This window comes from Liolophura sinensis, chromosome 2 (assembly GCF_032854445.1).
Source record: "Liolophura sinensis isolate JHLJ2023 chromosome 2, CUHK_Ljap_v2, whole genome shotgun sequence".
Classification (NCBI taxonomy): Eukaryota; Metazoa; Mollusca; class Polyplacophora; order Chitonida; family Chitonidae; genus Liolophura; species Liolophura sinensis.
In genome coordinates this window covers 7,585,148-7,729,326 of record NC_088296.1, presented here as the reverse complement: position 1 = coordinate 7,729,326, position 144,179 = coordinate 7,585,148, and the positions used below count along the sequence as shown (strand labels likewise).

At 39.5% G+C, this 144,179-nt stretch overlaps 2 protein-coding genes and 1 long non-coding RNA gene across 5 annotated transcripts; 1 reads left to right on the top strand and 2 right to left on the bottom strand.

The window, feature by feature from the left end:
• The first annotated feature begins 6,755 nt into the window (after positions 1-6,755).
• Positions 6,756-8,333, top strand: LOC135462836 (uncharacterized). The gene is made up of 3 exons (XR_010443498.1): positions 6,756-6,820; positions 7,086-7,182; positions 8,111-8,333. It is a non-coding gene; the product is annotated as an uncharacterized LOC135462836 (long non-coding RNA).
• Positions 8,334-61,266: 52,933 nt separating this feature from the next.
• LOC135462833 (deleted in malignant brain tumors 1 protein-like) lies at positions 61,267-88,388 on the bottom strand. Of its 3 annotated transcripts, XM_064740116.1 has the most exons (16): positions 88,329-88,388; positions 85,488-85,587; positions 77,482-77,635; positions 76,763-76,950; positions 75,120-75,270; positions 74,367-74,542; positions 72,830-72,980; positions 72,077-72,252; positions 70,535-70,685; positions 68,664-68,839; positions 67,164-67,241; positions 66,038-66,115; positions 65,445-65,522; positions 63,792-63,860; positions 62,222-62,315; positions 61,267-61,805 (listed from the first exon to the last, which is right to left on the bottom strand). In XM_064740116.1, the coding sequence occupies exons 2-16, from the start codon at positions 85,567-85,569 to the stop codon at positions 61,613-61,615; spliced, it is 1,995 nt and encodes a 664-aa protein (XP_064596186.1). In that variant the 5' UTR covers positions 85,570-85,587; positions 88,329-88,388; the 3' UTR covers positions 61,267-61,612. The 3 variants fall into 3 exon arrangements, with proteins under 3 accessions (XP_064596186.1, XP_064596188.1, XP_064596187.1); XM_064740118.1 differs by lacking the exon at positions 65,445-65,522; XM_064740117.1 differs by lacking the exon at positions 67,164-67,241.
• A 5,434-nt stretch (positions 88,389-93,822) lies between these two features.
• LOC135463075 (deoxynucleoside triphosphate triphosphohydrolase SAMHD1-like) lies at positions 93,823-121,367 on the bottom strand. The gene is made up of 14 exons (XM_064740395.1): positions 120,883-121,367; positions 116,504-116,664; positions 113,116-113,231; positions 111,198-111,280; positions 109,913-110,047; positions 109,405-109,449; positions 106,796-106,960; positions 105,568-105,659; positions 103,617-103,670; positions 102,163-102,476; positions 99,386-99,534; positions 98,710-98,814; positions 96,610-96,726; positions 93,823-95,381 (listed from the first exon to the last, which is right to left on the bottom strand). Exons 1-14 carry the CDS (start codon positions 120,943-120,945, stop codon positions 95,343-95,345), a joined length of 1,638 nt encoding a protein of 545 aa, XP_064596465.1. The 5' UTR covers positions 120,946-121,367; the 3' UTR covers positions 93,823-95,342.
• Between the last annotated feature and the right edge of the window lie 22,812 nt (positions 121,368-144,179).

The window sequence follows — 144,179 nt, the reverse complement described above, 5'->3', positions numbered from 1 at the left end:
CGGGGGTGGGGGTTGGGAGAGTGAGAAAAGCTATGGGTACGGGGGTGGGGGGTGAGAGAAGCTATGGGGGTATGGGGGGGGGGGGAGGGGTGAGAGCAGAAATCTACGACTCTCATATGGCCAAACTTTCTTATGTCTGACTTATGACGTGTATTGCTACTGGCGTCCTCGAGGAGCGTTTTTCAAAATATCCGCCGGTCGAGATTAGTTGGAAAAAAAGGGCGCGATTTTTTAACGAAAAACCTGGCTAGGCTCTCGACTCTCGGTTTTGTATGCCTAGGTAATTAAAATAAGTGGCTCTTGAACCCTAGTGGCCGTCTCGGTCTTCCATAATTGACAACTCAGCATTCCATTTTGTCTTAATATTTGTTTATTTATTTATTTGATAGGTGTTTTATGCTGTACTTAAAAATATTTCACATATACGACGGCGGCCAGTATTATATGAAATAAAATAACAGTGTAGGAACCCACGACCATCCGCAGGTTGCCCGAAAACCTTCCTACGTTAGGCCGGAGAGAAAATCAGCGTGAGCTGGGCTTGAAATCACAGTGACCGGATTGGTGAGAGGTTCCTGGGTAAATACGCTGCGCTAGCACAATAACCAGCTGAACCACGGAGGCCATTTTCTTATAATAAAGCCATAGCATGTAATATACTGAACGACCCATAACATGAATGTTGACGCAGGGAAATGTATTGCCCTGAAATAAGAGGTCAGCGAGGAATTGACATTTTATTCAACTACATGTAAATGAGTCCTGTGTTTTCAGAAAGGGAACTTCAGACGGAACAAGGAATAAAGGCCCATATCTGGGAAGAAATGGCTTTAGAATCGCATCAGCTGCGTTTACACAACTAAAATGATATTAAATGTGGACAAGCCTGAGGTGAAAAACAAATTGAACGGTGTATAAGCTTCACGTGAAAACAAATGGAGTTTCCCTGTTCATATACATTTCAAAGAGACCCGTAAATAATGTTTCAATTAAGTACATGAATTCTTAAATTTAGGACACCTCAGAAAGAACAAGGACGAAAAAATATGATTACATGTCGGTCTTTTGTTTGATAAAGTGTGCATGTATACAGCTTTTTTCACCATCAGCCTCAGTATGTATGCATGTATTCATTTGTATATGTTAGTCATAAGCGGAAAATAACTTAAACTGAACGGATGTCTCGCGCGTGTTTATGACAAACTGAGGAAGTTGAAATCACAAGGCCTGGGGGCATATCTTAGTTACATCCAGGGGTGAACGTGTGCTATTTGTTTATTGAAATAATACCAAACTGAATGCGGAAAATGTACTTTTAACGTATGTGTTTCAACTGAACTGGTATAGATTTCATCCCTGTAGCCTAACATCCTGTATATTTAGCAGGGCAAATGCACATGTAATGTTCTGCAGGCAAAAATGATATGCATTAGTTTACATTTTAGGTTATGTGTTACACATGAGTAACTCAGGCAAATGTATTTAGGATATGCCTCCGAGGTGAAGAGTAAAAGGTCACTGATTGGTTGATACTGCCATACAGACATTGTAGGCTGTTGATGCACTATAAATTTCTACTTTGCTAGTTAGCACCTAATTAAAATATATCAGAATTCCATCTGTTTGGATCGAACTGAAACCTTTTCCCTAGTGTTCCCTCTTACGCCCCCACCCCTCGGAGGTTACCACGGTAACGGAATGCTATGAGTTCACTTCCATCAACCATAGCTTAAAAAAATGTGGTTACGCTAGGTTGATTTTTTTGGTATGGTGTAGAGAAAAGTGAAAGCTGCATGTGGCTGTGTGGCGTAGTATCACGCAAAAATTAGGGTATATATTTCTGAGATTAAAGTTGACAAATTTATTACATAATTAGTAGGGAAAATCAATGTGCTTGTGTAACATTTGCAGTCATGTAAATAACACTTTGGTACATAAAAACAATCTCAGCATACAAGAAAGAGCTTTAACTGGCTACGCTAATGCCCGCGCAAACCAGAGATTGCTTATTGAATGGTTAACCAGAACCACGTGACTTCATTTATGTTCCAAACGTGAAACTGTGATGACTTTATCATAAATGTACCCAGACAAAACTACATTTCGGAATTCTTCCGTCACAATATTAGTGATAAGCCCATTGGAGTCGAGTAATTTCGTCAACAACCGATGCATCAACTGAAAATGAGTGTTATCCATGGCTGATGATGCAAGGCGAAGTACGTTGATAAAGGAAATTTATCTAAAATCAGTCGATTAATAAGAAGATCTTTAGGATGATCCACATGATGCACTTATATACATTATACTAAAACTCTTTTCTAAAGGTGAGATATATATTTGAGTGTTTATTTATTTATTTTTTACTTAATCGCATCCCCTTACTGATGAACGCAATCATTATCTTCGCCTGCGCATGCTCAATGGAGTGACAAACGTACAAGTTCAACCATGTCGACGAAATGCCTGTTCACGTCACTAGTAAATCTGCAAAGAAACATAACTCGCAATGAATATTAAATTATGCCACAGAAAGTGAATGTAGGTATTAAAACTGATTTAAATTTATTCGACAATTATCCGATAATTTTCTACTCGATTATGCCTAAGGAACAACTGTGGTTTTAAAGAATATCACTACGTTTACTCTTGGAATCGCTACGTCACACGGATCAGTACCTGGAAGCAGTGGTGACATCGCAGTGGAGGTTACGTCACGATGTCACTAAATATATGATATTTTGCAATCGGCTAAAGCTTTTCGACTTGCATTTTGAAAGTTAATCCAAAACCCACAGCCAGCCCCGGAGGTGACTAAGTTGACTTGCTGTTGAGTGTCCCATTCTTAAATTTAACTTATAGACTTAAATAAGTTATTTAATTTAAATAATAGGAATAAATCCCTTTCGTACAGCACACAAAGGTGTTTTTAAATCCCACAATCCACAGAAGTGCGTACGTTGTTCTTTCGCTTCGATCATCGACTGTGTGAGTCATTGTCGTTTGTTAACAAACTGTGCCAAAAACGCATCTAAAGAAGAAATTATCACCTTTTATATATGTATATATGTATACATAGCAATTTAATATGTTTAAGTATTGGATATAATTAAACAATTGTCAGGATCCATAAAAATGTGAAAAATATCCTGCAAGCTCTGTGTTAACTTCCTGCAGGTTTGAAATGGAAAAAGTGTGGGAAAATTCGGTGTGGATATGGAACCTCTTGTATAGCTGGACGCTTGTGTGACTGCCTGGAGGGATACGATGGCTTTACAAATATACGTACGAAGAGAATGCGGTTTTGTCGGAGTGAGTTGAACATCACAGTATTCTACAATGTGGTACATGTATAATCCCATTACCTGAACTTATTATATGTACATATGCAAATTTTGTGAAACTCTTTCCTTGCAAGATACGTGAATGGATCGTGTTCTGATAAGGGTTGGCATACGTATAAGCGTATGGTTTCTGATAGCCTATGCCCTTTGCCACGTTTGTCAAACAAGTGGACGTTGTATTAATGTTAAAAATTTGCTTCTGAATATTTTTCCCGACAGAAAAATGTGGACCTAATTATTCCAGTTGCCCTGCAAACACAACGTGCCAGTTAGTTCAGCTACAGTTACACATTGGCCAAACTGTAAACTCGTACCTTTGTGAGTGCTCTCCGGAAGCCAAACTATCCTTCTCAGGAGAATGCCTGGGTGAGTTTCTGTTAAAATCAAGAAAAAGTGCATAGGCTGGCCTTTCTTTGCACTACAGTACCAACTGATTACAGCTTTCGCACGGATGTTATCGGGGTGGATTTCAAGTAGTGAATATCCGCGTGACATTCCATTGTTCAAAATAATAAAGCCTCGGGCCCGACTGCTGCATTATATTTTAAGGATTGGAGTGTTACTCGAACATTCCCCTCAAAGTAACGAATTGGTTACCAAATGGTAACATGTTGGTTACAGCTTCGTTTTCAAGTGGTTCACAAAGCATGCTTGTAGCAAATCATAAACCTCTAGTTAACAAGGTGTTACAATTAACATGAGAAACTGATAGCTACTGTGCTGGGGTTCTTGCTCTCAAATACACCCCAATTTACAACGACTAGGCTGTATCTGAATTACCTCCCTTGTCACACGACATACTATTTGTAAGCATGGTCTTGTCCTCCATGAACATCCACGTACATGTGTTTGTGACAACTTCAATGGATTTATTTCTGAAGGGCAATCATTGTTGGCATGATGCATATTAACATGTATAAGTGTATACGGACATATTTTATTTAATAATCCATACAAAAATAAACCATAAGGAATATAAATAAGGACAAAGATAAAGAAAAGAATAACAAGTGTGTACCTAGAATGGGGAGAAAAAAATAAAGAAAATAAACTGAAAAAATAAAAAAAAAGAAAATAGTAGGAATATCAGCCATGGTTGTGTCAGACACAGGATTCCATGTCAAGTTTGTTTGGAGATTGTGTACAATGATCTTACACACCCTTCACGTTTAGGCTAGTTTATCCACTCACAAAGGTGACAGTTACATCAAAGGAGAAATCGGTTATTTTTTCATTTTATTTTTGCAGCAGATTCCCAACCAACTGTGCAAATGACAACAAACGGATGGAAATCGGCGGTAAAATCAACAATTCCAGGTATACATTATGTTTTTCAACAGTGATATTTATACTGACAAAATGGGATCCTCAGGAGTCGAGTGGTTAGCGTGCCAGTGCGGCGCATTTGCTTGGGAGCCTTTCATCAATACAGCCGTTGTGAGTTCAAGTACAACTCATTCTGGCTTCCTCCCCAAACGTATTTGAGACAATCTCCTGGCAGCCTCTTGATGGTCGTGGATGTTATACAAGCAAAATTCTTGAAGCGTTGTATAATGACCGACTATTTTTCGAGTTGGAATGCTTGTTTTCGAATTGACGTTCTACTGGTATACAAACAATAGATACAGATCAAACAGACGTACACTGGCCACGAATTTTGGTAGGTATATATTATAAAGCATCGACCTGTCAGGAATCCGTGGATGGTCGAGCATAGCAATGCCTGAATGATATCTAGCACTGCAGTCGTATCCATATCTGGGAGTTTCTGCACAGATTTCAGCTTGTTTCCGTTGTGCTACTTTTTGGACATGCGCAGTTCGACTGTGAGGAAAAGAACACTTGTATTGAAAACAATATTATTAATCAAAGGTTTTATCTCCCGTTGTAGTTGAATTATCTACTACTGCGAAACAATTAGAAAGCACAAGGATGTCAGTTCTACAAGGCACCACACCAGGTACGTTCAGTCAGTGTAATACAAACAGACAACATCACTATTCTTTCAATACTCTTTCAATAAAATAAGTGAGTCAATCAATCATTTATACTGGTATTCTATTTTATAAAAACCAAATGGAATATTTATTACAAATTATCAGCATCTGGACGTGTAACCTCTTAACATTGATAATATAGTTCGTACCATTTATAATGTGGGTTGCTTTTTACTTTTTTAAAGAATTTAGAATCATTTTCACACATAATGCCTCAAATACCTCTCACTATTTTGGGTGCTGCGAGTTCAATTCCAGCTCAATTTGGCTTGCTCTCCTGTAGTACGTAGGAAAGTCTGCCGCTTAACTGTGGATTGTTTCCTTTGGGCTTTTCCCAGTTTTCTACCACCATCATTCTGCCCGCCGTCATTTAAGTGAAATATTCTTTAGAACGGCGTAGAACTCCAATCAAGAAAAAAACCAAAAAAAAAATAAAAATAACACAACAACAACAACAGTAGCAGCAGCAACAACTTTATAAGAAAGGTACAGTTTGGGTTTCATTATATACACAATATTTGTGATCACTACACCTAGCCTTTTTAATATACACAGTATATTGTGGTAATAGGGTAATCTCCTAGCCATCCAAAGGACCAACCACATCAGAGCGACTTTTCGCCACGCCACTTTGATTATGGTTAGTCGGGATGGACTTCTCCAGATTGGCAACCGCTAATGTTGTTTAAGATCATATATTAACTGACCTTTCTATCCATACAGTACCCATATTTAACCGCAGCCCAAAGCCGAGTTGCATATGCTGGCTTCCTATTCTGTCACATGTGGGAAGGTGATCAACCTGCGTGTGGTCGTGGGTTTCCTGAAGTCTGCCCGGTGTCCTCTCACCACAATGCTGGCTGCTCTTGTATCAGTTAAATATCACTGAGTACGGCGTAAAACACCATCCAAATCACTACATAAACCCTCCTTGTTCGTTAGATGAAAAATTGCTTGCAATACCCGTACAGAGTTCGCACTGTAATTAACAACCAATGAAGATAATTCAAATCGATAGACAATAGCCAACGATAAGTTTTGATAACAGCTGGATTTTATTGATGCACAAGAAACACCTACTATTTGTGCGATCGTCTGCACCCCCCACTCATCGCTCATCGTCACCATTTTTCTATGGCTTACCAAACTGACCCAAGGCGTTTCCTTCGTATGTGTGACTTGATGCCGCAACTCCTATTGAAATAAATTACCCCTATTCAAACAATTACTTCAATAGGCGTTGCAGTCGTAATCTCTAATGAAATAATATTTCAACCTGAGTCGCGACACTTACTCTTTAACCAGGTTTTCTATTCGAATTTGGTGACTTGTATCTAAGTGATATTTACAAGCCATACAACATCCATTTTCTCACAAAGATTTTCTTGTTCCTTTTTTTCCATTTTTTATTTAAAGTACCTACACTGACGACAACTCCAAAGAAGACCAAGATGTCAAATCTTCTGCCTATCAACCCAGGTATTCTGTATATGTTTTAAAAATTCTTGGAATATTTTCTGTCCTTTTAGTATCATGCTATTTCTTAACATAAGAGACTTAAAATAGCCTTAGCTATTTCGTATATAGGCGGAAACTGACCAAAAAGGCTACAAACAAACGACACGTTTAACAAAACAAAAAAGCGTGTAGTATAAAGATATGACCGTGGCCTCGACAAGTTAAATTGTGAAACGAACGGTAGTTTTCCTAGGTATTATTGACTCCTCTTTCTTTGACCTTTCAGCTTCTGATTGGAAGAAAGTGAGTGTTGCCCTTTCAGTTGGAATTGGAGTAACGCTTTCCCTAGGAATTCTTGCGCTGATTCTTGTTGTAACCATGCGGTAAGTAGGCAAGGCAGATCTACATTGAACAACACTGCTGTGCTAATATTGAAAAAGTCATACGGAATGTCAAACGAGATTTGACAAAGATCTCTGGATGAAGATCAAGATCTATTATAACCTTTGACCCTTTGTGATGCATTGATCTCTTCATCACTATCGCTGAAACCAAGAATGACTATGAGTCTAAAGCAGATTATAGTATTCCGTGATACAGTATTACACTTTCTGCATTTCGCAACAGTTCAAGCATTGAAACTGATTGAGACCGTTCCCGCTTTTAGGTCAATAAATAATGACTAAATATTAGCAACATATATGCCAATCTTCTGGACTGGTCGGTCATAAGTGAACAAAATATGTTTCGCGTGGCATCTGTTACATTAATATGGACGTTCTCATTAACAAAATATATTCCAGAAGTAGGGCCAATGTGGCTCAGTTGGTTAGCGTGCTAGCACAGCGTAATGACTCAGGAGCCTCATACCTCATGTTGGCTTCCTCTCCGGCCTTCCGTGGAAAGGTCTTCCTTCAACCTACGGGTGGTCGTGGGTTCCCCAGGGCTCTATCTGGTTTCGTCCAAAGATAACGCTGGCCGCCGTCGTATGGGTGAAATGTTCTTGAGTACAGCGTAAAACACCAAGCAAAGAAATAAATGAAATAAATATTCTCGAGGTGTTTTGATCCCAATACATCAGGCATATTTTCGTTCTGCTACCGGGAGAAGCCGTTGTGATACGATCGAAATAATGAAAAGTCTTGAATCTTTAATCAACCACCAGATTGTGACACACTTGTATCTTTACACCGGCCATTCCGGTCTCCTTCACCCATGGGACTTATCGCCCTCACATAAGTAAACAACAATACCAAAAAAAGATTAAAAGAATAAATTGACTGCATTCTAATCTATGACAATGATTTACAGGAGATGTCGTCGTTCAAAGAGACAAACAGATAACGGAGGAGGTGTACAGAACACGCTTTCTCCTGCTAGCACGTTATCTATAGAAACGCCTTCTCAGTACGTATACGACAACGTCGTGAATCCGTTCTCACCTGAACCCTTTCGACAGAGTAGCCGCGCAGACTCGGGGAATTCGCATGGAATGATTACGTCACTGGTTCATCGACCACCACTGCCAACACCTGCCGCCATTACACGATACAGTCTGAGGGGCAATGACGACATCGCATATGACGATCTTGGACAACGTTTGGGCGTAAGGAGTGCCATGAGGGGTGTGGACGGCCAAGACAATATATCTGCTCCCTATTACACGGAGTTATACGCAACTCTGGAAGAAATCTGATTTCTGATTCGACAGTTTGACTCTCTTAATGTGTTAGCCTTTCCCTCTAATCCACATTCAGTAATTTTATGTGCATCACGAATTCATTCATTCACAGCTATCATTTTTTATGTCGAATTTCATGTCCAAGTTGTGATTAAATGGATGTTTATCTTAAAAAACAAAAGTTGTCAGGTTTTGTGTCCTTTGGGCCAATTCAGGCCTCTTTCATTACATTAAATATCATGGTGAATATACCAATATACATGTTACTCCCTCACCGTGGTTGTGTATGAGAAATCTCAGATATTTTCGTCCGTCGTGAGCTTTGACTGGTGAGCTTGTACTTATTGTGAGCTGTGTTAGATTATTATTATTGTTATTATTATTATTATTATTTCTTTTGTGCTTTACGCAGTGCTCACAAATATTTAACTTATAGGAGGGTGGAGAGCATTATGATGGAAGAAAAATGGGCAGAGCCTTGGGGAAACCGCAAGTTGCAAGTAGATCTTTCCACGTAAGGCCCGAGAGTTGCATGTCCAATAGAATGTTCCTTACGAGCCCCGTTGACGGTTAATTTGCCAGTTCTTTATTCAAAATTTATAAAATTGAAATGTGGAATTAATGTAATGTTTGTATCACATAATTAGTGTAGATCACGTGTGCCATAATTGGAGTTAATATTTACCCGATAATATACCCGTTTGCCTGTAATCTTATGGTTTTAGTGAATACCGAACCAGCAACTGGCATTTAGCTTTAAGGCTGAATATCGAACCGGTGTCCGGAACCTAGCATCCATCTGAATATCAAATCCTTGTCAAGAAACTGGCAACTAGCTTTACATTTGAATATGGCGCCGGGGAATGTCATCTAGCTTTGCATTTGAATATATTACCGGAACTGTCATCTAGCTAGACCATTGAATATATTACCGGGAACTGATCTCTAGCTTTACATTTAAATGTCCAACCAGGAACTGATATCTAGCTTTACATGTAAGTATATTACCGGTAACTGATATCTAGCTTTGCTTTTGAATGCCCAACAGGGAAAAGGGAGCTGGCTCCGAGCTTAACACCTCGATGTCTAACCAGGGACTTTTAACAGCCACCTTGCTTCTCAGTCGAATGTCAAAACGGAAACTGTCACATAGCTTCACAAGTCGTGTAACTGCTAGCGCGTCTCTACATTTTATACACAGAAATATAGACACAAAGATCATCTATAAAACAGCAGTGTGCATGCATTTCGCATCAAGGAATTACAGCTCTATACTAATAAAAAGAAGAAAAAAAAAACAATCTTGAGATTGTACAATGTCTCTGTTAAAACTAACATAGTTGTAATAAAATTAAACAATTCCTGAAAATATCAGTGCTGAGAAATACACGTCTAAACTGCACATAATCCATAGGGGTCCAGTACACATCAACCAACGTAAAACAAAACGATGTGGTGATGGTGTTTTACGCCGTACTCGAAAATATTTCACTTTTACGGCAGTTTGGTGGGTTAAAACCTGGTAGAACCCAAGGGAAACCTGCCGTACTTTGAGCTATTATCAAAATGATCTCAACAACTCCTTCAAAATCTATATATTATTCAGATAAACGGGTTTTCGAAGGCTTTGTACACATCGTAGACTGTTTATGTAGAAAAAAGACACGTGTTATTTTACCAGTACTTCTCTGCAGATGAACAAAACTGCAGCGGCTTGTCACAAAGAGAATCACAAATCTCTTAGTTTTGTTTCATCTGTTATATTGTCTACAGTCAAAGCACTTTATTAAAATTGACCATGCTGGCTTCCTCCCCGGCCGTACGTGGGAAGGTCATGCAGCATCCTGCAGATGATCGTGGGTTTCCCTCAGGGCTCTGCCCAGTTTCCACCCATCATAATGCTGGCCGCTGTCATATAAGTAAAATAATCTTGAGTATGGTGTAAAACACCAATCAAATAAATAAACAAATATTATAGATATTAAACTTGCCCGGAAACACGAACATTGAACTCTGGGAAGCTTTAAGTGATAAATGGATTTCCTTATAAAAAAGCCTGTCGTGTGCATAGAACTTAAACGTATAACTTTTATATCGATTCTAAATTTACTAACATTCTATAACAGTCTGAATAATATTTGGGGCCTCCGTGGCTCAGTCGGTTAGCGCGCTAGCGCAGCGTAATGACCCAGGAGCATCTCACCAATGTGGTCGCTGTGAGTTCAAGTCCAGCTCATGCTGGCTTGCTCTCCGGTCGTAAGTGGGGAGGTCTGCGGATGGTCGTGGGTTTCTCCAGAGCTGTGCCTGGTTTCCACCCACCATAATGCTGGCCGCCGTAGTATAAGTGAAATATTCTTGAGAACGGCGTAAAACACCAATCAAATAAACAAATAAATAACTGAATAATATTGAAACGAATTTTAAATGAGATTGTAATAAAATGGATTTTTTTAAGAAATGTCCTAATTTAGATATTATACTACTATTAATAATAAGGATACAAATTAGGATGATGTTGTAAAAACGTCATAAGTACTCTGAGTAAGTAAAATCATGATCCCCATGTATCACTCTAAAAGATTTCAGACCTACACGCGGCTTTGGAAAGACAAAACAAGAACTTGCCACCATGTAACTTTTAACACTGAAGCAATGAATACAGCTAACCATGAAATGTTCTAATGTAAACACAGCCCAGAGGTGTACAAAAATGCAAGAACTTCCAAAAAGTTTACATTTGAACAAGACAGCAATCAGAGACTACAAAGACTTATATCCGCCATCCTTTCCAGAAAATTATGAACGTAACACAGTCAGCTACTGCACAAAATAGTTAAATCTTAGCTACATGTCACAACAAACTATGCATCTTGATACTAAAGTAGCGTCATCTGGAATAAGTAAGTATCTGACGACACCAATGATACCGTTATTGTGACAGTAATGTGCTACATTAAATAACGTTCAGACTAGCTGTCGCTTCACTCTGGAAAAAAGCGACAAGTTATTTCTGATCTACAAAAAACATCAATAATGGACCACTTTCCCCATCACAACAACCACCTCAGACTTTATACAAGCCATGTTTCCCCACCATCCGGCGAACCATCAATTAACTGGCTCCTTCAGCACACGGAAATCGCAGATAATTCCGTTATACCTATTGCAACCCCTTTTGATCCCGTTACACCTGTTGTAGTACACTAGTCACCAATGTTAGACGTACTGTTACAACAATATTTATTTACCAGTCCTTGATTCGCTATTAAATATTAACATATTTTTTTAAAAGATTGGGTCTACCTGAATACACAGAATTGCATACTTCACACTGGTATGACCTCAACAACAACATGGACAAATGGATAACAAGAACAATAAAAGGGATAGGTTACAATCTGTACCACTCGTAGCTCAAACATGGAGGCAAGAGCAAACGTGTTGGTTTCAGCTCCGCTATATTTTCATTGAGATGGGATACTTGTTCTATTGCAAGGCTGTGATATTTGTGGGGGTTTTGAAAAGATGACCCAGAAACATAGTCATCAAGCAGATATAGCCTTTGTGTGTTGAACGCCGCTCATGTTTTTCTAACAAGACACACAGGTCGAGCCCTAGTCTTCTGCACTTAAAAGTCTACTTAAAAAAGGCGTCCACGAGAACTGACAGGGACAACTTGACCAACATCCTGGGACTAAAAAGAGCAACGCAAGCAAACTTTTGCAAAATCCTACCTCGAATAAAGTAAACTCTCTTGGTGACCTATCATCAGCTAGCAGCTAGTCTGCTTTTAAGCCCAACCCTGCGCCGGCAGGCCTTGTAAATTTAGAATGTCTAACTGACAGCAGGATTTCTATCCTTGATATCTGTATTCAACAAGTTGTAAAGTCAGCAATGAATCAAATCATGGGAGTTAGAAAGGGACTCAAAATTATCCTCTACCGACACTGATTTAAAGACTACCGTTGAGAGATCACGTGAAACAGATAAACTTATAGAAAAATACCACGACAAATTAGGGAAATTATCTGCGGATGTGTCCTGTTTGAAAACAGCGAACAATATTTGTTTTTGTTTTAAGCAATATCAATATCAATATTACTTAAATATAAGTAATTTAAACTATTTACTGATATGAAATCTCTTTTCGTTGTATTAGCTTTGTAGTCTGGCATTTTAGTACTCTATGATTTAAGTGCCCTGTCCAATTATAATTGCTCGCTGATTGTATATATGATGTATTTGCTGAAATGTGGTGATGTACACAGTATCCCAGGGCCTCCCCATCGAAATAAAATTGTTGTCACATTGACACAATGAGTTTACTTGCTCAGGGCGATGGTCAGCTTCCTTGTACTCCAAATTAGATGAGATATCAACTGTTATTTTCCAGTGGATTTAACCACGACTTCGTCTGTGTCAGTGAAACAAGGCTAGGTTGCGAAATCTCAGAGGACGTAATAAATAATGATGGAATGGATATTTTATAGAAATAGGAATAGGCATGAAAGGAGCTATTTACTGTGAAACATGTCTTAATGTCACTAGACGAAAAGATCTGGACATTGAAAATGAAATCGTATGGATCAACGCGTAGTATTATGATGACCATATGTTCATTGCCGTTTGATATCGTCCGCCGAATCAGTCTGCTCTTCATTAATAAACCAAACGATTCTATCACATCTGTCTTAACAGAAATCCCAGATGCGTTATTAATATTGGGAGACTTCGATGACAAATGGACCAAACGGGATGACTTCCACGACAAGAGTGGGCTAAAATTGAATTTGAAACACCTGAAATCATCTCTTTCAGCTTGATGATGCACCAACAAGGTATAATGACGAAACTGGTCATTTATTTATTTCTTTGATTGGTGTTTTAGGCTACACAAAGAGAATAATACTTATACGACAGCGGTCAGCATTATAGTAGGGGGAAACCGGACAGAGCCCCGGGAAAACCCATGTCCATACGCCGGTTGTTGGCAGACCTTTCCAACGAAACTGGTTATACATTAGACTTAATTATTACTGATAATATTGGACGTAGAGATGTGGCAGGACCTCTTGCCGGTGTTGACCACTTTTCCATCAGTTGTACATTCCACATCACTCGTAGCCACAGACCTAAATCTTGCAAAAGACGTGTTTGGGGCTTCAAATGTGTATACCACCTCCTATATGTTACGCCATGCGATTTAATTTATGAAATATTTACTGATATTAATGATGAAGTTTACATGTATTTTTGGTATAAATTGTTCCTGTCATGCTGTAATGAATGGATACCAAACAAAACTGTCACAGTTCGCCCTCGTAGCAAACCCTGAATGACGAATGATTTAAACTACGGATCAGGAATTGTTGCTATAAAAATGCAAACGTACCTAAACAGAGGAAGAAAAAGTCCCAGCCTGTATTGCCAGACATGAAGCTAATACCGCTAAACGTAATGTAATATTGCCTTACTCCGAAAATGTCAAACTTAAAATATCCGACCTCCAGCTAGACTAAAAAAGTGTACTGGTCAGTGATGAAAATCTAACCAGGTCCTAAAGTAATACTCACAATTCCTCATCTTAATATTAATGGTAAAAATGTGTCGAACAACACCGACAAAGCTTATGAATTCTGCAGCCTCTTTGCCTCCGACTACATTCTATCCCAAACAGTTCCGGATCTTTCCCCTTTCACACACGTTACCAACTCTGGACTTCATTACATACAAACCTACAAAACGGAGGTAGCTTGTGTATTTTTTTTAAAACCTAATTACAAGAAAAGCGTCTGGTTGTGATGGTATAAGTGACTTCATGCTCAAATACAGTGTTGAAATATTGCCCCATCTCTTACCAAACTTTTACAATTTTTCTTTGTACTCTGAAGTATTCCTCGGCTTCATGGAGACTCGACCCAGTATTTAAGAAAGGGGATAGACATAATATCTCAAACTCTTGACCATTATGTCCACAAGTGTCTCTTTCGGACGTACTGGGGAAAGCTGTATATAAAAAACCGTATGGATATTGTAACAATAAAGATCTTTCAATATCAAACAACTCTGGATTCAAACAATGGGACTCTACAATATATCAATTAATGAAGCTGGTTTATAAAATGTACCAAGGTCTTGACAACGGAATGGCGTGTGTGTTTTTTCTCAATGTGAGTAGAGCATTTCAGGAAGTCTGACATAAAGGACTTTCGTTTAAATTGGGACAGAATTGTATTTGGGATCCATGACTTTCCTGGCTGAATGACTATCTGACTAGCAGAACAGTCAATGTCTGTATTAATAGCACTGAATCAGTTGCCACATCTATTCCCTGTTGCCTCAGGGTTCTGTACGAGGTCCGTTACATCACTTAATATTTGTAAATGATATTATTACAAATACTGAATTGTTTACGACACGCCCTTGTTGGAAGAGATCAATAATTTTGAGTATCACTGAGGCTAACCTAAATCAGTATCTAGATTGTTTGTCAAAATGGGCTAGCCAGTGGGTTGTTAACTGTAACGCTCTAAAAACTGTGTATTTAGCAAAATCCTTGAAATTTAACCATACCGCCCTAATTTGTATTTGGATTTGTATTTATTTATGTTTATGTACAGAGAGTTCGGTCCCCCAAACATTTGAGTATTATTCTGCACAATAATGGTAAATGTCTTCCAAAGTCTAATAAGATCATTAGTCGAATATGGCTATGATCTGTACGAGAACTGTAGCCTTATTTTCTCAAACTCTCTTGAAGCTATCTAAAGACGAGCGGGCTTTCCTTGTAGGCCTACTGGAGGACTACGGTAAACGTCATTCAATAGCTCATTAATTGAAGTCAAATGGACGCCTTTATACAATCGACGTAGGTGCCATTAAGTAACACATCTTTTAAGTGTAGAGATCTACATTACATTTTGCCACTTTTTGTAGAGGCGGAATGGTGTGGGCCATTAAGTAGCTAAGTTTTGGTGAAGAAGTCAATATTTTTTTGTAGGACTCAGATGGCGTATGGTATCAAGTAACACAGCTTTTTGTGTAGACGTCTACACTACTTTTGGTGTAGATTTATTTATTTATTTATTTGGTTGGTGTTTTACGCCGTACTCAAGAATATTTCACTTATACGACGGCGACCAACATTATGGTGGGTGGAAACCGGACAGAGCCCTTGGGAAACCCACGACCATCCGCAGGTTGTAGTCAGGCCTTCCCACTTACTTTCGGTGCAGAGCTGGAATAGGTTGGGCTATTAAGTAACACTACGTTTCAGTGTGGAGGTCTTCACCCCTTCTAGTGCACGAACCGAAGGACGTAGGACATTACTAAAGTAACATTGCTTTTCGTTGTAGATGTCTCAACTATTAAATTATTAAAAGCTATTGTTTGACTGGGTGTCAAGATCAAGTGATCAAATCTTCTAGGTTGTTCCAAGCATACGAACTTCGTATACGTGAGCATAAAAACAATTGACCAAATAAATCAATCGGCCGATCAAACCATGGTACATATATGTTTACTACACATATGCTATTGAATATTACCATATTCCTAATGTTGCAGTCCGTTCAATAGCCATCGACGATGTGTGCTTTGTGCTTTGTGCGGTCAGCAAAGCATGAATGGATATATCTCACTGGTATTCGTCGACCTCGACTTATAATGCACTGGGTGCTATTTTGTACGAAATCTCCAGGGTTTAAAATATCCAGTGGTATAAAAGCATGTCTTTGTCAATGAATATGTAAGGGTGTAGGCCTAGGATTTCTAGGGAGGCTTTCTTAGAGACAAAAATAGCACAGCCTGGATATTCTCCCCCGCCCCCCCCCCCCCCCCCCCATCCCCAAACAACCACCATCCCCACCACCACCTTTTTATTTTTTAACAGCAACTTCCTAGTGCCGTGGGTTATGTATATGTGTCAGTTTTCTTGTTTGTCGGGGCCCATTATTGAGAAGTCTCAGACGCGGGTCTGGGCGCATTCTTTGTGTGCAACCGCCATTGACGTTCAAGGTAAGATATCGTTAAACCAAACAGACTACCGAAATGATTTTATAATTTCATTTCATAATTGGGTCATATGCAGTAATGTTTTTTTTTTACCAGAGCGAATACTGTTGTGAAAGATTAAATATAAGTCGTGTAGTCTGCCGTATAAAATTAAATATGATTACAGACACAAGGCCATGCAATTTGGCTGTATTTGTTGATTTATTTGATTGGTGCTGTACGCTAAACTCGAGAATATTTCCCTTACACGACCGTTGTTAAGATTATGTTGGCAGAAAACCAGGCAGAGCACGGTGAAGTAAATTTCTCAGTGTGGTATTCTGTCAAATGCGAGGGTGTATTACTTTACTTTACATGTGTCGGAAGACCTACGCATGGCAACTATCTGGCGTCTAAACAATGATAATTTCAGGACAATTTTTACTTCAAAATTTTGACGGCCATGTCAAATATCTTCATATAGCAAAGGGAATTCCTAAGAGAACTTCTTATTTGTTTTAACACTTACAAAATTCCATACCTCTGATACAAATGGATCAGTAGTACACCCAGTGTCAACGTCTTTGCTAAATCCAGTTTATGGTTGACACAGATCCGTCTCTTGTTACATCTATATGTATGTCCCTGAGTCCATATACATGTGCGCTGTTATAACTGCAGTAAAAATGTTAGTTATTGACGTCATAGATCCTTAAGATTTTGTGTCATTAATAGCTCTCTCAATGTCTGTTTTGGTTACGCCACAAAACTAATCTGTTAAATGTTAAGAGGAGGTATTGCGAAACTTTGGTACATTACTGAATAGGCGTGCACCGCGTGTGTCAGTTATGGGTAAAGCGCAAATCGGAAACTGGGTCATCACCATGTTATTCTGACAGAAAGTCACTGTTTGTTGCGCTAGTTATGTATATACAGTGTATATCGTCCATCATGCCGACCAGTTGAACTCGGATTATACCTGGTAACGCTGACTGTAAGTTGCATGGAGTTATTCACTACTTGTATAACACACTTTTAAAAGTTATTTTGTGTAAATCGTGCACTTCACAGAAAAAAAAACATTATTGTCCACCATAATGACAATCTGAGCACAAAAAAAAAACATAGATTCACGAACAGCAAATAGTGCACAACTGGTCATCGCTGCACTATTTCCAATAGACGTGCTGTTAGCATTTTAAATAATTCTAGATCATTGTCATCTATTAGGCTACAGTTAAGATCATTGCATTCTTTCACCCCTCCATAACTATATTTAAGCCATGGTGCTATAGACGGTTTGCAATTTGCTACTGTTTAAGTATTTATATGAATAAATGCCGTATGCACCGAGTAAAGCTCTAATTAAGGTAAACTGACAAGAGACCTTATTTTACCGATGCCGTGTTGCCATTTGCCAGCTATCACACTGTCGTTGCTGCTCTGGTTTTACTCTCGTTGATGTAGGCCACACCTGTAATTACCACTTACGTACCACGGCACAACTGATGTTTTCCAAACAAAAAGACAAATTTATTGTTGACCATGAAGGATAGCATGCCAAAGTACAAAAAAGATCTTTTCTCACAAAGTTTAGAATCACTAAGATGCTTGCCTTGTACAAATTATGTTCCTGGGGCACACTATTCGTCATGTCTAATTCATGATTCCAGAGAGTCCAAAAACAGCATCAAATTTTCCAAAATGAAAACTGGGGCATTTTTATTTGGCTGTAACATACATACCTATGCTAAAATTGTTACTTCATTACAATAAGATATACTTCATTACAACCACATGTACTTCATTGCAATCACATGTACTTCATTACAACCACATGTACTTAATTGCAATCACATGTACTTCATTACATCCACATGTACTTCATTACCATCACATGCACTTCATTACAACCACATGTACCTCATTACAACCACATGTACTTCATTACAACCACATGTAGTTTATTACAATCACATGCACCTCATTAAAACCATATGTACCTCATTACAACCACATATACTTCATTACAACCACATGTACTTCATTACAACCTCATATACTCCATTACAACCACATGTACTTCATTACAACCACATGCACTTCATTACAACCTATTTTATGATTTCAAAGGGTCCAAAACAGCATCAAATTTTCCAAAATGAACACTGGGGCATATCCATTTGTATGTAACATATATATCTATGCTAAAATTATTACTTCATTACAATAAGACTTACTTCATTACAGCCACATGTACTCAATTACAATAACATGTATTTCATTACCACCACATGCAGGGCCATATGTTATATACTGCACAATTCTCAAATAACAGTTTGAAACTATTTCGTGCATCAGCTATGGGCTTATTGCCCCGATGGCTACCTCACCTTCTTTTAGCGCAAGATTGTATTGCCTCACAAGGATTGCTAGCAGATTATATTTTAGATAACGGTATGTTATGGACAACAATATGCTCCCTTACACCAGAAAAGTGTTTTTGCTGGAATTACAGAAAAATAAATTTCAGAAGCATAACCGTTGGAAACATTAACATAATTTACGCTGCCATCATTAAAACATGACATCCTGTCCATTTGCAACATACATTTATAGAAATCAAGTCCGTGGAAAAGTCTGTCAGCAACCTGCGAAGCATCATGTATTTCCCCGTGACACTGACCGACTGTCCGATTTCTTCCCTCCGAAACACTGGCCCCGTCGTATAACCGAAATATTATTTAGCACGGCGCAAAACACCTATCAAATAAACAAATACATAAATATAGAATCCAGACCCGCATGTGGGTTGTGCCAGGGTGAATTAATTTATCTTGATCAACTTGCTTGCATGTAAAAGTGATCACCTATTATTTTTTATTATTACTATTATTATCGTGGTATATAAGTAACAGATATAGCACTGGGTGATAAATCTATGCTAAGACACATTCAAAGTGTGGAAAGAGCTGGACTTTACATTTTAGATGGGTGCACACACGTAAGAATACGTATAAATATAGCTTCTCCGGCCACATGTGGGAAGGTGTCCCACCATAATGATGGTCGGCTTTCTATAAGTGAGACATTCTTGAGTAGAGTAGGATGTAAAACACCAATGGAATAGATCAATAAATATAGATATGTTTGCTCACAGACTTGGGTTGGTGACACGCCTGAGAATGACCGTTATGCGTGAAAATCTTTACCGTTGGACGGGCTTTGTAGCCGTGATAATGACGTTGCTCACTGCACCAGCTATAGGTAAGTTGTTTTTTTTTAAACACTTGCCTGTCTATCTCATGTATTCTTTGGAACATTTAAGTGACAGGACTTATGATTAATTTATTCTACCTGCCGTGAGAAAGTGGAGTCTTTAAATTATCGTATATAACAACAGCAGTGCCTTTTAATTAGCCATTAAGATCTCCAAAGCTCAGAAAAAGTGTCGGTAAGACACTGATTAAACAAATCAGGAGACAGTAAGAATGCTTTTTTTTCGGAGAAGTGCGATGGTCATTTAGTCTGCAATGCTACTTAGCCATTAAGCCACTCAGTAAACCAGTCATTCATGTAAACAGTGGATGGGGGAGAAGACAGCCAGTAAACGCGCAAGTGAGCTAATCCGTATACAATGCTGTATACCAGTAAGTTGGTGAAATAATCGAGCGCTATGAATCAGCACCCCTATAGTTACTGGACCCGACAAGAGTTAATGGTCCAAGTAAGGACTGATCGTTGTTTTCCTCAGCCTACTGTCCACAAAATACACTGATGATCCCTGCACCCCATTAGATGTCCAGTTGTCGATTGACGTTATTTCTTTTTGACATCACCTTAACGAGATATTACACGCGTGTTGAAAGCCCACACACATACACAACTGGATTTATGTTCAATTGGATGCCACACATTCATAATTGCCTTGTTGTAGTGCACTGAACAAAGCATTAAATCAAGAACAATAGGAAAAAAATTGCGGGATAAAATTTCTTTTCACAAAGATCTGTGTAGTCGAACACCAAATCAGTCGATTCAGGTTTTAAAATTTTCAAAAAAAAAAATAATGTTTGCCACAGGCACGACAGGAACTCTATTCAAGGTGGTCATGTTACTTGTATAGATCAGTTTGTTCAATCCTGTTTTAACATGTCCAAACGCTGCCTTTGTAAACAAAATTGTGTGTGCACGAGTGAAGCTTATGCAATGTGTTCCTTTTTGTGTTCAAGTCGTCTGTATTCCGTCCCTGGAAGCTAACTGGGTCAAGTCTCATTTAGGGTCGCTATTGCATGATCAGGACTGTACTGTGTACGTGCCAGCCCTTAAGTAGGTCTACACATGCGTATCAGCTACACGCTCTTTTTGGCTGGCTACATACACGTGCATTATAAAGTATATATGAATAATCGCTTCTGCAGAGGAGGTGGTTATCTACAGCATACGTCTACTTGTAGACACTGCACAAAAGACTACAATGTGAAGAGGTATACATGCAGCAGAGCATGACGACATTGTGATGGTTGAGAAAGAACCACACGTAACCAGGGGAATACACACAAAAAGTAATCTTTTAAAAGGACTTAATGCGCTTAAGCGGATTATCGGCCTCAGAGACGTACGATAAAAAAGCGTAAAATTCAAAATTCCAGCACAGTTCTGTAAATTTCCAAATCCGAATTATAAAACTTCGTCAAATCACTCATAAAAGTGATATAGGTATAAGAATTTGCTTAGCAATAACCTTCCGAAAAGGCACTGTCGATCAATAATCTTTAGTTATGAAGGTATGAAGATCAAAGTTAAGAATTTCTTTATTGAAACTTTCATGTGTGTATTTTTAAGTGCTGTCAAAGTTTTGTTGGGGTTTGATCTTCACATGTAAAAACACAAACTCTATAATGTGATCAGTTTTGTCACACTGTGGCAAGTTTAAAATCCGATTTTCGGCCATAGTCTAACAGGCATCTTTGATAGTCCAGTGAACTACAGAACACACTGTGGAGAACGTAGGCACATTTAGGAAGAGTTCGAATCTTTGTAGTTCTGTTCTTTCCGTGGGCAACGTTCATTTTGCGTCCTTGAATTAAATAAGTGCTATCATGAATTAGAATGGATAAGTTCAGTTATGGTATCGTGAGCGATATGCTGAGCTCAAAGTCCAATTTTTACAAGTTTATATCCCATCGGTAGATTATCGGTTTACGAACATTTTTCAGTAAGAACTTATTGTAAGACGATATTAACACAAGGCAATCATCTTAACTCGGAGGAAAACGCTCGCTATCACCAGAAGTCGCGACCGAGCTAGTGACACTGACAGGTCGTTGTTACTCAACTGACTTCAATATTTTCTGACTTACGCGCTCAAGGTAAATGCTTACACGATGTTTTCAGTTTTGAATGCATCTTGAGTACTTCTTTTTCTCAATCTCAGCTTATGTCTCTGTGTTTTCTGTGAGCAGTTTTGGTCGTTATATTTCACGCAGACTCACTCATATTTTCTCTCCTGTAGAACTTTGACAGCTATTGCGTCATATGACCACAAAACGCGATTGATCGTTTCTCAAACAAGCACGCTGTCGCCTGAAAAAATCTGCCCGAAAATTGAAAGTTTGCAGTGTTACTATACGAATATGGGATATAGCTTAAGGCTGTAATTTTGCACGTACACCATATTCAGCAATCTGTATCATACTGTGAAGTTTCAATTTTCAAACCTTGACCTCGTTTTTATAGACAATCTATTGTATGAGAGATGCTAGAATGTATTCTGTTATTGCAGCAGATTATTCTGTTAAATATAACACTCATAATCTATTAATTCAACATAACCATTCTATTGGACTAACAGAATTTTATGTTAAAAGTGACAGAATATTATGTTATAATAACAGAATAGATTGTAGAATCTGTCAGACAACAGATTTTCTGTTTAAGTTCAAAAAACATTTCTTTTACTGTAGGGGCATATGGCCATTTTGAAACTAACCATTTTAAATGTAACCTGAGGTAATGTTTTACTTTAACTGTGAATGTAAATGATCTCAGACCCCTATTGATTTTCCTTAAGCGACAGTCCTGTAACTCAGTTCTAAACACGTCGTGGCCGCTACGCTTCGGTGCATGTCTTGCCCAGTCTGTGAGAGAGCGGCCATAGAAATCTTGATATAGGCTGACGTAACAATCTGAACCTTTCCATGAAAGAAGCAGGAAGGGGCGCCTAGCAACGCCTCAGCACCACCCTTACCTGGCAAGAATTGAGACAATTCGTATCATTCTGACACCAAGCTTGTAAAAAGAAAGCTGTAATTTTGAAACATAATTTTTACACGTCCCAAAAGCGTTCTGAAGAAATTGTAGAAATTTCGGCAGCAATTTAATCCAGCTAATGACTTCTTTAGTTGATTGACTGCATTGAGATACAACGTATCTATTTATTTATTTGATTGGTGTTTTACCCTGTACTCAAGAAAATTTCACTTATGCGACGGCGGTCGGCATTATGATGAAAAGAAACCGGGCAGAGACCGGAGGAAACCCAAGACCAGCCGCAGGCTGTTGACTGACCTTCCTACGTAATGTAAGAGTTATGTTAAGACCAATATATCCCAATATAGTTTTGAGTACAAATTCTCTTCTACTACCAGTGTTCGGCATTGGCTATACATACAATAATAGTGTTAATAATAAACTGCTCATTAATGTTTTGGTACATTAAATAAAAACTTAAAGAATCCGCTATCAATAACAAGGCTGTCAAAAAGAACACATAAAATAAGTTTCGTCGTCATACTTGAACATGACCGGTATCCGTAATAGAGGTTAATTGAGCCCAAATATTGACCTTTGACCCGTTCTCCAGGAGATTTGGGAATGGAATTGTCGCAGTGCACGGATATTTCACTGAAGAATCACTGATTTTGGAGTTTGCAGCTATAGTGCTGTGTACTCCATGTGTAAAACGTTTATGACACTACTGGACCAATAAATCCTAACTCTCTCTAGCCTGCATAACCTATTTTCCAAATGTGTGTATGCTTGAGTTTTTGCGTCGTACTTAACAATACCTCTGTCATATGACGATGATGAGTCCTTTGGTTTTTGTACGCACAATGTGTCTTCCTGTGACGCCACGTGTCACAAACCACCAAAGCTGTGTTGTGCCCCCTGTGTATGGCACTCTACAGTATGTAGAGATATATAACAGCGCACGAGCTTTGCCGTTTAGGTGAATTTGTGGTAGGCCTCATTTTGTTCGAATATAACACGTAAGTAATCCAGTGTTTCCTGTATGAGAAAATTACAAAGTCTGAGAGAAAAAAAAAGAAAACAAAGTCGGGAAACTTCGGGATCAAACCAGTGTCAAGTCATATCAAGGACGTTATAAATGACACATACTGCTACCTCGTCTGGCGCTCACCACTAAGAACAAGGGAACATGACTGATTGAGTAGGTGCCAGTGTTATGCGACTGGGTGGAGTGTCATATGTGGTGTATTGGGCATGACACTTCGGTGACCGCATCACTCTGACTACATGGACTCCCCCTGCCACTAGAAGACAAAATATATGTTCACACCTGTAATAACTCCTTGTCGTCATAACAATGAAACATTGGTAAGTACAGTGATAAACCCCAAGCATACATACATACAAAATCTGTTTTATGGGAAGGTGGGCTGAAGACTCAAAAATTTGATGTTTATAAATCTCAGTGGGTACTCAAAAAGTACCGCAATCCAAAACGTTGTCTACAGTGCCATTTTTGTACGGTATGCACAAGGCAGCGTTGAGCTGACAGACATATTAATTCAGACTGGTAAGCACCGTACAAGCATTTCAGGTTTTGAAACCCTCAACCTTGTCTCGCCCATATCTGCGTGAATTAACATTTCCCCGATATGCCGACTGGGCCTATTAAACTCTGTCTGAACATGAGACTGACAACAACGGACTCTCCACACGCAACGTTACACTTTAACAACCAGTTAATATTTGACTAGATTAAATTCTTACATTCTTAGAATTACATGGTCAGTCCACAAGAATTATGCTTACCTGGGAATGTATAAGTGGTAAAAATAAAATAAAACCTCATTGTGACATCATCAGTGCTGTCTATAACGCTCACAGAAGAATACCTGCAGTTTTCTGAACATATTTCAGTGACATTCTAATAAATTTGAGAAACATATTTGTTTTCCTTGTGATTATGCTATCTTGACTAGCTTTTCCCTTTATAAAGATTTCATCAAAGAAAAGGACACGATATGGTAAGACGGGGAATCGGCCACAGTGGAAGAAATTGTGCACCTCAAGAAGCGAAACTGATTATAGCTGTGATTGACAGCTGCTGACACACTCGAAAGGCTATTTCTGTTCTTAGCTCTATTTTACTTTTGTTTCTTGTTATATGGTAAGAATGGATTTAAGCAATGTATATGTCATAAAATATCATGTTCTGTATTTTTTTTCTTTTTTTTTTCTTTTTTTCACATTAGACACTGTAAACTGGGGGGGAAATCAATGCATCGCAATTGGTACTTTATGAAAAATCCGTAAGCATGAAGTTACGTACCAGTCAATAAAATACATATATAACAAATGTTTAGCCTTATTCTCCCGCTACGCATAACATGGTAATGATAGCTGGGGTGTCACATCTGCTCTCAACCAGGAATCACGTAAGATGTCGCTATTGTTGCGGAACATTACGTAATATCATGGATTAAAAATTATTCACTCTAATTCTTTGTAACACTTTTTAATACCAGACAGCCTATATCTTTACTCGGATAAAAAAGTATGTTGCCAAAGATTAAAAACACTCACAAAGATTCGAAATCCTCCTCAAGAGTACAACCTGTTCTACATGGTAACCTCGTTAGTTCACTGGGCTGTGAAGGATACCTTTCAGATTATAGGAGAAATGCGGACTTTAAACGTGGCAAAATATGTTTAAAAATCTGAACACATTAATTTTTTTTACATATGAAGACAAACGTTAACCAAAATGAACCTTTGATAGCTAGTAGAAATACACAAATGAAACTTTCATTGAAGATACTTTTCTGTTTTCTGTACATACTGTGAATTAAAGACACATTGCCTTGATTAAACGAAAAAAATGGAGTTTTGGAACGAGAGTGTATTTTACTGAGCAACCATCTTTTTAGGGCACTAAATGGGTACTTCCACCAAGTTTTACACTTCTGATTTGGAAACTTACAAAACCGTGCTAGTAGTTTGAAACTTGCGCTTTCTTCTACCTCTCTGAGGCCGATTTATTGTTCCAGATCGTTTGTACTTTCTTATCGTACCTCTCTGGGACCGATTCACCGCCTTACCGTACCAGGTCCTCTATTTCAGGATCTACTCCAACACGACTGACCAAAGGCAACAGAACACATCAACTTTACTCAGGGCGTTTAGAAGTCTTCTACAATGGCACTTGGGGAACCGTTTGCGACGATGCGTTCAATGACCGCACCGCGGGTGTTGTTTGCCGCACTCTAGGCTACAGGTGTTGTATTTTATCAACTGAAACTGTTTTTAATAACCCTGTATCATGCCAGTCAATGTCTCGCTTCTTATTTAAAACCAGGTGTGTTAAATGTCGTCAAATTTGTAAGGCGTTCGATGTCATGGAAATAGGATCGTTGGTATTTATTTTCGCGAGAAGTAAATTTTGACGTTGGTGTTTTGGTATATGCAAAGATATCTATTTGCTTATAGCAATTATATTTCAAAACTTCAATGTTCATTGCTTTCTGAAGTCAGACGTCAGCAAGCTATTCGTCATGTCAAACTGATCCATAAAGAACGTTGTCTTACTGTTCTTCAAAGTCGGATATTGTTATTTAGGTTCTGAATTTCTTTTGGATTCTGTCCTATATTCAACGCTATGAACATTCAGTGTGTTTTCTTGACTCTCCTGTGTTAACTCACTTACGTGATTTGTTACAGTTTGGGGTATTTTGTTACAAATAGTGTATTTGGAGCCGGGATTGGACAGATTTGGCTAGATCAGGTTGTTTGTTCAGGATTGGAGACTGATATATCCGAGTGTTCACATAATGGTTGGGGAGAACATAACTGCGGCCATGGGGAAGACGTTGGGCTTGTCTGTGTACAGATTCCAGGAAAGTACTCTAGCAAGGCACATATCACATGCTTGTAGCATTCGGATAATGAAACATATTATTGCTGACGGCATGGAGTTCATATCATTCTGTTTGTTCATTAACTTTTCTCACACTGTAAATGCACATATTTACATACTAGTGCAAAAATGTAAATCAACAGGAACACACAAGAAAAAGAAATATGATAATCTGATGAGAACAAAGCATAGAAAAGCGTAGAAAATACAAAAAAAAATAACGTTTTTGCGGAAAGGTCCGTGATAGTATGATGGTCACGCGTTTGCATGAATTGGACTGATCTAAAAATATTCTCCTTGATCTGCAACCCACAGGAACTCCTATAAGGCTAGTTAATGGGTTTGGATATAATGACAGCCTAAATGGCCGTCTGGAAGTATTCTACAACAACACATGGGGAACTGTTTGTGATGACTCGTTTACTCCGAACACAGCCAGAGCGATTTGCAGTCTTCTTGGTTTCAGGTAGGAAATAACAATTTGCACTAACAGTATAATCATTGTACAAAGCCATGTATATTTACGAGAGTGTGAGTCGGGACTGAACGTAAGCTGGCACCCCAAAGAATGATTTTATGCCAAGGCCAGAATCGTAGCGTAGTCGCATAAAATGCAACCGTAGGATTTGATTTTATTTTAAACGTTCATGCAAGTGCATAGATAGTAAGCAAATCACACGCCCCTTTGCACTATGGCATTTGCTTGCTTGGCAGATAGGAGCGCTGCCCTGTTAATGTCACGTCTGTGGTTTCTGCTGATCAAAGTCGTGATCCTCCGTACTAAAACACCCACCCGAGGCTTCCTTAAGATCTTCCATATCATGTTCTAGAACGAGTGTGAAGCCGCAGCAATCTGTGCTGTTCTAGTATTCCACATTCCGTCACCCCGATGTCAGCTCATTTTTTTCTGTTTTGTCACAGAACTGGCTCTAAAGCAGAGAATTCCAGATTTGGAGCCGGACGTGGACAGGTTTGGCTGGATGAGGTTGTTTGCTCAGGAGAGGAAAGTGATTTATCTCAGTGCTCACATAATGACTGGGGAGTAAATGACTGCCAACATAGCGAGGGACGTTGGGCTTGTCTGCTTGAATACTCCAGGTAAATCTGCTGATATTCTGCATCAACTCACTAAAATTGCAACCAGTGGGTACCGCACATAACTAAAGAGGTGACATTCCACCGTCAGTACGGTCTGTGTGGTTTGAAGTCTAAAGTGACAAAGGATTACTACTTTGAAAATCGTTCCAGTTTGCTTTTAGTATTAGAAACGTACTACGTGAAAGACAATATATTTTATTACTAAAATAAAGGAGAAGGGCCTACCCTTTGGTGCAGTTAAAACATTTAAAAAGGAAAGGAAGCAAGTTTGATGTATTACAAATACACAAAATGTGGGGCTTGAAACTGTGTGTGTAACCTTGGGAGGCATCGAAACTCACAGGAGATATAAGGACTAGTTTCCGTTCATTTCTTACTTACAGTCACTCCCTTAAGGCTTGTGGGTGGATTTGGTGATGCGCAAAGCTTGACTGGCCGACTAGAAATGTTTTTCAATGACACTTGGGGGACATTTTGCCAAGGCTCTTTCACTCCCAACACCGCCAGAGTGATTTGCCAATTTCTGGGTTTCAGGTATGGTATGATTTATATTATACAGATAGTGCATGCTGTGAGGATGGACATCCAGAATCGTCAGTTAGAGAGAAGAATACACCTTGTCGACAGCTGACAACCTCCTGTTATACCTAAAAAATAGTACCTCAAAATTACTCAATATTAATATTTAAATAATAAATATAGCATGTACATATGTAGAACAAATTGTATCATTATCCCATAGCACATTGCAAACTATGGACTATTATTAACAGGGTTCATACCTACTGATTAAATGGAAATATACATTATGTATAGAAATGATCTGACTAATAAACTATTTTACGTTGGTCTAAATTTGTTCACAGTGAAGGTATATCACTCGGGACGGTCATTAGACGAGGAAGCGGTCCTTTATTGTTCGGTACTGTACAGTGCACTGGAGAAGAGACAGACATTCTGCAGTGTAAACTGTTCAAAACAAATGCCTGTACGAAATACAGGGTAGCGTCGCTACAATGCTTTTCTTCCCCGGCCTAGCAGTGAGTACTAGTGACATTAATATTATGTACACGTCGTTACAGTTGGAGTATATGTCTGTGTGGTATTAAGGGTTTAACTGGTAGCGGGCATCCTTTTGCTGGTTATTCACATGCGTAAACCCGACTTAAAGGTAGAGAGAAAAAATACACACAGTTCAGATGAAAGAGGGTAAAACGTTAGTTGTTAAGTCTGTGTTCAATTTTTAAAAAAAATTATTAAAGAGAAAAAGACACTTGAAGACAATTCTTGCATTGTGAGTATTTGGGGCTTGGTATACATTGTGAGGATGTAGCAAATGTTTGGTGAATATGTTTGCACTAGAACTTTGTCTTTTCAGCTAACAAATGTGTTCGTCCTGAATAATTTTAATCATATTTATAACTTTAATATACTCAAAAATATTATCAAAGTTCGGGTTAAATCCATGTGTGTGGAATACAAACAAATTTGAATTAAAATAAATTTATACGACATGCATCACATCTTTATTCAGAGCAGTATTATGCCAAGGCTATACATATATGTAAGCCTACCACGAGCTGTTCCCAACTGCCCACCATACCAAAATGTTTTATTTATCTGATTTGGCATCATTTTTATGTTTTCTTCTGCATTAAAGCCCATAACAGAAGCAACCTATTGCCCATATACATCGTGTAGCATTTTACAACAATCTGGATCTGTGTGCTCAGTATAATGAACATTAAAGTTAAATGATCATAAAGTTATGAACACAACGGTTCTGTGCGCTGAAAATAATAAACATACGGTTCTGTGGGCTCAAAATAATGAACATCACAGTTCTATACGCCCAAAATTAATTAACATTACGGTTAAGTGCGCTCAAAATAAAGGACGTCACCGTTCTGTGCGCTCAAAATAATGGACATTACAGTGTATTATACAAGCTACGATGCACGAATACTAGAAACGAGAAAAACCACGAATAGATATACTGTGTGTAGGAACCATTTAAAAAGACAGTTATTTTTGTTAGCAAAACACACCTCTTAAAACTGGGTAATTCACTGTGATAATGCCCCTGTAAATATTTAACAAGATTCTTTATACAGCATACTGATTGTATTACAGAGCATTATTCTACAATCTCTACAATCCAGATCACTGAGTGTACAGTGTTAAAGGCGTTACAAAATACAATAAAAGATAGATATCTCTTGATAAATGTTTTACGATTTGCAAGTACCAAGTGCATCGTCCAATCTCAACCCGTTTGATAATGGTAATGGCGATTCTACTAGACATGGCAGAGATGGTGGCAGATGATATACACTGTTGACACATAAAATGTACGGAGTTGCCAGTGGGGGCACTTTCGTGGTAAAAATATGGTGCTGCCAGATGGAACATTATCGTGGTAAAAGGACAGACTTGCGAGTTGGGACATTGTAGGGCTAAAAGTAGGGAGTTGCCAGTTAGGACAATATAGTGGTAGTAGTACAGAGTTGCCACACGAAACGTTGTTGTGGTAAAAGTACAGAGTTGCCAGTTGGAAAAATATGGGGGTAAATGCGTAGTCAGTCGAGATACTGTAGTGGTAAATACACCAAGTTACCTATCTAGACGTTGTCGTGGTAGAAGTACGGATTTGCCGGTTGGGTCATTGTTGTGGTAAACGTACGGAGTTGCCAGTTGGGACATTCTAGCGCAAATAGTATGGGGTTATCAGTTGGGACAATATAGTGGCAAATGTACAGAGTCGCCACACGAAACCTTGTTGTGGTAAATGATGGTTGACAGATGGGACATATTGGTGGGAAAAGTACGGAGTTGCCAGTTGGGACATAGTGGTGGGAAAAGTACGGAGTTGCCAGTGGGGACATTGCAGTGGCAACAATATGGAGTTGCCAGTTGGGACAATGTATTGGTAAAAGTACGGAGCTACATGTTGAGACATTGCGGTTGCAACAATGTGAAGTTGCCAGTTGGGACATAGTGGTGGGAAAAGTACGGAGTTGCCAGTTGGGACATTGCGGTGGCAAAAATATGGAGTTGCCAGTTGGGGCATAGTGGTGGGAAAAGTACGGAGTTGCCAGTTGGGACATTGCGGTGGCAACAATATTGATTTGCCAGATGGGCAATGTATTGGTAAAAGTACCGAGCTACCAGTTGGGACATTGTCGTGGTAAAAGTACTTAGTTACTAGTTGGGACATAGTGGTGGGAAAAGTACAGAGTTGTGAGTTGGGACATTGTGGTGGTAAAATTACGGGGTTGTCACGTGGAACAGTGTGGTGGTAAAAGTACGAAGTTGCCAGTTGGGACATTGCGGTTGCAACAATATGGAGTTGCCAGGTGGGACAATGTATTGGTAAAAGAACGGAGCTACCAGTAGGAACATTGTCGTGGTAAAAGTACGGCGTTGCAAGTCGGGGCAATGTAGTGGTAAAGGTACGGGATTGCTTGATGGAACTTTGTAATGGTAACTGAACCGAGTAATAAGTCGAGTAATAAGTTGTAATGGTAAATGTCCGGAGTTACCTGCCTAGATGTTGTAGTGGTAAAAGTACGGAGTTCTCAGCTGGGGCATTGTGGTGGTAAAAGTACGGCGTTGTCAGTAGAGGCAATGTAGTGGTAAAGGTAGGGGTTTGCCAGTTGGAACTTTGTACTGGTAAATGCACCGAGTAATAAGTCGAGACATTTTAGTAGTAAATGTCCGGAGTTACCTGTCTGGATGTTGTAGTGGTAAAAGTACGGAGTTGTCAGTTGGGACATAGTGGTGGTAAAAGTACGATGTTGTCACGAGGAACAGGTAAAAGTACGAGGTTGCCAGGTGGGGCATTGCAGTGATAAAAGTACGGGGTTTCCAGTTGGGACATCGTCGGAGTATTAGTAAGGGGTTGTCAGTTGGGACACTGTGGTGGTAAAAGTACGGAACTGTCAGATGGGACATTATCGTGGTAAAAGTACGGAGTTGACAGTTGGGACAATGTAGCTGTAAAAGTGTGGAGTTGTCAGTTTGGACACTGTGGTGGTAAAAGTACAGAGCTGCCAGATGGGACTTTATCGTGGTAAAAACACGGAGTTGACAGTTGGGACAATGTAGCTGTAAAAGTACGGCGTTGTCAGTTTGGACATTGTGTTGGTAAAAGTGCGGGTTTATCACGCGGAAAAGTGTGGTGGTAAAAGTACGAAGTTGCCAGTTGGGGCATTGCAGTGATAAAAGTACGGGGTTTCCAGTTGGGACATCGTCGGGGTATTAGTAAGGGGTTGTCAGTTGGGGCAGTGTGGTGACAACAATATGGAGCTGCCAGTTGGAACATTGTGGTAGTAAAATTACGAGCTTGCCAGTTATGGCAGTGCAGTGGTAAAAGTACGGAATTGCCGGTTGGAACATTTTAGTGGTTGTTGTAATTAACTGAAATCAACCAGGTTTACAGTCTGGAATGCTTATTTTTATATTTTGCAGCGGGCATCTCTTCGACTACCGTGACTACCCAAATACCTGACAAAACGCAGACACCAACTGAATTATCGTCAGTATCAGGTAAGGACGAAAAAAATTGTGACAGCTGGGACAAAAAGTCATGTCTTTTCTAGTTTTGGAGTGAGAAGATAAGTGTTCTGATGTGGAGAATAAGTATAAGGGAAAAACAGCAAAATATTAGCGTTTCCTATCCTTGTATTCCATCGGTGATTTTGATTTATTTATTTATTTATTTAATCGGTGTTTTACGCCGTACTCAAGAATATTTCACCTATACGACGGAGGCCAGCATTATGGTGGGTGGAAACCGGGCACAGCAAGGGGGAAACCCACAACCATCCCCAGGTTGCTGGAAGACCTTCCTGCTTACGGCTGGAGAGGAAGCCAGCATGATCTGGACTTGAACTCACAGCGACCGCATTGGTGAGAGGCTCCTGGGTCATTACGCTGCGCTAGTGCGCTAACCGACTGAGCCACTAAGGCCCTCTCAGTGTCAACGAAATAAATCTTTCTGCTAATACGTTGAGTCAAGTTTTCTTCTCTTCAGGCATCCTGATTGTATTTTTGTTATAGTATTTTTAGCTGTAGTTTCGATCCAAAATGCGCGCTGCAATCGTTCGGGTGATGATCCCGTCTCTTGGCGATTTTTTTTTTCGTATTTTGTAGTAGCAAAGGGAGGTAATTTAAATATTGCAGCTCGTCTTCAACGCCCCCCACCGGCCCGGATAGCACAGTTGGTAGAGCGTCCGCTTCGGGACTGGTAGATCCAGGATTAATTCTTGATCGAGTCACACCTAAGACTTTAAAAGAGGAAGTTGTAACTTCCTCGCTTGGCGGTCAGCAAGAAGGGGATAGTGCAACGACTGGTTGACCCATATCAGCATAATGGCTCGGGCGGGGCGATTACTTGCCTTTGCTAATTCGTCTCAGTGAAGCAGCACTAGATAAAAGAGCGGTGGAAATCCGTCCTGCAACAAGGAGGCACGTTACACGTATATGCACCTAAGGATTCCTTCGTCGTCATATGGCTTAAAAATTGTTGAGTAAGACGTTAAACCCCAAGCACTTACTCACTCACTCAACGCCCCCATGTGTTGTATGCTTTCTGTGAGAACCTGGCTTCATTGTTATCGGGAATGGAATGAGTTTAGCCTTCCTCTGTGCAATTAAGAGATTTAAGCTCTATAATAAATAGGCCACTGTGAAGTGTTTAGTACATGAGACAGAGGTCCAAATAGACGCCTGCCGGAACAAGTCAAATAAACAATGCTAGAAAAGGGGTTTTTTTTGTATTTTCTCGGGAAATGCGTATCATCTGCCTTTTTTAATTCATTAAAAACTGTCGACCTCTTTGTTCACACATGTTGTCAGTCTTATTTAGTATCTATGTATTGTTTCTGACACATTCCTTAAGTAACACGTGTTGTATTTATTTTATTAGTGTTTTACGTTGTAGTCAAGAATATTTCACTGATACGACGCCTGCCATCATTATGGTACATGCAGGGAAATATCGGGCAGACCTCGGCGGAAATTAACTACCACCCGCAGGTTTCTGGCAGACCTTGGCACGTACGCCCGGAGAGGAAGCCGGTATACGTAGGACTTTAGGAGTCCCCTGGGTCATTGCGCCGCGCTGGTATGCTAATTCCGTCGGCCAAGGAGGCACCAAATGGTGCTACAGGTTCCTATGTGTGGATACGGACTGGTGATTATCAACTTGGAACGCCACTTCATGTTTAACCAGTGGTATGCATGTACAAATGCTGGACTACTCTAGGCTGGAACAGACAAACATTTTTCCATATCTGTGGGCTTTTTACACTTAATATTAACACAGTTTTGTTTACTGAATTCTACTCGTACTTGTGATAGCCTCCCAAAATGCGGATGGTTCCTGGCTCTGTCCAGTTTCTTCGCACAAATCTAATCACAAAAGGCTGTCGGTGAATCATAAAAGATTCTGATTTTCACGTGACTTTGGGAGGGCATCGAGTTATGACCATTCTGTGTGAAAACACATCTCTTTAGTAGTTTGTAAAAGTGAACCTTAACATGATGCACTGCTGGTAGTGTTTCGTTTTATAAAAACTAATATATTCTGTGTGAATATTATCGGCCTTTAATGTGCTATCAATGTATATTATCCATTGCTAGGTCAAGAATATCTCCAAGTTTTTAGTATGTCATCAGATACTCACCACAGCTTCTAATTACTACAAATCTCCGGGATGGTCGTGGGTTTTCCCCGGACTCTGCCCGGTTTCCTCCCATCACAATGCTGCCGCCGTTGTATAAGTGAAATATTCTTGAGTACGGCGTAAAACACCAATTAAATAAAAAAATAAATAAATAACCTAGTTACTACAAGGTGGAATGGAAAGGGAATGTGAAAAATGCCCTGTCAAGTTAAAACACTCTCCAACCATTGTTTGTTTCTATTCTCACGAACATTCCCAGATACCCCAGTACTGTGCAAAATTCAAGCGTCAGATTCAAATGCCAAATCAAAAGGTAAGTCTTTTAATATGATTAAAATGAAATTCTACTGGGCTCTGTTTTTATGTAGAACTTGTTTCTCTGTAATATGTAGGTTTTCTTACCCAGGTTTGTTACAAAAATGTTATCTCATTTAAATATGCTACATCCATTATAGCATCATATGTATATATAAAATCAAAGTCATCGATTTCACACATTCAGATTGTTTAAGGCGATTCTGTATACTGGTATATGTAACACTCAATCTGAAAGGATACATGTATTCATTATTCTATATAACACGTTTACATTTATACACTGGGTATTGTCGAGTCTGAGCCTTCTGTAGTTGAACTTGAATTTAAAGTTTAAGGGTTAAACTCCGCAGTTTCACTTTTTGTTGTGCAACCCGATATCGCTGAACATTCACTACACACTTCTGCAGAAGTCATCAATTTTAGACCAACAACGTTAACCTGATCAGTTGACCTAGATATCTCAAGGTGCGCATAAATGAGCATGTGCTTTGTCGCGCGAAGTTTTGTAAAGTAAATGTGATATCAATGGGCTATTTGAAGTAGCACTTTCTTAAGGAAATCCCGATATTTTACCTGCATATATAAACTATTCAAAACAAAAACAAACACATTTACTAATAAGCAGCAGGACGGTACATTATTTAGATGAGATAAACGTTCCAGCCCGTACTTTGCGCGAAACACTCCATAATGTTTATAAGGTGATCTCTATTTAATATGTGTATCTGCACACGGCAAATAAGTTTTCCACACAGCTTAACACTAAACTCAATTATGCAAATAAAATATACCTTTACACTAATAAAACACTAAGCCTTAACATTGTTGTACAATTAAGCTAATACCTTATAAAATCTACACTCACGAATAAGACAACATGCGCCTGTCGTAAATCGTTGAAAATGTTGAATTTATAGAGAGACGATTCGTCAGGTATCTTGGCAATCCTTATCGGTCGGGTTTTGTTGGGGCACCTTCTCAATAGCGTCTTCACAAATCCTATGTACATTATAATCCAATGGCGCTTTGCTCTTTACAGACGTCGACGGATCGGTTTATGTGTGATCACAAACCATTTCTTGGGTTTTAATTAAGGTCTATCAGCCGCGATCCACCGGATCAACACTTTAAAACAAGACCATAGCTTGTCGTACAATGGAACCTTAATATGACTGGGCTATTAAAATGACATTCATTTCTCATATATTTCCTCTCAGGACTGGACAACCGAGCCCTAATCGTTGGTGTGGCTGTAGGAGTTGGCGAAGCTGTCCTTGGCATAGTTATCGTGGTAATTGCTGTTGTTGTTCGGTGAGTAAAATTCAATGATCCCAATACCATGAATTCTATTCGAATTCACTTCATGGAATTAATAATCATAATAAACATATGGCATTTTTTTTCGCAACGGGGGTCAAAGTTGACCACACTTTCTTAAAGCTAGACAAAGAAGAAAATTTACTTACAGCTTGTTCTGTTACCACATTTTGCCCCTTTTCGAAAAATTCAAAAGATACTTATGACCAGAGTGAGCTTGAAAATAAAACTTGGTGGACAAGCAAAAATATATTTCAATTGTCCCGGAGTAATTTAGGAAACTTTAAGCAAGTGTGATAATAATTGTATAATGGTAGCATAACAATAGGTCAATTGTCTCTTGGAAATAAACTAAGAATGAGTGTTAGTCTTCAAAAAGCAGCTAAGGGAACTCATATTGCATTTTAATGGCAGGCGATATCGACATTCTCACGGGGGTGGCCACAATGAATCTGGTGCGAGAGATGAGCACTGTTACGAAAATGAAGTCTTTGTGGATCAAAACAGACGACGTAATCGCCCATGTCCAGAGGTTACTCCAGAAACGGAACGCCCACACTCCGCGTCCAGCGAGGCTGAAAGATATGAGCAAGTGGTTTTCAAGTCAAACTGTACTACGGAGACGTAGGCAGAAGACGTATACATGGCTGCCGGACAAACATGCCTGTATTGTTTATGTTTTTTCAATATGTCATGTGGTCTGTCTCTAAGATGTACACGTACATGCATTGAGGAGCGAGTACAAAGAACAGTTTTGTTGAGTTGTTTAAGCCCTTAAAATACTGACACAAGCAAGCAACCTGCTAGAACGTCTAGTACAAATAGTCTCATAAGAGTTTTAGGAGAACGTCGGCTTAAGGCCATGCGTAGTGAAGGATGAAAAATTGCGAAGTATGTAACAATATTAACACGTTCATTTTCTAAAGTTTCGAATAAACATCCAAGTGCTATATCACTACCTACTGCCCTCTGTGGCGTGTGTCATTTTTCGAGTTCCATAAAGTCGCCATGAAGTTGCCCCAGACAATCCTGAATGGGACGAATTCGAAGTCATGGCATCTGTGAGACCTGAAATAATCTTAAAACCACATTAAAGCACAATGCCAAACAACTATTGGTTCACATTTGTGCGTGCCATGGACCAGTTGCTATGCGACAAAGCTTCCTGTCGACGAGAACGTATCATAATCCATAATCAAGATCATGTTGACCAGAAATCTAACAAAAACACTTTGTTAAAATTCTGATGTTTAAGGAAACCTCTCAAAAGTGGGGCGTTACACTTTCTGATACGCATTGGAGTTGTTTCTACCAGACGGGAAACCAGATCACTGCATGCAGTGAATATAGCTGGATTATAGCTGGATGTAGCCATGGATGGGTTCCAGCGCTAAGGAGTTAGCATATATCGCAATTGTCTGATTTGTTTCGTCCGTGTCGCAGGTCTACATTGTACTGGGATTTGAACATTAGTAGAGAACTTGGGGAACCCGATAACGGAACTCAGTAGAAAAATGCACAAGATGTGGGGTACATGCCATCAACTTTCGGATGGACTGGGCTTTCCCCATGCTCAACCTGGTTTCTTCCTATCATAATGCTGGTCTCCGTTATATAAGTGAAATTTTCTTTAGTACGGCGTAAAACTCAAAGCGAACGAATAAAAAAATAAATAAATAAACAAACAAATAAATAAATAATACAAATAAAAAATATAAAAAAACAATAAATGAATAAATGGAATAAATGCTGGACTTGCATTACCTGTTATATGCGATACAATCTGAAGTGCTAAGATGAAAGTCCCTTGTCTTTAATGCTTACTATTAGAGTTAAATTGTTTCAATGTTTAGACAAGAGATATACGAATCAATCCCTTCACTAATTTCGGCTCTACAGCTGACGCGTCCACCATAAACTGGAAAGCAATAACGTAGATGACGGCCGTTTTCACTGCGCACGCCTAAGATTCCCTGACGACGAAACAAACTAATCTAAGTGGTTTTCTAACAAAGCACGGTAATGTAACTTTCGGCAAACAGCTGAGACGAATCGTGGGTTGTCGTCAAAGTTTTGTTGTAAAATATTTAGAAATGACCATGTTCTTTTGTTTAGCCAAGATATTACGAATTCTACGCATGCACCACTCACAGTTTGCTGTCTGACTTATGCATGAATCATAAACTTACCGAGATATTGCCCTGGAAATGGCGAGCATACAATGGTACGACTCATCACGCCGGCCTACGTTAAGCCGTAGCTAAATTAACTCACACGTTGTGCTGACAGGGCAGATCAAAACATTACAATACGCGGTCGTGGGTTTCCCCGGGTCTCTGTCCGGTTTCCTCCCACCATAATGCTGGCCGCCGGCGTGTAAGTAAAACATTCGCGGGATTGTCATAAAGCACCAATCAAAAAATAAATCAAATAATTCAAAACATTACATCCGAGTTTACAAAAAAAAAACCCAAACCACCCCCCCCCCCCCAAAAAAAAAATAGGCAGGTTCCCTTTACGTGATCTGACGGGCGTTTTGCACGCGCATTAGGGAGTACAACATTAGATTTATTGTCCTTGGTGGCCTTCATTATATGTAATACCCAAACAACTAAGGCTGACATTGTGAATGTCTAGTAACGTCACTGTACTTTTCACCAAGGTCAGCATAATCCAAGGTGATACTGTTGTGTAAGTGCGAATATTTCACCATCTGCAGATACGCTGCTCTGATTTTAGTCTCCACGCTGTCTTTCATATAATATCGCAACGTCTATCTCTTCCACTTCCGAAACCGGAAGACCTGGCATCAAACCTAGCTCAGGTCATACTAAAGGCTTTAAGTATGGTACTTGCTGCTGCCTCGCTTGGCGCTCAGTATAGATGGGCTAGGGCGAGAAGACCTGACTGTTGACCCGGTGTCAGTATTATGTGAATGGTGCATCAGTGGCGGCAGCAGTGTGGCGGCATAGACTCGCCCTGCCACAAGAAAACACATTACATACACCTCATGACTCTTTGTTGTCAGATGACTGGAAAATTGTTAAGTACGATCTTAAACCCCAAACATACATACATGCATACTGTCTTTTTTCTACAACTCATGAAGGGGATAGTGCAACGACTGGTTGACCCGTATCAGTATAATTGCTCGGGCGGTGCGGCTTACTTACCTTCGGTAAGTCGTCTCACTAAAATAGTACCAGATATAAGAGCGGTGAAAATCCGTCCTGCAACAAGGAGGCACATTACATACACCCTAATGATACCTTTGTCGTCATATGACTGAAAAATTTTTGAGCTCGACGTTACATCCTAAGCACCCACTCATTCACTCGTTTTTACAACTTACTCTGATAAAATCGCATTCCGCTCTCCACGTACATTTCTTAACTCATCGAACCACTCTAAAGACAGCCACAGATACGCATCACTAGTGTTAAATCGCTTATAGCATTTGTTTCCCTTTCTAGAGGTCTAGTGATTTGATTTATTTATTTAACTGGCGTTTTACGCCGTTCTCAAGTATACATCACGTATGCGAAAGCTTCCCAGATTGCAATGTTCGTGTTTCAAGGCAAGTTTCATAAAATCACTTGACTATAGATAATATAAAAGAGGAAACAAAACTAAGAGGTTTGTGAGTTTCTTTGTGACAACGTCGTGGCTCAGTTGATTAACGCACTAGCTCAGCGTAATGACGCAGGAGCCTCTTACCAATGCGGTCACTGTGAGTTCAAGCCCAGCTCATGTTAGCTTCCTCTCCTGCCGTGCATGGGAAGGTCTGACAGCAACCTGCGCATGGTCCTGTGTTTCCGCCGCGCTCTGCCCGGTTTCTTCCCACCACAATGTTGGCCGCCGTCGTATAATGAAATATTCTTGAGTAGGGCGTAAAACATCAATTGAATAAATAAATGAATTAAAATATTTTCATAATATGCGCGACACTATCTGTGCTGGATGTTAGATTATACTATATTTATATTCTTTTCAGCTAACTACAAGATTCAAATGTAAAATATAAAAGACTTACAACACAGAGGGTAAAACTAAAGCAGCGACATGCAGAGTTCTAGCTGGCAAATGTTTACACGTAACCAGTGAAATACGGTCTCTTATCAAATCAATCGAGTTATAGGTTAATCTAACTGTTCAGGTAAATGTTTAAATAGTAGCATATTACACGCTCCATTGTACCATTGCTCGAGCAGAAATAGATTTAGCACAGTGCAGTGATGTTTCTCGATAAATAGGTTAGATATTACACATACTGATTCATTTATCTTCTATAAAGACCACCTGACTTCCGTATGTACCATGACAAATATCATGAAGTTTGTCAGGAAGTTGCCAGAGGTTGGTGGTTTTCTCGTGGCATTCTGGCTTCCTCCGCCTATAATAATGACTGTCAACTCACTATTAAATTAAGCAGGAAAGAAGTAAATAACAGACGCTTAATGCATTATTATAAAATGTAATTATGCAAAAACAGAAACGTCCTACAACAACCGAAACTACTGTCAGGACACATCCAAATAAAAACCAATAGAACCGCAACACCGATCCCTACTGCGGGGTCATTTGTTGATGGTGGAGTTTGTGCTGCTGTAATGCAAAGAGCCCATAAGTGTCATATTTTGCGAAATGTTGCTTATCACTGTTAAATGTGACGCCAGAATTGCATTTTGAGTGCTTCTAGACCTGTTTGGTCTAATATATTGCAATTAACATTAGTGCATATTGACTTGCCAAAAACTGCTTAAGCCACGTTGCTATGGGGCATGTGAATTTAAGCATTTATATGAACAAAACCCTAACTGAGGTGAATTAATAAGAGAAAAATTTCTAGTGGCTACATGTCATAATTTGCCAACTTATACACTAACTTCGTTGATCGGGTTTTACTCTCTAAATTGTACACACGTTTCAGGAACTGTGTGAGCTTTCACAGCAAATCAGGATCGAATCCTCTTCTGTCTAATTAGGATGGAGTCTTGAGTCTTGAAAATTGCGGGCATGTGGCGAGGTCTGCTGGTTTCATGTAGATTCTTAACTAGCTTCCCACACCAAAAACTTTGTCGAAATTTAATGTTTATAGTAGTGCGTATAATTCTAATGAAATATTAAATAGATTAGTTACATAAATAAGCCTCGTGTTATGGATTGGATCAAATTTGTTTAATTATGGAAAAAATTATCTTTATTTATTCATTTTTGATTTACTTATTTCTTATTTCATTTATTTATTTATTTTACGGTTACGACTGCGGACACTTTTTTGTTGGAGGAAACCGGAGTGCGCGGATATACACACAAATTTGACTTAAGACAAGTGGTCTTCAACGAGCATACCGCGTACAAGGACAGTTTTAGTAAGTCCGTGAGAGCATGACGTACAGGAGATTGACTCGAACTACTTAACTATGACTTGTATGCTGTCTCTTCCGTTGGGTAATACCTTCAACGCGTAACATTGTCATTCAGTCCACTTTCTCTCGAAACTGAAATATGCATTTAAGATTTCTTATTGGCCGATAATGACTCAGATAAAGCTCTTGTATGTAAATGAATGATAAATGTGATGACAACTCAGCATTTTCAGTAATTCTAGACCTGTGACGTCAAATAAATTGCAACTAATGTGACTGCTCTTTTTTTAACCTTAATCTGCTCAACCCCTGGTGCTATGGTGCGTGTAAATTGCTAAATTTTGTCAGTTTTTAACCTTGTGCCTTACCATTGATGCCCAAATTGTAACTTGGATTGCCCAGTTGCGAGAGGGAATTGGACTCTCATTGGGACAAAACGTATAAAATGACCATAACAAGCTGCTAGCCGGTTTGTGTCCTGAGGTAGAATATCTTTACTCGCTTCACAATATGTGCTGTGAATGCGTGCATAAGGAAACGTGGACCGTTGAAGACGGTACTAAAATAACTTTCTAATTTTCAGTATTTTACACACTATGTTTAACTGATGCAAGTATACAGACTTCTGTACACATATCTAATCATTTACTGGTTTGATTTGTTGCCGTTTGGACCTAACGCCCATTTTAAGATTTTTTCCCACATTTACTATGGCGTCTCGACTTATGGGTAGTGTGAACAGGACTGGCCAAGGCAAACCATCATGTCACACTTATTATAGATCTCTCCCTTGTTTGAACGCTTTTATATTTGTAAATAGAAAAGTGGTCTTATGCAAATTTCTTATAATACTACAGCTTGGCCACTTATTGTCACAAAGGCCGCAGGAACAATTGGGTTCTCCAGCCCTCTACAAAGGCAAGCAAATCTTGTAACAAATAAAACAGCAGTGTCCTCTACCACTATATTCAATACCAACACCAGTAATCATGAGTAATCATAGCTAACATTGTTATTTAAAGCGATAGAGGGCACTGTTGTTCCATGAGGTACACTGTCTTTCTTTGTTGAGGGCTGGTGAACTTTATTGGGCAAGTCAAAGCAGAAGAATCTACGAAGTCCGTGCGAGATCATGCGACAGAGAATTAGGTGATCTAACCATTTTGATTGGAACACAGGAAATAGACTAATGCTGTTGGGGACACCATTTTTCTTTCTTTATGTCGGCTAAAAAGGAAAATAAAATTAAGTTTGAGCAACAAATTGTTTGGGGTGTGCATCGGCCATTGTCTCACTACCAGACGTCATCCCGTTGTCTCCTTGGGGTTTATTCTGACATATGTGGTGATTAAGTGGGGCCCAGATCAAATCCATGTAACAAGTTATACGTGTCAAATAAAGTGCGTGACCACCAATCGCAGTGTCCTTCGTACGTGTATATCACAGACTTGAAATCACTCGAACATACAACATGGATCTCGAGGTTAACACTTGACTAAATGTATTAGCAGAAAGATTTACTTCGTTGACACTGAGGGGCCTCCGTGGCACAGTTGGTTAGCGCGTTAGCGCAGCGTAATGACCCAAGAGTCTCTCACCAATGCGGTCGCTGTGAGTTCAAGTCCAGCTCATGCTGGCTTCCTCTCCGGCCGTATGTGGGAAAATCTGTCTGCAACCTGCGGATGGTCGTGGGTTTCCCCCGGGCTGGGTCAGGTTTCCATAATGCTGGCCGCCGTTGTATAAGTGAAATATTCATGAGTACGGCGTAAAACACCAGTCAAATAAATAAATCAAATAAATCGTTGACACTGTTCAGACTAACCTGTTTAAATGAGTCGAACTGTGTACAGTGCCCAATCTACTGAAGGGTATACTTATGTAAGCAATAACACATGGCGGTATAAATCCATTCACACGTGTGCGATGACTGAAGCCCCGAGTCCCATCTGCAGTTAAAATATCTTTCTGGACACCGTTTGGGTTGGCATGATATACGGTACCCACACTCTCTACGGCACTTGTCAGGAGTAAGCCCTATAAAGAGTATTGACAGACGCGTAAAACTAGCCAGAATTATTCTTCTTCCTCAATAGCGTAACAGTCTAATTTCATTGATAAATGAAACAAAAACGCGCCCACCACCTTTTTAGTGATGGACATTTGTATTTAACAAACGCAAAGGCAGATTGTATACTGTCTTTAAGAGCCATAGAAATTGTCCAAAATAATGTCAATGTTGTTATTTATTTGGTCTATCCAACACTTTGAAATTATTTCTTTTCGACTATGGATAGTTTCCATGAATTAAAAAATGTAAATAAGAACGGAAAATATTAACTTTGGAAAATGCGGAAATTTTAGTATTAATGCATGTCTTTTCAACAAGTATCTCATCCAAAACGACTGAATGATATCAGCATAAAAAAACAACGGCATGGACAAGCAGAGCACCGATGACAGTGTGAAAGTTGACGAATGATCACAATATACTCGTGAAATAAAGCCTCTTGTTAATTTACATCAGCGTTTCATTTCAGCTGTTCATGTGAACGCTTAAATAGAAACAACTTACACTTCCTCCAGCACCATGGCTTAAGCAGGACTGGATAAAAAAATGTAGTAATATTACACCTATTATTTATCAGATGTCACTGATTTAGATTTACTCATAATAATGCATTTGTGTCGAAAATGAAATGATCGATATTAACGAACCATCTTCAGGGAAATTCATATTTTTTTATATATTTGTTTGGCGAGGTGAAGTGCCCGGAGCATGAAACATGTCTGCCCAGTTAACGCCAACATATAAATAATACCCGGAAATTATTTTACGACAATAATTCCTCAAAGGCGCTACCCACACGCCACCAACAGGGTCGACAGAATCACCCACAATGTTATAGAAATAACAGAACCTATCAATGTTTGTTGCCTCAGTACTACGCGCAATAGGATACGACTGTGTGGTTACATGTTAACTATGTCTTAAAGACACCCGTGTAAAAATTTTGTAAGCAAGTGTACATATTTGAAGGATATATACATTTTTAAACACGCTCCAGGCTACGCAACTTTAATTTCCTGACGCGGAACAGCTGGTGAGTTATATGACGTGTCATCGTCACGGAGTCTGGCTTCGGCTGTTTGCATGAATAACCCGGGATATACGCCATTTCCCTTTCAAATACATGCATATTGCCTAGGGACTCATCAAACTTTGCTGATTGCCCAAAAAAGTGGTTACTGTAAATCTTTAAACGTTTCGACCACTAATGCACTTTTTTCAGTATAATTTATGCATGCAATTATAATGAAAACGACCCAAAAATAATTTCTTGATGTCAATAAGGATGCAAGCTTTATAAAACTATGAAAATTATTTCTCTGCAACCCATAGTTCTCATAGAATGTTTCAAACTATTGGTCGCAGAGGGAGTTGAAAAGGTTGAAGAATTAGTGTAACGGAAGCAGCAGAAGTAACATTTCATGTGAGGCGTATTGTGTATAACACATGGGAATTTCATGAGCCATTCCCAATATGTCTTGTTTGTGTGATAAAGGCACAATCAATTGATGAATAACTGCCCACTCTTCACCGGCTGGTGATTGCGGCGGCCTTCATTTGCGCATCAGTAGATCACCATCCACATAATATTCCCCCTAACCTGTCCTGTCTTTCTTATTTCGCGGAATTCCGTACCAGTCCGCTGTTCGGCGATAACGGCAGATCTTGATAGTATACCGTTACCATTTTCAGGATCGTTATTCAACTATTTAAAGAACGTCTCTGCCAGTTTTATCTCCTCCGCCTTTCCACTATCTGCAGAGCCTTGTTTCTCGGCGCCCATTTGTTTTTTCTCGGCTTTGGTAATCACACATAAGGGAAAAATACCTGGCTGTTCGGCCTGTAAAGGTCATTTCAGGTATGTCAACTGGTAAGCTGGAAACATGTGGACTGGCTCGAACTTTTTCACCTGCTAATTCGTTTCACAGCCGAAGTGAAACTCCCTCAATTAGTTTAGGCCTTCACAATACCCACTGTCACATCTCCAGTCACCAAATCAGATTTCAGATGTACTTTCTGTAACGGTATAGGTAGGGATGTTCCATCTATTCCCTTTATTAATGCCTTACAAAATTTGATTTTGAGAAGCTTCTGGATAGTTTTTCCTCCAGCGTATAGGGTTGTGATGCACCGGTATCGCGAAGAATTTTGACAGAAGACGTAACGCCGTCACACGACACCTTGCCGTCGGACATAAAACTGCTGTATCCCTCGTGCACATCCTCTTTATTTCTCACAACTGGCGCCCGATCTTCCAACAATACTTTATTCACCTCCAATCGCTTGTTGTGAGTGACGAACGCTGCTTGCTTTTTCTCCGCTCGGTTTTCCTTTAATAACCAAAATTTTGACATAAGATGACCTCTCTTGTGAGAGTGATGGCATATTGGAGCAAATGATCTGTACATGTCCTTGAGTCGACGTTCCTGTAAATAGTGGTTCAGTTTTTATTTTTCTGCGGCCTCGACGCTTCCGCGTGGGGCTAATTCTTAGGGCTATTCGTGCACTTGTTGAACGGTTGCTTCGGAGGAAACTGGTTACCCGTTGATTTGTGGGTAAGTTCATAGTCGTCAGCCGTACTTGCAGCACATTCAATGTCTTTTGTTCGCTCAGGTGAACTTTGATTTCGTTCGGTACGCTGTTTTAAATTCTTTCATGATAGCTACTTCTTTGAGATTTTTAAATGAGTGCTCCATTTTTAAAGCCCGGTACCAGTTGTCAAATAATATTTCCTTTCCCTGGCAAATTCCATGTATGTCTCCCCAGTTTGTTTCTGTAGATGCCTAAACTTCTGTCTGTTCGCCTCCGGTACAAATTCATAGGCCTCCAGCACAGCTGATTTTGCACTGTCATAACCCGATGACTGCTCAATGGACAAAGATGAATACGCTTTCGGTGGTTTGCCGACAAATGTACTTTGTAATAGCAGAGTCCAGCAATCTTCAGGCCATCCCAGCTGTGAGCAATCTTTTCAAAAGACGGAAAAACCTTCTCAATATCCCGCTCTGTGAATTTCAGCAACAAATGAATGTTTTTGGTCAGATCAAATCCGTAGTGAATAGGGTTTGTGTGAGTAGCTCCTTCAGTTTTCTCTTTGCTTCCTATCTCATCTATCCGTAAGTCCATCTTCCGCATTTCAGATTCTCCCCATTTCTTTCTCTTTCCAGTCTCCGGAATTCCTCTCTTTCCTTTCTTTCCCTCTCCTCTTTTTCCCTCCCCTTTTTCTCTCTTCTATCTTTCACTTTCCTTTCTCTCTCCTCTGTTTTGTCTCTCCTCTCTTTCACTTTCCTTTTCTCTCTCGTCTCTTTTCTCTCTCCTCTCTTTCCCCTTTTCTTTTCTCTTTCCTCTCTTACCCTTTCCTTTTCTCTCCTCTTTCTCTAACTACAATCTTTCCATCTCCAGTTGCAGTTTAAAAATTCAATATCTGTGCCTGTTGACGCCATAGTTGCACGGCGTAGGTCGCTACTTAGCTCTAAATGCTTAACTATTGCCTCAACCATTTCACTTTACTTTAAGCTATGAGCAAAGTTCAATTTCTCTTTTTCTGCAACTAATCTTAGTTCAGCCTTTTTGAGAGCAGATAGTCTACTTACAATTATATCAGAATCTAACAATACCTCAACATTGAATTAATCGGCCATTGTCTAAATGTTACAATGTATACAAAAGTAACAATATCCTGACAATCTCCTAATGAAACCCTGTTTGACTGTATGTTTACAAAGCGCTACAAGTGTTGCAACTTCGTTTCGGCCCCCAGTTTGTTAAGGTATCGGTATAATAAGCCAATTACAATAAATGGCGGCAGCTTACTCGTATGTACAAATATTTTAGACGTGAGTTACGCTACAGTCCTTAACTTGACTTTTTGTCGTTGTTCAATCGGTCCTGGAATATTCCAACCCTGTTTCTGGACGTCCGTTTCCTCTTTACTGGCGCAGTTTGTTGACCCCCCTCAACCATAACACGGTTGAATCTTCCGACTCGTCTTATGAAGGAAGGTTGATACGCTTCTGGTATCGAGACCACAAACCCTCCAGCAAGCAGTTAATATATACACGATACTCACAGTTCACAAACAGCAGAATTTCCGCCAACAATCACACGTTACTCCTAATCCAAATTACACCGGCTTTTCCACTCAAAAAGCAGTAACGATTTCTTCTAAATATAGCTGTGATGTATCGCCCGTAACTCCGTCAAAAACACCTTATAGCTCTCCAAATATCACTGTCGTATCACTGTCTATCTCTGTTCATAACTATCACTGACTCTCTCTAATTCTACAAACATGCTGCCTTATATACTGTCATCGAAAAGAAAAACATAAACCAGGTCATTTTCGGTCAATCGGAACTGATTGGCTAGAAATTATCAAGATGTTCTATATTTAGACCACAGGGTTGCGACTGAAATGAGCACGTCACGTGACTAAGCCGCTCTAGGAACTATAAACATACAATGTATTGTTACATGACACTATGACGTTATATAATTTCAAAGGATTATTTGATTAAGATGTAATAGCGGTTGTTTTTTTTTAAGCCCTAGCTTGGAATCAAGTCTTTGGTTGAAAGACCAGACATTGGTGACAATAAACTCTCGATGACAAATAAACAGTCGACGACATTATTGCGGCCATTAATGTTGTCCAAAGTTCTTTGAACACTACTTGTTTTTCACCAAATTTCTGTGCATATCTCTCACATTGCACGTTGAAAAGATTTTCAGTAGCATGCCAAAGGCCAGTGGTTTACGCCGAGTTTCTCCACTCAGAAACTGACCGCCATTGTATAAGTATAGAATTCTCCAGTTTGGCATTAAACACTTATCAAGAAAACAAACGCATTTCTCGGTTGGAATTAAGTTAGTTAAATGCTTCACCTCTTACGTGGGATCTGTCCAGCAAGTGTGATGGTGGCAGGATGCTAGTGGTGCAAACCGGACCTTTTCTACCTTTGTTTTACACTGGAATGAATTTCTTGTGCAGTTTACAGTAACAACGTCAAATTATGCCCATGACTGTGTCTTTTGCATTAGATATCAGGATTTGCGTAATGACTCGTCCATAGAGCCTGTCCTAAAGACTTCGCTATTGTCCCCATTTAATTCAGCGAAAAAAGTAAGAAATGCTGATAATGAATAAAAATGTCATAAGACAAAAACATGAATAATGTGTTCATTTCAATGAGTGCCACTGCATCAAGTGTTTCCTTTAATTTGACCATGAACAGGAAATAAATTAAATACCGGGATTTGGTAAAATAAAAGGTTTGTAATTGATCCATAGAGCCTATCTAAGATACTACGGATATGACATCATTTAATTCTGCAAAATAAAATTAACTGCTGAAAATAAATAACAATGTCTTCAGAGAAATATATGAATAATCTGTCCATTTCAATGAATCTTTCTTCTTCAAATATTTCCTTCCAACTGAACATGCGCAGCACACAGAAAACAGACATGTACTGATAACGTATGCTGTAACACAGTTTCTTCTCCTGTGTCGTCTTTAAAATCAGTATATATAGCGCGCCAGAGCGCACCGTTAAGACCCAGCAACATCTCACTAATGCGGTCGCTGTGAGCTCAAGTCCAGCTCATGCTGGCCTCTCCGCCGAACGTGAGAAAGTCTGTCAGCAACCTGTGGATGGTCGTTTCCCCCGGGCTCTGCCCGGTTTCCACCCACCATAATACTGACCGCCATCGTATAAGTGAAATATTCTTCAGTACGACGTGAAACACCAATCAAATAAATAAATAAATATAAAGAGCACAAATGTGATTCTAATGTATTTTAAAAACAGGCATTTTAACATTAGCTTTTTAATTTTCTACTAAAATTAAGAATGACTACCTACGATAGCAAAACTGTACATCTGTTCCCGGCACCGCCGCTTTGTCGATATATCCTTTCTGACATTTGCATGTGTGTTTAGACACGCGCCCTGTCCCATGTCCACATTTTGCGGAGCTGGCTTCAGCATGCAAAGCTGTACAAAGGAAGGTGTAATAGCTATGCTCGTCAGTTTCAGCTCCCCTAGTCGCTGTGGTATAAGTGAAATATTCTTTAATATGGCGTAAAGCTCCAGTCAAATAACAATGGAGGAATAAACAAATAAACATGTAGAAGAATCTCTTTTACAGCATTTCCTAACAGCAGATAGACCTCCACTTCGAGGCGGACGTTCTAACAATCGTTAAGTTCCCCAAGTATCTTTTCACAGTTATCTTATCAATCATACAGACCTTCTTTAGAGATAAATAAACAATCTTTTTTTTTAAAACCATAAACAATAATATACAATCAGAAAAACATTCCTGTGAAAAAAAAAAATGTACCTGGTACCTGTTTTTTTTTTTTACTTTTAAGACAAAGCCAACCTGTGTTTTGTAAATTAACGTCTCAGTTACCACAAATCAATCAATCAAGTAACCAATAAACACATTTTGAAGATTGCCCTGTTCTCAGATGGTTTCTGGGATGCTGGAATACGAATTACTAACCCATGTCTAATTGTGTAAATCATACATAAATGTGTACGTTACACATGCCAGAGAATTGTTAAGTTATGGTCGTTTGGTGCAACCTACCTGTTTTAGCGATAATCAAGACGGTGGCGCCCAAAACAATCGCCTTTCCCCCATCCCAGGGGTAACGTCGAGCTATGCATACTACACCCTGTGGTTGCGACTGCACAAGGTTATCCTTAGCAGGACCAAACTGGTAAACACAAAAAATACATGGTTCACGCTGTCACACTGAGTATATACACGTGTCTTCTATCCTACGACAGAAGTACAGACGACCAAGACACACCTGACGCTGTCACACTGACATTACACAGATGTCTTGTATCCTAAGCCAGTGGTAAAGACAAACAAGACATACCTAACGCTGTCATACTGATATTACACAGAGGAAGAGACAATGTACTGCAGATGTGGTTATAAAAAGTCAAATGTTGTGCAAGAGGACAGTTCTTAATATTAAAAATACACACACTTAATAAACATTCTGTCCGACAGTATTACCACAGACAGGACAGAAGAAATGCACGCAGACTCATAAACACTGACCATGCAGATAAATACAGGTGCTGCTCAATCGAACATACCATACAGTATTACCACAGACTGGACAGAAGAAATACACAAGGGCTCACGAAGACTGACCATGCAAATAGATGCAGGTGCTACTCAGTCACTCATACCATACAGTATTGCCACAGACAGCACAGAAGAAATGCACGCAGACTCATAAACACTGACGATGCAGATAGATGTAGGTGCTGCTCAATCCCTTATGGCATACAGTATTACCACAGACTGGACAGCAGAAATGCTTGTAGGCTCACAAACACTGATCATGCAGATAGACACATGTGCTGCTCAGTCACTCAAACCATACAGTAATAAAACAAACTGGACAGAAGAAATACATGTGGGCTAACCAACACTGAATATGCAGATAGATGCAGGTGCTACTCAATCCCTCATGCCATACAGTATTACCACAGACAGGACAGAAGAAATACATGTGGGCTCACAAACACTGACCATGGAGATAGATGCTGGTGCTACTCAATCCCTCACGCCGTACAGTATTACCACAAACAAGACAGAAGAAATACATGTGGGCTAACCAACACTGACCATGCAGATAGATGCAGGTGCTACTCAATCCCTCACGCCGTACAGTATTACCACAAACAAGACAGAAGAAATACATGTAGGCTCACAAACACTGACCATGCAGACAGATGCAGGTGCTACTCAATCACACATACCATACAGTATTATCACAGACTGGACAGAAGAAATACATGCAGGCTAACCAACACTGACCATGCAGAGAGATACAGGCGCTACTCAATCCCTCATACCGTACAGTATTACCACAAACTGGACAGAAGAAATACATGTGGGCTCACAAACCCTGACCATGGAGATAGATGCTGGTGCTACTCAATCCCTCATGCCGTACAGTATTACCACAAACAAGACAGAAGAAATACATGTAGGCTCACAAGCACTGACGATGCAGATAAATGTAGGTGCTGCTCAATCACTCATGCATACAGTATTACCACACACAGGACAGAAGAAATACATGTATGCTCACCAACACTGACCATGCAGAGAGATACAGGCGCTGCTCAATCCCTCATGCCGTACAGTAATACCACACACAGGACAGAAGAAATACATGTATGCTCACCAACACTGACCATGCAGAGAGATACAGGCGCTGCTCAATCCCTCATGCCGTACAGTAATACCACAAACTGGACAGAAGAAATACATGTAGGCTCACGAACGCTGACCATGCAGATAGATACAGGTGCTGCTCAATCATTCATGCCATACGGTATTACCACAGACGGGACAGAAGAAATACACATGGGCTCAAAAACACTGACCATGCAGATAGATGCAGGTGCTGTTCAATGACTTATGCCATACAGTATTACCACAGACTGGACAGAAGAAATACTCGAGGTCTCACTAACACTGACCATGAAGAGATATACACGTGCTGCTCAATCCCTTATGCCATAGAGTATTACCACAGACTGGACAGAAGAAATACTTGTGGGCTCACAAACACTGACGATGCAGATAGATACAGGCGCTGCTCAATCACTTATCTAATACAGTATTACCACAGACTGGACAGAAGAAATACTTGTGGGCTCACAAACACTGACCATGGAGATAGATACAGGTGCTACTCATTCACTCACACCAGACAGTATATTTAAATCTATGATCATTCAACAGCCTGGTCTACCAACAGACAAGAAGTGTCAGTCGTATACACGCCGCTCAGTAAAAGTAGAAGAGCGTGTCACGCTTCCCACATGCTACAAACACAAGTGTGTAGATGTTTAGTACAATATACTGCATATAACCCAGCAACCTGGTCAGACAAGTAATGACCGGTGGGTCAAAAGTGAACAATCCATGATTCAAATGCCTTCCGTTACACTAACGTGGAAGTTGTCATTAATAAAATATATTCTAGGCATATTTGGCTCCAATACTTGCCCGACATATTTTCGACGTGCTACAGGCAGAAACCGTTTTGATACGATCGAAAAAATGTTGAAACAATATTAGAGAAACATAAAAATGTTGAAACAATATTAGAGAAACATAAAAATGTTGAAACAATATTAGAGAAACATAAAAATGTTGAAACAATATTAGAGAAACATAAAAATGTTGAAACAATATTAGAGAAACATAAAAATGTTGAAACAATATTGGAGAAACATAAAAATGTTGAAACAATATTAGAGAAATATAAAAATGTTGAAACAATATTAGAGAAACATAAAAATGTTGAAACAATATTAGAGAAACATAAAAATCCAGCAGCTTGTAATAATGTTTATGAATATCTAGGACTGAACGCGCACGGCAAGGTACAAAAAGAAGTCCCAGAAAATCATTCCCAAATAGAAAGTCTGGAATCTTTAAACCACCACCGGATTGTGACACGCTTTTGTCTTTACATCGGCCACTCCAATTTCCTCCACCATGAGACTTACCTAAATAAACAACTATTGGACAGTTCTAAACAAAAAACAAATAAAATGACTGCATTCTAATCTATGGCAATGGTTTACAGGAGATGTCGTCGTTCAAAGAGACAAACTGATGTACAGAACACGCTCTCTCTTGCTAGCACGTTATCGATAGAAACGCCTTCTCAGTACATATACAACAACGTGGTGAATCCGTCATCAGCGGAACCCCTGCGACAGAGCAACGGCATTAATGCAATTCGCATTAAATAATTTCGTCATTGGTCCATCGACCGCAACTGCCAACGTGGAAGTAATGTAATGTTTGTATCGGATAATTATTGCAGGCCACATGTGTCATATTTGAAGCAACTTGTTACAAATATTTATTCTTATGGTTTTAGTGAATATCGAACCGGCAACTGGCATTTAGCTTTAAAGTTGAATATCGGACCGGTGTCGGTAAACTAGCATCTAGTTTCACAGCTGAATATATCGAACCGGTATCCGGGAAATGGCATCTATCTTCACAGGTGAACATCGACCCAGTATCAAGAAACTGGCAAATGTTAATGTTTAACCTGTCACTACGATGATTCAGTATTACTTGTCAGTGTTATCCTGTGATAACATATTTTAGCTTTCAGTCAATATTGCCAATAAGAATCAGAATTACATTGCCAGTGTCATCCTGTAATAATATAGTTTAGCTTCCAGTCAATATTTGCTATAAAAATCAGAAAGCGGTGTTAAAACTGTAGTCTTGTCATATTATTCCATATTTCAGATTTCAATTATTTTAGCGGATAGGCCAAATTATTAGGGTGTACGCATTATAAGGGAAGTAACTCTTCACGCAATGTAATAAATGCTGATGCTTAACATTCTTAAGGTGTGTTCGTGTCTCAAAAACACGCGTTTGTTCTAAATACATGGATATATTTTAGAAATACATACAGTATTTTAGAAATACATACAGTATTTTAGAAATACATACAGTATTTTAGAAATATTCATATTCGACGTATATAAAGGCAAAGATTTATTCCAACTGTAAAATTACCACTGTATCATGTGACCTGACAAAAATGTTAGACCTGTTAAAGCTATTGCGACATTCAACTTACTTTAGCATTGGCGTCTAAAGAGACAAACGATGGAGAGAAGTGAGGAGCGGAAATGGAGGAGGTGTCCTTTGTACCTCTGGAAGAGAGTGAGATAAATAATCGGTAAGTTATGTCGTTCACGCGTTACATGACACAGGAGGACTGATTTTACCTTCATCGACATGAGAGTAAGCGATTTAACAGTAAACGGTATGTTACGGCACGTACCGGTCATGATTATTCATCAAACCCGTCGTTGTTGAAGTCAGTAGTAATGATATCCAAGTACTTAATCCCAAAGTTTTGGTGTGGCTCATGATTTCTTACGCGAAGTTCGTATGAATTTAATTGTTTTGCATCAATTTGAGGTACACACTAAGCGTATGCCTTATATTAAATCTTCGTATGTGACTTTGCCAAAGCTGGAACCCAATCAATCACCAGCTCTCTACACCGACACAAACAATCACAGTTATTTCAATGAAATATTCTTGACTAAGTAAGTTGTAAAAACGACAGTATACAGTGTGTATGTATGTATGTATGTATGTGTGTATGTGTGTATGTATGTACGTATGTATGTATGTATGTATGTATGTATGTATGTATGTATGTATGTATGTATGTATGTATGTATGTATGTATGTATGTATATATGTATGTATGTATGTGTGTGTATGTATGTATGTATGCGTGTATCTATGTGTACGTGCGTACTTGTGTATGTGTATGTATATATGTATGTATATATGTATGTATGTATGTATGTATGTATGCATGTATGTATGTATGTATGTATGTATGTATGTATGTATGTATGTATGTATGTATGTATGTATGTATGTATGTATGTATGTATGTATGTATGTATGTATGTATGTATGTATGTATGTATGTATGTATGTATGTATGTATGTACGTATGCGTGTACCTATGTGTACGTGCGTACTTGTATATGTGTTTGTATGTGCGTATGTCCACAGAATTGAAAAGTTCTGCAAGAGAGCTCACGTGATAATAGGAATCTCGTGCAGGAGCAAAGTCGCCACAGTCAAGCAATATGTGCTTGACTGTGAACTGTTTATCACAAGCAAAGCAATGAGGAGCATCTCCTTTCAACAAATACCCATGCATAGCACGTGTGGGACCGATACGACACCTCCTCAAAATGCAAGAGCGGAGACGATGCCGTGAAAGGGAAGGTGCTTGGACCAACAAACTGACGAATATCATGCAGTTTGTTGGTTGTCTGGTCATCCCATTGAGCCTGAAACAAGCGCTTACTATAGGAGCAAATAAGTGAAGGCCGAATATGGAACGTCAGTTTGGGTAGTAACGGAATCCAGAGCCGCCTTAGCAGCTTCATCTGCAGCAGTATTTTCTGGGATACCCATATGCCCGGGCACCTAACAAAAGACAATGATAAAATCGTCATTAAGTCGTTTGAACATCTCCCTGAAAGACAGAATCTCTGGATGTACAGGCGAACTAGCCCGAATTGCCTGGAGGCAGGAAAGGGAGTCAGAGCAGATGAGAAATCTACTACCTCTGAGCTCTGGGATAGACCGGAGTGCGCACAAAATTGCCTTGGCTTCCGCAGTAAATACAGAACAGGAATTTGGAAACCGAGTTGAAATGGTTCTGGTCCCAAGGACAGCGGCAGAAGCCACGCAATAATCATCCTTGGAACCGTCAGTAAATATACGGTGATAAAATGGATACTTTGTAAGTATTTATGCTTGGTGTTTAAGGTTGCAACAATGTCCCAACAATGACCACGAAGAGTCATTAAGTTTCCGTACATATAGTGTGTCTTCTTGTGGTAGGGCGAGTCCATGCCCCCACACTGTTGCCGCACTGACACATCATGCGGAAGAAACCAGACATGAAACCCACGACATTATACTGACACCGGGTCAATCCGTCATGTTTCCTTGCTCTTACCTCTGTGCTGAGTACCAAGCGAGGAGGCAGCAAGTGCCATATTTAAAGTCTTTGGTTTAACCCGACCCAAGTTTGATCCCAAGTCTTCCAACTTTGGACATGGAAGTGATAGACGTTGCGATATTATATGAAAGATAGCATGAAGACTAAATTCAGAGCAGTGATGAGACTTTGTAAAAATAGTCACATGTATCAGCAGATGGTGAAATATTCGCCACTACATAGCAGATGTTGATTATGCTGACTTTTGTCAAAAGTGCAGCGATGTTAACAGGCTTTCATAATGTAAGCCTTGATTGTTTGGGTATTGCGTATAATGAAAGCCAACAAAGATAATAAATATCACGTTGTACTCCCTTACGCGAGTGCAAATCCCTCGTCCGGTGACGTAAATGCAAGGGGTCAGACTCTTAAGAAAACTGGGATGTAATGTTTTGATTTATTTGATTTATTTATTTCATTGGTGTTTTACGCCGTACTTGGGAATATTTCAATTATAGGACAGCGGCTAGCATTATGGTGGGAGGAAACCGGACAGAGACCGGGGGAAACCTACGACCATCCGCAAGTTGCTGCCAAACCTACTCACGTACTGTAATGTTTTGAGCTGTCCTGTCAACACAACGTGTGAGTTAAATCATCTACGGCTAAATTCAGGCCAGTGTGATGACTTGTACCTTGTGTCCTCTCCAGAAGCCAGATATTCATATCCAGGGCAATGTCTCGGTGAGTTTGTGTTTGTTTTTTTTTCTTTTCATGTTCAAGTTTTCGAGATAGAAAATGTGCCTCAAATTACAAGGCCAAAATTTGCTGAGTTTTGTATGATTGCCGAAAGTTACGTTACCGTGTTTCATTAAAAAAATCCACTTGAATTGGTTTGTTTCGTAGTCAGGGAATCTCGGGCGTGCGCACTGGAAACGCCTTTCATCTACGCGATTGCCTACCAGCTCATGGCGGATACGTCGGCTGTAGAGTGAAATGTGTTATGTATGACTATTTAACGTTTTCATGTACTGTTAGTCTGCGGACCTTTGTGTTATATGTTATAAGCATAACAGGCCCTGTTATATGTGTACAGCGCGGACCGGATAGAAAGCACCTTGTTCAATGCTTTGTTTATTTCATTGGCTGTTCATTGGCTGTTAATTCTGTGTTTAAAAATAGTTGAATCCACCTGGAACGTATATAAGCCGTGTTTTCTGTGCAGAGGTTACATTGATCAATACCCAAATTAACAATCAGTGGAAAGAGGAATGGGATAAAGAATCCAGCGGACGGTGGCACTATAAAATATTAAACGGAACGATTACAAAATTAAATTCGTTCCAATTATTGAATAACCAAGATGACAAAAACATATCACGCCTGAGACCAGGGAAAACAGGGCTCAAAGCACATCTAGCAACTATAATCCAAAATTCTTCACCAACTTGCCCAGCCTGTCAAGAGCATGATGAAACCATAGAGCACTATTTGCTACAATGTATTAAACACAGTAAAGAACGAAGACGATTGGCAGAATGCCTGCAAATCTACAAATGTGAACTTGACCTTCAGACTATCCTAAACCCCAAACCACACCTAAGAGCACAAATATTCTCCTTACTAAAAGAATACATCAAATCGACGGGTTACGAAAGTCGAATCTGATAAAACATAATTGACCAACAACGGCGATACTTTGATTCTGAGGGCCGTTTCTGCTCTAGTCAACAATACGTCACCTTCTCTGATTAAAAACGGTGCATTTTCCGTAATTACCAAACACATATACTAACAACGGCGATACCTTGATTTTGAGGGCCGTTTATTCCACAGATACATAATTCCTCCCTACAACTTTATCCCCAACTATATCGGCGATACCTTGATCGTGAGGGCCGATAAAACGTCCATGAAACCAACCTGCAAAAACATAGCACACGAAAACAATGTAACCACTGTAGTAATTAATAATATTTCTCCATTAACGAATCTGCCCTCTTATTTGTTGTTATTTATCTATTCTTATTAGTTGATATTTATTCTCTATTTATTTACAAATGTGTATATATCATACGAGGGCAGACCCTCTATCAATTTCTGACTGGTAGCTATACCACTAATTTGCTCCTAAGTATCTGTTTTATCAAATATCTTCTTGCTTAAGATATGCATTATCTCATAAACAAAACCCCTTCGCAAATCAAAAATACAAATATGTTGTATATTTGTTTTCTCTATTTGTTTTCACAGGGGAAAAAAAAGAAAAAAAAAAAAAAAAGGATGAAAATCTTTATTATCGGCAGCAGTTATGTTCATAGGCTGGAGAATAGTATCCTTCGAAATTCGATCCCAAACTCTAGAATCGACTTCGGAACAGGCCAGGACATTCGGTTTTTTGGCATTGGGGGAGCTAGAGTTGGGACACTTAGATGCTCTGGAAGATTGGAAAGTCTCCTTCAGGAGACAAAACCTGACCTAGTTATCCTCCACATTGGGGGAAACGATGCGGACTCTCACACATAAGCAGCAATTTGCGCTGATATTTTAGACTATGTTGGTGCACTTAAATCGAAATTCCAAATTCCAAGAATCTACATCAGCCAGCTTCTTTACCGTCAGGTAACTCGGCGAATTTCGGTCCACATTTATAATACAAATATCCCTGAAATTAACAAGAAGCTGACAAACAAGCAATTGGCCACCTTCTGGAGACACCGGGGACTGATCCGACCACAAAAGCAAATTCTAACCAACGATGGAGTGCACCTAAACACTCTAGACTAGGAACTGTTCTACCGGTCTATGAAACGTGCTGTCTGCGCCGCCATGGGAGGCCACAAATAAAAATTGGAAATAGAGAAGGAAATCAATTAAAGAAGAAGACAGGGAAAACAATAAGAAGACCCATGGGACCAAAGAAACTTAACAGCCAGGAAACGAATACCAGAAACATGAAAGACATCATGACAATAGGACTATCTCTTGCTTCAACTATGTGGATGAGGCCTGACATCCTTGCTCCTCATTTATACTTGTCGCACCTGTTACAGGCACAGGTTTCCAGTACGCTGTTTTTTCCAGGACGGCGTCCGGTATAAGTGGCGGGAGCTCCTTAACTCCACGCCACAGAGGAGGAAGCAAGAGTACAAAACTGTTAACCAAAAAATAAAGGGACTACTGTTGTTTTCTCTCTGTGTAAATTTCTGTATAGGCAACTCATTGTAATTCTTTAATACAGATCTATGTATTTCTAATGTAAAGATAACGTTAATCTCTGTAAATAGCTTACTATTTATCCCCTTTCTGTTAAACGACCATGGCAGCATTTGAACCTATACAATAAGCTGCAATATGCTACCACAAAGAGGTTAATTCCACCAATTGACTCATGTACATATGTAAATAGTATACCAACGCACTGCTGTCATGTAACCAAAATATTCATGTGTTAAAAAAAATAAATAAATAAAACACTGATTTGATGGGCCACGATATCCGCCAGGAAAGTGGCCCTAAAACCAGTAAATAAACAAAAACAGAGGGGAGGTATTTTTGCTGCATCCACTGGGAGCCAGGAGAGTGTGCGACGCTCTCGTATCGAGTCCATTATATTTATATGAGCTGGTGATGCCAGTTTCGTTTGGGAGGACAGATTTTTATGCCGGCACCGTTTGTGTACCACAGTTGTACTGATGTCTGGTTTATGTGAATTTCTGCGGAAGTCACGTTTATTGGTGTTCGGATCTTTATTATGATTATACAGTGTGGACTGTGTAATTTGTTTAACACGCTGACCTCACCTGACCGACAAGGTCGTCAAGGACTCTAAACTGAAGTTTTCAGTTTTGCAAAGGACGTTCGTTCTGCCACAAGGTGACATTACTCTACGTCTCTGAATGGCTCGTTTGTGAGTTTCTGCGGGAGCTGTGACTGTTCTAAAGTGGATTATACCTCCATGCCTGTATTTACCCTGTGTTATGCTCTGCGGGTGTGACGTCATTCAAAGGCTTGTCATTCAAAGGCTGTTCCAGTTCTGTGTAACCTGTGTACTGTGTTCGCGTTTGCTAACCTAGCGAAGTACCTGTCTGGGACAATTTGTGACTTGTGTGAAGTGTGTGTTTATCCCATGGTCTTTACGTTGGATCTCCTGGAATACGTTCCTTGGGATGCAAAGGTGAACTGGAAACTTTTAAAGACCGGTAATACTGATGTGTATGTTTTTTTATGTTGTTGTTGTTGAACTGTCTGTAAAACTGTACGTCTCATTTTATATATAAAGCATTGTTTACATTGTAATATTGAGTCACCGAGTCTGTTTTCTGTTGCTGTTTTCAATACCGTAACAAATGATAGATTCGTATGTCTTGTGTCTGAAGATTAAAACTCTTTAACTCTAATAGTAAACATTAAAGAGAATGGGCTTTCGTCTTAGAGCCTCAAATTGTATCACTATAACAGGTAATGCAAGTCCTACTCATAGCAACGACTAAAGCTTTCCATTTATTTAGTTATTTGTTCGTTTATTTATTCATTTATTTATTTATTCGCTTTGTGTTTTACCCCGTGCTCAAGAATATTTCACTTACACGACAGAGGCCAGCATTATGATGGGAAGAAACCAAGGTGAGGCCGAGGAAAGCCCACGTCCATCCGCAAGTTGCTGGCACACCTTCCCCCCATCTACAGCACTTTTCTACTGAGGTCGTCTATTGTCTTACTGAAATTCCCTAACAACGTTGAATTTCCAGTACAATGTAGACCTCCAACAAGGACAAAACCAATCTTAGAAATCTGATTCGCTGGAACTCAGCTTTGGTTACTTGCAGCTATATTCACTGTAGGCATTTATCAGGTCGTCTGACTGGTCGAAACAACTCCAATTGGTGTTAAAAAAAAGTGCAACTAACCATTTTTGAGAGGTTTCCGTGAACACCAGAAACTCAACAAAGTAAGTGTAGCAGGTAGTACATTTGTAAGCACAGTTGCGAGTATATAGGTTTTCGACAATGTGCTTTAATGTGGTCTTACAATTATTTAACGTTTCATGGATGCCATGACCTCGAATTCGGTCCATTCAAAGTTCTCTCGGGCATCATAAACCAGGCAACTTCATGAAACTCGAAAAAGTACACCAGCCACAGACGCAACAGGTAGTGGTACTTCTTTCACAATGCATGGAATTGAAGCAAGTCAGTGTGGAACATTTTAGTTTGGAATATTTATTTAGAACATTAGAAAATTAACGTGTTATTATTGTTACATATTTAACAGTAGTTTTACATTTTTTTGTCCTTTAGTCGACGTTCTTCTACAAAATCTTGTGAGACAATTGTAGTAGACGTTCTAGCAGGGAGCTATTTTTGTCAGTAAGTTTAAGGTTTCAAACAACTTAACAAAACAATACTTTGCACTCGCTTCACGATACATGCCATACACCTACATCTTAGAGACAGACCACATGACGTACTGTAAAAATAAACAATACTGGCATGTTTGTTAAGCAGTCGTGTATACATTTCCTACTTACGTCCCGAAAGAACAGTTTTACCTAAAAACAACTTGCTCATATATGTGGGCCACGCTGGACGCGGACTGTGGCCGTTCCGTTTCTGGGGCAACTTCCCGACAGGGGCGGTTACGTCCTCTGTTTTGAACTACAAAGACTTCATTCTCGTAAAAGTGCTCATCTCTTGCACCAGATTCATTATGGGCACCCCTCTGAGAATGCCGACACCGCCTGGAGGTAAAATGCAATATTAGCTGCTTTAACTTCTTTTTAAAGACTAACACTCATTCTTAGTTTATTTCCAAGAGACAATTGACCTATTGTTCTACCGTCATTATACTATTATAATCATACATATTTAAAGTGTTCTAAATTACCCCGGAACAATAGAAACATATTCTTGCTTGACCAAAATGTTTTTTTTTCAAACTCACTCTAGCGAACATAAGTATATTTTGCATTTTTCAAATAAGGTGCAAACTCTGGTAACAGGACAAGTTGTAAGAAAATTTCCCCCTTTGACCAGCTTTAAGAAGCTATGGACAAGGTTGACTTCTGTTGCGAAAAGAAGCCATTTTTTTAGTATTCATTTCATGGCAGTGAATTCGAAAAAAATCGTAGAACTCAGTATAATACATTTTACTCACCGAACAATAACAACAATTACCACGATAACTATGCCAATGATAGCTTCGCCAACTCCTACAGCCACACCAACGATTAGGGCTCGATTGTCCAGTCCTGAGAGGAAATATATGAGAAATTAATATAAATTTTAATAGTCCAGTCATATCAGGGCTCCATAGCACTACAACCTATGGTCTGGTCTTAAACTGTTAATCCGGTAAATCACGGCTGAGAGACCTTGATTAAAACGCAATGAATGATTTGTGATCACACATAAACCGATCCGTCGACGCCTGAATAAAATCAAAGCACTATTGGATTATAATGTACATAGGATTTGGGAAGACGCTAGTGAGGAGTGACCCCAACGAAACCCGGTCGATTAGGATTGCCAAGATACCTGACGACTCGTCTCTCGATAAATCCATCATTTTCAACGATTTACGATGAGCGCAGGTTGTCTTATTCCTATTTAAATTGTCGCAAAAATACTGCCGGTCATGCTAATGGCGGACTCCAAAATATCACAAGCTATGCCGTGAGCGTTCCATTGATTGTATTTGCTTTATTGGCCGCTGCCTATCCGAAATTTAAAAGATTGTAATTCAGAAGACTGATCAACTGTTCTGAGCTACCGATCGACTGTTCTGGGCTACTGATCGACAAATCTGGGTTACCAATCGATTGTTCTGGGCTACCGATCAACTGTTCTGGGCTACCCATCCACTGATCTGGGCTACGAATCGACTGTTCTGGGCTACCGATCAACTGTTCTTGGCCACCGCTCGATTGTTCCGGGCTACCGATCGACTGCCAGTTGCAGGCCGTGTGCAAATATACACAATAGAGATGATCTTATAAACAATATGGAGTGTTTCCAGCAAGGTACCGGCTGGTACGCGTATATCCTCTAAATAATGCACCGTCCTGTTGTTTGCTGGTAAAACAAATGGGCATGAACATGTTTACGTACTAGGTTTGTTTTGAATGGTTCATATATACAGTTGAAATATCGGCATTTCCCTCAGTCAGAACGGGACTACTTCAGATAGCTTAGGGATATCACATTTACGTTTACAAAACTTCACGCAAGGTATCTAGGTCAGCTGTTCAGCTTGACATTGTTTGGTCTAAAATTGTTTACTTCTGCAGAGGTGTGAAGTGAATGTTTAGCGGTACTGGGTTGCACAACAAATATTGACACTGCGGTGGTAAACCCTTAAACTTTAAATCCAAGTTCAGCTGCAGAAGGCTTAGGCGAGACACTATCCAGTGTACAAAGGTAAACGTGTTATACAGAATAATGAATACATATATACTTTCAGATTTAGTGTTTTCTTTACAGAGACGATGTTTAACTCATCTCGATCACCTGTTACATATACTTGTATACAGATTCGCCTTGAACTGGATGTGCAAAATCGATGACTTTGATTTTATATATACATATAATGCCACAATGCATGTAGCATATATAAATGACCTTGCATTTTGTAACAAACCTGGGTAAGAAAACTGACATATTACAGAGAAACAAGCTTTACATAAAAACCTAGTAGAGTTCTACTTTAAAAATATTCATAGACTTACCTTTCGATTCGGCATTTGAATCTGACGTTTGTATTTTGCACAGCACTGGGGTATTTGTGGAATGTTCGTCTAAACAGAAACCAAAGTGGCTGCAAAGTGTTTTTACTTGAAAAGGCATTTTTCTCAATTCCTTCCCATTCCATTTTTTTGTAATTACAAGGTATGGTGAACATCTGATGACATACTAATGGCTGGGGGATACTGATGACCTAGCAATGGATAATGTATATCGATAGCACATTAAAGGCCGATAACATTCAAACAGAATATATAATTTTATGAAAAATGAAACACTACGAATAGTGCACCAAGTTGGGTTCCACTTTGACGAACTAAAAATTACAAAGGTACAAAAAGGGATGTGTTTTCATAAAAATGTCATAATTCGAGGACTTCCCAAGCTGACGAGTCGTTTGTGATGCACAGACAGTTTTGTTTATGTGATTAGATTTGTGTGGAGAAACTGGGTCGAACCCGGAGGAAACCCACGACCATCCGCAGGTGGTTGGAAAGTCTTCCCAAGTACGACCGGAGTTCAGTAAACAAAACGTGTGTTGATATTAAGTGTAAAAAGCCCACTTGTAAAAACTTGTAAAAATATTTGTCTATTCCAGCCTAGACTATTCCGACATTCATTCATGTATACCACTGGTTAAACTTAAAAGTTGCCTTCCAAGTTGATAATAACATCTAAGGGAAGCTATGACACCAGTTGGGGCCTCCGTGGCCGAGGTAGATGGCACACCAGCACGGCACAGTGACCCATGAGTCTCTTGCCAGTGCGGTTACTATGAGTTCAAGTCTAACTTATACTGGCTTTCTTTCCGGGCCTGTGTGGGAAGGTCTGGCAGCAACCTGCGGAAGGTCATTGGTTTCCCCCAGAGATCTGCCCAATTTCCTCCTCAAGGTACCATAGTGCTTACGACTGTCGTACAAGTGAAGTATTCTTTAATACAGCGTAAAACACTAATTAAATGAATAAATATAACATCAGTTACTTAAGAAACGTGTCAGAAGCAATACATAGATAATAAATAAGACTGGTAACGTGTGAACGAGGAAGTCGACAGTTTTTAATGATGTAAAAAAAAAAACAGTTGATATTCATTTCTCGAGGAACTACCGAAAAAAAAACCCTTTTAGAATTGTCCTCGGTACTCGATCCGGCTGGCGTCTAATCCGACGCCTCTTTCAGGTACTAAACACTTCACAATAGCCTAATTATTATATAGCTCAACTCTCTTAATTACAGTGTGGAAGGCCAAACTCATTATGCTCCAGATGCCAGTGAAAACCAGGCTCTCTCACAAAACACACAACACATTGGGGGTTTTGTAGACGAGATGCAGTATAACAATTACATCCAGTTGCTACTAGTACATACGAAAAAAATGCATGATCTCAATGATTGCAGCGAGCTCTTTGGATAGAAACCATCCAAAGCTGTATAATAAATATTATAAGAAAATACAACCGGTATCCCTGTGGAGAACAAAAGCTCGAAACTGCAGTTGGAATACAAGGATAAAAAGTGATAAGATTTTATTGTTTTTCTTACACGTGTTCTCCACATCAGAACGTTAAACTTTTCACTCAAAAGGTAGTAAAGACATAATCTCTTGGTTAAAACTGTCACAATTGCTTTGTTCTTACATGAAATTGACGAGAATTTACTTGATGCCTGCGTTTTGTCTGATATCTGGGTAGTCATGGTAGTCAGAGAGATACCCGCTGCAAAATACACAAATAAGTATTTTAGACTGTAACCCTGAAATACGTATTTCAGACTCTAAGCGTGGGTGATTTTAGTTTTTTAGAACAGCCACTGAAATGTACCAACTTGGAACTCCGTACTTTTACCACAGCAATGCTCCAACTGGAAACCCCTTACTTTTACCACCATATTGCCCCAACCGACAACTCTGTACATTTACCACTCCAGTGTCTCGACAAATAACTCGATACATTTACCACTCCAATGTCCTGACTGGTAATTGGGTACATTGACCACAACAATGGCGCGACAAATAACTGTTTACATTTAACACAGAATAAAATACAATCGATATCCCTGAAGAGAAAGAAAGCTCGAAACTGCAGTTAGAATACAAGGATACGAAACGTTAAGATTTGGCTATTTTGTTTTCTTATACATATTCTCCACGTCAAACATTAAACTTTTCATTCAAAAAGTAGTAAAGACATGATATATTTGTGACAACTGTCACAATTATTTTTGTTCTTACTTGAAGTTGACAATAATTCAGTTGGTGTCTGCGTTTTGTCCTGTATCCGGGTAGTCATGGCAGGCGAAGAGATATCCGCTGCAAAATACAGAAATAAGTATTCCAGACTGGCAACTCCGTGCTTTTACCACTACAGTGTCCCGACTGGAAACTCCGTACTTTTATGAGTACATTGTCCCAAATAGCAACTCCGTACCTTTTACGATTACATTGTTCCAACTGGCACCTCCAAAATATCTCGGCAAGCAACTCTGTACTTTTGCCACTAAACACTACAATGTTTCATCTGGTAAATCCATACATTTAACAAAACGATGTTAAAACTTGGAACTTAGTTGTATTTTCACACTACAATGTCTCAACTGGCAACTCGGTATTTTTACGACTACGGTGTCTCAATTAAATATTCCGGTCCGGTATCTGGGTAGTAGTGGTAGTCGAAGAGATACCCGCTGCAAAACACAGAAATAATTATTCGAGACTGTAAGCCTGGGTGATTTCAGTTAATTACAACAACCACTAAAATGTCCCAACTGGCAACTCCGTACTTTTACGACTACATTGTCCCAGCTGGAAACTCCGAATTTTTACCACCACAATGTCTCGACAAGCAACTCGGTACATTTGCCACTACAAAGTTGGAAGAGGCAAATCCGTACTTTTACCACTACGGTCCCTCAACTTGGAACTTCGTATATTTTACCACCACAATATCTCATCGGGAATTTCCATTATTTTACCACTACAGCGTCTCAACTGACAACTTCGTACTTTTATGACGACAATGCCCCAACTGACAACCCCGTATTGTTACCACTACGTTGTCTCCTCCGACAACACCGCACATTAAACACTACATTGTTTCATCTGGTAAATCCGTACATTGACCACGACAATGGCTCCACAAATAACTGTTTACATTTAACACAGAATAAAATACAATCGATATCCCTGAAGAGAAAGAAAGCTCGAAACTGCAGTTAGAATACAAGGATACGAAACGTTAAGATTTGGCTATTTTGTTTTCTTATACATATTCTCCACGTCAAACATTAAACTTTTCATTCAAAAAGTAGTAAAGACATGATATATTTGTGACAACTGTCACAATTATTTTTGTTCTTACTTGAAGTTGACAATAATTCAGTTGGTGTCTGCGTTTTGTCCTGTATCCGGGTAGTCATGGCAGGCGAAGAGATATCCGCTGCAAAATACAGAATCGCCATCACCATTATTAAACGGATTGAGATTGGACAATGCACTTGGTACTTGCAAATCGTTCAGGTTGGAGGAAACCGGCCAGAGCCATGGAAAACATTACCTCTGAAAAAAGTTATTATACAACTGTTTGTTTGCACATAATAGTGTTAAGACAATGTATAAGTTGATCCTGCCAAATAAATATTTAGGTAATTCATTCATAACTCATTGCAGTATTGCACAATTGTTCAAACTCTTAGCGTCACCCAAAATACTGGCCAATATTGTGAAAATGCAAGGGTACACTCGTCAATCACCACATTTATGGTTGAGTGACAACACATTTATCCATAAACCGATTTCTGTTTCTAAGAAAGCAAAACATTTATCAAGAGATGTTTATGTTATGTTATGTTTTATTTTATTTTGTGACATCTTTAACATTGCAGAAGTAATTCTCTGGATTGCAGAGATTTTCTTAATAATTTAACGTTCCTTTCCGGCGGTAAGTGGGAAGATCATCTGCGGATGACCGTGGGTTTCCCACGGGCTCTGCCCGGTTTCTTCCCGCCATAAAGCTGACCCCTGTCGTATAAGTGAAATAATCTTGAGTACGGCGTAAAACACCAATCAAATAAAAAATAAATTAATAATAATTTAACGCTGTATGGACACTTCAATATTTACACGGTCATCATTCAAGTAAATTATTAAAAGGTGCGTCTTGCTGTTAAAAACAGTTGCCTTTTTAAATGGGTTTAACTCACCATATATCTAAGCTTAGTATTCGTGCAATGTAACTTGTATAATTAAGCGGTGATGTTCGCAGTTTTGAGCGCACATAACCGTGGTGTTCGTTATGTTGAGTTCACAGAAACGTGTTGTTTTTTATTTTGAGCGGACAGAACCGTGTTGCTCGTTGCTTTGAGCGCACCTAATTGCGATGTTCATTACATTGAAAACACAAAGCTAGATTGATGCAGACGGTTACATGACGCCTCATGTTGCTTTGTCTTTCTAGATACAGGCGAATTTAGCCAATTTATGAAACTTTGAAGGAGCAGAAAATGTAATAATGACGCCAAAATCAGAAGAAAGTGCGTGGACACCTATCTTTAAGGAGAAAAGTGCATTTGGAAATGTTTGTGTGTGAGGAATATACGTAATTGGTGGGCATATATGTAGTCTTTGCATAATTAAGTTCTAAAAATGCGTGTCTAATAAATTTATTTAAATGTAAATTTGTTGTTGATGGTAGATGCATTTTGTCTCAACTTTGTCAAACATTTGAGCAAACGTATGTACCAAGTATTGATTCTTTACCGTTTTTCAAAGTGAATTATCTTTCTGAAAACACTTTTTCCACGCCCACTTAACATCAATATTTGCTGTTTTGAGAGTAGTTGCACAATATCAGCAAATCTACCTGGAGTATTCAAGCAGACAAGCCCAACGTCCTCGGTGTGTTGACAGTTATTTACTCCCCATGCGTTATGGGAACACTGGGATATATCAGTTTCCCCTCCGGAGCAAACAACGTCATCCAGCCACATCTGCCCACTTCCGGCTCCAAATCTGGAATTCACCACTTGATAACCAGAGCTATAAAAAAAAAACAGAAAAATTGAGCTGACATCGGGGTGACGGAATGTTGAATACGAGAACTACACAAATTGCAAAGACAAATGTGCCGCGGCTTCACACCCGTTCTAGGACAGGGTATGGAAAATCTTACTGAAGTCTCAGGGGCATGTTGTACAAATTTCGGTGTGGTTTGAACCGTTATGGGTGTCTGTATGCATGTAGGTAGTTGTGTGTATTAGAGTATGTACGCCCACTTCCTGTAGGTAGTGGTGTGTACCAGAGTATGTACGCCCACTTCCTGTAGGTAGTGGTGTGTACCAGAGTACGTACACCCACTTCCTGTAGGTAGTAGTGTGTATCAGAGTATGTACGCCCACTTCCTGTAGGTAGTGGTGTGTACCAGAGTATGTACGCCCACTTCCTGTAGGTAGTTGTGTGTACCAGAGTATGTACGCCCACTTCCTGTAGGTAGTTGTGTGTATTAGAGTATGTACGCCCACTTCCTGTAGGTAGTAGTGTGTATCAGAGTATGTACGCCCACTTCCTGTAGGTAGTGGTGTGTACCAGAGTATGTACGCCCACTTCCTGTAGGTAGTGGTGTGTACTAGAGTACGTACACCCACTTCCTGTAGGTAGTAGTGTGTATCAGAGTATGTACGCCCACTTCCTGTAGGTAGTGGTGTGTACCAGAGTACGTACGCCCACTTCCTGTAGGTAGTAGTGTGTATCAGAGTATGTACGCCCACTTCCTGTAGGTAGTGGTGTGTACCAGAGTATGTACGCCCACTTCCTGTAGGTAGTGGTGTGTACCAGAGTATGTACGCCCACTTCCTGTAGGTAGTAGTGTGTATCAGAGTATGTACGCCCACTTCCTGTAGGTAGTAGTGTTGTTCAGAGTACGTACGTCCACTCCCTTTAAGTTTCCGTTGGTCAGCTTATCTTTGTCAGCACCGAGTGGTCACGAAGCGTACGCCTTTTGCCTTGACACCACTGGTGTGGTCAAGGTGATCTGATCTTGGTTCCAGTGCGTGCATGGTACATGCACTTATGTCAAGTGTGTGCCTCTTAAGAAGAAATGAATAAAAGCAATGGGAAGTCTGCAATCCGCAGTGTTGTTCTTCTGTCAACTGGTCTTTAAAGCCAATACCCAGTCAAATATTGGGACGACCCTGGAGTTCTGTGGGTATATACAAAAAGCGCCCCTAAACTAATAAAGTGACAAGCCCTAAAAAATAGGTTGCACAAAATAGGTTGCCAAAGTTTGCAATGTGTCTACGGGAGTTACCACGAAAAATCACCACCTTTGCACACAGAAACTACAGACATGACCTGGGCAAGGCAACGCTCCTATTTGTCATGCACGCAGCTGCCATGGTGCTAAGGGACGCGTAATCAGCTGCTATCTAAGCATTTACATGAACGGTTAGAACAAAACCCTGAGGTTAACTGACAAGACCGTATTTCACCGGTTATATGTGACCATTTCTTAAGTATCACACTGTCGTCGCTGCTGTGGATATACCCTCCATGCCCTACGTCTTTCATAGTATAAATCCTATTAGATTTTATAGTATGAATCCTTTTAGATGCGAATACGCTACGACTCTGACCTTGGCATGAAAGCGCTCTTTTGGGTGCTATCTTACGTTAACCACCGACTCACATAACTTTGTACAATAATCATACTGCTAGGTACAAAATGTTTTTTCTTACCTAAAACCAAGAAGACTGCAAATCACTCTGACTGTGTTGGGAGTGAATGAGTCATCACAAACTGTTCCCCACAAGTTGTTGTAGAACACTTCCAGACGTCCACTTAGACTTTCATTATTTCCAAACCCATTAACTAGCTTTAAGGGGGTTTCTGTGGGTAGCACATCAAACAGAACAATTTAAATCAGTCCAATTCAAGCAAACTCATGACAATCACGCCATCACTGGCCTTGCCGTCAAAAGTTTTTTTCTCTCTCTCTCTTTTTTTTCAACAACACGGGAGTAAAAGTAACGTTCCCTAATGATAAAATGAATATTATTTTTATAGCCCAATCATATCAGGACTACATTGCACGACTACCTATGGTCTTGTCTTGAACTGTTGATCCGGTATATCGCGGCAAATAGACCTTAATTAAAACCCAAGAAAGGGTTTGTGATTACAGATAAACCGATCCTTCGACGTCTGCATACACTCAAAAAGGCCATTGTAGTATAATGTGCCTAGGATATGCGAAGATGTAAGTGAGGAGCGACCCGAACGAAGCCCAACCGATTCTGATTACCAAGACACCTGACGACTCGTCTCTCGATGAATCCAATATTTTTAACGATTTACGACGGGCGCAGGTTGTTTGACTCCTAAGTGTAGATTTTGTATGTCAATAACTTAATTCTACAGAAATATCAAAGCTTAGTGTTTTAAATGTGTAAGTGTTTAAATTGACTGACTGAGTCCTGTGTTATGATATATGGTAAACTTTTTCGTATTCTGACCCATGCAAAAAAAACTTACGAAATAGATAATAATATTGACGAGAAATCCCTACAATTACGTGTATGTCCAAATCGTGACCTAAGCTGCAGAGCTGCTACAAACTAAGTTTGACCTGTATATTAACTTTTTTCTGTTCAGATTCCCGTGATGTCAAGCAGTTTTCGCTGGACGCACAGGTAGCAGAGCATTTGACCTTGTGGACTGACTAAATACACAGCGTCAATCCGAATGTACACAAATTTAAACTGTCCAAAATACTGTCGACCACGCTGGACGCGCACTCCAAATTATCACGAGTTATGCCGTGGGCCTCGCATCGATTGTATTGACTTCTCTGACTGCTGACTATCCAAAATTCTGAAGCTTGAATCAATTCCGGTTACTTTCCTTTTCAAAGATTTAACTCCCCCAAGTGTGGGCATCTCTTCTTAAGTTCAGTAATAAACGAATGTTGTCTTTCAATAAGTCAGTTTCTAAACCTCAGAAGCAAAGTGGAATGATTCAAAAGTAGTTATCCTTTCAAGAAATTTGATGTCAGGCAGCTGACAAACTCCTGACTTCAAACCACATAGAGCTAGCATATTATGGACTGTGAAATGTCACCTCCTTAAATAAGTTCGGTATTTAACTCCTGCAGCTTCATTAACATATGAGCAAACTCATTCAGGAAGCATTGATTCTCTTCCCGACTACATTTTATCGGCATCCATTTAACCTCAGTTTTTATTATTTTGAGAGTTGATGCACAATGTCAGCAAATTTACCTAGAGTATTCAAGCAGACAAGCCCAACGTCCTCGTTATGGTGGCAGTTATTTACTCCCCATGCGTTATGGGAACACTGGGATATATCAGTTTCCCCTCCGGAGCAAACAACGTCATCAAGCCAAATTTGCCCACTTCCGGCTCCAAATCTGGAATTCACCACTTGATAACCAGAACTATAAAACAAAAAAACAGAAAAAATTGAGCTGACATCGGGGTGACGGAATGTGGAATACGAGAACTACACAAATTGCAAAGACAAATGTGCCGCGGCTTCACACCTGTTCCAGGACACTGTATGGAAGATCTTAATGAGGTCTCAGGTACATGTGTCTATGGGTGTTACCACGAAAAATCACGACTTTGACACGCAGCAACTACAGGAATGGCGCGAGTAATGCAGCGCTCCTATTTGCCACGCACGCAGCTGTCATGGTGCTAAGGGACGTACAATTTGCTGCTACCTAAGCATTTACATGAACGGTTAGAACACAAGGTAAACTGACGAGATCGTATTTCACCGGTTATATGTGATCATTTGCTAAGTATCACACTGCCGTCGCTGCTGTGGATTTACTCTCTGTTGTTGAACGTATTTTATGGTATGAATCCTATTGTTGCATTAGATGCGACTACGCTACGACTCTGACCTTGGCATGAAAGCGCTCTTTTGGGTGCTATATTACGTTCACCACCGTCTCACATAACTTTGTACAATAATCATTCTGTTACGTGCAAAATGTTATTTCTTACCTGAAACCAAGGAGACTGCAAATCACTCTGGCAGTGTTGAGAGTGAATGAGTCGTCACAAACTGTTCCCCATATGTTGTTGTAGAACACTTCCAGACGTCCAGTTAGACTTTCATTATTTCCAAACCCATTAACTAGCTTTAAGGGGGTTTCTGTGGGTAGCACATCAAACGGAACAATTTAGATCATTCCAATTCAAGCAAACTCATGACAATCACGCCATCACTGGCCTTGCCGTCAAAAGTTTTTTCTCTCTCTCTCTTTTTTGTTCAACAACACGGGAGTGAAAGTAACGTTCCCTAATGATAAAATGAATATTATTTTCATATCAGGACTACATTGCACGACTACCTATGGTATTGCCTTGAACTGTTGATCCGGTATATCAAGGCAAATAGACCTGAATTAAAACCCAAGAAAGGGTTTGTGATTACACATAAACCGATCCTTCGACGTCTGCATACACTCAAAAAGGCCATTGTAGTATAATGTGCCTAGGATATGCGAAGATGTAAGTGAGGAGCGACCCGAACGAAGCCCAACCGATTCTGATTGCCAAGACACCTGACGACTCAGGTGACGACTCTGGAAGAATCTAACATTTTCAACGGTTTACGACGGGCGCAGGTTGTTTGACTCCTAAGTGTAGATTTGTATGTCATTAACTTAATTCTAGAGAAATATCATAGCTTAGTGTTTTAAATGTGTAAGTGTTTTAATTGACTGACTGAGTTCTGTGTTATGATATATGGTAAACTTTTTCGTATTCTGACCCATGCAAAAAAAACTTACGAAATAGATAATAATATTGACGAAAAACCCGTACAATTACGTGTATGTCCAAATCGTGACCTAAGCTGCAGAGCTGCTACAAACTAAGTTTGACCTGTATATTACCTTTTTTCTGTTCAGATTCCCGTGATGTCAAGCAGTTTTCGCTGGACGCACAGGTAGCAGAGCATTTGACCTTGTGGACTGACTAAATACACAGCGTCAATCCGAATGTACACAAATTTAAACCGTCAAAAATACTGTCGACCACGCTGGACGCGCACTCCAAATTATCACGAGTTATGCCGTGGGCCTCGCATCGATTGTATTGACTTCTCTGACTGCTGACTATCCAAAATTCTGAAGCTTGAATCAATTCCGGTTACTTTCCTTTTCAAAGATTTAACTCCCCCAAGTGTGGGCATCTCTTCTTAAGTTCAGTAATAAACGAATGTTGTCTTTCAATAAGTCAGTTTCTAAACCTCAGAAGCAAAGTGGAATGATTCAAAAGTAGTTATCCTTTCAAGAAATTTGATGTCAGGCAGCTGACAAACTCCTGACTTCAAACCACATAGAGCTAGCATATTATGGACTGTGAAATGTCACCTCCTTAAATAAGTTCGGTATTTAACTCCTGCAGCTTAATTAACATTTGAGCAAACTCATTCAGGAAGCATTGATTCTCTTCCCGACTACATTTTATCGGCACCCATTTAACCTCAGTTTTTATTATTTCGAGAGTTGATGCACAATGTCAGCAAATTTACCTACAGTATTAAAGCAGACAAGCCCAACGTCCTCGTTATGGTGACAGTTATTTACTCCCCATGCGTTATGGGAACACTGGGATATATCAGTTTCCCCTCCGGAGCAAACAACGTCATCAAGCCAAATTTGCCCACTTCCGGCTCCAAATCTGGAATTCACCACTTGATAACCAGAACTATAAAACAAAAAAACAGAAAAAATTGAGCTGACATCGGGGTGACGGAATGTGGAATACGAGAACTACACAAATTGCAAAGACAAATGTGCCGCGGCTTCACACCTGTTCCAGGACACTGTATGGAAGATCTTAATGAGGTCTCAGGTACATGTGTCTATGGGTGTTACCACGAAAAATTACGACTTTGACACGCAGCAACTACAGGAATGGCGCGAGTAATGCAGCGCTCCTATTTGTCACGCACGCAGCTGTCATGGTGCTAAGGGACGTACAATTTGCTGCTACCTAAGCATTTACATGAACGGTTAGAACAAAAGGTAAACTGACGAGATCGTATTTCACCGGTTATATGTGATCATTTGCTAAGTATCACACTGCCGTCGCTGCTGTGGATTTACTCTCTGTTGTTGAACGTATTTTATGGTATGAATCCTATTGTTGTATTAGATGCGACTACGCTACGACTCTGACCTTGGCATGAAAGCGCTCTTTTGGGTGCTATCTTACGTTCACCACCGTCTCACATAACTTTGTACAATAATCATTCTGTTACGTGCAAAATGTTATTTCTTACCTGAAACCAAGGAGACTGCAAATCACTCTGGCAGTGTTGAGAGTGAATGAGTCGTCACAAACTGTTCCCCATATGTTGTTGTAGAGCACTTCCAGACGTCCCCTTAGACTTTCTTTATTTCCAAACCCACTACTTAGCCTAAAGGGAGGTCCTGTGGATTGCAGATCAAAAAGAACATTTTAGATCAGTCCAATTCAAGCAAACTCATGACAATCACACCGTCACTGGCCTTGCTGTCAAAAATGATTTTTTTTTTCTGACAACAAAGGCATAAAAGTAACGTTTCCTAATAATAAAATGAATATTATTTTTATAGCCCAATCATATCAGGACTACATTGCACGACTACCTATGGTCTTGTCTTGAACTGTTGATCCGGTATATCGCGGCAAATAGACCTTAATTAAAACCCAAGAAATGAAGTCCAATTCAAGCAAACTCATGACCATCACACCATCACTGACCTAGGCGCCAAAATTTTTTTTATTATTACTTTATAGAAAACACGGGCGTCAAAATAACGTTCACCCAGACGACTATGCAAGAGTTGATCCCTATCTGAATGGGACAGGTGAGAACTGGTTTCGTCAGGAAAGAGTACAATTCGCCACCAGTGTGCAGGGCGTCTGACTTGTTGTGTGCACCACTGTAACCTTGATTGACGATGTTGTGGCGTCAATGACGGACATATCGCAGGACAACGTGCGCTCAGCCCAATATCCCGCAGACGATTTCTTACGATTTGTGGGTATGTGCGACAATGTGAGCCTTAACTTACTCGAGCTGTTCCTATAGCTGGTTGACGTCTGTTTCTGATGTGTGTCAAAAATAATTAACTCATCTTACGCAGGTGTCGTTGGCGTTGCTGTTACAATGCATTCGGCTTGCGACTTCCTGTTGCGGTAATCCTGCGTCAAGCATACCAACCGCCTGACTACCTTAGTATAACTTTAGGATGACAATCGAGTGAGGCGAAAGGGGCAAATAACAGCGCGCAGAGGCGTTAAATTCTATTCATGAGGCAAAAGTTTCTCGAGATCAGTGTGCTTAATGTCATAGTTAATTTATTGTGTGAATGCGTTATCCAAAGTGTGGGATGTTCTTGTAGAATCTTATTTGTTCAAATGGTCAAAAATTCAGAAAACTTTAATGCACAGTAACTTTCTTGATTGAGTGTACACAGTCTGTTTTTAAAAACCAGTCGCCAGTATCAAGCATGCAAATATGACACTTGTCTTTGAATAATAATGACGTCAACCAACACAATGAAGTCTTGTTTTCGAAACTTCATGTTGCCAAAATTTGTGAATTATAAAAAGCAAACAAAAACTAAAAGAACTCTTTTAGGAGCCATGCCCTTTTTAAAGAGTAAATTTTATGTTTATTTATAAATTTCTGTGACACAACGGTTCGTCGTCCATAAAAATTCATTTATAATCTCTACGAGTTTTTTTCTCATCAGATTATCATCAGATTATTTTTTTTGAAATGAAATCCAGGCGACGTCAGCAATAATATGTTTGGTTATCCGAATGCTACAAGCAAGCAATATATACATTACCAGAATACTTTCCTGGAATCTGTACACAATATATGCTTTACCAGGGTACTTTCCTGGAATCTGTACACGATATATACCTTACCAGAGTACTTTCCTGGAATCCTTTCGCAGACAAGTCCAACGTCCTCGTTATGTTGACAGTTATGTACTCCCCAAGCGTTATGGGAACACTGGGATATATCAGTCTCCCATCCTACACAAACAACGTCATCTAGCCAAATCTGTCCACTCCCGGCTCCAAATACACGACTTGTAACAAAATACCCAAAGCTGTAACATATCAGCGTAAATGAGTTAACACAAGAGAGTTATGGAAACACACTGAATGTTCACAGCGTTGAATATAGGACAGAATCCCAATTATATTCAAAACATAGATAACATATTCTGACACTAAGACAACGTTCTTAAAGGTTCCGTTTGATATGACGACAAATAGTTTGCTGGTTTGTGACTTCAGTTTTAAATTTTACTTTCGATTGGCTTTATTTCACGGATCGAATTCCCTACCATTCTTGCAGTTATAAACTGATATGCTCTGTGTATATCCTCCACAAACCAATGAACGTTGAAGTTTTGAAATATAACTGTTATATACAAATAGATATATTTGCATGTAACAAAATACCAAGGTCAAAATTTACTTCTGGCGAAAATAAATACCAACGATCCTATTTCGATGACGTTGAATGACTATCAAATCTGACGACATTTAACACACATGTTTAAAAAAAGAAGGAAGACATTTGCTAGGATGATACATGGTTATTAAAATCAGTTTCAGTTGATAAGATACAACACCTGAAGCCTAGAGTGCGGCAAATAACACCGGCGGTGCGTTCATTGAACTTGTCGTCACACACTGTTCCCCACTTGTTATTGTAGAAGACTTCTAAACGCCCTGAGTAAAGCTGAAGTGCTCTGTTACCTTTAGTCAATCGTGTTCGAGTAGATCCTGAAATAGAGGATCTGGTACGGTAAGGCTGAGAATCGGCCCCAGAGAGGTACGATGAGAGAGTGCAAAGGATCTGGTACGGTAAGGCGGTGAATCGGCCCCAGAGAGGTACGATAAGAAAGTGCAAAGGACCTGGTACGAAAAGGCGGAGAATCGGTCCCAGAGAGGTACGATAAGAAAGTGCAAAGGACCTGGTACGAAAAGGCGGAGAATCGGCCCCAGAGAGGTACGATAAGAAAGTGCAAAGGATCTGGTACGGTAAAGCGGAGAATCGGCCCCAGAGAGGTAAGATAAGAAAGTGCAAAGGATCTGGAACGGTAAAGCGGAGAATCGGTCCCAGAAAAGTACGATAAGAAAGTGTAAATGATCTGGTACGGTAAGGTGGTGAATCGGCCCCAGAGAGGTACGATGAGAGAGTGCAAAGGATCTGGTATGGTAAAGCAGAGAATCAGCCTCAGAGAGGCACGATGAGAGAGTGCAAAGGATCTGGTACGGTAAGGCGGTGAATCGGCCCCAGAGAGGTACGATAAGAAAGTGCAAAGGACCTGGTACAGTAAGGCGGAGAATCGGCCCGAGAGAGGTACGATAAGAAAGTGCAAAGTACCTGGCACGAAAAAGCGGAGAATTGGCCCAGAGAGGTAAAACGAGAAGAACGTGCAAAGGACCTGATACAGTAAGGAGCAGAATCGGCCACAGACAGGTACAAGAAAGTGCAATTTTCAATATGCAACCACAAGTATAAAACTTGGTCGAAGCACCCATAAAAGTTATGGCCATAAAAGACATGGTTGCTCAGTAATATCTCGCCAAAAATACACTCTCGATCAAAAACTCCAATTTTTCCTTCAAACGAGGCAATGTGCCTTTAATTCACAGTATAAATATCTACTTTAACCGAAAAATCATCTTCACTGAAAGTTTCATGTGTGTAAATCCACGCGATAATTTTCATTTTAGCTAACATTTGTCTTCATTTGTAAAAGAAAAGTTTATAATGTGCTCAGTTTTTTTCTCATATTTTGGCAAGGTTAAAGTCCGTATTTCTGCTATAGTCTGTCGGGCATTCTTCACAGTACATTGAACTAACGAAGCCACATTCGGCAACACATTTTTCCTCGAAGAAGACTTCGTGTTTGATTTTTTTTATTTTTTTGGCAACTTTCTTTTTGTGTGAGTGAAAATATAGATCGTCTTGCATGAAATAAATTTTACCGTGAATTAGAGTGGATAATTTTTAAGACATAATATAACGTAATGTGTGGCAACTATGGCGAAATCGTTCCTGGGTCCTGGTTGAGGGCACATGCCGTAATCTAGCTGTCAGTTACATGTCATGCGTAGCGCAAGCATGGAGCTGAACATTTGTTGTATATTTATTCAGTTCATTAGTGCATAACTGCGTGCTCAAGAATTTTTCAGAATGTCACCTTTGTGGTGCAGTGATGTTCCCCACTTCTCAGTGTCCAATGCAATAAAGGATCTTTTAGCCCCACTTGAACAGGCTTCCAATTTTTCTATTCTATGATCTGTGCATGGCATCAATGCCTTCTTGCCATAACACCAAAAGAAATGTAAAGCGGAACTAAAAACAGAAATTGGCTTACCAGTGTGCCAGCAGCTGTCAGTCACAGCTATAATCAGTTTCGCTTCTTGAGGTGCACAGATTCTTGCACGGGGCCGATTCTCCGTCTTACCATACCATGTCGTTTTCTTTTTATGAAATCTTTATAAAGGCAAAAGCCAGTCAAGATAACGTAATCACAAGGACAACCCATATAGTTTCCATTTTATTAGAACTTCACTGAAATATGTTCAAACCACTGAGGTGGGCGTTATAGACAGCACTGATGATGTCACAATGAGGTCTAATTTACTTTTACCACTTATACATTCCCATGTAAACATAATTCTTGTGAACCGATCATGTCATTGTCAGAATATATACGAAGTTAATCCAGTCAAACATTTACTGGTTGTTAAAGTGTAACGAAACGAGTGGACCAGTCCGTTGTTGTCAGTCTCATGTTCAGACTGAGTTTATTAAGCGCAGTCGGCATATCGGGGCAATCTCAAGTCACGCAGATATTGGCGTGACAAGGCTGGGGCTCTTGAAACCTAAACTACATGTAGGTGGAAGGCGTGGTTTTGCGGTAGTTGCCAGACTGAATAAATATCTCTCTGTCGACTTAACGGCGCCGATTACAGATACCGTACAAAACGTTATTGATTGCGGTTCCTTGTGAGAGTCCCCACTAAACGCTATCGACAGCTAATCGACAGCTAAACTAATTTAATTTTGAAGTTAAAAGTTAGAATGCAAATATTTAATGAACAAATGCAAATGCATAAAGACTTTTCACTGCAAGTTTTACCTAGATGTACATTAACCACTGAAGCAGGTAGCTCTAGCGACTTCAGTACTACATGTTAGCCTGTCTAAGATTTTAGTACTTGATAAGACGCCTTCTAACGTCACCGCAAATACAGAAATGTTTCTGAGCATATTGAACGCGCTAACATCAGTTCTCAGTGGAAATATGTATAAATTAATAATATGTAAAATAAAATTTTTGTCTTGTAGTGGCAGGGTCAGTCCATCCCGTCAGAGTGATGAGGCCACCAAAGTATCATGCCTAAGACACCTCACATGACACCCCACCCAGTCGCATTATACTGACACCGGCTCAATCAGTTATGCTTCCTTGCTCTCAGTGGTGAGCGCCAAACGAGACAGAAGCATGTATCACTTATAACATCCTTGATATGACTCGACCCTGGTTCGATTCCAAGGTTTCCTGAATTTGTTGTCATTTTTTATCTGATTTTGTCATTTTCTCTTACAGGAAACACTGAATTACTCACGTGTTATGTTCGAACAAAATAAGGCCTATTTATGTGTCCCTTTTTGACAACCTTGTCACTAAAAGCCAATTCTTAAGTTTATATTGAATGTACTAAACAATCAAAGAAAAGTCTATTATTTTCACTATTATTTGTAACCAAAGCTACATTGAGGTACACTGATCATAACATAACTCTTACTTTAGGTGAGGAAGTCTGACAGCAGCCTGCGGATAGTCGTGGATTTCCTCCTGGCGCTGCCTAGTTTCTTCACACAATAATGCTGGCTGCCGTCGCATAAGTATTCTCGAGTGTGGAGTAAAACACCATTCAGATGAATAAATATTTATTTATTTATTTGATTGGTCTTTTACGCCATACTCAAGAATATTTCACTTACACGACGGCGGCCAGCATTATGGTGGGAGCAAACCGGGCACAGCCCGGGGGAAACCTATGACCACCTTCAGGTTGCCGGAAGGCACATGCGACCGGAGAAGAAGCCAGCATGAGCTGGACTTGAACTCACAGCGACCGCATTGGTGAGGGGCTCCTGGATTATTACGCAGCCCTAGCGCGCTAACCGACTGAGCCATGGAGGCCCCCTCATTAATGAATGAATGAATGAATGAATGAATGAATGAATGAACGAACGAACGAACGAACGAACGAACGAACGAACGAACGAACGAACGAACGAACGAACGAACGAACGAATTAAATGACATTTACGTTGTATCTCAATGCAGTCAATCAACTTAAAAAGTTATCAAGTGGATTAAATTGTTGTCAAAATTTCCACAATTTCTGCAGAACGTTTTTGGCATAAATAAAAGTTTGTTTCAAAATTACAACGTTCTTCTTGCATGCTTGGTGACAGAATGATGCAAATTTTCTCAACCTTGGCAGAGTAAGAAGATCAACCTTTGTCAAGATTTTTACGGTTGTCTCTCACAGACTGGGCAAAACATGCAACAAAGCTTATTGACCTCGAAAAGTTTATTTTAAAAATGGCTGTATGCCCCTGCACTGAAAAAATTATTGTGTTAAATTTAACAGAAATTCTGTTATCTGAGAGATGACAGAATGTATTCTGTGATTATAACACAAAATTGTGTTATATTCAACATAAATTCTGTTAGTCTAATAAAATGGTTGTGTTGAATCAATAGATTATGTGTGTTATATTTGACAGAATAATCTGCTGCAAGAAGAGAATACATTCTAGCATGACTCAGATAATTCCATTAAAGCAAGGTAGTTGGGTCAAGGTTTAAAAATTGAAACTCCACAGTAAGATAGAGTTTGCTGAATACAGCTGTGGTGCGAAATTACAGTTTTCAGGTATGTCCCATATCCATGTGGTAAGACTCCAAACTTTCAATTTTCGGGCCGAATTTTCCAGGCGACAGCGTGCTTGTTTACAAACGACCAATCGGGTGTTGTGGTCATATGACGCAATAGCTGTCAATCAATATCCCGATAGACGACAAAGGCTACAGGAGAGAAAATACGAGCGAGTCCGCGAGGAAGAAAACGACCAAGAAAAGAGGGAGACATAAGTTGAGATTGAGAGAAGGAAGTATTGAAAAGAAAGATGGACAGATAAGATGCAATCAAAACTGAAAATATCCAGTAAGCCCTTCTTGAGCGCCTAATTATATAATTGATTGTATATGAAAAATGTTGGTGAACGGACAATAAAGCGCAACTGTCTCATAATCTATCGGTGAGATCTAACGCTTGTAAAAGTTGAACTGTCAGCTCAGCACATCGCTCTCGTGAGCGACACACATTAGGCTTAATTCAGTCCAGAAGTTCAGGCGATCGGAAAATTTCGTTGTCACGACACTCCGATAATCGGCCATGACGGATGTAAAAAACCCGCTTATACAAACATAATACCTTTCCCAACCTATCCGACTTCCTCGTTTTAAACGACCTGTTGTGGTGAAATTGACTATAGATGTGATTGACAGCTGCTGATACACTCTTAAAGCCACTTCTTTTTCAGTTCGGTTATACTCTTTTTCTGGTATGTGACAAGCATTCTAGTTACAAAGCTCTAAACATACACTGAAACAAAAAAATCGTGAACTGCTCCAGTCCCACTGAAATATCACAGGCTTCATCAGAGGCTGTAGAGGTTGGAAAATCACTGCACCACACATGTAACCTTCTGAAAAGTTACTGAGCTCGCAGTTATGCACCGATTAATTATATACGTACACAAGAAATGTTCAGTTTTAAACTTCCACTACGCATAACATGCTTATGTCAGTAATAGCTAAGAGGACCACATGTGCTCTCAACCAGGAATCACGTAAAATGTCGCCATAGTTGCCACACGTTACGCGATACCTTCATTTAACTTAATAATTCTAATTCATGATAACACCGATTCAATGCACGACATCCCATATCTTTGATCCAAAAAAGGGAGAAGAACTACAAAGATTAGAACTCCCCCTAGAGTTGCCACATGTTATCCACAGTGAATTGTGTAGTTCACTGTACTATGAAAAAATGCCTGTCAGTCTATGGCCGAAATAAATTTTTAAACTCGCCAAAACATGACAAAACTGAACGCATTATAGAGTTCGTGTTTTACACAATAAGATCAACGTTAGCCAGAACGAGACTTTGAAAGCACTTAGAAACACAAACATAAAAGTTTCACCAAAAATATTTTTCTGGTTGACGTTCGTCAAAGATTATTGATCTAGAGTACTTTTTTGACGGGTTATTGCCAAGCAACCTTTTCTAGCCATACATATTTTTGGGTGATTCGACCAAGTTTTATACTTCTGATTTGTAAATTTAAAGAACTGTTCCGGGATTTTGAAATTTACTCTACATGTAGACAAACCATATAGATAACTAACTCCTCAGTAGAAGTGCTTCAGCAGAGATTTTTCCTATATACCTAATAATGCACGTATATGCAGCCAGCCCAAGATGAGCATGTAGCTGATAAGCATGTGTAGACCTACATGAGGGTTGACACGTTCACAGTATAGTCCTTATCATGGGGGAGCGACCCTAAATGAGACTTGACCCAGTTAGCTACCAGGGACTGAATACAGATGACCGACTAGAACACAGAAAAGAACTTCTTGCGTAAGCCTCGCGCACACACAATTTGTTTATAAAGGCAACGTTTTGGGCATCTTAAAACAGGATCAAACAAACTGACCCATACATATCACATGACCACCTTGCAATGACGTCCTGTCGCGCCTGTGACGAGCCATGTCATTAATTTGCTGAAAAATTTAACATTTGAATCCACCGATCTGGCGTTTGACTAGACAGATCCTTGTGCAAACAAATTTCATGGTTTAATTTTTCCCTATTATTGTTGATTTATTGCTGTGTTCAGTGTACTAAAACAAGGTGATTATAAATGTGTGGCCTCCAAATGAACATAAGTCTGTCTGTATATGTGTCTGGGATTTCAAAACGCGTGAAATATCTCGCCAAGGTGATATCGAAAAGAGACAAAGTCTATCGACATCTGGACCTGTAATGCAATACAGGGATCATCAATGCATTTTGTGGACATTAAACAACGATCAGTCCTTCCTTACCTAGAGCATCAACCTGCTCTTGTCGGGCACAGTAACCGTAAAGTTGGGTTTGCATACCGATTGTTTGACCAAATTACTACTATGCGGCATTGTATAAGGATAAGCGCAGTGGTTCGCTTAGTGGCTATCATAATTAAATAATAATTATGCTGATTAAATAATAATAATATTAATATCAGCTGATGATTTATTGTTACGTTTGTTTAGGATAAGTTTTGCAGCAGTTTTTTGAAGTTTATATACTCGATCAAGTAGGCCTTTGGAACAGCTGCCCCAGATAGGGATAGTCTTGTTTTAAAGGGAAGAAAAGGCTTCTGCCTCCTCAGTATTGACAATAGCTTAGACACAGTACTGCACACTGAGTCAACGTGACTTTGCCTTGAAAGTGTACGGTCTATATGCAGGCCAAGAAGCTTCCAATTCCGTACATTTTCAATTGTCTGGCCATTGACTCTGACATTGAGGGAATACTGATGACAGTTTATTAACTTCTGGGTAGTTCCAGTAAGGATGGACTTTGTTTTGGACACATTAAGAAGAATTTTATTTTCAAAGCACCACTGATTAATAAGTTCCATATTAGAACTTAAATCTGATTGAATTTCGGATAAGGATTTGGAAGCGTTGTACATTGTGGCGTCATCAGCATAAAACTCAGTGCCACAGCCGGAAACATCTAAACAACAGACGTTTAAGTATATTATGAATAGTAAAGTGCCAAGAATAGAACCCTGAGGTACTCCTGATTTGACGTTTAGAGATGAAGACAACTTGTTGTTGATACTAACTTTGTGTGATTAACATTCGAGGTAAGCAGTTATCCATTTCATTGCTAGGTTGGAGAATCTATATATTTATTCAATCTTTTAATAAGAATCTGATGGTCAGCAAGGTCAAAAGCCTTTTTAAAGTCGATCATGACGGAACCTACGATTTTGTCGTCGTCTAATGCTTTACGTCAATGTTTTGACATTTTGGTAAGAACAGTGAAAGCCAGATTGGTTGTCGTTTAAGAGGTTGTTGTTAGAGAGGATCTCATAGAGATGACTATGTGCTTGGCGTTATAAAAAAATTTTTGCAGACTGACTGACAATCGTATTTCTGGGACAAAGAAATCATTATTTCTATATCCTGGTTTGCTTAGTCAGTGCCTTACTGACACTTTGAACGTTTGAAATCTTAATGGCTACTTAAAAGTCATTGACTGATTCTGCTTATTATATACGCTAATTAAAAAGTCACACTTCCCCAGGGCAGGTAGAATAAATTACTATCCGTATTAATGTTGCATTTTTTCTTTACTTCGTGTATACTACATTGTCAGACTGATCTTCTTGCTAACAAACTAGTCATGCCGATTAAATGTTGCTAACAGTATAAGAGATAGACAGGCAGGCATTGAAAAACAAAAAAAAACTCACCTATGACTGGTGCAGTAAGCAACGTTACCATCACCGCTACTACGCACGTCCAACGGTCAAGATTTGCACACCTAACCGTCATTCTCAATTGTTTCACCACCTAAGCGGGTGAGTAAACATAGTTATATTTATTGATTTATTTGATTGTACTCTAGTATGTTTCACTTATACCACTGCGGAAATTATTATGGTGAGAGACCTTCGCGTGTGCCGCCGGAGAAGCTATATTTATACGTATTATTACGTGTAAGTATCCATCTAAAATATAAAATCGAGTTATTTATATTCCTTGAGTGTGTCTTAGCATAGATGTATTACCACATGTAATATCGTTAACCAATATACGATGATAATAATAAAAAAAATAATAATAGGTGATCACCGTTGCATTCCGAAAAACTAACATGCGGTTCTGGATCCTGTATTTATTTATTTGACAGATGTTTTACGCCGTGATATAGAATATTTCACTTATACAACGGGAGCCAGCGTTACGGACATCGGGCAGTCGAACAGGGTTCGGAGGAAACGCGTGATGTCTTGCAGGTTGCTGACAGACCTTCAAACGTACTTGATTTTTATGAGTGTATGTGCCAATTGGACAGGATGTCATGTTTTGATGATGGTAGAATGAATTGTGCTAATATATCCAACAGGTATGCTTTTGTATAATAATTTTCTGTAATTCTAGCAGTAACACTTTTCTGGTGTGAGGGCTGTTCATAACATACTATTCCTTTTGAATTACATCACTGTGAGGCTATACAATCTCACACTAAAAGGATACGAGGCAGCCATCGGGGAATTAGCCCATGGTTGATGCATGAAACAGGTCTAAAATGTCATTTGAGAACTGTGCAATATATAACATATGGGCGCACATGTGCTTGTAATGAAGTACACGTGGTTGTAATGAAACACATGCGGTTGTAGTGAAGTACATGTGGTTGTAATGAAGTAACAATTTTAGCATAGGTATATATGTTACAACTAAATAAAAATGCCCCAGTTTTCATTTTGGAAAATTTGATGCTGTTTTTGGACTCTCTGGAATCATGAATTAGACATGAAGAATAGTGTGCCCCAGGAACATAATTTGTACAAGGCAAGCATCTTAGTGATTCTAAACTTTGTGCAAAAAGATCTTTTTGTGCTTTGGCATGCCATCCTTCATGGTCAACAATAAATTTGTCTTTTTGTTTCGAAAACATCAGTTGTGCCGTGATACGTAAGGGGTAATTACAGGTGTGGGCCTACATCAACGAGAGTAAAACCAGAGCAGCGGTGACAGTGTGATAGCTGGCAAATGGCAACACTGCAACGGTGAAATATGGTTTCTTGTCAGTTTACTTTAAGTAGGGCTTTATTTGGCACTTAAGGCATTTATTCATGTAAATACTTAAACAGTATCAAATTGCAAGTCGTCTATAGCACCATGGCTTTAACATAGCTAGGGAAGGGTGAAGGAATGCAGTGATGTTAACTGCGGCCTAATAGATGCCACTGGTCTAGAATTATTCAAAATGCCAACATTACGTTTCGTGGTAATAGTGCAGCTGTGATCAATTGTTCACGATTTCTTATTCGTGAATCCATTTTTTTGTGCCCGGATTGTCATTTCCCTTCATATTAATGTTTTTCTTTTTCTGAACTGCACAATTTCCACAAAATACAAAAAAAAAATTTTAAACGTTTTTTTTACACAAGTAGTTAAATATTCCATTCCACTGACATGCAACGTTACCACCTACAGCCTGAGTTCAACAGGTCGGCATGAAGGACGATATACACTTTATATACATAACGAGCGCAAACAAACAACACTTAGTGACTTTCTGTCAGAATAACACGGCGATGACCCAGTTTCCGATTTGCGGTTTACTCATAACTGACAGTTATTACTGGCATATTGATCGTGCTCTATCCTGTACACGCCGATTCGGCAATGGACCAAAGATTCGCATAAGCGCCATTTCGTTGACATAGCTAATAGTATGCCTGCCAATGGTAATCAAAATTAAAATAATTTTTCAAAATTATGACACTCAAAATTAAGGATTTTGACCTTCAATGAGTAACATTTTTACTGCAGTTATCACAGCGTGCATCTGTATATAGGGATATACATGAAGATGTAAAAAGAGACGGATCTGTGTTAACCATAAACTGGATTTAGCTAAGACGTTGACTCATGCGTGTCATAGTCATGTGACATTCGGACACTGGGTGTACTACTCAGGCATAAATATAAGAGATATGGAACTTTGTAGGGGTTGAAACCAAAAAAAAGTTTCCTTATGAAGTCATTTTGCCACATGAAGATATTTGACATGATCGTCAAAATTTTGAAGTAAAATTGCCCTTAAGTTTTCATAGTTGCCATATGTAGGTCTGCCGATACATGTAAAGTGAAGTAAGACACCCTCAAATTTAACGGGATACTCCACAGAGAGAGTAAATTCCCGTGCTCTGCCCGGTTTCCTGCCACCATAACATTAACTACTGTCGTGTAAGTTAAATATTTTAGAGTACAGCGTACAACACCAATCAAATAAATCAACAATTACAGCTAGACTGCATGGTTTTATGTCTGTAACGTCATATTTTATTTTACACAGGCAGACTACATGCCCCATATTTTAATCTTTCACAACAAGATTCGCGCTCGTAAAAAACGTTACTGCGTATGCGGAGCGATATATGCGGTTGACGCTTTTATTCTCTATCTTGGTAAATATAGGTAGATGTGTTAGCATATCAGTTAACCAAGTGACCCAATAATACAATGAAATGAAATTATAAAATCATTACATTAGTCTGTTTGGTTTAACGATAACTTACCTTGCGTGCTAATGAAGGTTAACACAGCGAGTACAAGACTGGGCCCCGACAAACAAAAAAGCTCACCCACAAATACATAGCCCACGTTACTAGGAAGTTGTGATAAGGGGAAAGAAGGGTGTGGGGGCAGAGGCTAAATTACAGGTAATGCTACGTAACTTTGTACCTAAGAAACCCTCCCAAGAAATCATAGGCCTACATCCTTACATATTCACTGACACAGACATGTTTTTAAACCACTGGATTTTTTAAGTCCTGTAGATCTCGTACAAGACAGCACCCAATGCCTCCCCTCCGGTCGTATGTGTGGAGGTTTGCCAGCAACATAGCATTACATATGACAGAACGTTTTACTAGTTTAAATAAGCTTAATAAAAAAACCTTGACAGAAATTGTCCATTGCATACATATGTTCAGTGTAAGATAACAAATGATTTGAACCGTTGAAAAAGATAATGTGAATTTCCAGTAAGTTTACTGAGATTAAGGAATGTACTCATAAAATGAGCAGCATTATCATTACTAGTCAACGAGCCTCACTGCACCCGATTTGTAGCACTTGCATTATTACGCGAAAGTTGTAAGAAATTGCACGTTCTTTAAAATGTCATTCGAATACCATAAGTAGCCATACCTTGCAAAATCAAATAAAACTCTAAAATTTGACGCGGCAGAACTTTGGTTATAAAAATGGCCTGACTATGATAAATAAAATATCAGATCCTGTATCAACATATTCAGAATCAGAAATTAGATTATTAAATTGTGAAGGTAACACTAAAAGTTTATTACCAAAAAGTTTATCACGACTAATACTGGCATTTCAATACTTGAGAAAACCCTGATGTTGGCAGTGTTATGGTTCTCACATGTGGGATGGACATCACGCAGATTGTCAGTGAAAAGCTGTAGATTGTCAGCACACACCACTGGTTGTAATGAACTTATAACTCTAGCTACTTTCAGTTTCTGTAATTTCACCACGAAGTAATCTCTTGTCATCATATGTATATAAATAAGTTTTATTTTAGGCCCAAGGGTGGCTCCTTGCTGAGAGGGCCAACAAGTCAGCTCGGCTAAATGATCCAGGAGCCTCTCACCAATGCGGTCGCAGTACTGGCCTCCCCTCTAGACAAACGTGGGAATGTCTGTCAGCAACCTGCAGTCCGTTCCCCTGGGCGCTGCCGCCGTGAGCGAAATATTCTTGAGTACGGCGTCAAATACTAATCAAATAAATAAATAAATATTAAGCCCAAGGCATTTACTCCAAGAAAAATATGGGCCACATTAAGGATATTAGGCCACCTCGCAGCATTTGAATGGTTTATTTATTTATTTGATTAGTATTTTACGCCGTTCTAAAGAATATTTCATTTATACGACGGCGGCAGTCATTATGGTGGGAGGAAGCCGAGCAGACCCCGGAGAAAATCCACGACCATCCCCAGGTTGCGACAGACCTTTCCACGTACACAGCATTTGATGTGTGCTCCTTCCCACGTATAAGCAAGCCTTATACCCTATAAGTTTATGGATGTTGGACCTAGTTCGGGCAGCTTAGGCTAACAGGCCAGCATCTGAGTGGCGCGCTACATGTATAAACTAGAATACCTAGATATCCAGTATACGATTGAACTTTGAAAGATGCAAACGGTGCTGTTCAAATTCAAACGTGTCGAGCCGTGAATTCTGTTTTTTATATCAGAATATATCTATATGTTGGTCCTGAATCAGATTGTCTACAAAATAATCAGTATTTGCTTGTACATAATAGATCTAGTTCCTAACACTGACAACTCTCAAGAAAGTAGTCATTATCAACCGCAACAAGAAGAGTAATTTGTGTTCAGTCAGGCTAACTTTGATATGCTAAAAAGTGTAAAAGTGTGTTGTTTTCTCTCCACGGAACATACATGTATAAGTAGTTATATCACGCATTGATGTGCATGGCAACGTTCAGGCTCTGGATTACTGATGGAACCTTGATTGTAATCACAAGATGTGAGATGAGCCCTTTATCACAGAACGTGATTGCTAGTGCCAGTACACAAGACGTGAGATGGGTACCTCTATCACATAACGTGACTGCTAGTGGCAGTACACAAGATGTGAGATGGCTCCTCTATCACATAACGTGACTGCTAGTGCCAGTACACAAGATGTCAGATGGGTACTTCTATCACATAACGTGACTGCCAGTATCAGTACACAAAATGTGAGATGGGTCCTGTATCACATAACGTGACTGCTTGTGCCAGTACACAAGATGTGAGATGGTACCTCTATAACATAACGTGACTGCCAGTATCAGTACAAAAAATGTGAGATTGGTACTTCTATCACATAACGTGACTGCCAGTGTCAGTACACAAAATGTGAGATGGGTACCTCTATCACATAACGTCACTGCCAATGTCAGTACACAAGTTATGAGATGGCACCTCTATCACATAACGTGATTCCTAGTGCCAGTACACAAGATGTGAGATGGGTACCTTTATCACATAACGTAACTGCTAGTGCCAGTACACAAGATGTGAGATGGCTCCTCTATGACGTAAAGTGACTACTAGTGTCAGTACACAAGATTTTAGATGGGTACCTCTGTCACATAACGTGACTGCTAGTGCCAGTACACAAGAGGTGAGATGACTCCTCTGTCACATAACGTGACTGCCAGTGTCAGTACACAAGAGGTGAGATGGGTGCCTCTATCACATAACGTGACTGCCAGTGTCAGTACACAAGATATAAGATGGCCCCTCTATCATATAACGTGACTGCTAGTGCCAGTAAACAAGATGTGAGATGGCTCCTCTATGACGTAAAGTGACTACTAGTGTCAGTACACAAGATGTTAGATGGGTACCTCTGTCACATAACGTGACTGCTAGTGCCAGTACACAAGAGGTGAGATGACTCCTCTGTCACATAACGTGACTGCCAGTGTCAGTACACAAGAGGTGAGATGGGTGCCTCTATCACATAACGTGACTGCCAGTGTCAGCACACAAGATATAAGATGGCTCCTCTATCATATAACGTGACTGCTAGTGCCAGTAAACAAGATGTGAGATGACTCCTCTGTCACATAACGTGACTGCCAGTGTCAGTACACAAGACGTGAAATGGGTACCTCTATCACACAACGTGACTGCCAGTGTCAGTACACAAGAGGTGAGATGGGTACCTCTATCACATAACGTGACTGCCAGTGTCAGTACACAAGATATGAGATGACTCCTCTATCACATAACGTGACTGCTAGTGCCAGTACACAAGATGTGAGATGGGTACCTCTATAACATAACGTGACTACCAGTATCAGTACACAAGATGTGAGATGGCTCCTCTATCACATAACGTGACTGCTAGTGCCAGTACACAAGATGTCAGATGGGTACCTCTATCGCATAACGTGACTGCCAGTATCAGTACACAAAATGTGAGATGAGTACCTTTATCACATAACGTGACTGCTAGTGCCAGTACGCAAGATGTGAGATGGCTTCTCCATCACATAACGTGACTGCTAGTGCCAGTACACAAGATGTGAGATGGGTACCTGTATCACATAAGGTGACTGCTAGTGTCAGTACACAAAATGTGAGATGGGCACCTCTGTCACATAACGTCCCTGCCAGTGTCAGTACACAAGATATGAGATGGCTCCTCTATCACATAACGTGAATGTTTGTGCCAGTATACAAAATATGAGATGGCTCCTCTATCACATAACGTGACTACTAGTGTCAGTACATAACATGTTAGATGGGTACCTCTATCACATAACGTGATTGCTAGTGCCAGTACACAGGATGTGAGATGGGTACCTCTATCACATAACGTGACTGCTAGTGCCAGTACACAAGGTGTAAGATGGCTCCTCTATCACATAACGTGACTGCTAGTGCCAGTACATAAGATGTCAGATGGGCTCCTCGATCACATAACTTGACTGCCAGTATAAGTACACAAAATGTGAGATGGGTACCTCTATCACATAACGTGACTGCTAGTGCCAGTACGCAAGATGTGAGATGGGTACCTCTAGCAGATAACGTGACAGCCAGTGTGAGTACACAGAATGTGAGATGGGTTCCTCGATCACATAACATGACCGCCAGTGTCACGTTGCGCTACTTTTCTGGGGGAGAAAAGTAGCGCAATACAAGACAGAAAAGCAGCGCAATACACGACAGACCAAGATATAAACTACTAGGGCAGAAAAGTAGCACAAAACACAATATACATAGATTTCAACTACTGGGCAGAAGAAGTAGCGCAAAACACGACATACATAGATATGAACTAATGGGCAGAAAAGAGGCGCAACACACGAAAGACACAGCTATCAATTACTGGGCAGAGAAGTAGCGCAACTGATAACGATATGAACTACAAGGCAGAGAAGTTACGGCATACAAGACAAATAAAGATATGAACTACTAGGCAGAAAAGTAGTGTGCTAAACGTCCGAATGGACGATAGTGGGGAAAGGGGTAGGGCTAAGCTTGTCCGGCGTGCCCGGTAAGCTCACCGATGATGCCACTTTCCAAACTTTACGACAACTGATGGCAGAAATACTTGCAAAGGGTAATTGTTGCGAATTCAGTTGAGCGTTTTCGAGGCTTCGGTGTTTATTTAGTGTCACTTTACATAACGTATAAATTCTGGACATATGCATAGGTGTTGTGACTTGTTTACGATTAAACCATCCAGTATTTTCTTTACGTCAGTATATAACTGGTGAAGCTCGTAGTCATTTACTCAAGTCCACTTGAGAGCAATCATATTTCACTGTGAAGGATTTTGCTGGGTTTGGAGGTATCGGCCTTCACGCCTTTCGATATTCGTCATTTGTACTTCATTATCTGTACAGAGCACTTTGTGAGCTTGTGTTTCGCCATTTGCTAATTGTTGAGACCTATTTTGGAGACCGCATTGTTGATTGTCTCTTTGTACGATTACGTACATTTAATCCCAGTTTAGTCTGAAAGTGACTTTGTGTATATTTCTGAGGAGTGAAACATTCACCAACTGCTCTGACTTACGGACGCTACTGTCAACTCGGCCGCGCTGAGAAGTTACACCTTCACAGGCAGTTGGTGATAAACATCGTGAGCATGCCGTGCCCCACTACAGCTCGTCGTTTATCAGATCGCCATCCTTTGAGTGGGGAATTCTTTTCGACTGTTAAGTCTAAATTTAACATGAACAACAAATACTTTTCAAAAATTCTTTTTAAACATTTTAAATATGTATTAAACATTAAATTGTACATCCACAGCTGCAGCTATAACATAGAACTAAAACATTATTCATTATGTTCAGATGTGAAGAAGGACGTGGTCAGCCAGCACAGAGAGAAGTTGCAGATGTTGGCAAAGCAGTGGAGCGAATGGAAATCAGCGACTATAATAGCATTATGCCTGAACAAGTTTAGAGTATCCCGTTAAAATACATGTATAATCAAATACATAAATATAGTATGGTAATGTACATGCATTTGACAGGAGACATGCGCAGGGCTACTGAAAATTTCCCTTTTTCAACGACCGGCTTGATGGTTGGAGGAAATCATGCAAACTTTGGTGATCATAGTGCCACGTTACAAAGTCTTTGTCAAGAAGCCGTAGTCGATGCATCATGAGCTGTAATTTAACACCTACTGTCGTTGTTTATGCGCTTGACGTTTCCATCGAGACTGACGTCTTGTTGGTTTATGGGCATGAGGCTTTTATGTATTTATTTAATGAAAGATGCTAAGACCCATACATTTATATTCTTATATCCTATGTAAATGATCACCAATGTTGTTCAATGTTTGTTGTATCTATTTTGTAAATTATAACTTAGGTTATATTATATAAGTCTAAGGTTGGTCCTGTGTAACCTGTAACCAATTTATTGTAGTAACATTTATCATTATTTACGGTTTTAAAGGTTTTTAATTAAAGAGTTCGTTTGTTTGATAGCGGGACTATTTGGTTATACCACTCTGTTAGAGGTGGCTGAAAAGCTATCAGTATACAGATGAGTATTACTGAGTCTTGGCACATCCTAATGTTATAACAATGACCAACTACACACGAGAATATTTAAAACAGTTTTATTACGAAAAAGGCTTAAAAACTCTAAAATTATTTAAATTGACATTTTATGCGGGGCCATTGAAAACACATGACATCTGCTGTGGACATATATCTGAAAATGCAACGTAACTTTATCTGATTTAATTAGTTACAGTATAGAATAGACACGATATTAAAAGGTCATGTGGTAAGATATTCCAGACTAATGACTACCCTGAGTTTAACAGAGAACGAATACACAATTACCCTAGTTACATGTGCGTTGCAACATGATGAAAATTAATTCAACTTTGATCATCTTGTGTCTTTTGCTAGTGCCGGTGGTTTACCCCCGGGTACTTCATTTTCCTCAAACATGAACATGTTTCTTCGCGAGAAAAAATGATACTATTTCACTTTCTGTAATATTTAGTTGATAATGTCTGGATTGGCATAAGATCTGATGGTACCTAATAGCTACAGGAAAACATACAAGAATTGTTTGTACAGCAAAACTTCCCAATACCAACACCTCGAAAAAAAAAATCCGCTTTTAAATTTACAACCCATGTTATTTTCAGTGAATAAACCGACACTTCTCTAGTGTAAATACCGGCCGCGATTTCCAACAACAACACAACGCGCAGTAAAAATATACGATATAAGATATAGAAGATTTACAACTGTCGCCTACTGAATAAAAAAGACAACGGTATAAATCAGAAAAAAACATTCTAGAACAAAAATATGGTGAACAGCGGGATATATCAAGAATATAGAATCCAAATACAAAAATGTAGGGCAGCATAAAAATGACAGAGTTTAAACAAAATGTAGGGGAAACACAACAAAACCACCAATCATAATTAGCCATAGTGGCATTTTCCTCTTCCACCACTTCTGACACCGAGCACCATCCTCTCTCCTCCATCGGTGCTTTCTATTCTGTAGAGGTGCTCGCCCCCTGATCTGGCTGTCTCTGTAAAATTAGTCATACTCGCTACCATAATAGCCTTTAGTCAGAGATGCCTAACAATACAAGTTCTACACATGGACCTGTTGGAAGTCCTAACAATACAGGTTCTACACATGGACCTGTTGGAAGTCCATATTTGTCCAGAAAAATGAAGTCAGACAACCTTTTCTAATTCACGGGTTATATTATGGTCAACCAACATACCAATGTGTAGAGGAACAAAACAACAACGTTCTGAAATTTTGCCAAGCATACCAATCACTAATTACAACTGATAATATTCATCCCTGAGAGGATAGAGCATGGAAACAGGACTGTTTGGATCGTGTCAGTATAATGTGGGTGAGTGAGTGAGTGCTTGGGGTTTAACGTCGTACCTAACAATTTTTCAGTCATATGACGACGAAGGAACCCTTAGAGTGCATGTAATGTGCCTCCTTGTTGCAGGACGGATTTCCACCGCTCTTTTATCTAGTGCTGCTTCAGTGAGACCCCTTACAGAAGGCAAGTAAACTGCCCCGCCCGAACCATTATACTGACACGGGTCAACTGGGCGTAGCACTATACACTTCATGCTGAACGCCAAGCGAGGAAGTTACAACTCCCTCTCTTAAGGTCTCAGGTGTGACTCGACCCAGGATTGGCCCTGGATCTACCGCTTTCCGAAGAGGACGCTCTACCAACCGTGCTATCAGGGGTTGGTCAATATAATGTGACCGGGTGTGGTGACATTTCTCGTGTCTGGTTTGATACTTCAATGAAGATAGCCCGTTCGCGTAAGGGACTCGTCCTGTTACAACAGAATACAGTATATGTATTTCGTCCTAAACACTCGTGATTTGACTGAAAAATTGCTAAGCACGACGTTAAGTCCTGAGCATATATATATACATGCATACATACATGCATACATACATGCATGCATACATACATACATACATACATACATACATACATACATACATACATACATACATACAGACATGCATACATACACGCATACATACAAACATACATACATACATACATACATACATACATACATACATACATACATACATACATACATACATACATACATATATACATACACACATACATACATACATCCATACATATATACACACATACATACATACATACATACATACATACATACATACATACATTTGTTTATTTGTTTGTTTTTTTAACAAGTTTATATTGTGAAAAATGTCAGTATGCTCTTTACCTCTTTGCACCATTTTTGGAAACACTTCTTAGCAAGGTCCTGAACATCGGTATCATCCTTCTTGCAGAACAACCTGATAATCTGCTCTGAATATTTCCTTGGGAGCATCATAGACACCTGCGATGAAGAAGGACAAAACAGCCAACTTAAAGTTTTAACCGTATTTTTAACTTTTTTAGGTTTAACACTGCATCTTTAAACACCTTATATGCACTCTATGGGCGGTAATTTATTCAACTTGGATTTTGTAAATCAAAGCTACATGATTTAAAGAGCTCATCTGCAGGAGACACATAAATGCAAACCGTAAGCTGAATGTTTACACAGCTTAAATATTTACCTTGACATGAATTTTAAAACGCCACAGATGTGTAAGTCATGAATGTGGTAATTTACGGTAATTTACAACAATTAAGAACAAGACACCTCCTTCGTGTTATTGTGCTTTACATGCATGCAAAACCTGAGCTCAATATACAATCCTGTTTGAGTTCTAACATTTATCAATGGTTATTTATTTACTTAGTTAGAGTTTTATGTCGAACTCAGGAATATTTCACTAATATGACGGCTTCAAACACTGTGGTGGTGGGAAACCGGGCGAAATCCTGAGGAAACCCACGTCGGACCAGAGAGGAATCACCCTGAGCTGGCCTTGAACTCATAGCGTTTACACTGTGAAAGCCTGCTGGGTCATTCTGCTGCGCTAGCACGCTAGCCGCTGGGCCATACATGCCACCTAAGTATTGATTCCAATATTCAAAAGGCTATGCCATATATTTTGTAATTTACGATGACGATTAGTGATACTAGAACCTCTTTTAGGCAAAATTCCGCATTTAAAATATTGAACAAATAGCCATGTGTGTCTATATATTCGTAACGCTAACAGGAATACCGATTTTAAAAATAATTTCAAAATCGTTTTCATTTTTGTATAAGTTTGGAAAAAAGAAAAATATCTACACAAATTAGAGCTAATTTTTCAAAATGATGGTTTTCGTCAATTTTCATCATTTTGAAAAGGCTATTTTTAACTATATTTTTTACTATTTGAACTGAAAAGAAAATGGCCCACAGATTTTTAGTATTTTTCTTATAATTTTAGTGAATGGCCATTTGAAGATAAATATTCCAAAAGTTCAAATAAATAAATAAATGAATCAAATCAGGCAAAAAAGTTTGCTGAGACGTAATTTTGGCCAACTTAAAGTATTTACAATTTGATTTTCGTTTTCATCTTCAAATGAGAGGGAAGATAAAGTCACGGAAAATATGCACGTATGACATCAGCTGTGGACCTTACCACTTGATGTTATCGTGCTGTAGATGTACGGAAACTCTGAGCTGAACACAAGAAGTACTTTCTAAGATACTACCCTTAACATTTTTCTGAACATTGCTGGAGATGTTAATGGACGCCAACGCCGACACCGGCGCGCAGGGTATGACACTGGCCACCACTGCACTTTGTACAGGCTATGAAAACGTTCACGTATACAGGGGTATTTGAGTTCGAACTTTGTTAACACTGGAATTAAGAACAGTCCTATTGCACCTAGTGACCTGTCAAAGACGGTAGGCACCTGTTTTGGATAAAAGGAATAATAAACCACGGTTTTTGAAAAACTGTTTCACTAAAGTTGTTTAACATTTTTGTCAAGACACATGGTGCAGTAGGACATTTTAACCTCATTTGCATAACTAGGATATACCAGTTCAAAGTAAGAAAAATTGCACACACTGAGGGAATTGAAAGCGCCGCCATGCTATCAATTTTGGTCAGTTACGCGCAAGTTATCTCTGTTACTTGAGAACGCGACTGTTTTCGTCAACCGAACGCTTGTTTCTTTTAACCGATGGAAACCACTAGTTGCAATGGACACAAATGACATGACACCGTGTTTCCGATTGTTTTAACATGGCCCTTCCGGTGGCCTCGTAAGAATTCCAGAAAAAAATTCCAGAAATATTAATAAATACAAAATAAGTTTGTCTCTGCCAAATCAGGTTATATTATATGATGTCTTTTCTTTTAAGCTTGTTGATCAATTCGTGCAAACATTTAAGATTCAGTGGAACAGGGATAGATAAGCTGACCTCTTCTTCCGATATCTCTATAGCCTCGTCATGGTTTTCCTTGGAATAGAAGCGGACATCGCCAATCGGATTCTGATTCCCTTTCCCATAATTCAAGTTTGTAACCTGTGAGGGTAACGCAACATTTAGACAAACAAGACACACTTCTGCATGTGCTAGAAATCACCTCAACTATTTATGAACGGTAATGCTGAAATTTAGAAATCGTATGAAATATTTTCTTAAATTCATAATAAAACTAAAAGCCGGATAGAAAAAATAGGAAAAAAGCACTTAATGCAATGCATATGTCAATACCTTGACAATCATGCTCATGAAATTTTTGGATGTCTAGCTGCCAGATCGTCCTGCTGAAGTAAGAGGTATTTAGCTGAGCCGTGACCTCTGGTTCATAGATTGTATTGTAACAGCTGTATGTGTCAAACTTTTGGTTTCAAGTCTTAACAACCACAATTTAGGGACAAAACCAAACATGTTGGCACCAAAAGCTTGTAACGGGGCATACAGTGCCATGTCTGCTGTCACAAGAATTTCTGCGTATACGTAGGGTTTTAAATAAAACAGTATTTATACAAATGGACACTGACATGTTACGACTAACATTTATTGTTTACGGTAAGGTCGTAAAAGTTAGCCGAAAATTGCTTGTGAAATGTATAAACCTGATGAAACTTACTTGAACATAAAGGTCTTCCACTGTTAGAGTGGAGATATCCAGTTTTGCCAAAATGTTCCTCACTTCAGTTATTGTTTCGTCCTTGTCGGAATGAAAGCAAAGAAAGAGAGAAAAAAGAGACCGAGATGAGTAGATGAGCCGTGACGTTTAATCATATATCTGACTGTTCTCAAGTGACCTATAGATCGAAAGCGGGTAGTAACACAAGGAAGTTGATGGCCGGATAATAACTGTAGGAAGCCGATGACCTGATAATAAATGGAGGAAGCCGATTACCAGATAATAACTGGAGGAAACTGATGATCGGATAATAACTGGAGGAAGCCGATTACCAGATAATAACTGGAGGAAACTGATGATCGGATAAAAACTGGAGGAAGTTGATGACCGGATAATAACTGGAGGAATTTAATGACCGGATAATAACTGGAGGAAGTTGATGACCGGATAATAACTGGAGAAAGTTGATGACAGGGTAATAACTGGGGGGAAGTTGATGAGTGGACAATAACTGGAAGAAACTGATGACCGGATAATAAATGGAGGCAGCCGATGACCGGATAATAACTGGAGGAAACTGATGATCGGATAATAACTGGAGGAAGTTGATGACCGGATAATAACTGGAGGAAGCTGATGACCGGATAATAACTGGAGGAAGTTGATGACAGGGTAATAACTGGGGGGAAGTTGATGAGTGGACAATAACTGGAAGAAACTGATGACCGGATAATAAATGGAGGAAGCTGATGACCGGAGAATAACTCGAGGAAGCCGATGACCGGATAATAACTCGAGGAAGCCGGTTACCGGATAATAACTCTAGGAAGCTGATGACCGGATAATAATTGGAAGAAGCTGATGACAGGACAATAACTGGAGGAAGTTGATGACAGGGTAATAACTGGGGGGAAGCTGATGACCGGATAATAACTGGAGGTAGCCGATGACCGGATAATAACTGGGCGAAGTTGGTAATTAGCAATTTATTATATACACGAGATGTGCATGGACAGGAGGAATGGTCGATCCCTCGTCTTCGTTGCGTATGGAACCTTGGTGACACTAAACGATCAACAACACTCGTTTAACATTTGCGCAAGTTCATTGAAGGAAACTTGTCGATACAATATTCAAAATCGTACGTTACATGTGGAAAAGTTCATGAGCAATTTGCCAAAGACCGGTCGTTTAAGCTGGACACACTGGTTTCGTCCAACAATAAGAGTGACCACAATCGTATGGATAGGTGGAATACTCCTCAGTGTGGCGCTAAGCAAAAAAGCAAATTAAAATTCAAAATTAAAAAAAAATTGAAAAAAGAATAAGAACAATATTTGTGTCATTTACAGATACACGTCCAGCTCAAACCTGGTGATCCTACTGAGAAAAGCAAAAGCATGTTGAGCTATTGATACGTGAAGTTTGGGGAAGGTATTCGTTCTTACCTTTCTGAGAAATTCTGGGCTCATGTGGAATACTACGAATTTGTGATTTTTATGCTCTAAGGTGTAAGGGTTTAAAAAAAACAATGGTGTCCTTGTTATTAAGGCTGTCCCAGTCCAAACCACTAGCATTTTATCGGTGATGTCATATCTCGGACCTAACCCGACCTAAGACACAAGATCAAACAAATATATATATATATATATATATATATATATATATATATATATATATATATATATATATATATATATATATATATATATATATATATATATATATATATATATATATATATAAATGGATTTCTGTCGAGGTGAGAAAAATGATTATGACAAACTAAAACACAAAACCAAAAATGTTATGTCGTGTTCACGTTGATTTGAAAAAGCTAAGGCATCGTTAGTAACACGTTTTCTGTGCATTGTACCTATCTCCAGACCACAGGTGTATGCTTGTGTGTATCTTCCTATGATTGTATTAATGTGTAAATCACGGTGACTATCGGATATTGTCAGCGAAGGTAGTTTTACGCATGCGTCTTCTTCTGGTAGAAACTTCTTCAGCGTAAGAAAACACGAATATCGAAGCATGTTATTGTATAAACAAAACGGACCATACGTAAGTGTTGTGCAGTGACAGCAATTACAACATGTAGTCGTGTAAAACGGTGTAGAAAAGCTTAGATTTTTTGAATAACATACCGGTGAAAACAGGAAAAGTAAGTGACCTTCCAAACTAAATTGTCAATTGAACGTAAATCCAAATAGCAAGCACTGACGTATTTTAGCTACTAGTTATATAATCATACAAAATGCGCAGAATACTTGAAAACTTCATTTTGTATCGTTCACACGAGTGTGCCTCACTATTAGTATTTCTTACCGACGCGTTGTACTCGTCTGTCATCCGCCTTTAGCAAGCTTGGATATTAGCTTTTCGTACACATTGGCCTTGCTTCTATCTGAACAACCGATACATTTGGCACAACTTGAGCAGAGTGTACAACATACTCGCAAATAACATATTTTAATCTAACGTTCCTTTTACGCTGCGTGCATGTGAACCTATCCATCTAGGCGTCAAAACAGAAATCAGTATACCAGCCGCTGCCAACAGATTATAGCCCTTCCGAGTCATTAAACACAAGATCATTTTTTTTTGTAAAGAAATGGTCAAAACGATCCACCAAGGCACTAAGAAATATGTAAGGAAAATATTTATGAGGGGTTCATGCAAAGAGAAGCAGTGAGCAGTTATCAACTATTATGTAAGGACGCAATGAATGTTCAAGAGGAATGAAATAACTCAGTATCAAAGTCGTGCATCACGCCAGTCACGCCAGTCATGTCTCTCATTTGCGCTTTTATTGGTGTTCATACATCCAGCGTAACTATCTTGTTCATCACGATAAAAGCTCAGCCTCTGGCATCCTGTTTTGCTTACTTTTTTGATCAGTTGTTCACCTTGAGGCCGAAACTCTCCCACAAATTTATACAGATATCTTTTCTGGATCCTTTTCAGAATATTTTGGGATGGTTCCAGCTCAGAATGATCACTGATCAGGATTTGCTGGAGAACACAGTCCGTCAGTTTGCTGTATGCTACCATGTCGTCTACAGCTTCTGACATTTTCACCGGTCCACTGACAACAAAAACCGTTGAAGAGTCAATTACCACACTTCTCCGTCGTGCAGCAAGATTTAATAATTACCTCACAGTAAATATAGTGTACAAGGTGTCATATACTATGTATGCTTACGCCATCAGTGCAAAGTATAAAGACTCAAATAAACAGCTTAATCTGAGGCCAGATTTCATGGGTAATACGTGTAACGAAGACTTATAGCATAGAGAATAAAACAACAATAGAGACGACGGTGATAATAGGCAACTGGTCACAAGTGATCGGAGTAAACGGCCTCTTGTAAATTCCTCAGTTAGGGTTTTATTATACCTGTTTGTTTAAGTGTTTAAAGGGTGCCAACCTACACACCGTGGCAATATTACTCCTGTGTTGCCATTATATTTAATAAACAATAACATGAAAGCAGCGCAAAATGATGAGCCCTTAGGGTGTCTAGACGCAAAATAGGTGTTCATGTTGATATGCACTATAATGGTCTTAAGATATAGAAAATAAAACAAGCATCATGACTTGAGCAGTAAAAAGGAAAAACTATGCTGTGGTGTTACTTTCCTGAGACAGAGCATGACTGTACCACATAACTAATTATATACACGTTTGTGCAGGATGCTGCAAATAGAATGTTCAGGAGCAATCGGATGGTTTGGACAACCTCTTTGAATCGCTGTGGTCACATTTAATAGGCTTCAGACACCTTAATTAGACACCAATTACAGTATCTGCAACCATACTGAGACAGCCATGTTTACATTTTCACATTGGGCCCACACACACTGCCACACGACGGTACAGTAAATGTACGCACACCTAATGATTCATCGTCGCTATAACTGAAGAAATCGTTGATGTCTTCAGTCAATATAAAAGCACCGGTGTATATGTAAATATTGGCAGAGAAGGTGGAAGGTATTTCTTTTAAATGCTGTATTGTTTTCAATCACAAAGCTTTCCTGCTGTGTCGCTTGATACCATGGACCAGTCCCTTTCTTTTGTTATATGGTGTTACCGATCTGTGATATTATACAGAGACTGTTCAGTCCATTCTCAGTGTGTCTTACTCTGTATATATTACCCGTGTGCTGTATGGAGAGTATTCTACCTTGTGAGACTAATACAAATGGGTACAACATATATCACCTTTCTCCGGGTATTTCGATGTGGCCATCGGCCAAAACCAATGCATCTGTTATCCTGCAAAAAGTATATCAAGTAAAAAATATAAAATGTTAACTAGCACCATCATTATTTATTAATTATTTCTCTTATCTCGATAGCAGTTAGATTGACTGATATAGGTACAGGGAGCACTCAGGTTAAACCACCGACCATTTGCAAATTACTAACCAACTTTTCCCCACGTGACGTAAATATGCACAACATACTGGTAGAAAATAAACATATTTAGGAACACAACATTATGTAAATGACTACACGAGTGTCTTTGTCTGCAAGGCCCTGCTAACAGTAGAAGGACAGGAACAACAAAACTCTCTGTCTTAGTACAGGTATTGCCAGGTGTCATTCCCATAACCCACACGACATTTAGTAATTTTAATAAAATATCGACAAATATACCCATATGCGCTGTGATGCTCAGACCAGGTCATTGTGTAAAAGTCCAAAATAATAATGAAGCAAGAATGAAATATTTATCCAATATATTAAATTCGGACACCCCGGAGCATTGAAAAAATACTGTTTGCCATTGCCCCATCTGACATTAAGCAACAACCCTGTCAGATTGTTCCACTTCTGACTCCAGACAACAAACCTGTCTCATCCCCTTTTTCTAACAGCAAGCAAACAAACCCTTCTCATTCTCTGACAACTGACAACGTCAGTCGACATACCTTAAATTCTGATACCAGCTACATTTATCAAAATTTTCTCTGGCAATCACATCTGGCATAAAACAGCACTGACACATCCTCGTACTTGTCAAAAGAGACAACATCCGTCTCTCACCCTCTCACTTCTGACGTCAGACAATACACCTGTTTTACGCTCTACCTTCAGGCACTGGAGAAGAAACCTGACACATCCACCCACAGCTGACACCAGGTAACAAACCTGTTTTACTATATCCCTTCTGGCACCAGAGAAGAAACCTGACACATCCTCCCACCGCTGACACCAGGTAACAACCTGTTTTACTATATCCCTTCTGGCACCCGTGAAGAAACCTGACACATCCACCCACAGCTGACACCAGGTAACAAACCTGTTTTACTATATCCCTTCTGGCACCCGTGAAGAAACCTGACACATCCTCCCACAGCTGACACCAGGCAACAAACCTGTTTTACCATATCCCTTCTGGCACCAGAGAAGAAACCTGACACATCCACCCACCGCTGACACCAGGCAACAAACCTGTTTTACCATATCCCTTCTGGCACCAGAGAAGAAACCTGACACATCCTCCCACAGCTGACACCAGGCAACAAACCTGTTTTACTATCTATCTTCTGGCACCAGAGAAGAAACCTGACACATCCTCCCACAGCTGACACCAGGCAACAAACCTGTTTTACCATATCCTTTCTGGCACCAGAGAAGAAACCTGACACATCCTCCCACAGCTGACACCAGGCAGCAAACCTGTTTTACCATATCCCTTCTGGCACCAGAGAAGAAACCTGACACATCCACCCACAGCTGACACCAGGCAACAAACCTGTTTTACCATCTATCTTCTGGCACCAAAGAAGAAACCTGACACATCCTCCCACTCCTGAAGGCAGCCTACAAATCTGTTTAACAATTTCTTTTCTGTCACCAGAGAAGAAACCTGACACATTCTCCCCCAATTCCAACATAATATAACAAACCTGTCTCACCCTCTCACTTCTGACACCAGACCACAAATTTGTGTCACCCTTTCACTAGCAATATATTTCCTCACTGTAGGCTTATATATGTGTGTGTATTTGGTAACTGTTCTTTTGTATTTTATGTTAACTTTTTCTTTCTAAAATTTAGTGGAAGACTTGGTGCTATAATTCCGGCATTCTCGACTTCAGGAATTGCAAATTTCCAGAATAAAATTGCCTTAAAAATTAGCAGCTGCATCAGACAATAGACTTACATTTCCTCTATCAGTTTATTGACGCGGTGTTGATAAGCTCTCCGGTGCAGATGCATGCGAGTGTGGAACATTTCGAACAAATTTGCTGCCTCCTGTAGTGAAACGAAGATATCATTAATACGAACTCTTTTTACAGCGCGAGTAGGAACACATGTATTATTAAACGCTGAAACATGATACAGCGTGAATATTTATCGCCGTATAGTCATCAGTGTTTAACTCAACAAATTGAGTTGAAATTTTATCTCAAAGCTTTATTTATTTTATTTGATTCACTGGCAGACCTTCCCACATACTGCCGGAGAGGAAACCACCATGATCTGGACATCAACTCAGAGCTACCGCATTGGTGAGAGACTCCTGGGTCATCACGCTGCGCTAGCGGGCTAACCAACTGAGCCACGGAGGCCCCTTCAAAGAACCATTTCTAGCTTGATATTTAAATACATCAGAAATGCTTGAAACAATACACTCTAATTGGAGCCTCTTAGGCCGTATGCAATGCAGTATATGAAAGATTATTGTTTGATCTTTTGCAGCAAACCTGTCCTAACGTCTCAATTTGTTCGCTAGGTAAAGGTAAATTCACAAATACGTAAAAGTGTCTATAAACAGAAAAAAAATGCAAACTAAAGCCACGCATTTTTGCTAACTGGATTCACTGTATTTGCATTTTTACGTCAAAGTCAAAGTATTTATTTGTTTACTTATTGATCTGACTGGGGTTTTAAGCCGTATTATTTCAGTCGTACAAAGTTGGCCAGCATTAAGGTGTGAGAAAACCTGGCATAGCCAGTGGGGAAAGTCACGACACATCGGTCTGCATGTTGCTGACAGACCTACATGTATCCAAGTACGACCCTATCGAAATACAAGAGGTAAAATGTTTAGGCAGTAGACAGGCGCGTTGCATGGCGGGCATATTACGTGACGGGTATGTTGTTTTACAGGCATATTGTGTGACAAGCGTTTTTTCTGTGACAAGGCGTAGGGTTGGCCTGATAGCTCCTGTGGACGCATCTTTTCTAAATTCTTTAAATGTATGAAAACTAAAAGCCTTTTTAATTGACATTAAATACATAAGAACCTATACATCATCTTTTGGAAAACCACACTCATATATTGGAATCTACCACAACACAAATAATGTTTGGTCTTATAATAAAGTGTGAAAACAGACAATCCATGCTGCTCACTCTTCACGTCATGTGTCAACTGTTTTCCATACCTTCTTTTTGTAGCATATCTGCCGCTCTTCGCCCACGTCAATGACTCTTGCAAACTTGATCAGTCGTCCATGATCAAAATTGTTACGAATGCCCAGGCCGTGACAGTCTCGAGCGAAGTAATCCCACTTATCCACGTCAATGCCATTGCGCTTGTTAGCCACAATCTGTCCATGTAGAATAAAACAATGTTTCTACAGCACATTCTGTTCACGAAGAAAAGCAAACCACTTGCCATGCACGGCCTTGGTGCAAATGAATGTACACACTGTGTTTTTGTTGTGGTTTCCTCCAGAAAAGATACAGGAAGCACATTACCTACTGTAGAAATTATTTTCAGTTTCATGTATAAAACGTGGTACTTCTATGTACTAGATTAATAACTTAATTTTGTGTCAAGGTTGGTTGTTTCTATGTGTAGCTACTTTAATGCATGTATATGTGGGAAAGTGACATGTCCGCATGGTACAACGATTTGCTGTGTGCTGCCGTTTTAAAGCTTAAGTATGTTTGACTACCTTAGTGGAACATGAGTTGGAAGCATCTGGATCTTGAGCCTCAATTGTAGTTCCGGTCATTTTAAGATCAGGTTTGTGCATTACTTGAGGACAGTAACTTTCTTACGCAGGCTGCAGCGTGAATTTCTGTTTGGACGAACCCAGCTTTATCCGGGTCAACACCAGAACCATGTTATATTTGGTGGTTAGTCCAACAAACCCATATTGGGAGAAATAAGTTTTCTGTTGTTTTGGCAATAGGTCAAGTGATGTATCGTGTCTTGTACGTGAGTGGATTTTCTTAGAAAAGTTGTTTCAAATGATAATATGAACTGTCAAATAAGCATGGGCAACGTAAATAAATAGGGTGGCAAATGTAAATAAATAGGGTGGAGAGCCTGCGGTCAGCAGACTTAACATCTTGTTTCCGACTGGACGGTCTTAACTCAGTCTTATCTGAAATCTGAATAATGCCCAGATCAACATTGCGACGAACGAATTGGGACGGCATTTTTTGGGGCTAGCAGGATAATCTTAATCTCTCTTTTAAATGAGAAGTAGATTTAAATATTACTCATATACCACTAAAAACAGTATGCTTTGCCATAAAAAATTCTAATATGTACCTCAAGTTGATAAATTATAAATAAAGTCAGCGCCAAAATCCGCTGTGGGCGACTCCATTTTGCCTAAGAACTAGTCCTGAAGTCTTCTTTGTTAGGAGGAGAATTGCCATCGGATACCGCCGAAGCGCAGTTCCTACATTTCCGGTAGCAATCTTCTTCCCGGAAGGAAGCGAACAGAACAGTTCGTTTTCCGCATGACGATCGGGAAACCAGAATGCTGGACGTAGGTTCCGAGTTTACACGAACAAGCCGGTAGTGTTAACGACTCTCATTGGCTGAGAGGCAACACACCCCCAGTATAAATTACAGGGTGTTAAAGATGGAGGACGCCATGGACTCAGCGATATATGCCAGCTTTGCCGTTTTCATACTTTACGTGTATTACGTGGTAAAATCGCAAAATTATGCTGAAGGCAACAACAGATGAGAAAAAAGTGCTCTTTTCAGGCTATAGTGTCACGTTTTTAAGTTTTCTTCTTCTTTAAAATACCCTGTTTTTCTACAACCGGTCTCTAGTGCGGTCCAGATTTCTCACCTGTGAGTCAGCTCACTTTAATTTACATGTCTCACCTGATTTTAAGGGCACTTAAAAAGGGACCGCATAAAGAAAAGTGTAATTTTAAGCAAAATTAAGAAAGATATCAATTTTTTTTTCCTTTTTGAGCTTTATTTTATATTTTTAATAGCACCTATATTATATGCGTATTGTCCTCAAATGCTCAGGAATATTTGGAGATGATGTCATTAATGAACACACAAGAACGCAAACCAGCTTAGTGCCCATCAATTCGTTCTTTCCCCGTCCCAACACCCCAAACAATTTTGTTCTGACAGCTGCGCCCATTGAGGTCACCACAACAGGCGGCTTAATTTCCAGACTGACGCATATTTGTATTTAATTTTTGTTTTTATTTCTACGAAAACTGTAGATTAAAACTATTTTTTACGGCTGAAGAAGAAAGTTGACAAGCATTTGTGTGATTTTATATGTTATACCACATCCTAAGCGCCAGATTAAGGAATACAGGACAAGCGTTTCACGAATCTGTGGTAGTAGTTTCAAGTAGTTTGCTCTGAAAAGTGTCCTATTCCCAAACCAGGCTCCACAATGGGATAAGAATAACACTGATTTTATTTTATTCATTTATTTGAGTTTTGTTTAATGCCGTGCTCAAGATTTTTTTCACTTAACTCATGGTGGTTAGTTTTATGGGTGGAGAAGACTAAAGTACCCTGGAAAAACCACCGACGTTTGACAAGTTTGTCACCAGAGCTGCACAAGCAGTCACAGCTGGGGATTGTACAATTGATCCACCCACAGCCGTGTTTGAACCGCCATCTCCTGTATCCTAGTTATTGAAAGGTGACCTCTTTTCACCATTATACCACAGCCCGCTCCAAAACCACTGATTCAAAGCAAAAAAAAAAAAGAGAAAAAGTAAGGAATAACGTGGTAAATACATCTCTATGACATTATGACAGAATTACCTCATATAGAAATTTCTTCTCTCCTCTTCCACTCTCCCGCAGGGCCTAAATAAAGAAACAACAGAGCAAATAAATTGACGCTAATATTTTCTCACCAACTCGATCGCAAAGAAATCAAGTCCATCACATGTCGCCTTCCTCTCCCGTCTAGGCCTGTCACCAACCTGCCGATGATTGTGGGTTCCCCAATGTCTCATTCCACAATAAGGCTTGCTGCGGTTGACAAATATTCTACGGCGTAAAACACCAATAAAATACATCAACTAAATACGAATGACTGCTCATATAGCAAACTAGCAAACATGTATCTGTTTACATGGTTCACATAATTTGAGCATGTATCTTTAACACAACTTGCTATACTGATGTGTATTCGTTTTCTCGCTCTTTGAATTTTATGTAATCTTTATGCAGTCCGACTAATTTAGGCAGTATCATGTGACTCGTCTTATCAAGTAGAATATTTTACCAGAATTCAAAATAAACGAAACAATATTTGGTCTAGTACCTTTCCACACTTCCCATCAATAAGCTCTTTAATAAACGAAATGTCCCTCTCCTGCAGGCGATGTTTTCTGAACTCGTCCATCAAGTCATTGGTTTTTATAAGATGATCAAACATCTCCTTTGAGGCATCCTCGTGCTGAAACAAAAAGATGTGGGTACAGATAAGATTTACACTGTGTCCATTTCGTGAGTGTTCACATATGTATACATTCAGTTTCACAAATTCACACAGGCTTACTGGTGCGCCTCGTATGCATTGGAGTATAAAGAACAAGTGCAATGACTGATAGAGCACATGCATACTGAGTAACCGAGCACACATATATTAGGTGGAACGTGTAGAGCACACCGACATTGAGTGACGAATGTAGACCACATGGACACTGAGTGGTAGATCACAAGTACATTCGGTGGTAGAGTACACGTACATGGATATGATAGAGCACACATACATTGGATGAGAGAGGACATGGAAATTGGCTTCTAGAGCATACGGACATTGGATGAGAGAGCACAGAGACATTGGATGAGAGAGCACAGGGACATTGGATGAGGAAGCAAGAGGACATTGGATGAGAGAGCACAGGGACATTGAATAAGAGAGCAAAAGAACATTGACCGGTAAAGCACACGCACATTGGATTATGGAGCATTGGATGAGAGAGCACACGGACGTTGGATGAGAGAGCAAGCGTACATTGGTTGAGAGAGCACACTGACATTGGCTTGTAGTGAACGTTGCACATGTACATAAATACTGAGTGGTACATGTAACTTGCACGTACAATGTAGACTTACATTATTACATGGATAGTTAAGTTCATATGCACCAAACAGACCTCCACGTCCATATTTAACATATATGTTTACTGTTTTTACATATAACGACATATTTGAAAATCTAGATTCAATCGCATTTTTTTTTAAAAAGATGTATAGCTAATTTGTCATTTGTGTAGTTCCACGTAAGGGATCTTTGATGAGCCAAGGGAAGTCACGGCTGCTCATTATGTACCAGACTAGCCCCATAATGACAGGCCAGTGTGGAACAACGAGGTTCTAGGGGAGACAACTCCTCACTAGGCACATGACAAGCCAAATGATGTCACGAAAGAGCACGGTGGAGGCACGGAGAACCATGAAAAAACCACAGCTCATCGCTGGATATTTGATGAATAACCGCAATGTAGCAAAGGAGAGCTAACACAACACCATTTTAGACACGCACTTGTGCGAAACTTTAAAACCTGTATATTGGGGAAATAAATTCAAGGCAACAATCTTACTTTCCATTTTCGCTTTAGCCCTCTCTTCTCATGCACTCTCGGTATGAACGACTGATCAAAGAGATGAGAGAAAGGCCCGTGCCCTGTGAACATAGCGCATTTGAGATCCAGTTTATTGCATTTACAAAAGTGTGAAGGTACTGATGTGTGGTTAAAGTACTTGCTGTTCAATCTGAACATGATCGTATTCTACATCTAGGTTCAAACAAGCCTTATCCGAGGAAACTGTGGTGGAAGGAGGCCGGTTGGGCTCCTTTATGTGGTCTTGCATGAACTTCGCTAAAAAGCGCTTTTGCTAGTCCTTCGCCAACTTTGCATATGCATTGTTTATGTTATGGGAGAGTTCGCCTGAAACTTGCCAAATGTCAGCGATTTACTCAGTACATTGGCTTATTTAACTCATATATTTGATTGTTGCTTAACGCCATTCTGAAAGAATGTTTGCTTTAGATAACATAAGAGCGTTTAGCACCGGTATACGGCTTGATATTTCGTCGAGAAAATCAATATTTTCTTAATGACTAAACATAATGAAAGCATATCGGATATTTTTTCTTACATTGATACTGGTACTTAAACCAACGCTCGCTGAGTTTTCACTAACGCTTTGACGCTGCGCGACGAGAACAAACGTCACGGTACACCGGATGAGAAGAACACAAAGCCGAAATGAGGGCATTGGTTTAACTGGGAGAAAAACACTTGCCTTTGGTGAGTTGCTAGTTAGTCGATTTCGATTCAATGGACAAGGGTGTTCAATTTAATTCTCTCAAAAAAGATGTTACGACAAGTTGTTGTTGGTTGCTGATTCATTAGAATTCTTTTGAATATGAAGGAAACAAAGTTGTTGACTCGAACGTTGTAGACAAGCGTAGCTAAGTGCCGGCACGTGCGTCCCTGGCCCCATACGTATACAGAAGAGCATTGTTATCGGCACGCGCGTGCCTGACGCCATACGAATACAGAAGAGCCCTTTTATCGGCTGGCGCGTGTCTTCCTGACTGCGTAGGAAGAAAGTAAAAGTATCCTCCCCTGTTAAGCGAAAATGACAGCTTATCTAGCCTAGAATTGTCACGAATGTACTCAATCGTCATTAATCGCTTTTTACCACGAAGGCACCATGAACATGGAGAATATGGGCATTCTCAGATTCCCACTCCAAGGCCGATTTAAAGCCCATTATGTGTCTTAGCGACTACAAGGCAAAAGATTTAACCATATGTTCACAGCCAGTTACATTCGTACAGATATCATGCAGACATATATACCTCACCTCAATGTACACACTTACCTAGATCTTGTACAGCAATAGGTCTGGAATTGCTTGCCTTGGTGGGAATATCACTCTTTCCAGCAGGAGTCTGTTATTGTTGGCCTTAATGGGATTGTCTCCATTTCTATTGTCTACCTTAATAAGAATCTTCCAGCAAGGGTCTAGTATTGTTTACCGTGATAAAAATGTCTCTCTTTACAGCAGGGTTTAGGATTTTTTTTTTTAAGATATATTTTCGCAAAAGGGGTGTATTGTTGTTCAACTTGATTGAAGACATATTTTCAAAAAAGCAGGGGGTAGGCATTGCTGCATTGTTTTACTTGGCTAAGCCCTAAAGTTTCACAACTGGAGTCTACGATTGCTTACCTGAATGGACAGATCTATATTCAGATCACGGGCACACTACCACAAACCATCACTGAGATATATATATTCAGAGCATAGGTTTGCTGTCACTCACCTCATTGGTGACATGTACAAAATGTGTCGACAATTTCTAAACTATAAGGAAACATGACTCAATGGTTTACCTAAAGAAGTCAGAATGAAATAAGCATGTGCACAGATCAAACCATGTCAAACAGACTGTCCCACCAACGCACCAGATTCAAAGAGCAGTTTCAAATTTCATGGTATGTTTCTTACCTAGATCATGACACAGCCCAGCTATTTCTACACAAAGAATATCTTCGGCATTGATACCCAGTTTTGGCTGCTTTTGCTTAAGCACCCTGGCCAGCTCGCCCGCCAGGAAGCATGTTCTGTAAGAAAGAAAGAAAGATAAATGAAAACGATGCATAGTGTTATTATTGGATTTTTGGGTAGAACATGTGTCCCATAAACGAAAAACCAGGGCTCAGTTTAACATGAGTTCTATAAAGGGAAAATCAAAATTCTAACAGTTTAACATGTGATCAAAGAAATTCAGGAATCTGTCAGTCGAAAACGTGTCCCGTAATAAAAAAAAATCAGGATTCTGTCAGTTGAACACGACTCCCATAAAGAAAAATCAGGATTCCGTTGGTGAACACGTGTTCCATAAGCGAAAAATCCGGATTCTGTTACGTTAACACGTGACCCAGCAACGAAAAACCATGGATCTTTCAGCTGACATGTGTCCTGGAAACAGTACCAGGATTCTATCAGTAAAACGGCACTTAACAAACAAGAGAACAGAATTCTGTGAGTACAACGTGGTCCCCATAAACAAGAAAACAGGGTTGTATCAGCAGAATATGCGTCACAAACAAGAGAGCAAGATTTTATGAGTAGAGCATTCTCCAGTAGCTGCTTTTTCGACGACAAGAGAACTTCTTTCTATCAATAGAACATGTGTTCCACAAACCAGACACCAGGTGTTCATCAGCAGAACATATGTCCAATACACAACAGACCAGAATTCAATTATAACAACATACACCCGCAAAAACAGTTCAGTATTGTATCCGTATACCGACTACATGTCTCTCAATTAAGAAATCTGGGTGTCCCAAAAACGAGAGTCCGAGATTCTATCGCTACAACATACACCCTTAAAAACAGATCAGAATTCTATCAGTAAAGGTCATATATCTTACAACCGAGACATCTGTATGTTCCAGAAACAAGAATTCAGAATTCTATTACTAGAATATATGCTCCACACGTTAGAAACCAGGAATCTACAAAGGAAAAACAAGGATTCTATCAATTCAACAATTTTCCAACAAAATAGACTTATTCTATAAGTTCGTCTCAAATTCAGAGACCAGTGTGTTATTTGTATCATATGCGTTGAATGAACAGGGCACCAGTATTCTATCTCTACACAAATATTTCCACAAAGGAGGCCAGAAGTCTGTTAGTAGAACATATTTCCCACAAAAGAAAAACCAGGACAATACCAGTAAAACATATGTCCCACAAACGAGAGACATAGATTCTATCAGAAAACCATTCGTCTCACAAACGATAGACAAGGAGTCTATCAGAAAACCATACGTCACACAAACGATAGACAAGGATTCTATCAGTAAACCATACGTCCCACAAACGAGAGAAAACAATTCTATCAGTAAACCATACGTCCCACAAACGAGAGACAAGGATTCTATCAGTATACCATACGTCCCACAAACGAGAGACAAGGATTCTATCAGTATACCATACGTCCCACAAACGAGAGACAAGGACTCTATCAGCAAACCGTTCGTCCCACAAACGAGAGACAACGATTCTATCAGTAAACCATACGTCCCACAAACGAGAGACAAGGATTCTATCAGTAAACCATACGTCCCACAAACGATAGACAAGGATTCTATCAGTAAACCATACGTCCCACACACGAGAGACAACAATTCTATCAGTAAGCCATACGTCCCACAAACGAGAGACAAGGGTTCTATCAGTAAACCATACGTCCCACAAACTAAAGAGGAAGAATCTATCAGTAAACCATTCGTCCCACAAACGAGAGACAAGGATTCTATCAGCAAACCGTTCGTCCCACAAACGAGAGACAACGATTCTATCAGTAAACCATACGTCCAACAAACGAGAGACAAGGATTCTATCAGTAAGCCATACGTCCCACAACCGAGAGACAAGCCTCATCACTACCTCACACCTTGTGTCCTCTCGCCCAGAATTTCAAACTTTAATCAACAAAGCTCATACCTCCTCAAAGTTTAGACAGTTTCCAGCATTTTAATACCATGCATGCACCTGTACACCAAAAATGGCCGCCTGGGAGAAAAAATTACTTTATAGCCTAAAATACACAGAACTATAACCTTACGGAAAACAGAAGTTGTAATGGAGGTTTGTGTCCAGCCTCATGCTGACAGGCCAGTGTGGAACAAGGAGGTCCTAGGGGAGACAACCCCTCACTATGCACATGACAAGCCTCATGACGTCACGAAAGAGCACGGTGGAGCCACGGAGAACCATCAAACCGGGGGCTGAGGAATCCATCAATAAACCATATGTCCCACAAACAAAAGTCAAGGATTCTATCAGTAAACCATACGTCCCACAAACGGGAGACAAGGATTCTATCAGTAAACCATATGTCTAACAAACGGGAGTGGAGGAATCTATCAGTAAACCATACGCCCTACAAACGAGAGACACGGAGTCTATCAGTAAACCATACGCCCCTTAAAAGAGACACAAGGATTGGCTTACTGGAATGTGTGGCTCATCGAGACAGCATAACCCAGTAGAATATACATCACTTAAATGTGAAAATGAGATTCTACTAGTAGACCATTCGTCCGACAAACAGGACACCAGTGTCTCTGTGGTTGATTAAATTCTACCACACTTGTACTTCCAAATGCTAACAGCATTGGGGGATTGCCCTGATACCTGTGTCAAGGGAAGTAACCAATGCATTACGAAAAGACGTAACTGTCTCCAATGAACTACAAGCAATGAAAGTGGTGACGTATGTTTTTGGTGTACACTACGACAGGAGTTACGCCATGCGCTTGTAAACCTGATCCCTGGAAAAGTTTCCAGGTGTCAAAAGCGTTCAATCAGTCTTAAATATTAATACCGATCTCATCCTAATACTTGGAAAAAAAAACCTACTACAAAATTATCGGAACTAAAGTTAGTATCGGACTTTTACATGTAATCTAATTCAATGATGAACAACGGCGTCCAGGCTAAAATTAAATTCTCCTTAAAGCAAAAATGCGAATTCTGTTTTCCATAATGTTTTTAGATTAAAACAAATAAATAATTGTTATACAAATGAATTTAAACGTATATACAATTTGAAAACAAATGAATGGACGCGAAAAAAACAACAAAAAAGTAAATGAAATAAAGAAATAAATATTTGACTGCGTTGCTTAAATTCAGCCAGTTTGCATATCGGTTGGTTAACAGTTCTTCACTCGGTGTATTTCACTGACACTGTTCGTCGCAATCAGGAAAAATTTATCTCCATGTACATGTGGAAGGTCGTGTATATGGGCCCGGGAACACCTGGCGCGGCCTGGGAAGAAATTATTAAGTGAATAAATATAGTGGAATGCGTTACCCAATGCTGTGCTCAAATCTGTTGTGTGCTGCTCCTGGGTACACAAAGTAACATCCTCCAAGTTGTTTGATGTCCCGTAATCGCTGGAACTCTGGAGTGTCAATCACCTTCACGCACAGTGGATGAAGCTCAATGTGTCCATGAATTGGGTCGTTGACAACCTGGAATCAGCGTTAAAGTGAAAGTGTGGAGAAAGCTATCATGCAACTTCATCACAGCCGATTTACCCAGCAAAATAATTTACTATTTTCTATAACACACTGTACTCGGTTAAACGAAAAAAAAACCAAATAATATCACTTGGGTCAATCAAGAAGAGGGAAAGACATCGATTTAACTACAGCCATTTTTTCGGATGTCTTTGGTAACTCAATAAGTAAGTTTTAAGCTGGAATTCTTACGAGGCCGTGTGAAGTGCCATGTTGTAGGAAACACGATGTCGCGTCCCTTGGTCCAGGCACACACATGTTACAAGGCAAACCATGGCTAGGGTGAGGCCAACTCCAGTAGCCGCTTTTTCGACGACAAAATACTCTAACCGCGCTTTTTCTTCCATGTGAGCGATTTTGCTTAAAATGAAATGCAACATCCCGGCAATGCAACATTGCAAAGACAGATTGATATGCTTTTGAAACTCTGAGTGGAAATCTATACTGATCCATGTACACTTTTGGTCTTATGTTGTCATTTACATTTAAGCATTTTCTTCCTATCCCTGTATATGACGACGGTTACCGTTATGGGTGCAGAAAATAGGCCCCGCGCTTGATAAATCGGCCAAGCATTACCTTCCATGCTAAGCAGTTCCACGCGACTGTCACACAAAACATTGCTATCCTGCCTGCTTGTTTTCCTGACTGATTTGTCAAGTGTCATCACTACTTTATGTCTAATCGTGGATTTCAAAGGAATATTGAAAAGTACGAGTAGATACATTTAAGGAGGGAAAAAGTAATTGACCAAAACTGGAGGTAATCTACAAATCCAATGGCAAAGGCCGGGTTTCAGATCTTTTCTGGTTTTCGCCATATTTAATCTAATAAAATAGCTCGACATTTGGCAGGGACACTAACGAACATAACCAGATGTATTTGGTGACAACCGGAAGCTTTGCAGGAAACCTGTGACTTCTTTGACCAGTGTCATGGTGTCACTGTGTTAGGGTGTTAGGGCGTCTCGGTTCTCTTGTTGAGCCGAACCATAGGCTAATTGTCATATTAAAGAAAGTTACAGTATTATCGTTAATAGGGATTACACTTTCTGGATATAGCACAGATTCTAGTGCTGAAATTTGGCTGAGACCACGGCGGGTTTCGAACCAACGACCTCAGAGTCAGGCACCTAACCGCCAGCAATACATGTCAACCGTCTAGACCACTCGACCAACAGGCCTTCCACAAAAATGGAAGGTAGTTGACCGGTAGACTTTACAGCGAACATGCATTACCCCTCTGATGATCACAAACGACGTCACCCCCCTTAGGTGAAGGGGAGTTTTCAGCACTAGAATCTGTGCTATATCCAGAAAGTGTAATCCCTATTAACGATAATACTGTTACTTAATCCACTTTCTAAATGACATCTATACCTATCTGATTTCAGCACTAGAATCTGTGCTATATCCAGAAAGTGTAATCCCTATTAACGATAATACTGTTACTTAATCCACTTTCTAAATGACATCTATACCTATCTGTTAAAGAAAGTTATTAAACGAGTGTGATATTCAACATATCACAGGGGTTTGCCTAGCCGGCCATTCGTGGAGTTCAATACTGGTCCATGGAATAGCAATTATTAATAGCTTCTGCACGCTAAAGGAGCCCTTTAAATGATGCTTCCCAGTTTGACGGGAAAGGACATGTGTAATGTCTGTGGTATTGGGAATGGACATTTTAAGTTTGATTCCTGTGCTGTTTCTTGTTTTGTTTAATTTTTTTCACTGGGTATATATATATACATGAATAAAATTAATACTGTGATACCAGCGAGGCCGTGCGTTCTTTGATGTTGCATGATACGGACAAAATTATCACGTTATAATTAGTGTCATAAGACATATATGTGTACCAGATGTTACTTTTCTCACATCAGACATGTAAGTGATTTGCTGTTCTATGTGGTTAAGATTTAACTTGAACATCTGCACATACAAAGTGCAGTCACAAAAAAACAGCACCAAAAGGGGTCGATATTGAGTTTCATATATCTGTTTATCACGGTGGCTGTATGCTGCCTTTGTACCCACTCTTAACAATACAACTTGAATGTGTTTTGACATGATTTTGAGGATTTTGTGTACATTAGGACAATATCCTTCTGGGAATGTACGTGTTAGCCCCAAAGTGATATTGAATGACATTTGCTTACATAAGAAACATGGACCCAACATAAAGTAGACCTGGAAATTGCGTCTGGTAAAGACGGGGAAAAGGCTGACGTCAAAATCAAACGAAGAAAAAATCAGGCCACTTGCATTAAGATGACTGTAACTCATCTAAGCTACCACTGAGATTGTTGGCTGAGATTTGTCTAGAATGTAATCATACCCCTTGAAAATGGCCAATCCACCAGTCAATAGCTTTAATTTATCTTGCCTTCATTTTCATGACTTTATAAATTAAATTGTACACTGTTAACTAACAGCCAAATTTAGAGGAGAAACCTTTTAAGTCGTGGTTAACTAAGTTTCAGTCATATGACAATGAGGAGTCATTCAGTGAGCATATATACATAGCGTCTTTTTGTGGCAGGGCACATTCTTGTCGCTAAAGTGCTTCCACCACTGAAATATCATGCCGAAGACACCAGATTTGACAACCGAGTAATGCACATTGTACTAACACTGGGCTAACCAGTTGTATTTCCACATTCTAACCTCTCAGTTTTGAGCACCAAGCGAGACAGCAACAATTAGTAAATCACCATTAGCTTTATTTTTCATCAGGTAAATAAAGAAGATTGGCCATATAGGTAAATATAATGTTCCAATTTGTAAATGTATATCAGCATCTATATCATCAGCAAGGTCAAATCAAGTCTCAACGATGTTTCTGTTTTAAAGTCCATTAATATAAGAGTATGTGCATCTCTTGCTATTAGAAGTTCAAGCCATTCAGACTTGACTGTCAATTTTAACTGTTCGGATTATAATTATTCTCATGAAACTATGGAGCGTTTTTTTTAAATCGTCGAACCACACATTTTTGAAATTTCAGTGTAATTTAGGTAAGGATCAAAAGTTGTGTACCTTAACATTTGATCTCGTTATTTCGCGATTAAGTTGGAATTTGGGCCAGACGAAAACGACCTTTCAAAGAACTGTTGATTCGATGATGTTCGAACAGCAGTTTAATACAGTGTAAGCATCTTCAATTACTCCATGAGCCCTTTTTCGCTCGAAAATTGTACGAGCTGCGTGCTGGGTGACAACGCAATGTGACCTCAAAAAATCGTTTAGTGCCAATGATTTCTACACTGTTGAAAAATTTCCAACACCCTGGGACTCTAGTTCCGAATATGCAGTTTTTGCAAAACAGAATGTGAGATCTTCGACACCGGAAGTGGGTATTTCTCTTTAACCAATGAAGAAAGAGACGCAGTTTTATGGCCTAACATAATCCCAAGGCAAGGAAGCAAATTTGAAATAACCGGAAGAAAGACACACATAAACAATTGCACTGATGTATTGTACTGAAAGTCTTCTGCAACTAATACGGCAAGGCAGAAATGGATAAAGAGTTCGTATGTAGTAGATCTGCAGATAAACTTTAGCCAGTAAAGATTTGCGAGTTGTGCGTCACGTGACCTGGCGGTCATGTTGAGTTTTCTCCTGAACCACAAGTCCTAACTGACAGCAAAACAGCAGAAGTGACGTCGGGGGAAAAAGAAAATTAATTTGAAGATTCTAATCATGTACCCCGACGCACTTTAACGTCATAATAACGAATGTTGACTTACTCACAACGCATACCCTGCCGCCGCTATATAACCTAATTGAAATAATCTTCGAGTGCGGCGTAAAACACCAACTCAAATGAAATAAATAATAAATGTTGTTTTTGCTTTTCTTTGGATGGTCGAGCTATTTTCATAACCATGATACTTTTGCTCCCAACTAAACCTTTTGATAGGAACATTCACCATGACTAACATTGTAGTTCATGTACAATATCGATACATGAACTTTTCAAAAATTTTATCTGAGGGTCATGATGATTTGCATTTATCATTTCCTCACGAAAATTTCAACACATAGAAAACTTAGATAATATCAATTATGTCAGTCAGAATCATGCATAACATCCATACACGTGGAAGAATATCAAACCACGCAGCTATACGCGCTAACTACCCTCAATCTGCAGTTCAGTCTTTACCTTGTATGCTGTCGAAGTGGCCCCACTGTCACCTTCAGAGGCAACGTTCCCTCCAGTCGCCATTTTCACTGCCACTGCTTCGTTGCTTTGATTTTTATCCCTATTGATATACCGTCCTGAACTTAATCTAAACCGCCCTTCCCTCTTGCAGGTTGTCAGAAGACTGCTTGGATGAAATGTGACTAGATCGTTATTCAATATCTTCTAGACAAGTTTCAACATGTACATACCAGGTTTACACAATTTTAATGGCGACAACTAGGGCCAAAGTGGATGAGTGTGGAAATATACGGCATGTCAGGCTGTGTGTGCAGTTGTCAAAGCGCATGCGTTCAGGGTAGTTGTGAAATGCATGTGTTATCTGAGGCACGCAGCCGAGTAATGCATGGACCCAACATAAAGTAGACCTGGAAATCGATTCATATACATAAACTTGACCAGGTGCACATACAATGTGCAGTAACAAAAAAGGGTCGGTATTTGAGTCTACATATATCTGTTTATCACCGTTGATGTATGTTATCTTTGTACTCGATCTTAAAAACACAATTTGTATGTGTTCTGACACATTCGCGTTTGCCTGGACTTTGTGTTGTATTCGTCTATGAAGAAAAACAATGCAAATACAAGTCATTACCTTAAAAGCAGGTTATACGTAAGTACAATTTAACTCAGATATCCATTAATACAACCACAGTTAAAACCCAGACGGAAACAATTCTTAGTATGAACACTAGTCAATCACTCAGTCAACCAATCACTCAGTCAACCAATCACCCAATTCATGCACTAGATATGCACGACTCTGTACTCTCCATGTACGCTCTATGTATTTCCTTATTGTACCTTTCATATTATTTATATAGCTGCACATCAAGTCACCTACTGCTATTTTATGGTCCGTGTTGTTAATTATAGAAAGTCAGTTAGTAATAGTTTCGTTTTCATCTGCTAACACGATTATAACAGATGACATATCACGATTACATAAGGAATGATGGAAACAAACCAAAACGGCCACAACTATTTTTTTTTCTAATTTGCTTTGCTATTCAATAAATCAGTTTTAAATCTAGAATTCTTCGGAAGGCAAATTTCCAACCTTACGGCAACCGAGAACACGATGTCGCGTCATGCGTATCCCACGCACAAAGGGTTTATGGATAAATCAGGGTTCGGGTTAACAGAAACCGTTGCTGCTCTGGTTACAGAGATAACTCGCGTCCTATGCACCCAAACTATCAGTCCCAAACTGATAGTATGGCGAGGCTTTCAACTTTCTCATTGTGTCTTATTTTGCTTACCTCTAAACTACGATGGTCTCAGTTATAAGACATCACAAAGACAAAAAGTTATACCTTTTGAACTTCAAATGAGATACTTTAGCGATGCATATATACATATGGCTGTCGTGGAGTTAAACACTTTCATACCTTTTTAAACATTTGATGCTTTTTGGTATGGAAAGGTTAAAATACTGCTCAAATAAGGCTCAGACACCTTCAGTGACTGACACATATTCATTCACACATGAGAAAATGAATTATTCATGTCAGCTGAGTCGGCCTGCCACTGGCAATCAATGCCTTGTGCCACAGTTTTGTCACGTAGATACCTTTTTCTTATATTTCTGTGTAAAGTATTTCTGTGTCTTGGCGTGATAACCAGTGTTTATTCGCGCGTGCGACATCGGCACGTGCTTTGTTATACAAATCTTTGACATATCAGGTCGCTCAAATGCTCATCCATAACAGCAGGCTTTCAATGCTATATAAACATTCGATGCATAACCCATTGTCTCAAAATTAATAAACATCGCGTATGTGGCTAAGTGCTACTAGTCCACAATCGACAAAATTTCCTGCAGTTTACACAGCCATTCGTGGTCGTATTTAAACGATGCAGCCTAGTTTCATGTTCAGGTACTTGGTGTGAATGGAGAAATCAGAGGTCTTCAGACTATCACTAAACCTGGCCATCACCTCTTTGTTGGATTTTGTTCAGAGCCTCTTAAAATCAGCGAGACCGGCCCGGATAGCACCGTTGGTACAGCCTCCACCTCCGGAGCTGTAGATCAAGGATCAATCCTGGGTAGAGTCACAGCCACTTCGGACGGTTATTAGTAGTCGACGAAATGCTCTAATTTCCTTTTTCTAATTTGGACTTTGGGCGCGCTGCTGTAAGTCGACACATTGAGGTAAAAATCACTGACTAGTAGTATGGGCGGTCCGACGATTTCGACTTCTTTAAACACTCTTGTACACACGGAGGGGTCTCTTTCAGTGTTTGCCAGTTGTGAGACGAGAGTGACAAATATTTCTCATGCGGTTCATCGCCGTTGTCAAATGCCACCATAAGATCAATAAACTCAGTTGTGCCGTTTAAAACGACACTTTGGCACACAGCCTAAACTGCTAGCGTTGAGAGCAACAGGTCTTGAAAAAAGCGTTGCAGAAAGCCTTGTGCTATCCACGCACTCCGGTCCCGGCTTTTACACACCGTCCACCGTACTACTGTCGATGAAATTAGACAATGCGGCAGCTTATAGATTTTAGGTTGTGTCTATTCCCATGTTTATAAACATTAGCTAATGCTGCAGCTTTCGTTTCAAGCTACCCCCCTACCCCGCGTTGATGCCTCCTTAACTCGCTTTGCTACCTCGTTACCTTGCTGCCTCACCCTGTATAAGAAAGGGCGAGATAGCGAGATGTCCTCAATTGGCGTCCATACATAGATAGGTCACACGGTAATGGTAAATACTGTGGAAATGCACAGTTCGTGGCGTGACAGTTATAACCTTAAGAAGATCGGCTATTCCCTTCTCCTTTGAAACGAAAAGCTGCAGCACTGGCCAATTTTCACATTCATGGGAAAATACACAAACTGGAATCTCAAAGCTACCGCACTGTTTCATTATCAACAAAATCTCGTTACCTCACTGGCTTGCATCGCTACCTCGCCACCTCGCTGCAAATGGCAAGGCAGCGAGGCATTGGATTTTACGACACTTTTGTCAGTTTGACACTATTACAACGATTTATCTTCTGTTGTCTGCTTTTCTACATTCGTACATGAATGTAAATCATTGTCTTAGCCAAATTAAAGTAATGACGGGGATTGGTCAGATCTTACATTTTGATTGAGGTCATACATTTGCCCCATTCCCTCTCCCGTCTGTTTAATATACCCCCTCCCCCTTTTAATCACAGCGTCGATACAGCTGCCTTTCCCACTCTTCTCTGAAGTCGCGCCTAAGGTCATGTAGGTTAGGTAATATCAGCTCCGGACACTGGTGTGATAAAACTCAACGATATATGCAGAACATTTCAGTGACAAGATGCCTTCTGGGAGATAAGGGAAATGCCTTTAAATTAACTTACAGTACTTAACGACGCGATGTTGTACTACACCTGGCAATAGGCACGTGGTGTACTACTTTAAATGAGCAAGTTTACATGAATTTTATGTCAACAAAGTCTTAAAACTAAATCGTCCCATCATATATCTCTGTGTATCAGATACCTGAAGGGATGATTGAACGGTTAGTTATAAAGCCCTACATGTGTATCTATTTTTCTAAAAGACACGTGTTATGTTGTATATGACTGTCATACGCCCTCCCTCCGTACATAGCTTATACATTTATAGAATGTACTACCACTCCAATGCAAATACAGACAACTGCTCACCGAACCTAAATTTAAGTCCAGACACAGCTGTGTGTCCCAGTTTACTATCGACGACTGCATCTATCACATGGTCTCTTGACAACCAGGAAGCCCGCTAAAAATAGTTTACACTAGACAGGGCTAGCTTATATATTTACAACTTCTTAGTTTATTGTCACGGCGTTTCGATGCGGATACTAGCATCGTTATCAAGTGAAAACAAACAAAGAAGTTGTAAATCCATAAGCAATGCCCTGACTAGTGTACTTCCGTGCCAACTTGTAAATGCCACTAAAACAACTTATACCTTAGCTTGTCCGACCAGTCGCGCTTTACAGGACGCGCTATAGATAGATTAAAACGCTGAAAAGTCGTAATATCTGCAAAAAAACGTGTGAAGATATCGAAGTAACTGATGTAGTCTGATGGTAGGGAATTTCCTCCAAATTTACATATTAAATTCTTGAATATCCGAAAACAAATGAGTTTCAAATGGCTTTGATTATGTTCTCAACCCGAGTATTGTCTTTTTATAGCAAAAGAATGCCTAGTCTTACGGGAAAGATCTCTTGTCCGCTACACTGGCGTCAGTATCAAGGTCGTATAGACTCTTGAAACTGGACGGGTGTGTCCAAAGATGAACATTGAATCGTGCGATTCAGTCGCGCGATTTTTATCTGTCCGGATATATGTATTGTGTCAGGATAATTCCGTTACGATGACTCAAGGACAAAACCGAAAATGAAACTATGTTGTTATTACATGTGTATATAATATAAACTGGAATATATATCCAGCGCTGTGAGTTCAAGCCCAGCTCGTGCTAGCTACCAACCCGGTCGAAAGTGAAAATGTCTTCCAGCAACCTGCGGATGTTCATGCGTGGTATCCACCCCGGGCTCTACCCTGTTTCCTCTCACCACAATGCCCTTTACAGGTGGGTTTGAAGCAATTTAAAGGTGGCTGGCCCTGGAAGCTGTGTGCTGTTATAGGCGGCTGGGGATGTCCTGAAATCGCTTGGGTTCTAGGCACCAATAATGCCGGATTCTTCTCCGGCCGTACGTGTGAGGGTACTTCGTAGATTATGTCAAATATTCTTGTGTACGGCTTAAAACACCATCCAAATCTAAAAAATAAAATTTTTCGGGGCCTGTTCAGCTTTACAAGAACAATGTAGATCTGGAATATTTTTGTCAGTAATAACACATCTATCATAATGTACGCGGGTTGTTCTTATTGCCTATATGAAACATGAATGGCATTTATGTATGAATGGATAATAATGTGACTTATTGACTCTACACACCCTTTGAATAAGCTCGTGGACCTGTGCTTAGTCGCTGTGTTGAAATATATGACAAGAACTAAGGTGAGATGTAAACTAACCGGCCTAGCACAATGGTATATTATGTGGTGAGACTAACAAACACTTCCTTTTTTCACTCGAGTGTGGATAAATAGCCTGGAGGCGCGGTAAACCGCTCTTAGTCAATTCTTCTAGACATATTCCTCTCTTTCAGTTATGAAATTTTAGAGTAAAAATCCTACAAAAACAAAACAAAGCCTACTCTCGGGGTGCAGACCAGTATTATCATTAAATTTATTTATTTATTTGATTGGTCTTTTTACTCCGTACTCAAGAATATTTCACGTATACGACGACAGCCAGCAATACCGTTATAGAAAACCTGGCATAGCCCGGGAGAAACCCTTGACCATCCGCAGGACACACCTTCTCACTTACGGCCGGAGAGGAAGCCAGCATGAGCTGGACTTGAACTCACAATGACCGCATTGATGAGAGGCTCCTAGGTCATTACGCTACGCAAGCGCGCTAACCAACTGAGCCATGGAGGCCCCTAATACCATTACAACTCGCGTCCTCATCTGAAAAGTGCTTCCATGATGGCCATCACCTTGTTTATTCAGGACGCGGGTTATCCTGCTTTAAAAAAAAAAATTCATTGCCATTACCACATCCCCGCTCACTGAATATAATTTATTTTATCCCGACATGCATATAAGTGCATACATTAAAAAGATATACAGTACCGTCGCTGTGAGTTCAACTCCAGCCTATGCTGTTCCCTCTCCGCTGTAAGTGCTCCTCTCCGGCTGTAAGTGGGAAGGTCTGTAAGCAACCAGTGGATGGTTGTGGACTTCCCCCGGGCTCTGCCCAGTTTCCTACCACCATAAATGCTGGCCGCCGTCGTATAAGTGAAATATTCTTGAGTACGGCGTAAAACCCCAAACAAATAAGCAAATAAATAAATAAATAAATAAAAAGATATGCATCGAAAATATGCTGTGAATACAGAGCAAATATTGCATGAAATCTCAAGTAACACTATATCTCTTGCTCCCTCGTCGTCCCTGACATGTTCTGTTGCCACAGCTAAAGGTTTAATTTACTAATTGTTTCATTCTTCTATAACGCCATATTTCAGAATTTTTCGTTTATTCGACCGCGTTGAGTTTAATGCATGATGAACACCAGAGCTTTCAGGTAAACCAACGACCTTCGACACTTTAAGATTCGTATTGCATCGTGTAACAAATGTGAACTATCGTGAATTTCGCGACACGCTTACCACAGTCACGAACAAATTGCGAAAGCATCACGAAAAAGTTTACGATTTGCGCCCCTTCCTTCATCTCTTCAGGGTTGATTGGTGGAGCACGTTACTACGAATGAAGTACTGGACTAAAGGATTTTCTATAAACGTAATATCCCCAGACAACTTGGACTTCTTTAAGAACAACATGTGACTAAAGCTATATGCTGAAAATGATAAAAAGTGAAATGCTGTTTCATCTTTATTTCATTTCGGAGTCTTACCTTAATAAAGACTGTTTAATTTTCCTTTGTCGTTCAGCCTAAATAAACTATGTTAAATATTGTAATACTGGCATCCGCGTTAACATAGAGTTTAAAATATTTATTTCATCTTTATTTCATTTCTGAGTCTTACCTTAATAAAGACTATTTAATTTTCCTTTGTCGTTCAGCCTAAATAAACTATGTTAAATATTGTAATACTGGCATCCGCGTTAACATAGAGTTTAAAATATTTATTTCATCTTTATTTCATTTCTGAGTCTTACCTTAATAAGGACTATTTAATTTTCCTTTGTCGTTCAGCCTAAATAAACTATGTTAAATATTGTAATACTGGCATCCGCGTTAACATAGAGTTTAAAATATTTATTTCATCTTTATTTCATTTCGGAGTCTTACCTAAATAAAGACTATTTAATTTTCCTTTGTCGTTCAGCCTAAATAAACTATGTTAAATATTGTAATACTGGCATCCGCGTTAACATACAGTTTAAAATTTTTTTAACTAAAGAATTATTCTTGAACACAGTTAGTAAAAAGTAGAATGTTACCATTTTATTAAAGATGTGTTATACTTTTATACCATCCTCACCATACGGTTAAGTAACTTGTTATTGTACCACGTTAAGCAAGTTCCACTAGTACTTGTTTAACGATATATAACGTAGGTTATTATCATTTCAAAACAAAAGTATTGATATGGCTATAAAATGGGTCATAAAAAGACGTTATCCACAGGCTTATCTATGACCTTTTGACCAGAACCCAGCATGCCATGGACATGATTACTGGGAAAGCTTGTTTTTAAAGCGCTGGGCATCAAATCTATACCTTCACCGTGCGTGTGCACGTTTTATCAAACCAAGATATGTAGGTCACAGGCCATGCACGCGAACATGCACAATATCACCGAGCTTGTGTAAATTTCATCAATTTATAAACCAAGATATGAACAGGCCATGCACATGTACCTGTACAATATTAACGAGCGTGTGTAAGTTTCATCAATTTATAAACTAACAGGCCGTGCACACCCACATGTACAATATCACCGAGCTTGTGTAAGTTTTATCAATCTATACACCAATATATGCACAGAACATTAACACGTACATGTACGTCATTGCTCTTTGTTCCAGTTCACGAGTTGTATGAATCAAGACATCTACATGCCATGCGTCAAGTAGAGTAGATCACATGATCATCATTTGCAATGTTGAAGCACTAAGCCGCCAGTAGTTATCATCTATGTATGTACTGTGAAGGATTGCATATCCATCTATCTCAGTGTGCATTTGTCTCACTATCAGTTTTGTGTCACGTCAGTTTTTTTCTTAGTGTATATTTATCTCTGGGTCGGTCAACGTATGTGTTCTCTCAGTCTATATTTGTCTCACTTTCACTTTTGTGTCACCGTTAGTTTTGTCTCAGTGCATGTTGTTTCATTATCAGCTTTGTCTCACCGTCAGTTTTGTCTCAGTATATAGTTGTCTAACTATCCATTTTGCGTGACGTCAGGTTTGTCTCGGTATATATTTGTCCTACTCTCGCTTTTGTGTCATCCTGTGCATTTTTCCCTAGTCGTGTTGTTTCTGCTGTCCAGCGTGTGGCGTGCTGTCCAGTTAAGGTGTTGAGCGGACAAGAGCGCACCGTGTTTTTCTTTCTTGTAGGCGAGTCCAGCGATACCCACAAGTCGTCTGGAAGTAGCACTGCCCACGCCCTCACGCCTTGTACATTATCAGTGTGAGCTTGTTTTGGTGTATGCTGTAATTCAATAATGTAAATTGCATCGTTTAAGCTGTGAGCACGCCTCTTCTTCCATGTTTGCGCGTTTGATTTGCCTTTACACCAATGCCGCCGCTTTGAGGTTAGTCCAGCTCATGTTGTCTTCCTCTCTGGCTGTAGGTGAGAAGCGAGTTGTTTTGTTGTTGCTGTTGTTGTTGTTGTTTTTTGTTTTTTTGTTGGTTTTTTTTTTGGTGGGGGTGGGGTGTGAGGGAGGGTTACTGTAATCGAGTTTCTGTAAATTGAATTGCTGAAGTACAGTTTCTGTAAGTTGTATTGTTCAGGACACTGTTCACGCCATGTAGCGTGCGTGGGCGGCTTACTATACTACCGTTTGTAAGTTGTACTGTCGCGGCACTATCCACGCCATGTAGCGTAAGTGTTGGGCTTTCTATACTACAGTTTGTCAGTTGTATTGTTGCAGCACTGTCCACGCCATGTAGCGTGAGTGTGGGGCTTTCTGTACTACAATTTGTCAGTTGTATTGTTGCAGCACTGTCCACGCCATGTAGCGTAAGTGTTGGGCTTTCTAAACTACAGTTTGTCAGTTGTATTGTTGCAGCACTGTCCACGCCATGTAGCGTGAGTGTGGGGCTTTCTTTAATACAGTTTCTGTAATTTATATTAATAAAGCACTTTCTCCGCCATGTATTGTGGCTTTGTTTGAGGTTTACTGTAATACAGTTTGTGTAAGCTGTACTGTTGAAGCCCTGCCTGCCTACATACCGTGTACCTTACTGTAATTTTGTCTCAGACTTACTGATATGATCCTTCTCAAGACTTGTAGCCAACCCTATACTGTTTTAGTGCAAATCATCTAACCCCCAATTCCGAGAGCAAGTCCCTATTTCGCCAGAATAACAAGGGCACATGGGCTGCCAATTCTGCGACAACCAAACACCGGGAGCTGGCAACTACTTGTTATGTGCTCTTAGAGAATTGCAGACCTTTTGACGATCACAGGAACCGTTTCCATCTGTCTCGCCGAATTTTGCTTAATGGAGTGCCTGTTATGGTAATACACAATATCCCTGTTCCTGGTCGTAGACGTCGATCACTCCCACAATTATTAAATACACGCTAACCACTCGGCCACGGAGGGCCCCTTAACCGATTAAAGGGGACAAACTAGTGGAATGTACTAGTGTTAACCATTATCAGACCAGTGACTATCCATGATGTAAAAAGATAACATACCGTGTTCCGGAGCATTGGTAACTGCCTCTGTAGATGCTAGTGCTGGAAAGCTTACTGATTTTTTGGTAGAGATGACCGTGTTGACGCTTATATCGTGGTTGTTATGGTTGATAGTGTTTGTCCAATGGTTGGTACTGTTTGTCCATCTGAAACAAGGAACATGTATGTGACATTTCTTTTGAAGACATGAACTATATTTTTACCCAGAGATCATATTTCAAATGCTCAGATGAAATGGACAATAACGCATGCTACATTAGACTAGGCTTAAGACAAAACAACACATGTAAGCAAACCAGCGCTATATACATGGAAACTGTCAATGTAATATAATAATTAGAAACTGACAGCAGTTGTGCACATAACAAAACAAAGATTTCAAACATTTCCTCGAAAACGGAGCATGCGTCAAACTAATGCCTCCTCCCTCCCCCTAAAAATCCCCCAGTATATAAAATAAAATATTTTCTTCACATTACGCACGAACCTGCGGTTGGCTGTGGGTTTCCCATTGGTTCTGTCGGATATCCTCTCACCATAATGCTGACTGACGTCGTATAGGTGAAGTATTATTGACTACGGTTAATTGACTAACACTAACGGAACTACCGCCACCGATGGCTTAGTGAGTGGAGTTAGATCAAGGGTCAATCCTGAGTTGGGTCACACCTAAGACTTTAAAAGAGGAAGTTGCAACTTCCGTGCATGGCGTTCTGCATTAAGCCGACCCGCATCAGTATAATGGCTCGGGTGGGGCGGTTTACCTGCCTTCGGTAAGCCGTCTCAGTGAAGAAGCACAGGATAAAAGAGCGGTGGAAATCAGTCCTGCAAGAAGGAAGCACATTATATACACCATCGTCATATGACTGAAAAATTATTAAGTGCGACGTTAAACCTTAAGCACCATTCACTCACCCAAATGAATCAATTATAATAAACACGAGTGAGTTACGTTTAACACAAATGGGTAATACAGAAAACGGTAAAACGGTAATAGTAACTCCATAAACAGTGATAAATAGTATGTAAATTGTTTTTTCTCACAACATTAGAAAAAAATAACAATGACCTTTTTCTAACAATCTACAGAAAGTAATTATTTTTCAACAGATCCTGGGTTTTCAGTCAATTTTACAAAGAGTAGTTATTAGAAACCATATATGTCCTGCATTGTTCTGTTCAGTTTATGCAACAATACAAAAAATAAACAATAACCTCTTTCATAAGCGGCCAAATTCGTGGACGCCACAAATCCTTCCTTACACATACACCGACAAACACGGCAGGAGGCCTAAGAAGGACATTGGGTATTAAAGCTGCAAGTTGAAAAAAATCCACGGAATAGAGCTGTAGTGGCTGTTGTTGTTGGTGACGACGCCATTGCTGTAGTTGTTGCTGACAGTATCAAAACCAAACTTCAAACTGACCGTGACGTGTAGTTTTAGGGACCATAAAATTTTCTGTACATTGAATTTGTTATGTTTTCGAACCTAAACTGTGGCTAGAATTCTGAGCGTAATCCAAAGGGAAACTTTCATTTTAGTTGTTCTGCCATATGCTTCCTGTAATCCGTTCGCTTATTTTGGTATAGTTTTTCATTCTTAAGCACCTCCCCCCCCCCCCCTCCAAAAAAAAATAATCAGCCAGTCGGAATACAACATGCTTTGTGGTTTCGTCTAAATCGTGATACCTGGGGCGGAATTGTCTTTTTCTGGAAGTTTTTCTTGTTTTTCCTCTGCTTAAAAAAAAGTCTAACTGCAAAAGTGGAAAAATTGAAAAAAAAAAACCCAAAAAACACACAGTTAAAAAGACAACCGCCATGCCCTGTTTACAGCTGTGTAGTTTTTCGCCGTAATCAAGAATATTTTACTTACATGACGACAGCCAGGAAATGGGGCTAAGTCTTGGGGGGGAAACTGCACACCTCCTTTTATAAAGAGCATTAGTTGATCTACCTCCTGACCAGTTTGTTACTTCACTTTGTTGCGGTTACGTTGCATTTACAACATGACAAAACACACTTCTCGGGTTTTAATTGCAATTTACAGTAAAAGGATGCATTGCAAAACAAACTGAAACCAGATTTCAGCAGACAAAGCTATTTCTATGTAAATGTTATTAAGATTCAATAATTAGTGGTCCTGTGAAATGACGAATCTATGCATCTATCTAAACACACATTCGTATACCAGCCGACATGAGGACGTTTTCGGTCAATGATCGCAAGGTCAATTCCCAACATATTCTATAGTTTTGGTCAAATTTATCAAGTTCTGCAATCTGTGTTGTCTTGTTAATTCTGTAACAGAGACACCCCCCCCCCCGACAACCCCCCCCCCGACCAAACTGATAAATATATTTGTATGTATGTATGTATGTATGTATGTATGTATGTATGTATGTATGTATGTATGTATGTATGTATGTATGTATGTATGTATGTATGTATGTATGTATGTATGTATGTATGCATGGGATTGTCAAAGATTTATGTACATACATACATACATACATACATACATACATACATACATACATACATACATACATACATACATACATGCATGCATACATACATACATACATACTGTCTGTCTCTCTCTCTCTCTCTCTCTCTCTCTCTCTCTCTCTCTCTCTCTCTCTGTCTCTCTGTCTGTCTGTCTGTCTGTGATTTTACGTCGTACTCAACAATTTTCAGTGATATGACGACGAGAAGTCAGTATGAGTGTGTACATAAGCCGACAAAGTGCTGCCCGAGACACCAGACAAGAGACACCACTCATTCACATTATACTGACACCAGGCCTATCAGTCCTGTTTCCTTGTTCTGGATTCTCAAAGCTGAGCGCCAAGCGAGGCATTAACAAATATATGCGCCAATTTTGGAGCGTTTGATGAGACCCGGGTGTGATCGCAGGTCTCTCAACCTCTAGGTGGACGCTTTAACAAAAAGACTACTGAAGCGGTGGATTTGCTACCTGACTAAATGACAAACATACTAGACGATGAACAAATACTCATGTTGGTCATCATCATTGTAAAGACCATTGAACATCCTTACTGAATATACCACTAAGTACCCGGGGTCGCTTTCATGAATTTATTTATTTATTTGGTCGGTGTATTACGCCGTACACAAGAATATTTCACTGATACGGCGGCGGCCAGCATTTTGGTAGGAGAAAACCACTAAGTACCCGGGGTCGCTTTCATGAATTTAATTATTTATTTGATCGGTGTATTACGCCGTACACAAGAATATTTCACGGATAAGGCGGCGGCCAGCATTATGGTGGGAGGAAACCCACGACCATCCGCTGGTTGCCGCAAGACCTTCCCACTCAGGGCCGGGGAGGAAGCCAGCATGGGCTGGACTTGAACTCATAGCGACCACATTGGCGAGAGGCTCCTGGGTCATTATGCTGCGCTAGGGCGCTAACCAACATAGCTACGGAGAGCCGCGATTTCATAAAAGTGCTAACTACGCACTTACCTATCATGATGAATATTGAAGAGATTTGAAGTGCCCTTAGCTAATTGCTACTTAACGCTAAGTATGCGTGATGAAAATGACCCACATTTATCTAAAGATTTTAACACTTAAGTTAAAAATGTAAACACAATTACAATTCAAACAATTCGCTAAAAGAAGTCTTTAATTTGTACACTGATTTCTTACGGCGAAACGATGTATACTAACCACAATACAGTTGTTTAGGCACTTGCAAAGTGCTAAGATAAGTACGAGTCAGGAAGTACGAGTCCTAGATTGCACACCATCGATTTATGGTTCATCTTCATCTAAGTGGTTTACTGACTGATCTACATTTAGATTATATGTAAAATAAATACATCCATAACCTCATTATCACAGCACTCGCCTAGCAGAACCAGAAGGGACAGGGTAACACAGCGACATGTCTTCGTGAGACGACTGAAACTGGCAAACTTCACGCTGAAAAGTGAATTATGACATATAGACTGGTAGCTGAGTGTACGTATACAGCTGGATTTTAACGCAATGTTCATACATGTTTATGTGTACATAGGGCTTTAAAAGATTTGATGGTTCTGTTGTGATAGTGTCTTCGCTGAAATCATGCATGACCTGAATCGTCTTTGTATAGAATCACGCGCAACCTCGTTTCACACAAAGCTCAGAAACTTCGGTGATTATGTTTGGAGTGGGTGAGGGTACGCAGGCAGGAGGCGTGGTTAAGATATTGACTATCACAACTGCAAATTGACAAACACCAATGAACGCACCAGCAGTGTTTATAGTGGGTAATGGTGTTGGAACTGATACAGGAGATGCTGGAGCTTGTTTGTTTTGTTGTTTTTTTTAAATTTATTTGGAGCCTTTGTTGTGGTTGCTGTTGATTGCCTTGGTCCATCTCTAACACGGTATACACCTTAAATACCAACAACGTCAACTTCACCAAAAATGTGTCACATTTAACAGAATTTCTGCTGTCAGGGTAGGGCTGGAATGTACTCTGTCGTAGAGGCACATTATTCTACTGTAGTAGCGTATAACTTTTTCATTATTTTATCATTTTCACATTACATAACGTATATTATTCCTTTTTTATGTTAATGCTATATGTAAGTAAAGATATTAGTTGTTGCGTCATGTAACTTACAATGTCCATGTTTTTGACAAGGTAAAGGACGGTTTCCCCCTCTATGCGGAGAGTTTATTGGTGTAATGCTTACATACCATGTTATTTGATCCTTTGTTAACGATAAAACCCACCAAGTCACTCACACAAATTCGCCGACAAGTTTCAGGTTTCGCCATTATACAACTAATAACATTACTAGCAAAACACAATGACAATAGCGTATCGCTAAAAAGCGTCCTAATAATGTAACAAGTGCGTAATCTCGAAGTCGGAAGATCCGGGATCAAATCTGAAAAAAACTTGTCCATATATGACAGACAGACGTTCACGCCATGGTAGTGAAGAACAAGTGTCAACACGTAATACTGCTCAAATCCCTATACATGAACGAGCAACTTCGACCACCACTCCGAACAGGAAGAGATGGGGGGAATGTAGGAATTCTATGACCAGTGACAGTACTGAGCCCTCATCTTGCCCTTTAGCGGTTGAGAACAACCCCCATGCTTATGTCCCTGGTGTTTTATCCACGATCTCTTTGAAATTTCTACACGTTAGCGATAGAACTCTATAAAGTACACTCCCTCAAGATGGATACTCTGTAGACGCAGTGTATCACATGCCATAGCCTAAATTACACTTAGACCAATGTTGTGCCGGACCGTTGCAACCAAAGAATCGTATTGCATCGTGTAGCAAGATGTAAACTAACGTAAATTTCACGACAGGCTTACCACAGTAACGAACGAATTGCGAAAGCATTACGAAACAGTGTACGATATGTTTTTGCGACCATTCCGTCATTTCTTCAGGAGTGATTGGTTGATAATTCGAATTCCGCAATTCGAATTGAAATACATGTAGAACATTTCGACAAATGAATTATTAGACTAGAGGAGTTTCTCTAAACAACCACAGTATCCGCAGACAACTTGGATTTCTTTAGGAACATAATGAGGCTAAAGCTGTATGCTGAGACATTTTATTGAATGATTTAAAATAGCATGTAGGTGTGTCAAACTACTTGCAGTGTTAACTTTGGTCAAGAGACCTACTGCAACCAAGCAAAAGTGAACCAGTGACATTTCCAAGATGGGACAGTCGCATTACTCAAAATTCCAGATTTAATATTTTCCCCGAACACCAACAAAGTCATTCGTGATAAAAAATGAAATGCTGTTTCATCTTCATCTCATTAAGAGTTTTGCCTTTATAAAGCTATTTAATTTTATATTGTCATTCGGTCTAAATAAATTGTGTTAAATACTGTAGTACTGACATCCACGTTAACATACAGACTTTAAAATCCGTTGTTTCTTTTAACTAAATAATTATTCTTGAACACAGTTGGTAAAAACTAGACTGTTGCCAGTTTATTAAAGATGCGATAAACCTTTATACTATCCTCACTATATGATCAGTTATTTTGCTATTTCATACCACTGATAAATGCTTAAGGAGATATTAATGAAAGTTAAGATCATTTCGAAGTAAAAGTATTTATAGGCCTACTGCTATAAAATGGATCATACAAAGATGTTAGCTTCAGGCTGATCTATGACATTTTGCCAAAACCCAGCTTGTCATGAACAGGATTATTGGGAAGGCTTGACTCTTTACCACCAATCTATACCATCACCGAGTGTGTGCAAGTTTCATCAATTTATGAACCATGACATGTGCAGGCCATGTACACGTACATGTACAATATCACCGAGCTTGTGTAAGTTTCATCAATGTATAGACCAAAATATGTACAGATCGTGTACATGTACATTATCGCGGAGCTTGTGTAAGTTTCATTTTTTTATAAACCAAGATGCACACATGTACACGCACATATACATTATCGCTGTTTTTTGTTACGGTTCACTAGTTGTATGAATCAAGACATATACAGCTCGTGCTTTTTACATGCGTCAGGTGGAGTATATCACATAATCACAACTTGCATTGTTGAAGCACCAAACCACTTAAAAATATGATCTATTAATGTAATGTGAAGAAATGTAAATTTTTTGCAATGCATAAACTGATCGATAGAGATGTCGTGAGTTTTGTCATAAGGTACTATTGTGTCGCTGTGTATTTTGCCTCAGTGCGTATTTGTCTCACTATCAGGTTCATGTCTCAGAATATATTTGTCTCACTGTAACTGTTGTGCCACCTTCAAGTTTATCTCAGTGTATATTTGTCACTTTCAATTTGGTGACATCCTGTGTTTTTTGGGTCGTTAGTTCTGCTATCAAACGTGCGGCGTTCTGTCCAGTTTACCTGTTTGCTTGATTTACACTGTAATTCAGTTATGTAAGTTACATTATTGAAGCCACGTGCGCCTTTTACACTATCTCTGTACGTTTGTCTCGCGTTTACTTTAGTTACGTTTCTCTAAATTGAAAATTACTTTAAATTGAGTAATGTAATGTGAGTTTGTTAGAGAGTTTCCGTAATTCAGTTTCCGCAAGGTGTAATACTGGAGCACTCTGCTCGCGATGTACACGGTTAGGGTGAGTTTGTTACAGAGCTATTGTAATTCATGTTCTGCAAGCTGTAATAACGAAACACTCTGCACCTAATGTACACAGTTTGGGTGAGTTTGTTATATAGTCACTATAATTCAGTTTTTTAAAGCTGTAATAACGAAGCAGTGTACACCGTTTGGGTGAATTTAATATAGAGTTACTGTAATTCATTTCGTACAAACCCTATATTTGAAGCGCTTTGCACGCCATGTTCAATATCAGTTTTCACTTTAGACCTGCCCTGAAGCTTCTGCCAGGACGCATCCGACAGCTCCGCTATTATACATGTATACAGCGAACGACGCTAAACAACAGCTCCGCTCGTTCCACTCTACATAACGCAGGCTACTGAGTGCTGTGGGTCGACTTTTTATCAGATGAGTTTTGATTATTGTGGAACACACTAAACATTACTACATCTCGATAGAAGGCATGCTGATGACGAATAAAGCCGTCTGTACACTGTATGCTCCACCCAGCAAACTCTGAAACTGTCATGCTGGCTTCTCCGGTCGTATGTGGGAAGGTGGGCCAGCGACCTGCGGATGGCGTTGAATTTCCTCTGCCAGGTTTCTTCCCACCATAATGCTGGTTGCCGTCCCATAAGCGAAATATTCTTGAATACACCGTAAAACACCAATCAAGTAAAATAAATAAAAAATAAATCAAACCCAAGAACTAAACCTGAAAGTAAGGGGATATTCTTTGGGTGGTTTAGTACCAGTAAGAAAGTAGCAGCGGTCATGTCACACTTTATGCAGTCTCACGCCCGATCACATGTGCTCCACCAATATGGCGTAAACGTCATTACGTCATACGTAGAATAAGCTGTTGGTAACTTACCAAAGGACTTGGAATGATAACACAGGGAATTCGCCCCCAGTGCAAGAAACTGTGCACCTCAAGAACCGGAACACACTATAACTGTGACAGACAGCTCGTGACACCTTCGTAAAAACCATTTCTTTTCCTTTTTTACTCCTCTTTTCCGGTTGTGTGTGGCAAACGTGATTATAAAGGTGTAAGAATGCACTGAAGTAATGCTATGCCCGTGTTAGCGATGTATAGAACATAGAATAGAAGAATGGTAGCCTACCTTAGTCACATTGAAATATCTGACTATATTAGACGCTATATTATATGCAAAGTTGGGAAAATGAGTTTTTGAACAGGCCGTTAAATACCAATTAAATAAAAAATATATATAACAAATGTAACTTTCAGCCTCAAAACTTCCCTATACACAATCATTTGCATTAAAACATGTGCACTCAAGCAGAATTCAATTATGATTTCCATTTGCTTGTCACGGGGTTTCACCCGCACTCTGCCTGGTTTCCTCCCACCATAATGCTCGCCGCCGTGGTAAAACTGAAATATTATTGAGTACGGCGTAGAACACCAATCAAGTATATAAATAAATAAGTAAAATTGTCACGTGTTACATATTACCATATCTTAACAATTATAGATTCTAATCCATGATTTAATCTACTTTTTAAAACACTTTTTTAATACAAGTTGGCCTACATATTTACTTACACAGAAGTATGTTTCCAGATAAAGAAAAAAGAACCAATAGGATTCAAATTCTTTCTCAAAACGTTACCTGTTCTACACAGTGACTTCATTAGCTCAATGTAATATGTAAGATTCCATGAAATAAAGTTAGGCAGAAATGCGGATTTTAAACCTGCCACGATGTAAAAAAACTGGTCACAGATTAAAGCCGATGTTCTATTTATGAAGACAAACGTTGACTAAAATAAGTTAAACATCACGCAGGAAATAGTTTTCTGGTTAACGTTGATCATCATATAATAAGTTAAATGCACAGTTTCTCGTTTGAACTACAAACATTTATTAGCATTTTGCTGGAGAGTGCACTTTTGGCGGGTCATTACACAGCATGGTTATACAATTTTATAGGCGTTTCGGTCAAATATTGTAGCACTCTGTTGGAAATATACAGAACTGTGCTGGATTTTTTCTTTAAATTTGCACCTTCTTTTGGATTCTCCAGCTGACAGTACCAAGCCCTTTCACGAGGCTGCCCTGGCACTTCGGTATATCACGACACTGGCCACAAGAACACAACACCCATGCGTGAAATGGTGCTTCACATACAGGATGCAGCAAAAGTCTGGACCCATAGCCAATTTACTATAGAAATTGTTTTTATTTATTTTTAACATAATTTTTATTATTTACGTATCATGTATAGTTTTATTAATTTTATTTATAATCTTTCAGATTGTAACTCATGGCAGAGAAGCCAACAATTTCAGAAAGAGTAGAACTTGTGGTTTTGTATGCGAAGGACGCCGCCAGCTCGCGTTCAGTCGCAGATATTTTTAATGCTGAGTACTCAACCAGAAATTCAAACCATAAGAGGGAATAACTCTATGCTTCGAAATGTGCAAAGATCATGCGTCTCCCGAGTATGAAAATGTTTGGAGGAAGGTTGAAGTCAGTTCGAACACTTGTTGTAAACTGTAAATTGTTATATAGTAAATTGTCAATAGATCCAGACTTTGCTTTGCATGGATGACAGTAATTTGTCATTGTGATTTAGCTTTTCAACTTTATCAGACACACAAGGGGTTCTCACCGTTCTGAACAACCCGAGAGTTTATAATAACACTGAATGCAAATGTTGCTACATTCATTCTTGATAAACGATACTAACTCCTGACATCAGGTATTGACAAGTTAATTGGACGCTTTAGACATTACAAAGTTATGATATATTAATTTTTAAGGAGTTATGGTTATGGTGATATTGTTTTCCTGACGACACGTCGGGCTCTGTGGTAACTTACTTTCAGTTCTGCCTCATTGGAATTCCTGTCCAAAGGGCACGAGAGAAGACGGCCTGCCGATTCCACGGATCTTTACACCGATCAGGAAGAGTCTGGGCAAAATCAAAATTGCACTTTGGCTTCGTTCATCTCTTTAAGGGAAATTCCATGGCGTTAGCGTGCTTTGAATTAAGGTCGGGTCTTTGGCATTGATAATCAAAGCGGGCGTTGTCACCAAAAAGTGGGCGCTTACAAACATCGTTAAAATTATAACACAAAATCTGTTTTTTTTTATCTGTAAAAAACATTTATTTTCACAGGATACAGAAAGTGTTTCTTGTTATTTTGCCAAGAATAACAGGTGTATGTTTTCAATTCAAAATATACGCGTATTTATTTGTCGGTGAGACAAACAGAATTAAAGAAAAATAGAATGCAAGAAAAAATACATTTCAAACGCACAAAATACAAGCAAACGTATAAATACATGGGTTCATATGGTATTAAGGCATGTGCACCAGAAAACAACATTTAAGATAAATGGGGGCAGCACTACGTTAATGTAAAGAACAAGCACAGATTCCAAAATGTATATATGAGAATCAAAAACCTAGAGAGGACGAAAATGAAGAGGCAATAGAAAACCGACGAAAATCACGAGCAGCAGTTAAAATTTGAGAATGTATATTTTGAGAACATGAGGATACATGTGTCAGGTATATGAACCGATCCATTTGTAAAACTTCTGGGAAAAATATCTTGAATGAGAGAAGATCTTTCACATGTCAAGAGACATATAACTGAAGTCTTTCGAAATAACGTTAAGAGAAAATGCCCATTTGATGGGATTAAGACAATTTATACGATATAGTCAAGCATTATATTACCACATGAACGACTACAATAATTTCTTTCCCTTAGACTGTCATCTGTCTTCACCCAACACGCCTCTTGTTTGAATAATCATGCTGTTATTCGAAATATTGGTCTTCTGTTCTCACAGAGGTATGGTAGGTATGTGTAAACACAATGCTCTGTCATTTACTAAAGAATACAGAATGCGCAATGATGTCCGGTGAGTGAACAGTTAGCAAAACCTGGGACTCATAAGCCACAGGTATTCATGGGAATAAATCGAGCGAATACATAGTACGCTTTCAGGTGACATTACGTCGCGTCTTGTACACCATAATGAGCATGATGTCATAATGTCACTGGCTATCTTAAATAGGAGAGCAATCCTTGAATTCACACGACAAAACACATACTTGCATACAGAGCTTTTCTACGTTGCCTATAAATGCCAGTGATGTCATGGGGGTTGTGTGTAGCAACCTGATTTACATATGCATATTTACATGATGTTAAAACTGTTGGTTATCTTTAGAATATCTAAAAGAAGAATATATTATTAAATGAAATGATGGAGTAAGTCCTTTGCTTTCATTGTCGGCTTATGTTTTAATATTGTAATTCTATAATAAAAGGAAAGACAACTGTTTAAAAATCCACAACAGGCTGTAGTTTTGGCGCCTGGGCATGCACTATTTGCCAACGGACAGACTTATATAAAGATACGTTTGCAGGAGTGATGTATTTTCCAACTTTTTACCATTGCATTGACTCTAGCCGGTATACATAAATTTCTGACGCAACACCTTACCCTCGTGTGTTCTAAATCCCAACTGACACCACCCCCTCCAACCCTCCAATATAGACAGAATCGTAAAGGTACGAAGCTATTTTTACCCGTTGTGATGTCAGCAGCACCTGTAATACGTCTACCCTCTGATTGGTCTATATGTCATGCACAGATTTGTTTCTTACGCTGCTATACGATCTTGGCAAACAGACAGATTTACCTCTCATGTTAGCTTCATTGCCATCTGGTGTTTCTGTGTGGTTGGACTGAGATGGTGGTTCTGTGTGGTTGGCTTGAGATAGTGTTTCTGTGTGGTTGGACTGAGATGGTGTTTCTGTGTGGTTGGACTGAGATGGTGGTTCTGTGTGGTTGGCCTGATATGATGGTTCTATGTGGTTGACCTGAGATGGTGGTTCCGCATTGTTGATCTGAGGTGTCGGTGTAAATGAAGTGGAAGAATCTGTATGAAAAATATTATAAATGTACATAGATGCTCATGTTTCCTCTTAACCGTTTCCCTGTCCTCCTGACAAAAAAGTATGAGACTGCTCGTTGATTGTCTTATATTTCCTCCTTTTATGCTATATATCATTGCTTAAGCCTCAAGAGGGTTTTTATATAGGCCGGCTTTTATATAGTTTATAACATACAGAAATGTCACAGGTTTGAATATAAAACAATATGTATGTACGTCAGTCTACTCTGCAGCATAAGGTATGTTACCCTTAAGATGCATTGGACTAAGCTTTATTTAGGTGTATTGGTCACTGTTTTTGTTAGTCGACTGTCATATTTAACACAATGCACACAAAAATGTCATACTTACTAAGGTATTAAGATCGTATCACTAAAGTTAAAGAAAGGCACTGGTGTTGCACGTAGCGCTGTGTTCACGCAACTAACATGGCGACGTAATACCTACATAAGTGGTCGCCATGGAAGTTAAGTGCGCGCAGCTTTCATTCGCTATGTTAAGCGTGCCCTGTAACATTTTTCTTTGTCTTCTACTAATGTTGATGCATTTGTTTTTGGGGTTTTTTTTAACTCTTAAAACCCCCAGGCTATGCAGAAGTCAGCAAAGTCACTTACATGACAAAAAACATACAGCGTCAAACACCAATTAAATAAATGAATATATCACGAAATGTTTCACACCAAAATGAAAATGTATACATTTTAATACGCTTGGTAAAAAACAACATGTGGTTATTATAGACATGATTTTTCTCACTTAAGCTACATTTTGTACACAGTAGCCCTTGTTGAAACCGTTTAGTCCTTGTGATATTCCGTCTGGAAAGGTCTATAACAGTTTAACAATAAAACCATAACGGATGTAAATTGACAAATGGCGGGTTTTCACCGGTAATACGTTGTGTGACCTTTTGCTATGCATCACACATAAGTCAGTACTCTGGTACTCTGGCTTTGCTCTTTATCCTATAAATCTTTTATTGCGTTGGATTATTCCATAAACTAGTAATTTACTGGTTAGAATCCTCATTGCCTATTGCGTTTTAATAGTTCATTGTGATTCTATTGCAAACCTGTTTTTATGTTTATTGTTGTTCTATGTTAAATGTGACAACATAGCTCTTTGAGTAATTCTAGGCTACTGACGTATAATGCTTTTCAATTCACTATTAACACTGCCTGTTTTTGCATAGCCCTGCTTCAGTCTTGGTGCTAGCGGGCGTATGTATGTATTTACTATTAGGCACATATGTGGAAAGTGAGAAGACAAAGGTAAAACCCTCCTACCTGTGGTAAATTGACCAACTGCAGGGTTTCACAGGTAATACGTGTAAACATCTGTCAAGTATGTCACTGTCATCACTGATTTGATTTTATTCTCTGTTGCTGTAAGCCTTGTATTATAATACATAAGATACAATGCCTGTATATAAAATATAAGTATATATGAGTATTTGTGTATGCTTGGGAGTCTACATCGTACTGAGCAATTTTTCAGTCGCATAATAACGAGGAGTCATTAGGTGTGTGCACATATTCTGTGTCTTGTTGTGGCAGGGCGAGTCAAAGTGCTGCAGTATAGACAATGTGCATCCAGGCCTATGATAAACAAAGGTATTAGTTGCCGGATGTTTATAGTTATCTTACTGGTTAAATAATCCAAAATATATGACAAATGTTCTATTTTTACTGATTTTATTTACTGGTGTTGAATGCTGTTATCCAGAATATTTCGCTTATGCATATA

Bases quoted from the DNA above. Each gene is read 5' to 3' on its own strand.
- LOC135462833 (XM_064740116.1), bottom strand. From the start codon at position 85,569: ATGACGGTTAGGTGTGCAAATCTTGACCGTTGGACGTGCGTAGTAGCG. The intron at 76,951-77,481 runs GTGTTGTATCTT...GATATGTTACAG, and splicing joins TGCCGCACTCTAGGCTTCAG to CTTTGGGTATTTTGTTACAA. The intron at 66,116-67,163 runs GTAAGAACAAAA...TGTATTTTGCAG, and splicing joins TGAATTATTGTCAACTTCAA to CGGATATCTCTTCGCCTGCC.
- LOC135463075 (XM_064740395.1), bottom strand. From the start codon at position 120,945: ATGGCGACTGGAGGGAACGTTGCCTCTGAAGGTGACAGTGGGGCCACT. The intron at 113,232-116,503 runs GTAACGCATTCC...TCTTTCTTACAG, and splicing joins AGATTTGAGCACAGCATTGG to AACATGCTTCCTGGCGGGCG. The intron at 96,727-98,709 runs GTCAGCTTATCT...TCTTCATCGCAG, and splicing joins TAGAGATATCGGAAGAAGAG to GTGTCTATGATGCTCCCAAG.